At 37.9% G+C, this 144,179-nt stretch overlaps 8 protein-coding genes across 16 annotated transcripts; 5 read left to right on the forward strand and 3 right to left on the reverse strand.

Annotated features, from left to right (window-relative positions):
• The first annotated feature begins 17,563 nt into the window (after positions 1 to 17,563).
• Positions 17,564 to 20,392, forward strand: klf2a (Kruppel like factor 2a). The gene is made up of 3 exons (XM_039682922.2): positions 17,564 to 17,929; positions 18,428 to 19,325; positions 19,443 to 20,392. The coding sequence occupies exons 1-3, from the start codon at positions 17,858 to 17,860 to the stop codon at positions 19,616 to 19,618; spliced, it is 1,146 nt and encodes a 381-aa protein (XP_039538856.1). The 5' UTR covers positions 17,564 to 17,857; the 3' UTR covers positions 19,619 to 20,392.
• Positions 20,393 to 24,404: 4,012 nt separating this feature from the next.
• eps15l1a (epidermal growth factor receptor pathway substrate 15 like 1a) lies at positions 24,405 to 58,276 on the reverse strand. Of its 5 annotated transcripts, XM_039682270.2 has the most exons (28): positions 58,187 to 58,276; positions 54,677 to 54,750; positions 53,512 to 53,553; positions 53,332 to 53,421; positions 53,197 to 53,244; positions 53,022 to 53,117; positions 52,878 to 52,943; positions 52,658 to 52,783; positions 51,038 to 51,097; positions 50,513 to 50,755; positions 50,278 to 50,435; positions 50,035 to 50,191; positions 46,559 to 46,621; positions 45,949 to 46,034; positions 44,913 to 44,945; positions 44,714 to 44,786; positions 43,565 to 43,726; positions 43,282 to 43,479; positions 42,900 to 43,064; positions 38,484 to 38,592; positions 37,975 to 38,025; positions 36,882 to 37,018; positions 36,730 to 36,790; positions 35,182 to 35,264; positions 34,913 to 35,003; positions 31,312 to 31,470; positions 28,453 to 28,469; positions 24,405 to 27,361 (listed from the first exon to the last, which is right to left on the reverse strand). In XM_039682270.2, the coding sequence occupies exons 2-28, from the start codon at positions 54,701 to 54,703 to the stop codon at positions 27,215 to 27,217; spliced, it is 2,748 nt and encodes a 915-aa protein (XP_039538204.1). In that variant the 5' UTR covers positions 54,704 to 54,750; positions 58,187 to 58,276; the 3' UTR covers positions 24,405 to 27,214. The 5 variants fall into 5 exon arrangements, with proteins under 5 accessions (XP_039538204.1, XP_088990781.1, XP_039538206.1 ...); XM_089134655.1 differs by lacking the exon at positions 28,453 to 28,469 and having other exon boundaries at positions 31,265 to 31,470; XM_039682274.2 differs by lacking the exon at positions 28,453 to 28,469 and having other exon boundaries at positions 27,218 to 27,361.
• On the forward strand, positions 55,723 to 63,540 carry stil (STIL centriolar assembly protein). Its single transcript, XM_039682267.2, has 17 exons — positions 55,723 to 56,026; positions 56,247 to 56,333; positions 56,441 to 56,548; positions 57,387 to 57,502; positions 57,584 to 57,765; positions 58,086 to 58,327; positions 58,413 to 58,496; positions 58,639 to 58,725; positions 59,159 to 59,306; positions 59,489 to 59,598; positions 59,737 to 59,863; positions 59,967 to 60,947; positions 61,020 to 61,152; positions 61,365 to 61,563; positions 61,702 to 61,834; positions 61,933 to 62,219; positions 62,296 to 63,540. Exons 2-17 carry the CDS (start codon positions 56,248 to 56,250, stop codon positions 63,014 to 63,016), a joined length of 3,744 nt encoding a protein of 1,247 aa, XP_039538201.2. The 5' UTR covers positions 55,723 to 56,026; position 56,247; the 3' UTR covers positions 63,017 to 63,540.
• A 467-nt stretch (positions 63,541 to 64,007) lies between these two features.
• On the forward strand, positions 64,008 to 86,233 carry rc3h1a (ring finger and CCCH-type domains 1a). Its single transcript, XM_039682268.2, has 20 exons — positions 64,008 to 64,164; positions 67,900 to 68,333; positions 71,938 to 72,058; positions 73,289 to 73,528; positions 73,612 to 73,787; positions 73,992 to 74,192; positions 74,382 to 74,514; positions 74,599 to 74,717; positions 75,714 to 75,826; positions 75,905 to 76,192; positions 77,029 to 77,231; positions 77,318 to 77,670; positions 77,745 to 77,909; positions 78,394 to 78,540; positions 79,510 to 79,675; positions 79,767 to 79,851; positions 79,956 to 80,049; positions 80,223 to 80,354; positions 80,553 to 80,644; positions 81,699 to 86,233. Exons 2-20 carry the CDS (start codon positions 68,103 to 68,105, stop codon positions 81,853 to 81,855), a joined length of 3,216 nt encoding a protein of 1,071 aa, XP_039538202.2. The 5' UTR covers positions 64,008 to 64,164; positions 67,900 to 68,102; the 3' UTR covers positions 81,856 to 86,233.
• A 268-nt stretch (positions 86,234 to 86,501) lies between these two features.
• On the forward strand, positions 86,502 to 91,692 carry serpinc1 (serpin peptidase inhibitor, clade C (antithrombin), member 1). Of its 5 annotated transcripts, none has more exons than XM_089134673.1 (9): positions 86,503 to 86,647; positions 88,246 to 88,368; positions 88,597 to 89,007; positions 89,087 to 89,302; positions 89,380 to 89,517; positions 90,428 to 90,646; positions 90,733 to 90,907; positions 91,193 to 91,257; positions 91,370 to 91,692. In XM_089134673.1, the coding sequence occupies exons 3-9, from the start codon at positions 88,651 to 88,653 to the stop codon at positions 91,547 to 91,549; spliced, it is 1,350 nt and encodes a 449-aa protein (XP_088990799.1). In that variant the 5' UTR covers positions 86,503 to 86,647; positions 88,246 to 88,368; positions 88,597 to 88,650; the 3' UTR covers positions 91,550 to 91,692. The 5 variants fall into 5 exon arrangements, with proteins under 5 accessions (XP_039538213.2, XP_088990799.1, XP_088990806.1 ...); XM_089134680.1 differs by having other exon boundaries at positions 88,646 to 89,007; XM_039682279.2 differs by lacking the exon at positions 88,246 to 88,368 and having other exon boundaries at positions 86,502 to 86,647; positions 88,646 to 89,007.
• Positions 91,693 to 91,803: 111 nt separating this feature from the next.
• zbtb37 (zinc finger and BTB domain containing 37) lies at positions 91,804 to 100,448 on the reverse strand. Its single transcript, XM_039682276.2, has 4 exons — positions 99,922 to 100,448; positions 97,748 to 98,718; positions 97,185 to 97,284; positions 91,804 to 96,465 (listed from the first exon to the last, which is right to left on the reverse strand). The coding sequence occupies exons 2-4, from the start codon at positions 98,686 to 98,688 to the stop codon at positions 95,944 to 95,946; spliced, it is 1,563 nt and encodes a 520-aa protein (XP_039538210.1). The 5' UTR covers positions 98,689 to 98,718; positions 99,922 to 100,448; the 3' UTR covers positions 91,804 to 95,943.
• A 2,869-nt stretch (positions 100,449 to 103,317) lies between these two features.
• s1pr1 (sphingosine-1-phosphate receptor 1) lies at positions 103,318 to 105,795 on the reverse strand. The gene is made up of 2 exons (XM_039682920.2): positions 105,650 to 105,795; positions 103,318 to 104,781 (listed from the first exon to the last, which is right to left on the reverse strand). The coding sequence occupies exon 2, from the start codon at positions 104,579 to 104,581 to the stop codon at positions 103,493 to 103,495; it is 1,089 nt and encodes a 362-aa protein (XP_039538854.1). The 5' UTR covers positions 104,582 to 104,781; positions 105,650 to 105,795; the 3' UTR covers positions 103,318 to 103,492.
• A 26,482-nt stretch (positions 105,796 to 132,277) lies between these two features.
• dph5 (diphthamide biosynthesis 5) lies at positions 132,278 to 142,062 on the forward strand. Its single transcript, XM_039682919.2, has 7 exons — positions 132,278 to 132,638; positions 134,159 to 134,283; positions 135,652 to 135,760; positions 137,374 to 137,494; positions 139,507 to 139,546; positions 141,452 to 141,555; positions 141,733 to 142,062. Exons 1-7 carry the CDS (start codon positions 132,504 to 132,506, stop codon positions 141,963 to 141,965), a joined length of 867 nt encoding a protein of 288 aa, XP_039538853.1. The 5' UTR covers positions 132,278 to 132,503; the 3' UTR covers positions 141,966 to 142,062.
• Positions 142,063 to 144,179: the final 2,117 nt, after the last annotated feature.

Below are 144,179 nucleotides of genomic sequence, written 5' to 3' on the forward strand. Positions count from 1 at the left end.
GGCAATCACTGCCAGTACAAGCATAGATATTTATGGCTACAATACGAGTCACATGACTCAATCCTTCTTTACAAATGGACTTCATTGGGAACCAAACGGTTCAAGGTCCAAATGAGAGATTATGAGGGCTTTAAACGACACCAGACGATGAATAAGGGTCTTATCTAGGACCCTTCGAGTCATGACTCGAAAAAGTTTGAACAGGAGAGTCACGAACGCGCATCACAGAACATAAAACTTAAACTTTGTTATTTATTTTTTAAATGACCGATCGTTTCGCTTGATAAGTCCCTTATTCATCGTCTGGTGTCGTTTAAAGCCCCCATAATCTCTCATTTGGACCTTGAACCGTTTGGTTCCCAATGAAGTCCATTATATGGAGAAAATCCTGGAATGTTTTCATCAAAAACCTTAAATTCTTTTCGACTGAAGAAAGAAAGACGTGGACATCTTGGATGACATGGGGGTGAGTAAATTATCAGAAAAAGTTTTTTTTTTTTTAAGTGAACTACTTCTTTAAGGTGTCATTGAGTAATAATATTAATGAACTACATGTACTTACTATAGGGTTAGGGATAGGGTATGAATAGGATTTGGTTGAGGGTTAGTTGCATGTAATAACGCATAATTTACTCTTACTACATGTAACATATGTAACAAGCACACTGTAAAATAAAGTGTTACCGGTTATTCATAGCAGCACAACAGAAACCGAACAATCAAAACAGAGCGGGTCTGCCCGAGGCCGCAATGGGAGATGGACACCAACCAGAGGAAGATAAAGTGCTGGAATCCACATGATGTAACACTGAGGCATGAAGAGAGGGGGCCCAGATGCTTTTGCAAGGCGCCTGATTTTCGTGTTTGCAGGGAAACCATGGCAACAGAGGGGGAAACCCACCCAGCTGTAGGGCTGAGTTGGGCTCTGAGCCCCGGAGTCGACAGAGCGCCGGTGCTCCAATCACAGGCTTTCCCCCTGCGAGCCAAGGCTGGGTTTCATCACCGAAGAGTCCAGGTCTTAATGCACAGCAGATGTGTGGCCAACAGGAGTTGGCAGCTCTTTGACAGCGCTGGATGGAGCAATTCCCCTCCTCCCCTCACTTCTACATCTCCCCCTTAGGAGAATGCTGTGTGCGGGCTAATGTTCGGATCCTCTCAGCATTCTTGGGAACTCGTGATGCGCTCTGTTATAAGAAAACATTCGAGAAAGATTCAACTTTCAGTGCGCGACATGCCGCTTTATCAAACTCCTGGCAGGGGCTTGCGAACACTCCCGCTCGGACACATTCTTCTGCTATCGAAAGTGTAGTTCCAACGCTTGAACGTTTAATAAAACGTGACATGGAGGTACAGAGACACAGCACACGACTCAACCCAATCAGAACTTGCTTATTGCTATCATCACGGTTTGGCTGAGGTCGAAAAGCACGCTATCTTTGCATATGGAATGTCTCAAGACAAATGATTCAACCAGGGACTGCCAAATCAGTCAGAGTTGGTACCAGCTAGTGGTAGACTCCTATTGCAAAACCTCCAGCTGTTACCCATAATAATCCATGCTTGCACTTGTGCAAAGGTAATTGCTAAAGAAGCACTTGTGTACTGCTGGTTTACAAAAATGCAAAACGAACAATGACAATATTTCCATAGGTTCGTTTGCATGTGCTTTAAAAGTTTCATTTGGAGTTAAGCCGTAATTTTAGATTTAGTCCGACTGAAATCATACTATTTCTGTTACTTAAGGTGCTTTATTGGTGCACACCTGGGTTGGATTGACATCAGAGTTTGGTTTGATTGGATGATGCGAACGCCGTTTTAATAAAAAGGGTGGTCTGGTGTACGTTCATGTGAACTCTTTTCACAATTCGATGTATGATTTGATAGAACTGTGTGTTTGTGTGTTCTCACTCCCTTTTCTGGCAAATGTGACTGACACACTGCAAGCAGAGGGAAGAAATGGACTCCCACATTCTTTAGAAAATTTGTATATTCGTGGCAGATGGATGCAAGTGGCGTAATCAAAAAACAAAATATAACAGTGAAGTGAGCAACGCTATGAATTTTGCGGTCTTCTGCTTTGTTTGCTGTAGAAAGAAATGATTGCTGTGATTAATTAAAATTCAACATTAAATAAAAAATGTGTTTTCAACTTAAAGGAGTAGTTCACTTTTAAAAAAAAAAATTGCTGATATTTTTCTCACCCCCATGTCATCCAAGATGTCCATGTCTTTCTTTCTTCAGTTGAAAAGAAATTAAGGTTTTTGATGAAAACATTCCAGCATTTTTCTCCATGTAATGGACTTCAATGGGAACCAAACGGTTGAAGGTCCAAAAGACAGTTTCAGTGCAAACTGCAAACTGTTCAAAGGGCTTTAAACGATTCCAGACGATGAATAAGGGTCTTATCAAGCGAAACGATCGCTCATTTAAAAAATAGATAACAAAGTTTAAGTTTTACAAGCTCAAATGGTCGTCTTGCTCTGTTCTGTGATGCGCGTTCATGACTCTCCTGTTCGAACTCGTTTATCAAAATAAACAAATCTTTTTTTGTGTCATTTGGTTCATTCAATGAACAAAATGAACGAATTGACTCAGAAAAAGATTAGTTCATTTTGATGAACGAGTTCGAACAGGAGAGTCACGCAGTACAGAGCAAGGCGAGCATTTGAGCTTATAAAACTTAAACTTTGTTATTTTATTTTTTAAATGAGTGATCGTTTTGCTTGTTAAGACCCTTATTCATCATCTGGAATCGTTTAAAGCCCTTTGAACTGTTTGGTGCCCATTGAAGTCCATTATATAGAGAAAAATCCTGGAATGTTTTCATCAAAAACCTTAATTTCTTCTCGACTGAAGAAAGAATGACATGGATATCTTGGATGACATGGGGGTGAGTAAATTATCAGCAAACGTTTTTTAATAAGTATGTGTCTATGCTTGACTTAAAACATTAAGTTCACTTAACTTTAGTTTAGTTGGATATTTAAGTTATCTCAACAAATTTTAAGTTATAATTAATTGCAGCAACATTTTTTACCGTGTTGTTACCAACCAACAGGGCTAAACGGCTAATTGGATGAGTTCACGCAGCATTTTATTTCAACCACCATTTTTGAAATCTGTCATAGTGTGTGCAGTAAGAGTTTGTGCTATTCTAAAAAAAAAATGGAGTTAAAAAAATACGACCGATGGACCGCCAACGAGGTTCAGGATTTATTAAGCTTATACGCAGAGGACGAAATCCAGCGGGAACTGGAAAGTTGCGCAGTCCTACGTCAACAGACTAATTTGCCTAATCTTCACGGTACTTTAGACCCCGATGGAAATGCAGACATAGAAACAAAGTTCCTGGGTTTAACGTACAGCCAAAAACGGTCTGCGTGATTAGCATGAGCCATTTAGTATAGATGCCGTAAACTAACATTTTGCTGCCAACATTTTTTCTTTTGGGGCTGAAATAGATATTAAATGCACTTAGCAGCCATCAAATCATATACTTCTGGAGAGTCCCATTATAGCACACCAACTCCCATTAAGATGAATAGGAATAGTTTTCTACATTTTAGACAACATCGGTTGGGACGCTTAAACAGAGAAACATTGGGTTTACAGTCTTCTGGCATACTTATAGTATACATTACCATATATACTATGGTGTTAAACAGAGTGAGATCACCTACAAACATGTATACTTTGTCATATTCCCATTTTCTCCTGCTCAGCTCCCTGTAGTCCGAGAATACGGCATAATTGAAGGTCTAAACTGCATGAACTTCTACTTCACAGGAACATCACAGAAAACAGCAGGTGCTGCTGACTGAATGAAACCACTAATCAGCACTTTGCAATAAAGTCTTGTTTCATTTCTGCAGCACTCAAAAGGCCTAACCTCTCAACACAAGTCTTAGACCAGCTCTGAATGTGTGTATATAGTGCGTATGAAACCTTCACGGCAGTTTCCGATGTTTATCAATCCTGAGGAAAATGATTGCTGAGGATCGCTATGCTGATGGACGAGAACGTAGTAAAAATGTGTGACGTGGTAAAGCAAAAGGGGAAAATGGAGGTTGAGCTCTTAGTGAATTGGGTTTTAGGCAGAACCGCGTTGAGAAACGCTTGTTTTTCTGCATGACTGTGGATTGAGATCTTACCACAGAGTCACCATGCTTCCAGAGAGACACCAACATCTGTCAGGCCCACTTCCTTCCAAAATAATGTCCATCCACACTGACACAAGCCACCAAAACAAACGCTCTAAAGAAAACAAAAGAGATTGCGTTTCATTTCATCCAATCGTGCACGCAGATGAACATTGATAAGCATTTAACATCTCATATTGCTGAACAAAAGTCATAAAATCACAATGAAACAACATACAAAACATGCCTTTGTCTTCAAGCTAAATCACGTTTCCCTCACACACACTACTTCCAATGGAAAAAGTCTGACATTTCCGTCCTTTAAGTAATGGATTATACTAGAACTAGTAATAGATTTCCGTCTCAATATCTCCCCTTGCTCCAAATTAAACCACCTGGCCTTTATTTTATAAGAAAACAGAAGAGCTTTTAGGAATGTGTTTGTAATTGACAATAATTTGTCAGTATACTAATCTGGTGAAATGCTGTCAGTAGATTTGAATAGGTGTTTGGCGGCAGTAAAAAACTAAGAAGTGAAATAAAGCGGATGCAATGGAAGAAAACCACAATAACTTTAAGCATGTAGGACATTTATATAGTATGAACTACTCTGAGATCACTAAAACAAAGTATACAAAGTGCTTTATCACTCTTTTGCCATTTCAGATTGAATTTTGATGAATTGTGCAGCCCTATTTAAAAGTGACAATTACAGTGTACTTGCTCTATTAGAGGCCCTATTGACAGGAATGGGTGTTTCCGTACGTACGTTAGATCCGCTGTTGGTTGAAATGGGTGTAAGAGACGTTCAGAAGAAGAACGGACCTCAGATATCTGCAAACGCAAAGTGAAAGGGAAGTGGTTACAATTCAAAAGGAAAACACACATACACACCTGCTTTCACTTACATTTTGAAGGAAAACAAGCCTTATCATTGGTTGAAATCTGAAGCTTGACAGCCGAGTCGTAAGATTTCGCTAAATCTCGAGCCAGAGCAAATATAAACAAAAAAAGGCTGAGTAAAAACAGGAAGCACTCAACGACTAGTATTAATTGAAATACTTGCCAAGATTGTAACGGTTATGCACATTATAGGACAACTAAATTTACTATTTAATAAAGACAAAAATACAAGATGCACTTTGCTTGAAGATGAATATATGTTTGTTGGATGGTGAGGTTGATATCTTCACATTAAAATACAATGACCAAAGTTGATGGATCAGATAATTAACATTTGTGAAATCGTCCGCTTCACTGGACCTCATCTCGATGATCCAGTTTTACGAGCTTGGAGTTTCTGCCAGATGTTCTCTCTGAGATAAGGCGACCACAGTGACCATGGAGGAATTCATCTTGGCTTACAGTAAGTTCAACTTGTGCATGAGTTCGTTCAGCAGAAACAAGCTCCACTGTAATCTCACTGCACTGACACAAGGCTAAAAACATGCATTTTCTTGACGCAACAACCCCAACATCAGCCTATAAACATCTGGTGTTGCTAAGCAACTACATCATAAATCTAAAAACATTCCAAGCTCACATGGGCAACTTATTACTATGTTGGATGCTGACATAATTACCAAGCGAATGAAAGACATAAGCTCTCTCCCTGATGTAAGAGAAAAGCACGATCCCACCACATAAACAGTCCGAGACAAACATTTTGAAAGCGTTACATCAACGTTAGCACTGCAGAGGTTTAAAAACACAAAGGGGGTTTCCACAATGAAGAACCAACACAAATCTAAAGAACTGTTATCCACAATAAAGAACTTTGTGTAATAGGATGTTAAAGGTTCTTCATGAACCTTTACTTTTAAGAGTGATATGAATAATATCAAGCTTGCGTTTTCAACCTACCTTCTACTAACAGTTAAAAAGGAAGCAATTACCGCTTCTGAAAGTCACCACGTTTCCGAGGGAGTCACATCTGTGCACGTTTCATTAGTGCAGTGAGCAATTTCAGGCAATTTCTGTTGCCGAATCATCTTATTGTGTGATATTGTGAGTCATTTAGTCACAGCTTTCAGTTACGTGAATGCCTTGGTGACTTTTCACCGGTTTTCTTTGCGGAAACATCTTCATCTTCTGATCTTCTGCTGAGAATATCAAAAAATACACTTTGCGTTCTGTTTGATGTCCCATCATGCAGACGCTTAATTACGGTGTAATCACAGATCAGGGGACAGTCGGCTCGGGGCAGGAAGGCACTGATAAGTGGGACCTGCGTATTCAAAGCCCAAACCCCCCGAGAGAGGCTATGCTAGTGGTTTGAGGCCATTATATCGAGACGTTGATCTGAGCTGTAATAAGTGCCTGCGAGTGCCTTGAGGTCCCGACCGACCCCCCATCTAGCTGACGTGTAATTACTGCTCTAATAAAACAGCTATTGGGTTTAAAGACACATGGCCGCCTGGTGCTTGCACGTGGAACACCCAGCTAGACCCTCCGCCGCTTTAGCCTTCACATCAACCCCTGTAACTTGTAGGCCATTAGTGGTATTGCTGAACAAATGGCTGCATACAGTTGTGACACACCGACACAGAAAAAATTGAGTTCGCATGTAGCTTTTGTAGTTGGATTTTGTTAAATGTCGTGACTGAACATAAGGTCAAGCTGCAAACTGACAACATTGCTAAAATGATCTATTAAGATTAATTCTAAAAAAAAAAAAAATTAACCACAAAAAAGTTTAGATAATAAAAATGTGATAATAAAATAAAAATACAACAAATAAATAGAAATAATAATAAATCTAAAAAACAAAACGCAAAATAGGACAAAATAAAATGAAACAAAAAAATATTTAGAAAATTTACATAAATTAAAATCCAATAAAAAAATTACAGGAAAAAATAAGATATAAATATGATAAAAAAAGTATAAGAAATAACTATATATATAACTATATATATATATATATATATATATATATATATACACACACATAAAATAATAAAAAAAATTTAATTAGAAATAGTACAGTTAAAAAAAGTTCTGAGGACACACAAACCTCAACACTATAACCACATGATTGGCAACAACCAACTAATATGTTCTTTTTTAAGATCGCCCAGACATCAGATGACAATATGTTCCTTAACATGACAACAAAGTCAACAACAGTGTGAATAAAACTAGCAAGCATTCAATAGGGCCATATTAACTATTAATCCCCTATAGTGCATGATGGGAAGAGAGTGAAGGGGACTGAACCACAACCTTCTTTTTCAGTGCTAAAAAGCATTAAAGGAGTAGTTCACTTTTAAAAAAAAAACTTTTGCTGATAATTTACTCACCCCCATGTCATCCAAGATGTCCACGTCATTCTTTCTTCAGTCGAAAACAAATTAAGGTTTTTGATGAAAACATTCCAGGATTTTCTCCATATAATGCACTTTACTGGTAACCAAACGGTTCAAGGTCCAAAATACAGTTTCAGTGCAAACTGCAAACTGTTCAACGGGCTTTAAACGATTCCAGACGATGAATAAGTGTCTTATCAAGCGAAACGATCGCTCATTAAAAAAATAGCAAAGTTTAAGTTTTATAAGCTCAAATGCTCGCCTTGCTGTGTTCTGCGTGACTCCTGTTCAAACTCGTTCATCAAAATGAATGAATCTTTTTCCGAGTCAATTCTTTCATTTCTTCGTTAAATGAACCAAATGACTCAAAAAAAGATTTGCTCATTTTGATGAACGAGTTCGAACAGGAGAGTCACTAACGCGCATCACAGAAAAGAGCAAGGCAACCATTTGAGCTTAAACTTAAACTTTGTTTTTTTTTTGAATGAGCGATCATTTCGCTTGATAAGACCCTTATTCATCGTCTGGAATCGTTTAAAGCCCTTTGAACAGTTTGCAGTTTGCACTGAAAGTGTCTTTTGGTCCTTGAACCGTTTGGTTACCAGTAAAGTGCATTATATGGAGAAAATCCTGGAATGTTTTCATCAAAAACCTTCATTTCTTTTCGACTGAATAAAGAAAACATTGACATCTTGGATGACATGGGGGGGGGGGATGACACTCCTTTAATCCAACTCACCTGCTGTCAGATGTGATTTTCTACTGCTGCACTTTACTGTTAGCCTGCAGTCTAATTCCTTGTGATTTCTTGTACGCAAACCGCCTTGTACCACGGTTGATCCACTGAAGGTTTATTATTTCAAATATTACAGGCAACACCATTATACATTATGCTCTTCATGAGATAGAAGTTCAAACAATACAAAAGCGCATCAGGCCTTTAAGCAAACCACAGAGGAAGTGTTTATCGTTTTACTCCTCCGTGTTATTTATCATACTTTTATTTTCTTCACACATTCAAAATAGCCTATAATCTTGGAGAATGGAAGCGTTTTGCAGCAAATCCCTCACAGAAACCCAAACCAGATGAGTTCTCCGGCACAAGAAGACGACAAAAAGCATGATCATGTTTCCATTGTCTTACAAAGGTGACAACCATTGACATTAGCATCACGCTGAGAGTGTGCAGCTTTGGGTGTGGGGCACATGGTTGCTACGAGAGCTGGTCTGCACTGAAACTGAGGTGCGGTTTAACAGACCACACATCCTGTAGATGCACAAGCTGAAAACCCTCGCTCACACACACTACGCAGCGAGTGCACCAGGCTGAAGTGTGTACCAATGGTACAGGGAGGCCTAGTCTATCTGATCAAGCATTGTGCAAAACCACAAATGGTATACCTGGCTCACACTAAAAATGAAAAACACAGCTTTACAAGAGCTCGATCTGTTTACTACACCCCGTCTGCATGTCGAGAGAATCAAACCGTCACACATGCACAATGAGGCTTTTATCCAACTGATTCCAAAAAACATGAGTCAGAATATGTAAAAAGGTGATAACTGTTAACCGCCATCTGATGTGATGAAGTATGATGCACCTTTTTTCCTTCAATTGTCATGATTTGGTTTCCTTTCAATGCTTGGATATGTGATAGAGAAATCTCAAAGATGCATAACAATGAACAGCTTTGAGAGTGCGCAAATGCCCTGTGTGTTTGAAATTAAGTGGGAAATCACCTCAATAGATGTTAGAGTGCGTTGCAACAACTTTTGGTGGTCGAATTGAGGTCGTCACTTTCGCAAAGCATCACACCGTTCAGCATCGTCCTTGAAGTGCACCATTCCCACACTGCAAAAATCCCACATCTAAAAATCCTTGAAGGGAAACAAGGGAAAATAGGCTCATTTTACCACTCCCCCAGAGTTAAACAGTTGGGTTTTACCGTTTTCGAATGTATTTTCTGGTCCCATTGACTTCCATAGTATATTTATTTTCCTACTATGGAAGTCAATGAGACCAGAAACTGTTTGGTTACTGACATTCTTCTAAATATCAGAAAATCGGCTGAATGGATTCGAAAACGGTAAAACTCGACTGTTTAACTCTGGGGGAGTGGTAAAATGAGCCTATTTCCAAAAAAAAAAAGTGGAGTATCCCTTTAAAACAAGATACATTTATTTGCACAGCAACACTGCATAAGTTATTAAGACCTGTTGCATAATTCATTTAGTTTGGATGATGTCATAAAAAGTTTTTTGGTAGATTGAGGTCATCACTTTTCCGAAGCATTACGTTAATCCTCTACATCCTTGAAACGCACCATACACACAATGCATAAAATATAGAAAAATCCTTAAAATGCAGAAAAGCAGAACAGTGGAATGCAAAAACAGTTTCTGCGTGAATGGCCCCTTAAGGGTGTTTATGCCGTAAATCAATGGACACTGGGGATGGTAAAAAATTCAGACAGTTAAGAAGATGTGAAAAAGCATTTTGTTTGAAGTGGCGAATACCATTTTGGAATTTCGAAAGCACAATTTGACCCACTTTTGGAGAACCTGATTTAACCACGTACAACACGTTCCTGGTTCAACATCTTTGTAGATCCTGGAACAACATCCCAATCAACCAATCAGATTTATTGGACAAGTTTACAGTTAATGTCAAGTTTAGGCTTACAGCAAGGGTTAGGTGCTTCTACATCAGTGTTACCTTCACTTGTGCAAAGTCTTGCGTCGTTTCCATACTTGCACTGCAAATAATTATTTTCCAGTTTTATATTCCAATAAAAGCATCTGAAAATAGTCAAAACAAGATCAATTTAATTGAGAAGCAACACATGCAATCCATGAAAACAAGTCTTTGTATAGCATGCAAAGTTATTTACCTTGTTTAGATTTTTTTCCACTGAAAAATGTTCTGTGAACTTTTGGTTGCAAATAAATATTTCCAGTTTTATATTCCAATAAAAAAAATTAAAAAAAACAACACTGTGTAAGATAGTAAGAATTTTATAATATTCTTTACTGGAAAACAAGTTTAAAAAAGTCATTTTGCGTTTAGTGCTTCAAAGGTTCCAATTTCGTTAAAGCTATGACGAGACAATGACGAGATGGTCATACGATCACCGATAACTGTGACTATATCAACATGCAATATCGTTAAGAAAAAAGTCTCGACTAGGTATAAAATAAAAACTTTACCAAAAAAAGAGAAGACAAAATATTACAGCCTCTTCAAAGCAAATGTCAAAGGAAACATTTGCATCCTAGAAAACGGCAGGTGCATCTGCCCCGTGTTTTACTTATTCCTTGCAATTCTCTGCACTGCAGAAATGCATCCGAAGATCGGAAAACACAGACAAAATCTTCTTAATTTAAACACGCAGAATGATGGAAATGTGAAAAAATGTTCTTGAACAGAACACCTAGATGTTAAGTCAACTAAAACTTGACAAAAAAACCCCCACAAAGTTGACAAAATTAGACAAGACTAAGAACAAAATGGCTGACGAAATTAACAGACGAAGCCTTGCCGCACCTTCCGTTAATAAAGAATCATTTTTCACTACAGTTCTTAAGTTGCCTTTTTGCAGACCAAAAACATTCTTTGTTTCATTATAGGTTCTTTAGATGGTTGTATGTATCATTTGATGGTCTTCTGCAGTGGTTTTCAATCCTGGTCCCAGAGAACCAAAAGGCCTGACTTATATCATCAGCTCTTTTGTAGAGTCTCCAAGACTTGAACGTGCATGTCAGGTAAGGAATATATCCAAAAAGTGCATTGCTCAGTAAGAGCAGGGACTTTGAAGTTTAAATCATATTAATTTACATTGTTAAAAATGTTCGATAAGGGATCCATGCCCATTAGACATTGAAGAAGTCCAAAAAAAGTCAGTCAATGAAGAGAATATATAAAAACACAAGCCTTGGCATGTCTTCTTTCAAACATGGCATGCCTCAACAATAATCCTGGAAAATCATCAGGAATGGCCTGGGAGAAAAACCGCAGAACTTGCTGTTCCCCAGTGCACGATTGTGCACGAAGAGTTTATGTTGCCTGAGAGCTATAATTCATGAGGCGAATGTGTGTCACTACGTTCTGATGGGAGGGAAAGACATACCACACTGCATTCCTACATAGGACATAGAAACTCAGAAAGACAGTAAACATGAGTGGTGGCACATGATGTACACATAAATTGAACTTAATAAACCGCTTGCAAGACGCCAGAGGCCTGGAGTTTGGGCACATAACGTGCACATACTTCATTCGTAACACGATGAAAACATTGATATTTATGTACCTTAGTACCTTCTACAGTACTAGTGACCTTGAGGACTCAGGAATGTCTGGCGAATTTGTGGTTTGGGCCTTCCATTTTAGGTGTATACATGACATTACAGTCACAACATAGACGAACGGAGTTCAAAGCCGGAATAGAAAGGGACCTGTGTGTGACTGCAGGCTGGTGTATTTACGCAGCTGGCAAGATTTAAGGAAACGCGGACACGTTTGTGGTCAGGCTGGCGTATATAAAAACTCGCCTGGTTTTAGAGACTCAACTCTCTATTGTAACTCCCTCGCTTTCTTTGTCCATAATTCCTACTCCTGCATAAAAAGGAACTGGATTTTGGCAGCCCACCATGGCAATTCCTGTGGCTTTAAGACTTATAACAGTGAAACAGGGAGATGTTGAAATTACACGAACGCTGCCAGGTTCGACTGCAAAACATTTCAACCCAAGCTTATAATTTCCCAATCCGCCGTCTCTGGATTCATCACTCACAATACAATTCTGTAATGTTCTCATGGTATCACTTCGACGGGGAGTTAAAGAAAAGTTGCTTGGAGATTAATTGAAATCGCACACGACTTCAATTTATGTTTTGGTCAAGCTACAGCTGAAGTATGAGATTGGACGTAGTCCGTTTTCTCCAAGGGCCGCAGAATCAACACCATATCAAACCCTGTAAACATTTTGAGGCCGTAAAATAACAAAAATTACGAACATGCTGTCCAGAAGCCACTGATAGGTTTGTCGTTACATTTCCACAGCCAAAATGGACCGATTAGGAGGTCGTCTGGACACTATAAGGGAGAAGAAAACAAAGGGGTTTCTTGATTAATCGCTGTAAACATCTTCACTGCAAACATATTTTACAGCCAACTTCGTAAATTGCGCTCATAACGCACGACCTGCATGATGTCAAGTGTTAACAGGCTATAAATTGGCCGCCTCTCAGGAGAATTACCAAACCAATTAAATCCACATGAGCCGACCAAAAAAAAAAAGAAGAAAAAAAAAACAGAATTGGAAAAACTCCCCCCACAGAATACGATCTATCTTGCGCTGTCAACTCCTCCTCCGTCCTAGAGGAGATGAATGCTACGACGAGATGTTTATGAAACTCCTTGTTGATGTTGACCTGAGAATATACAGACATGCATTTCTGAGTGTCGTCGGTAAACAAAGTGGTTTTGAAAGTGTTTTAGCGGCAGTCTACACCAGGGTGGTACTTAACATCAATGTGAATTTGTTTGCGAACTCATAATGTGGAGGATTTCCAAATGGAAATGAGAAGAGGGGGGGACTGTATTGCGGGACTTGAAAGTGATAGGATGGTGAAATTGGATGGAGAAATAAGAGCATTAAGAGCAAGTCAGATCAAATGTTAATTAATAGCCATTTAGTAATCTATTCTTAAGTAATGGGACATATCCGTTATTGTACATTTGGATATATGCTGCAACATAGCAGGCCAATATACATAGTGTATATGCATAGGCTCTTACTTATGGGAGGTACATTAGACAAATATATTGGGAAACACTGGCTGATTCAAGAGAAATAAATACTGTTAGTGGCAGCATGACACACAAATGATTTCAGTTTGAATCTAGAAAGCTTGAAAAACATGAGTTACATGTCAAACTCCCTCTCAGACGACCACTGAAATCTAATCACACAAAAATGTGGCATGATTTTAAATCTTTTTCCTTTTGAGTCAGTGCCTGGTCATCACAACGCTATCCTTCCCTGATTGGCCCTGAAGAGCCCGGCATGAAGGCAGGAAGCCGAGCCAGGCTTGCTTCCTGAGCGTCCGAGAGAGGAAGCCCTGTGATAGGCGAGAGGGAGTGGGGTTAAAAATAGTTGCGTATATAAAGGCCTGCTCAGAATCCCATTCCGTCTCAAACTCTCACTCTCGCACTTTCTGGCAGGACTCTCGGTTTCCTTCTCTCTCGAAAGCGGGGCCTAGGGCAGCCACAACGCCGTCCCGCTGTGAAGAAAGAGCAGGTGTTTCCCAGGGTTTGACTCAAGCAGCAAAATATGCATTACACTGGATAACCAAAGCAAGAAAACTTTTTCCAAATAAATGCTTGATGCCGAGCGGGTTACTTGAGCTCGGTTCACACGCAAAGCATAATGTCTTTTCCAAAACTACATATCGTGTTAAAGGAAAAGTGAATGGTTATCCATTGGCACTCACATCAAGTCTATAAACTGATCAAAATCAAAGATACCAACACAGATAGGTGGGAATGGGATACAACACATAAAAGGCAGAAATCAAGAGGTACAGTATTTCTCTATGGCTGTGTCCGAAATCTAGTGGACTGTATAGTGAGCTCGCCATTTTGTACACTCTTAGAAGAAAAGGTTATATAGAACCTTAAAAGGTTCTATCAGAACCTTCTATACACTCTTAAAAAAAGGGTTCCTCTGGGTTCTATACAGAACCCTGGGGTTCCATACTTGTCCAATAGAACCTTTTACCAAAAAAAGAAGGTTCTACAAGCGGGGAATGGAACCATTTCTGGTTCTAAATAGAACCATTTCTTCTAAGAGTGCTGTCCGAAAGTATAGTGATGATAATTATAGCCTATATAGTCCACTCAATGTATCCCAGAATGCATTTTGAGAAGTAGTGTACAACCGATGGTCACTAATCCAAGCTCCACATACCATGTCCGAAAGTGGTGTTTCTATTATGCTGGTGAGCTCACTATATAGTGCTCTATATAGAGCTCACTGTAGTGGTGGTTTGAGTGGAGATTTCGGACACAGCCTGTATCTCTTTGTCCGAACAGAACGATAATTCAGCGTCTATAGTTCATCATGCCAAACAACAAGACAGCATATAGGCCTGTATACACTAAGTAAAAAATAAAAGGGGGTTTTCGCGACGATGGCATAGAGAACCACCATTTTTGGTTTCCCAAAGAACCCTTCAGTGACAAAGAGTCTTTTTCCAGAACCTTTTATGCAATTGTGCAATGTAAAAGGTTCCACTCTCTTAAAATTAAAGCTTCTTTATGGTATTAAAGGAGTAGTTCACTTTTGAAAAAACTTTTGCTGATAATTTACTCACCCCCATGTCATCCAAGATGTCCACGTCTTTCTTTCTTCAGTTGAAAAGAAATTAATGTTTTTAATGAAAACATTCCAGGATTTTTCTCTATAATGGACTTCATTGGGAACCAAACGGTTCAAGGTCCAAATGAGAGTTTCAGTGCAGCTTCAAAGGGCTTTAAACGATTCCAGACAATGAATAAGGGTCTTATCTAGGAAAACGATCGGCCATTTAAAAAATAAATAAAAAAGTTTAAGTTTTATAAGCTCAAATGCTCGCCTTGCTCTGTACTGCGATGCATGTTCGGGAATCTCCTGTTTGAACTCGTTCATCAAAATGAACGAATCTTTTTCAGAGTCAATTTGTTTGTTTCGTTCGTTGAATGAACCAAATGACTCGAAAAAATATTCGTTCATTTTGATGAACGAGTTTGAACAGGAGAGTGTCACAGAACAGAGCTAGGCGAACATTTGAGCTTATAAAACTGAAAATTTGTTATTTATTTATTAAATGAGCGATCGTTTCGCTTGATAAGATTCTTATTCATCGTCTGGAATCGTTTAAAGCCCTTTGAACAGTTTGCACTGAAACTGTCTTTTGGACCTTGAACCGTTTGGTTCCCATTGAGGTGCATTATATAGAGAAAAATGTTGGAATGTTTTCATCAAAAACCTTAATTTTTTTTCGACTGAAGAAAGAATGACATGGACATCTTAGATGACATGGGGGTGAGTAAATTTTCAGCAAAAGTTTTTTTTCAAAAGTGAACCACTCCTTTAATGTTTCCATGAAGAACATTTATAAGAACCTTTCCATTGCACAAAACGTGCAAAAAGGTTCTTTGGATTATTAACATTTTTTCTTCACATTTCTTTCAAGACCTGTTGACTGAAAGGTTCTTTGAGGAACCAAAAATGGTTATTTACTGCAAAACCCCATTTTTGGAACCTTTGGTTTGAAATTAAAGATGCCAGTAAAGACACTTTGTTTTTTAGAGTGTATGTAAAAGGTTCTTCGTTGAACCATATATGCCAATAAAGAATCTTCAGTTTTAAGAGTCAACCTGTACAGGTGGTGTGTGTGAGGGTGTGTCGGAAACCTACAGGCATGATCACAGCAATGTTAGAAACCAACATATTAATGTGTGATCCATGCTGCCCTGAGGGGAGAACTAGTCGTACAGTACAATAAAACAACACCCTTTTCTGAAATTCCTCTGACTCTCTTCGTGCCCAAATCACATACTGTACTCTTAAATTGCCTCATAACAATTGATTTCTGCAGTAATACAACGGTAATATCAAACTGTCAAATGGTCAAACGGTCAAAACAAGTGTTGGTATGTTTAAGGGAATGGCATTCGTTTCTACTTTGAATGGTTCACGTCGCACACCTCATTTGGACTCACATGCAGAACGTTCTCACCATTTGAGTGTTATTTTTGACGCACAAAAATAGAGAAGTGATGTAATTTCGCACAAACCACCATTTAATGTTTTCTTTTGCACTGGATTGTGGGTGACTGGACATTGCAATTTGCTGGAAGCTAAAAATATCTGTTCGTAGACTAGCTCAAGTAATTTGCCTGATACCTGCTATTTGGGGGGAGATTCCAACACAGTCTCATGAAGATGCGTATCTATACCACGAGCAACCTACTCAGCTCTATTTGCAAATGAAAGGGGTTTTAAGAGCTTAATGGAAAGTGTCTTGTTTAGAGCTTGATACTACTGATAGATTTGGAGCCTGAAAGGGTGTTAAAAAGCAGAGAGTCGTGTTGTTGTTAATATTTCGGTCCAATGATATGCAAATCCAATAAAGTTGTGGCTAAGCGGTGCAGGTGCAAGGAGTAACATCATAGACTTACATCATAGTGCATACACAGTCACTTTAACATTGGCTTTTTATAAGCAGTACATCTAATTTGTGAATAAGATGGGGTCTAAAAATAGTTGATGTAAAATAGTCACTTGAGAAAATAGGTTTAATTCTGGTTCACCCTTCTGGAAGATGTTTGAGTCAAATCTCCATAAAGCCACTACTGTTTTGTTGTTCATATTTAAAGTTTCTTTTAATAATGATTCTTTGTACATGTATATACTCACAGGTAAATCATTATCACAATACTGGTTGTAAATATGTCAGTGGTTACCTTTGTCAGAGGAAAATAAAGAGCGGTTTTGAATAAGTAACTGATTGACAACATCAAACTGCAGATTTCATAGATGAAAGTAAAATATAAATGGCTTTATGATTTCATAAAACATACTAAATTAATCCAACAATTGCTTGTTAAAAATGGTACAAAACTGAGCAGTCTACTGTAAAAACAACAACATTGTTTTACAATCTTCTTTAAAACTTAATGTTTTATTTAGGAAATGGATGGATTAAAATACATGCGTGTTAACTTATCTGAAGCATAAGTTAAATCTAATTTTATTAGCTCTTGAGCCAGCAAATTGTACATTATTAAAATGCAATAATGCCCGAGGTCATAATCCCCTTTGTTATAGCCTATCTCTACGTGTCTCGGGGGCTTACAGTTGCGCGCGCAATTGGTATCGACACTTTTCATCTTTAAACAACGTGTTAATGATGTGTATTTTTCTCCCATTCTGCTCTTTTTCTCCCCAAAGGCAAGAGAGGGAGAGAAGAGAAGAGGAGGGATCTTTTGCATCATGTTGTACTCGTTTAACTCGTTTTTACCGAGGGGGCGTGGAGTGACTCCGGTGATTTAAAGAAGGAGCCCGTGCGCTCTCACCATCCAAGACGAAAGGCGCACGAGCCGGAGAGCAGCAGCTATATAGCGCGGCTAAAATTAGGGACGGATAGTGCGTATTTCCTCCGCATCGTACAATTGGTCCAGCTTCTACTGCCGTGATATTTATAAGATAAGGTCTTCCACCACTCATACTTGCTGCATGAGTGTGAAACAGAGTGTTTAAGAGCAGAAACCGAGTTGTAGTGCGCTACAACCAAAGTTTCTTGGAGGGATTGCAACTGCTCTCCGATTTTTAAAGCATTTTAATTTTACTGGGACGACTGGAAATGGCTTTGACTGGAACAATTTTACCGTCCATTTCCACATTTTCAGCACAGAAGGAAAAATGCTGGGAAAACGTGAGTATTTCTTTTTATTGCACATCATTATTTTGATTATCATGTAGTTATTTATTCGTATATGTGGTTCTTTTTACATAGACGTATATATAGGCATTTTAACAGCGTTTTCAAACAATTTCACGAACTACAAAAGTTAGTCAGTGCGCTAAACGTACAGTATATCCTCGCAAAAATAAATCGCGTTCGCCTGAGGACGTAACCATAGCAACAGCTGCTCGATTGTACATCGACTATATATATTTTAATTTGTGACATTATTTATCACGTTAAATTAGATTTAGACATCACAATATACAATAAAAGCTTTGGTGTTTTGTTTAAAGCGTCTTTAAGATAGTTGTATTAGTAGTAGTCTAAGTGTTTTCAAACGCATTGAAAATTATTGACAGAAATTCCTGACGCTCTTACTATATTCTTGATTTGTACTATAACTTTTTTTGTGCATTCTTGCTCTTAAAATCTCAAAGTAAGTTTAATCTATCTGTTCCATTGCAGAGGTGGAAGGATGAACTGGACAGGTCCATGCATCTCAGCTGCATAGCTGACATAACAAACATGGACAACCTCAGCAGAGCAATAGACGACGAAGATCTTGATAAATATCTGGATCTGGAGTTTATTCTGGCCAACACTGCGGGCTCTGATAATCTCGGACTCGGTATGGGAAACGACTACAGAATGCAAGAATCCAGAAACATGTACAACCCCACCGCGTACTCGGTGCCCGAGATCAACCCGTCACCTCCGCCGTATACTACCAGCCTCATGGCAGAGCTTCTGCAATCCGATGTAGACACCTACTGCCAGCCATCTCTGCCCAACAACACCCAGGGAAGATTCCTGGTCAGGTCCATCTTCCCCAATCAGGACATTTCGGAGTGTATCAAAGTGGAGCCCTGCATGGACAGTTATGGACCCGCAAGAGGAATGGTTCCTAAAGTCAAACAGGAGGGCAACGGTGCATGCATGAGGTCATATGAGCAGCCAAGACTGGCCAACTCACCCCAGGGGGCAGGCAGCATGACTCCACCGCAGAGCCCCACAGAGCTCATCAACACAGACTGTCAGTCACAGATGTGCCACGCGATGACGTTCAAGCAGGCTTACCAAGGCAACACGGGGTTTCCCCATGCCGCACCCCCACAGATGCACCTGTCTTACCCAAATGCGCATCACTTCAGCGTGTGTGACGACGGGCTTGGAATGCCCAACGCCAACCAAAGAGTACTTCTGACACCACCCTCATCTCCCCTGGAGATGGACGCCAAACCAAAAAGGGGACGTCGCACCTGGCCGAGGAAACGGACAGCGTCTCACACTTGCACTTTTTCTGGATGCGGCAAAACCTACACAAAAAGTTCCCACTTGAAGGCGCATCACAGAACGCATACAGGTAAATAAACGTTGTGATTACGTCACAATTGACTGCTCTTTTAGAAATTGAAACGTCATGACTTTAATCGATTGCTGAAATATTAACATACCTTGTTTTTTCCTTCTTTTTCTCTAGGTGAGAAGCCCTACCATTGCAGCTGGGATGGTTGCGGCTGGAAGTTTGCTCGTTCTGATGAGCTGACCCGTCACTTCCGCAAGCACACCGGACACCGACCTTTCCAGTGCCATCTGTGCGAGCGCGCCTTCTCCCGGTCCGACCATCTCGCCCTCCATATGAAACGCCATATGTAGGAACTGCCTTTGAAAATGTGGACTAAACGCACTGAACATTGAACATCACGGATGTCAAAGCAAGCATTTTGTCTGTACCCTTTATTTAAAGTATGACAAAAGAAGAAAAATGAACTGACTTGACCTATTGCTGAATCCCACACAGTCTTTTTCATTGTAGCTGGTTCTACACTTCATTTCTTTCCAGATTTTTTTAAAGAAACAAAATATATCTTCCTTTTCCAAAGAGCTTGACAAATGCCAAACAAGTTCAACTCATGTTAGGCTGGACCTAAACCTCAAGACGGAACTGGAATCAGACAGTTAAATGTGTTTAAGTTAACATGATGTACTATGGACATGACAAGAGTGCCTTTTAATTCATGTATACATCTCACGAGTGCCATAAATACTCTTGGCATTTAAAGAAAAAAACGTATGCTATTGTTTCAAGAAACTAAATAAGCTTTGTAAGACAATGTTTTCTTCTTTCAAAACTGCCTTAAAAGTTAACAAAAGGGCGTTAACTGAATGTTTTTAAGTAATTGAAGTAATTTGTGCATTTATCGACATAAACATTTAAAAATCAGGGTCTTATGGTTTTTTCGTTTCTCTTTTTTTTCTAACGTATTCTTACAAATTTGTATGTTGTTAACGTGAATTGCAGACTGTCCCATGTTCGGATGACATGATAAGGGCTATGTGAGTTGTTCTGGACCAAACATTTTATGTACATAATTTATACACTGTAAATATTGTACTTAATGTACATATTAAACTTAATTGAGATATAAACGTGTGTCTGTCCAGTGTGTTAGCACATCAATCGATCTTTTCCAATCCTTCAGACAAGATCTCGGTGGTTTCGCCTAAGGGTAGATGTTACAAGCCTTGAGGGAGATTGCAATCTTTCCCAGCTGCAACTTTGCCATGCCAGAGAACTGTGGCTAGACCTATAAATACAAACATTACATTTACATAATTGTTGAGACTGAATATAGCCCTGTCTGGGCAGAGGGCTACACCACAGATGAAGAGGGAGATGCTTTGGAAAAACAACGGAAGAAGTGGGTGAACTTTCTGCTTCGAATTACTTTTTTACAGTTGGGGTGAGGATTCAAACTTTACAGGCGCTGTTAAGTCAATCAGATAAAAATACATATCAAGAGCTCGAGGGTATCTGGCACCAAAGTCTTTATGTATAAACAGAGCACTAAATGTTCTTTAATAAACAAAAGACTGTCCTTTGGGTGCTTGATACCAGTTGGTACAGTGTATTCAGGTCACACTGCGGAAATCACATCCAATAATGCATCTTATGGTGACACTAGTCTAAAAAACAAAGCTCATCTCTGTATTGTATGATATCAATATTAATACTCTCTTGTGTTCTCATGGGCCCTGGAAATATTATACCGTTCACTTGTTTGAGAGGTATTCACTGCATGGTTATTTTGAGGAATGAGGAACTAAAACTGTGTCAATGGATGGCTTACTTTGTGAAGTAAGAAAAACATTTTCATATCACTTTCAGGTTGGTCTCAGATCACTTTTCAGAGTTGATAAATCAGCCAGGTTAATGTGTGCCCGTTTCAGCTTACAATTCCCTAATCCTCCAATGATCTGCAAGGTTCTGCTACAAAGGTCACATCCCTTGAGATAGCAGAGACTTGACACTATTCACCTAGGAAATGGTTTTTAACCTACATAAGAAACTGATAATGACACCAATGATGCATTTAGGATTATGTTAATTGCCTGGCTTCAAACCAGAATGCTCCTCGGGTTTCCTGCAAAAAGATAAAACAAGACATGTTTGTAAGAGTGAGTGATGGAGCCTTGAGGGTATTCCTTATGCCGGCAGTATAACGTTTAAAAATACAAACTGTAAATTACCTTAGACGAATTCTCTTCAAAAAAATGTACCCACCAAACAGGGATACTAATTCAACTCCACTTCCTGACCTGGGAACAATCATTATAGCTGCACCTGGAGATAAAAACATGCTTTATTCAAACTTGATGAACTAAATATACAAAAAATAATGAGGTTGTAATGGAAAAATGTATTGGAAGTTTGTTATGCCACTCAGTCCATGTAGCTGCTTTGGTTGCAAGTGTGCGTTCGGTGCGGATTCCTTTGGAAAGCTTGGAAATATCATGGGAAGAGTTTGCCACCTGCTGGACTTGAACGGGAATCATCCCAACTTGTCAAAACACTACACTTGTCTTTATGTAGTGATACTTCCCATGGAGCACAATGTCAGGACATGATGTTTCGTACGTCATTTGCGCCAACTTGGGACAAACCATCAAAATCCAGGCGAATAGCTGCATTGGGAGGCAATAACATTATATGTCAGTTCCTCAAAATCACCTCAGCACCAACAAAACAAAGACAGAAAAATGATAATCCCAATGGTTGAAGAAAAAACACATTTGTGTGACAACATAATGGAAAGTGGCCATCTGGCTTACATTTCCCAACATACCTCTGCTGACGGTCCTGGTGGAGTGCAGAAGAGTGTCCGTCAGTGCACCGCAGCATCCCCAGGGAAGCATTACTCGGTGGAGAGCCCTTGTTTCCTGGCCCAGACCCAGCTGATTAAATACACAAAATCCAGCTTGGGTCTGGAGCTCTTCACAAGCAGATCGAGGTCCGATTAGTCAACACACTGATTTAAATCAATACCCGTTCCGAGCAATTTTTGGCCCAGGAGCGGGCCAACATTTCCCAGCCAGCTGTCAATACGCTCAAGTCTGTGAAAGGGTCCCCTCGAATCCAATCAACCAAGTGAGAGCACACTGAGGATCTTGTTACCATGATGACCCCATCCAGACCTTCAACATGTACATGTGTGTCGCATTTAACATACTCACCTTGCTCTGGTAAAAAACAAGAGCATTATAGGCACACCTGGATCGTCTCACTTGACATAGCCATTATTCCCAGAAACTCCCTGCTTATGCTAGCAAGATACGCATTTACCAGGGTCAAAGAGGTTTTTCGTACACAAGTTATTAGAAATGTCAAGCATTCCCAACCAAACTAAAATAACTAATGAGGCATGTGGAATAAACATCGGGAGTCAATTCTGGGAGGAATTTTTTGATACTCAAAAGTTCACTAGCACACAAACTAAGTCAATACCAATCTGGGAATTTCCTGTTACAGTTAACATTCTGTGTGCAGGTTCTCGTGTTCCAGGATAGTTTCCACTGGGATACAAGGAAGTCCTCAAGAAACTAGAAGCTTTACAAGTATGACTCAGTCTCAGATTCCTGATTTTAGTAGCTACAATAATGCAATTTAATATGCAGTATTATACAAGAATTTGCCCTACCGTTGCACCTTGGGCCTACTGAGAAAGAACTATTTAACCCAACAATAATGATCCCACCAAGTTTTTTTTTAAAGTCACGCTTAATTTGCATCAAAGACACTGACATACAATATCAAATCAAGTGGCATCGGCAAACAAATAATGCTAGACCTTTTCTTACAACATTTTTCCAAGTGATTTTCATTACAATTTTATCTGGTCTGGAGTGTGAAGACAGTTCCCTTCAAGTTCACGGAGGACTAGTTCATCAGATTTAACTATGGACACGTTTTTACTTAAAGGTACAATATGCAGGATTTTTGCAGTAAAATATCCTAAAATCACTAGGCCAATTTTATACAGTATATTTAGTTTAGCTGATTACTTACAATATCCCAAACGTTTCCAACTATTTGTAAATCGTGAGAAAATTTTAAGAATTTTCAGAGATTTAGAAAATTCGATTTTAACCAAGGAAATGGGGCGTGTGAGCAGGGGTGAGGAGTCGCCAGTCAATGGCGTCATATCCGCGTTACCCACGGTTTCCGCCAGGTTTGACAGACGTGGACAACTGGGTGGGTTTTGCCCATTATGCGAGCTCAACAGCGCGAGCGTCCCTAGCAGGGTTTTGTTCAAACATTATGGACCATGGCAAGCAGACTTTGAGACAAAAAGAGGACTAAAACGAAGATCAACATCTTTCGAGATGCCGAGAGCTCCACGTCCGCGACTAACTTCGATTTGACAGAGATGCGAGTGTTGCATGTTACTTGAGCAAACAGGTGAGCAAATGTATATACAAACTAATCAATGTTATGTGGTTCAACATGATGAAAAGTTAGAATATGATCTGAATATGAATATGATCTATGTTATTCTCTAAAGTTAATCTAGCTTAGTCTCATGCTGCCAACAAACAACCTAACAACATTCAACACACACAAATGCCGTTTAGTGTGATAGTGGAACTGTTAGAGAAAGTGAAGCAGCACTGTGTTACCTCAAGTTTAATTCTTCTAATAAACTGACCTGTGTGAGTATTAATTCAGCACTTGCGTGTAGTTCGCAGAATGAAATATCCTTATTCCTTTATATCCGCGGTACTCGCGTTGCTTGTGGCGCTGGTATACGTCTAGCAATCGCGCCTGCTTCATACTAGTCATGTTAAAAACATAAATGTATTCGCTCAATAATAAAAGATCCATCAGCTTGACGACAAGATGCATAATTCCACTTAATGCAGAATATACGCCATCAATATACGCCTTTGTTATTGTAAGAGGTTAGCGAACCCTGGTGCCGAAACAATCTTGCATATTGTACCTTTAAGGTTCAGTTACATTTGGCTAAGTATGTGAGATTACTATTTCACAAACAGACAGACAGAAGAAAATTAAAACAGTAAAAAAATATAGGTTAGCCTATATATTACACCATTTGAGACAAACACATGTGAATTGAATAGAGTGACGTATACATGCGTCTGAAATGTTATCTTTTGTTTATTCTGTGAAATCAAGGGACAACATACGGAGCATGAACATTTCCAAAGGAATCCAAGCATCACTAATCACTATCAATGCAGTCTGAAATCCTTAAAATGTTTAGAGTTACACATGTGCAGTTACTCATGTTTTATAGGACAAATATAACACATAATATACATGGTTTCTGTATACTCTTACGCATTTCTCTATCGGGTTAATATCGCTCTTATCTGCACGGGCGAGGGGTTAAAGGCAGGCCAAAAAGGAATGCATTCAGCTCGAGTTTTATGGGACATACGCCCCAAAATTATGACAAGTCACTAAAAAAATATTCACTTTCTTTTTTCTTTAAAAAGAGAAAAAAAACATGGATAATAAAACAGGATATGAAAACAAATGAATGTACAGGTATTACAACAAATAAAATATACAAACTATTGCACAGTGGAGGTATAAAGGACAAATAGAGCATAAAAGGAGCGCTAACAAAACCTTTGCGATTTGTATTTTAGTTTGAATGGTTCTGTTATCTTGTTTTTTTGTAACAGGAAAAGGCAATAAAGCCGGGACCAAAGTCCCAGGTATATCAACCCACTTGCCTACATTATGTCAGAAAAAAAAAAAAAAAACCTTCATATGCCAAAAACTGACGTTATCCGTGTCTGGGACACACTGGCTTTCGATTCCAGTCGTACGGTTTTGTTAACGTACGTAACATATGTTAAGACGTACGGTTTTGTTAAAAAACGCTCAACTGAATGAAGATTGGTGTAATACTGGAATCAGATAAACCAGGTTTCAAAAACCACCGCACGAGTTTCATTGCGAGCTAGGCTCCATCTAATACATTTTAAATAAGACAAAGTAACACTGTTTAGTGTGACACTAACATGACCAGGGAGTGTCAAGCAGCTATTTGCGGTCAAAACAACACAAGCTAATAGGGAGTAAAGAAAAAAAAAAGAGGAACAGAAAGATGACGTAGCCGAAAGTTAGCAGTGTACTGGGATATGTCACAGTTGTTCATCTTAACATTACACATTTGTGTCCACAATTTTGGACATGAGCATCAATCATCACGCAGAAAAATTTGACCTGTAATGACCAACCACATTACAGATTCAAACTGAAGAAACAGCTATTCCAATGATTCAATGAAAACAGATCATTCATGGGTTAAAACGTGTTAATAGTACCAGTAATACAGTCTACTGTTAAAGAACAGCAGATGGTCCATTAAAAAAAAAAAACGTTGATATTACGCAGCGCGATAAATAAAACACAGGTTTGAAATGTGCCAGGAAGTACCATCACCAAAACGTTCAAGTCAAATCCAATACTGACTAAAAGTTAGGGCGAAGCAAGCAATAAACGACAACAGCAATTGCCCGTTTTTAAAGGAAACTATGTCGCATGAATTCACATCACCGTGTTCATTTGTTTTGGCTAATTTGTGCTTTTAGCTACCAACAGGTGTTTAGTACTCCAGACATATAACACATTTAAATCTGTTCGCGCAGATTCTCGCATTAAAGAAGAAAAAAATGCGTTTCACACATTCAAGCAAAAAATGATATAACTATGCCACAAATTATGCCGAAACACAACTAGTAACGAATTGAAGATGACGAAAACCTAAATTTCAAGATGGTGGCATCGGTTTTTGTTTTATGCAACCTAATTTGACACCACAGTGCAGAACTCAACAAAAAGGTTGGCTCATTAGATGGCAGTTCAGTTGGCAAGTCGCTTGCAGTCCTTCTCCCCAAATATCTAAGACTTGTTGATTTTGTACGTACATTTAGATAAAACAATAGAACGATGAAAGAACAATAGTTGATATATAGAACAGAGCAATCAATAAAACATAGATAGATCGATAAAATGAAACGACAAACCAATAGACTTGATTGATAGACGTATTTACAAGATTTTTGTAAAGAAAAAAATGTAACATTTAAAGGAAAATAAAAAAATAAGCCTAGTCATGAGGCCTACAAAAAAACCTTACTGTTGAGTCCTGCAGTGGTGTTAACCAGCTAAACCTTTTAACATGGTCAAATATTTAAACAATCAGTGCAGTTATAGAAGTTTTGCTGATCCTTCTCATCTGAACAGTTCTGTGAAAGACAACAAGCTCACTTCTGAATCAAACTCTTAAACGACACTTGCAAAATCACACTGTGATTTGTTCAGCTTTCCGTCTCGTCAAGATCTCCACAGACGTTTAGTCTGCAGGCTCAGCTGTAATTCCAGTGTGTACCATCCTGACTACAGCCAGGGCTAGTAAGTTATCATTTAACAGACGCGCTTTATCCAAATCCAATTACAGTATGCTTACAGCGATTGAATTCAAGAAGAAACCTGGAATTAAGTGCCTTGCTCAAGGGCTCATTGGGGGGGGGGGGGGGTGTAGCGTCAGTAATTCAAGTTTCTGGTACGAACAAGGATCAAACCGTAACTTTCTTATCGGTTTCAGTCCCTTTTTTCCCCACCAGTGGAGATAATGATCTGCAGAGACCAATAATGGTCTTTAAATGTCCATGGCTCTGTTGATGCACATTCACACACACACTAATACACTTTAAATAAACTATATACTCCATCTGAGAGGTTAATGCAGTGCACGTAGAATGAGTTAGCTGATTCACAAACCATAGGTCGCCCTCCTGCACATGAACACTAAAGGATAGAGGTTGAAACTGTCAGGTACTGTGTCCCACTCGCAATTATTTTATCTTGGTCCGTCACGCACACACACAATCTTCGCTGTAGTGTACAGAAGGGTGGATCTGAGGGGATGGCGGTCAGGCGTTGGACATCTCGGCCTTGCTGAGAGCGATGGCCAGCTCCAGGTCTTCCTGCTCCTGCTGGCGCAGTCTCTTCAGCCGGTCCCGTTCCGCTCTCTCGCTTTCCCGCTTCGCCCACTCCATCTGCTGGGCTTCATTACCAAACTGGGCCGGAAAAACAGGAACACGCCACATTAAGACCCATCGGTCCCAAATTGGGGATTGCACAGTGGTGTGAAGTTGTGGTCTGAACTGATCGGTACAGTGCTTTAAAAGATCCAGTTTAACTGTACTAAATTGGTGCATAGTTTATGCATATTTCCAACAGCTACACAGATAATCTTTTTGTGCCACCTTTTACCTAAAAGAGTTTCAATTTTGATATTAGAAGTCATCAAAAAACATTAAGCATGTCATTTCTGTGCCATTAGCGACACCAATCCATCTGATGTTGCAACATGGCATCATGACTTTGCATAAACATACGCCATTTTCAAGTCAAGTGGTGTGTTATCTATACGCAATTTTGAGGTATTCGCGTGTATGTCTACGCCGTTAAATGTCCGAGTGATTCCGCGTCCATGTACACGCCGTTAAATGTCCGAGTGATTCCGCGTGTATGTACACGCCGTTAAATTTCCGAGTGAAACGAAGCGAAATGTAGATCTGCATCTGGGGAGCGATATTTTTTTCCAAGGATGGTAAGGGAAGACTCGTAAATGTTATTAACCCCAGTGACAGGTAGGTTTAGGGACGGGGTTGGTATATATAACGTTAAGTCAACGGCGTTCATAAACACGCTGAAAAGCGATATGCGTGTTGATAGAACGGCAAAAATGGAAATACGAATTGGCGTGTCATACATACGCCATTTCATGAGATCATTGTAGCCATTAGCGACACCAATCCATCTGACGTTGAATCAACCAATGAGGTGAGTTTGGGGTATGTCTCTGTTTGTCCTCACAATGGAAGACCACTTGAAACTACTGATTTTTTGCAAATCTGTTCGGTGCTGATAATGGGACAGAAATCGATTTGCTCAATATTCGCTGATGACAGATTAAAAATGTAATTAAAAGAAAATACTTCATTAAATCAAATCAAAAGTGCACAGTTTGATCTCACGGATCTACAAATGAAAAATTTAAGCATGCACGACTCATTTCTTTGTCACATTATTCGGTGACCTTCATTTGAAATTGCAAAACAGCAAAAGACAAGAAAGATTCACCACGTTTTCAGACAGATCTTACCTTATTTCGCTCAGTTCCTGCAAGAGAGGAATGGATTTAAAAAACACAAAAGAGATTTACACCAAACTACCACGCAACCATCCACCGAACTGCACACAAATACCGATTGGACACCAACAGACCACTACCACTGATGACTCATGATGGACCTTTTTTAATTGGTCATTAATAGCGAATGATGTCATGGACAGGAAAATGAACGTGCATTGATCTCATGCAGCAAGAAAATGACAGAAGGAAAAGACATTACAAAGCTTTTTCAAATCGTGTACAGTGATAAATAAGCGTAATATTATAAGCAACGTAACATGCACACTAAGCTGACTGCAGGTGCATGAGATCATTGCCAAACCACCCTGGAGTTTTTTTTAATAGTACATACATAAACTAACTACAAATGACATTATAATTTGTTTTAAATAAATGGGTTTAATAAAAAAAATAGTTAGTCTTAAAAAATCGTTTTCAATCTTTTGGGGTTGGGAAACATTTCCATTAATCTTGATACAAAGTAATATTACTGCTGGTAATTTGTAAAAAGCATAATTTTCATTGTAAACGATGCAATTATCGTTCTTCCAGGGAGTTTTTGGTCACATGATGAAATCAGAGATGGTTTAGCAGGGCCATTGCACCGAAGTCATGCGCAGCGATACTAAGGACAGGAGGCAGGGCGGATGAAAATGATGCTACGTCAAACACACTAGGATCAAAGCGGATTTGCAGTATGAAGCGCACACTGATCCCATGCGGAGAAAACAACAGCCTGAGAGCTGAGTAGTGATACTGACACTTCCCACGTCATACGATCTCTCCTAATCGATTTTCAAAATTGGACCTCAGTCATTTTGGGGAATACTTTGACATCAATTCTCCTCCTAACACAACCTTTAAGTGAACTGAAAACACAGTGGCTGAGATAAGAAAATGATGATTATGCTTGTTCCACTAACTTGTGGAAGTGTGACTTCGTGGCAGATGTGTTAATACAATCTGCCCACACTTGAGCCATGAACTGATGACTGATAAGAGAACGGTGAGAAGCAAAGCTAATTCAGGAGGACTTCATTAGAAGGCTGAGTTGCTTGATATAAGAAAGAAAATCAATGTTTCTTTTAGAACACGATCGGACCGTTCAACTTTGCGGACAATCGGGTGAAAATAGACCAGATGGATCGGTAAAACAAACACTGATGTTTTGTTCAAATGAACAAACTATCGAGATTTGAGGCAAAAATACTGACATCACAAACTTTGATTACACTAACACTGATGTTTTTGAAGCAAACACACTTTCAGGATGCAAGAATATTTTGTCTCCTCAGGAGCCAATCAGATGGTTCATTTTGCAGACAAAAAGAAGCGACAATACCGACATCAGACACAACACTATAAACACTGAGGTTTTGTTCTAGCTAACGGACTTTCGCGTTATTGAAAAAACTTTTGCTGATAATTTACTCACCTCCATGTCATCCAAGATGTCCATGTCTTTCTTTCTTCAGTCGACAAGAAATAAAGGTTTTTGATGAAAAGATTCCAGCATTTTTCTCCATATAATGGACTTCAATGGGAACCAAACGGTTCAAGGTCGGAGGTCCAAAAGACAAAACTGTTCAAAGGACTTTAAACGATTCCAGACGATGAACAAGGGTCTTAAGTTAATGACTCTCCTGTTCGAACTCGTTCATCAAAATGAACAAATCTTTTTCCGAGTCAATTCGTTCGTTTAGTTCGTTCGTTGAATGAATCAAATGACTCGGAAAAAGATTCATTCATTTTGATGAACGAGTTCGAACAGGAGAGTCACAGAACGTGCGTCACAGAACAGAGCAAGGCGAGCATTTTTTGAGCTTATAAAAATTAAACTTTTTATTTATTAAATGCGCGATCATTTCGCTTGATAAGACCCTGAATCGTTTGGTTCCCAGTGAAGTCCATCATATGGAGAAAAATGCTGGAAAGTTTTCATCAAAAACCTTAATTTCTTTTCAACTGAAGAAAGAAAGACATGGACATCTTGGATGACATGGGGGTGAGTAAATTATCAGCAAAAGTGTTTTTTCAAAAGTGAACTACTCCTTTAATGACATTTTAAAATACCGACACTGGGCACAGATTATGCTTCAAAAGAAGGAGGAAAAATACTGACATTTTCACAACGATTCTAAAGATTAACCCTGACGTTTTTTTAGGTCACTTAAATTTACAAGTAAACATGAAAATATCTGATAATTTGCTATGATTTTAAACCAATTTTTACCATCAAACTAAAATTCGCAAAAACGATTTAGTGTCTCATCTTGATTTGAAGTACATTCCGCAAAAAAACAAGATTCATTTGCATCAAAGCTAACAAAAAAGTCACAGAAGAACAGCGAGAAGCAACATTAGCTTAGCCGAAGACACTTGGTTTCACTGAGTGCGACTGCTCCTCTTCCCACAAGCCTGTGCAAGTGGCGAGCAATACAACATATGACATCATAGCCATGTGCACCACAAACAACTGTATTTGAGTCACTGAAAGAGAGAGATGTCTGGCTGCTTGATTAGGGCTTATTATCCAAAATTCTGTGCGTTGGTGAGTTAATCACAGATAGATGGACTGCAGACATGGAGGAAAATAAATGAGTAGCCGGGACAAGGCGACAGACTGAGCGGTACAGAAGCCAATGATGCGGTCTGCTCTAGGAAACCTCACTGATGATCGCAAGAAAGCACTTTTTTTTTGGATTGTTGGTTGGGTTTAATTGGATTTTGGAAAGAAACAAGTGGACCGGACAAGAGAAGAGTATCACTAAGCTCAACTTACAGAGCTGAAGTCAGCAAAACCCAATGAAGAGTCTTTAGAGGCTTTACTTGAGGCAGATGGAGCAAATGGGTCTTTGCCACTAAACGGGTCTCCAACCCCCTTTTTACTCTGAAACGGATCGACGGGGTCGGCACTGAAGGGCTGGAAGGGATCGCTGGTCTTGGCCGAATCTGCGGATCCCGGCACGTTTACAGGAGTGCTTTTACCTGTTGAGAAATAGCAATTTCATTTAAAAGCTTTGCAAATTTCATTTCCATTGTGCAAGGTGAAAATTCATGGGTTTAAAATCCTTGACTGTATAACTTCATAATAACTGTCAAATAAGCTCTGATTGCTTTATTTACTAAATAATAGTCCTGTCAAACAATTAAAATAGTTAACTTGCGATTAATCGCATTGATGTCATAGTTAAGTCGCGATTAATCGCATTAATGTCATAGTTAACTCGCAATTAATCGCATTAATGTCATAGTTAACTCGAGATAAATCGCATTAATGTCATAGTTAACTTGCGATTAATCGCATTGATGTCATAGTTAACTCGCAATTAATCGCATTAATGTCATAGTTAACTCGAGATAAATCACATTAATGTCATAGTTAACTCGAGATTATTCGCATTAATGTCATAGTTAACTCGTGATTAATTGCAATAATGTCATAGTTAACTCGCGATTAATCGCATTAATGTCAGTTAACTCGAGATAAATCGCATTAATGTCATAGTTAACTCGAGATTATTCGCATTAATGTCATAGTTAACTCGCGATTAATTGCACTAATGTTATAGTTAACTCGTGATTAATCGCATTGATGTCATAGTTAACTCGCGATTAATCGCATTGATGTCATAGTCAACACGAGATAAATCGCATTAATGTCATAGTTAACTCGCGATTATTCGCATTAATGTCAGTTAACTCGCGATTAATTGCATTAATGTCATAGTTAACTCGCGATTAATCGCATTAATGGCATAGTTAACTCGCGATTAATCGCATTAATGTCATAGTTAACTCACGATAAATCGCATTAATGTCATAGTTAACTCGCGATTAATCGCATTAATGTCATAGTTAACTCAAGATAAATCGCATTAATGTCATTGTTATCTCGCGATAAATCGCATTAATGTCATAGTTAACTCGCGATGAATCGTATTAATGTCATAGTTAACTCGCGATTAATCGCATTAATGTCATAGTTAACTCAAGATAAATCGCATTAATGTCATAGTTAACTCGCGATTAATCGCATTAATGTCATAGTTAACTCGCGATAAATCGTATTAATGTCATAGTTAACTCGCGATTAATCGCATTAATGTCATAGTTAACTCGCGATAAATCGTATTAATGTCATAGTTAACTTGCGATAAATCGTATTAATGTCATAGTTAACTTGCGATTAATCGCATTAATGTCATAGTTAACTCAAGATAAATCGCATTAATATATACATAGTAATACAATCACCAAGGACAAATTAAATTTTTTAAATTTAAGTGACGGTAAAGTCATTTAAATGTTTTTTATATATATATTTAAAATAAATGCTGTTTTTTTTTTCCATTCATCAGATTTTCATTTCAACATTGATAATAAATGTTTCTTGAGCAGTAAATCAGCATATTAGAATGATTTCTGAAGGATCATGTGACACTGAAGACTGATGTAATGATGCTGAAAATTCAGCTTTGCATTACAGGAATAAAATACCTCTTAAAAATAGATTAAAATAGAAAACAGTTATTTAAAATTGTAATATTATTTCACAATACTGACTGTTTTTGATCAAATAAATACTGCCTTGGTAAGAAGAGACTTCTTTCAAAAAAATATCTAACCAACCCAAAACCTGTGATTTGTAGTATAACTCTTAATAATATTGAATTATTAAATAAATAATAATAAAATTATTGTTATTTGCACATCTTTCCACAAGCTCAACCAAAAAACCCACAGTGGTTCAAAAGTGTATGATGCGGTATCTCAATGCAAAACAACACTGAAATGTCGGTTTCTTTCAACACGCCCAACAAGAGCACTAAATATGGCTCAAACGCTGTTATTTCTTTTATAGGAAAGCAGAATGTTTGCACAAGCAATTTGCTTATTTTAGAGATTTTCGCAAGAAATGTAATCACAAACCGGCAAGGATCTTCGGACAAAAAAAAAACTGCTTATGCATAGTTCTTTTTTCCCCCTCTTGCACCATTTGCCGAGACTGGCATTCACTTGCTTGTGAGAACTTCAAACTGGTTGCTGGTTCCTCTAAAGGTGTTAACCGCATGTTCAATAGGGCTGTTTTTATACCAGACCAGCAATCAGTTTCTTTCTGTCAGTAAACGGAATACTAAACCGCAAAAATGACTCCACCCTGCAGAGGGGAAAAAGGTCAAAAACAAGCAGTGCTCTTTAATGATACAGTGCATTAACAGAAATAAAAGAATCTTCAATTTTACAAACATTTCGGTTTGCGTTTTAAAATAAAACGTTTTTGTTTTTTTAAACCTGCTTGTCTGTTGCATATTTTTGATCTTTTAATTATTAATTTCATTAAGCATATTACTGCTCAAAACATACTGTATAGATCAACAAGTTATGGGATACATACTTTAATTGTTCACTTGTATTGTTTAAAATATGTTTTAAGAGAGGAGAAAGGTTAAAATGTCACACACTCCAGTGTGAAAAGTTGTGGCAGCTAGGCCACACTACCCACTAGAGTGTGTAAACACACACACACACACACACAGGAAGTGGGGAGGGTGTGTAGATTAGCGCACAATGCTGGCAGTGCATGCTAACCGCAGATCATCGAAGCATGTTAGCTATACCACCCTGAGCACACCGAACAAACCTCTCTCTCTAACCTCTATACCAAACTTTAAACCTCGGTTACACCAGGAAAGCACTCCCTTGTTTTCTAGGATGAAAAAAAAAACAAAACAAAAAAAAGTTGCTGCAGAAAAAAGAGTGAGCAGCACAGATTCGCCTTTTCCTTTAACTGCCGAATGCAGAGAGGAAACAGCGCAGGTTTCGTTTTCTCCAAGTGATAAATTATCGTCCATTCAGGTTTGTTTGTGCACCGTTTTGGAGTTGGGACAGAGATAAGAACTACTGCGCACTGGAAAAATAAAAAGCTTAACCAAAACACATTAAGGTTGTAACTCGATTTCCTGTTGACAACCAACGGAGGAAGAGCGAGGATGTCTTAGATATCATTATTGACAGGCGAAATTCAGTTTTGCCTGAAGTTGCAAGACTTCTGAAACGTGAATGTGTGTGAGCAGATGTAAACAACTTTCTGTTCAAAGCTGTTTTACTCTCACTGCTAACAAACAACTAGTTAAAAGAGATCTTACTGCTGCACTTTAAAGATTTTACGTCTTTAAAAGCATAGAGTGATCCACCCAAACAACATTCGACAGGTCTTTCATGTTGCTTGTTTAGATTGCTTGTTTTGTCTACATTTTGTTTATTGCACCAGGTTCCCGGCACAACAGCTGTGTGTAGTTTTAGTAATCGTTTACTTTGAGATTCTGAAAACTAGTTTGATTAATCACCTTTTATGGTTAGATGATGATATAAACCTTTTGAAAAGGGTCACCGTTTGTGGGCCTCAAGATGAAGGTTAAATGCTTACCACTGGGTGGTTTGGGCCGCGGTGGCACGCTTTTCTTGGGCGGGAGGGCTGGCATGTCTTGTTTTCGACTGAAGGGGTCATCTACGAAGCCCTATGTTAAATCGCAGTGGAAAGAACAAGCAGAGGGCCGTTATCAGGGTATAAGGTGCAAACCACGCAAATTATGGGTGGAACATCAATCAAAACCACATCTTACAAAACTCATGCTGCAAACACCTGAGAAAGTTAAGTCCCAGATGTAAACATAACAACTGAAAGGTGTTCACTACCTTCGACATTTGGCTGAAGTCTGCAAATCCGCTATTGCTGCCGAATGTACTGCCCCCGAACGGGTCCAGAGTACCAAAGAAATCTGGAATTGGCAGAGAAAACAAGACAATGGAAAAAAAGTATGTTACGACTTTTTAAAATGTTTTGAAATATATTTGAGGGTCATATTTGTAATAAAATATTAAATTTATTGCTCCCACTTTTCTCCACCTTTCAATAAAAGTGGTAATTTGCTTAAAGGAGTAGTTCACTTTTTTTTTAAAAAAATGAATTGACTCGAAAAAAGATTTGTTCATTTAGATGAACGAGATCGAACAGGAGAGTCACACAGAACAGAGCAAGGCGAGCATTTGAGCTTATAAAACTTAAACTTAGTTATATATTTTTTTAAATGAGCGATCGTTTCACTTGATGAGACCCTTATTCATCGTCTGGATTCGTTTAAAGCCCTTTGAACAATTTGCAGTTTGCACTGAAACTGTCTTTTGGACCTTGAACCGTTTGGTTCCCAATGAAGTCCATTATATGGAGAAAATCCTGGAATGTTTTCATCAAAAACCTTAATTTATTTTCAACTGAAGAAAGAATGACATGGACTTTAAATAAAAAAAACTTTTTTTATTATTATTATTTAAAATAAAGTTCGAGCGAGGTCACTTATCACTTATCTTATCAATTTTCATTAAATTAAGATATAAAAAGTTTTAATTAAAGTACCAATTATTTTTTTTTTATTTAAATAAAAAATTAGCCAATAAAAGTGGCAATAAAATACTTCAATGATTATTCCCCATGGTATTAAATGAGAAAGACATTTTTTCTTTTTCATTATTTAAAATTGACCATATTATGGTCATGGGCCAAGTCTTTTATTGACTTATATCTAATTGAATAAATAACTGACATTTATTTCATTATTTAAGTCAATATGTGTAGTTAATATACACTCCTTCCCTTAATCACAATAGCAATAAAACAAAATTAGATGCATACTGAAGCAATCAATTAGAAGTATTAATTTTCCATTTCAAAAACTCAAAACTTGAGATATGCATCAAGTTGCTTTGTTTTCTCTCTTCTTTTTTTGCCTTCAACCCACAGGTTTAAAAAAAAAAATTAAAAGTGCTGAGCATTTCCTGGCATCGCCTTACAATGTTGCAGCCGAATGCTGCATTAACTGTTTACTGAAACTGCAGAGGATTTTCACGTAGTTGGGGCAGCCAAAGGGCCTGCGAGCGGACGTGTTGCATGGGAACTCTTTTAACGGCTTCTTCACACAAGTTCTCACAAGGTGGTCTTCGAAAAAAGACAACAGTGTGGGCACGAGGTGTAGTTTCGCCTTGCATGAGTTGTGTAAGACACCCATGTCCCTCAAGCTGTTCGCAAGCTAAAACAAAGCATTTTCAGCTGATGCCAGATCAGTTTCACAGGTCACATTGTTGTGTGCAGAAACGAAGAGCCTGATCTTTTCTCAGCATCTTCAAAAGAAAGGGAGCGGCAGGGATGATATGATTCAGCGGAGTAAGTGTGAGACGTGCAAACAGTACCTGGGCCTTTTGGTTTGGGGCTGGTGGAGATGAAGGGGTCGTTACTCGAGAAATGATGACTCTAAAAACCAGAAGAGAGGATATAGTTGGGACACAAGTCAAAAGTTCAAACCTGAAGGGGATTAATGTGACGTTGTAGGTTTTCTAGGTACCTTTGAGGGAAGAGTGGCACTTTTGCTGAAAGGATCGGCATTGCTGAAGGGGTCCGGCTTTGAGGGTTTCTTGAAGAAATCCTCGGAAGAGGTCCTAAATGGGTCGGCTTCTTTGAAAGGGTCTCCGCCGAAAGGGTCTGAGAGAGTTTAGAGCTTAATGTAACTGTCCAGGGGACGGTCTTGCATTTAAATATCATCATTTACATTATATCATCTTATCATATTTCTATCTTTAGCCCACATTTGATGAGAGTTGAGGAACTGAAAACCTCATTTATTACTGAGGGGGAACTGTGCCAAGGTACCTGAACATGATGCTCAATACCATGAAGCTTTGTGCAATGATTGATTCATAAACAGAAATCAAATGTTCCATTTTAAACATTTTCTTGCAAGGGAACCGTTACATGCATCAACAATGAGTGGCATTTCATAATTCATTCATTATTAAATTCATCTATATTGCTATGCACACACACATTTATTTAAAATGTAATTAGAATTATTATTAGGGCGATTACATTTTTTAATCTAATTAATCGCACATCAACTTTGGCTGAGAAACTGCCATTGTGTTAAATGAGAGAAACACCAAACAGACCCGTGGTTCTCAAACTTTTTTCATCACGCCCCCCTTTAAACCTTTTAAAAAAATCTGGCGCCACTGAAATAGATATTACAAAAAGTAGCTTTATTTTATTCAACATAGAATTTATTTTACATAAACTTTTTGGCTACAACAGCCATACTTTTTATTAGACAAAAAGAGTTCGGTCACCAATATTCTTTCAAATACGTTCCACAAAAGGAAGATTTTTTTGGGAAACTACTCCCAAAATATGAAAAAATAAAATAAAATAAAATATGAAATAATATTTAAATAAGAAACTAAAACTGCCAGTAAATACAGTAATAGTGGTAAATGTCTAAATTAGTAGGTTGAGTCATTCATTAATTCAATCGGTTAAACAGCTGATTAATATTTTCTATTTAAATTAACCCTGTTAAAATGGGTTTGCGTTAATAATGCGTTTAACTGACAGCCCTAATATATATTACATATATAAATAATTTTATGCACTTCATGCATTACCTGCAACTGTGGTGGTCTGCTTTGAGAATGGGTCATTCTGGAACGGATCACCTACAACAAACAAAAAAAGAGAGGGAAATCTGTGTAACACTAGAAGTGCTAGAAGCGGTCATTTTGACCGTTAGATTGCAAACTTTATATCTTTAATGATAAATACCCCATTGAGAGATTAATGCATTTATTGTATTAGGATATCTTTAAAAACAAAACACCAAACTATACATTTAAACAAGTTTAATTATACATTTATAAATAATAATATTATTAGTGGCCCGTAATTATCGCATATAGATAGGCTATATTTCCATATCCATTCAACATAACTCAGAACAAGATAATAACACTGATGCTCAGAAACTCAGACACCGGAATTTTTGGTCTGGTTATTACCGGTTTCAGAACCCAACCCTACAAAACGGCTAGTATAGCATCCAGAGCTTTCGCTAAGGAAGAGAAGTATTTAATTTGAGCCGATTAAAAGGGAAAGATTAAACGATTACACAACCAACCTTTGAATGGGTCTGTTTTAAACGGGTCTTCAGACTGGAAGGGGTCCGTGTGCATCTCCTGAGGGGCACTGTTGAACACAGTGGTGGTCTTCACTTTGAAAGGGTCCTCCTGTAATGAATTTAAATTACCATTAGCCAATGTGTTTCCTTTCTGGAAGACATTGTAGAAATCGTGTCACATTCATTCATTTTTTTTTTTTTTAATTGATTCTAGCTTTAGTGTAAAAATGCCTTAGTAGACCAACATGGTGTTCGAGGTCCAGACGAAAATATTTGCCTCAAAGCACTGAAAAATAAAAAATAAAAAAATACTTGAAATAAGAATGGAAAGTATAAATTTAAGTCATTTTATGCCTACATTTTGCAGTTTAAGCCAGCACCTCAGCTGTTCTAAATAACTTAAGAAGATCTGTTGACAGTGCTGGGTTTCCAAATTGTACCTTTGCATGCAAGGCATAAGGCAGAAAGAAAAGCAAGCAAGTTTTCCATCAGAAACTAGAGAATGTCAACGGGATTTTAATTGCAATCGCATGAGTAGTGAGGTTCATGCTTGCTAGTGAGAAAGTATGAGCATGAACAATCATAAAAAAAATGTAGTTCTCAGTAATAATAAATAGTAGTAATTTATATACAGGGTTCCTGCACACTTTTTAAAGTAAAATTTAAGGCTTTTTAAGACCTGAAGAAATCAAAATTAATACCATACATTAGGGGTGTGCGATATTGACAAAAATATATCTCGATATTTTCACGTTTTGTTGATAAACACAAAACAAAAACAAAATCAGTAAAATATCAACTAATTTTTATCAACAATAGTTGATATTTTACTGATTGTGTTTTTGTGCTGGTGCCATGGCTGGTTTAGGCCTGTTGTTGACAGCAGACTCGCGGAGATATTTATATTTTTCATATTCTATGCAGTGGTCAGTTCACAGCAGTGACAGAAATTATTAATTAATGTGCAATATTTGCCACCTTAAATTGATTTCTAGGGCATTTTCACCTATTTATGGAGATTTTTTTTTCTAAACTTATTTAGAGTTATGCATCACGTGCATCACATATATAGAGTAATTATACTTATTTATACAATAATATTTCATTACACAATAATTATACAGTACCACTGTTAGCAGTCAAATTAAATCATTCAATCAAAAATCCATCTTTGCAGTGCAGAGTAGACGCAGAAGCAGCCTTAGAAGTGGCATTAATATATACACTCCAATTACAATTGTATAAATCAAGCTATAAGGTTTTTAAAAAAAATCAATATTCAATATTTAAATGTGAAATGATTTCTAATTTTTTACTTTTAATATGAAACTAAAACCGCCAGTAGGCGGCGGCAAATCGCTGTCTTAATAAGCGAGTTGAGGGAGTCATTCATTCAACCGATTTGTTCAAACGGGAAAGAAGCAAGTGATTGAATCGTTAAAATGACTCGTTCAAGACGCGGATTTCCTTCAAGAAATCATCGCTGTCTGTTGCATTGAGACTCTGCTATGGTTTCATTTTGAAATTCTAGTCGGCGAAATAAAGGGAAAACAAACAATATCGATAATGTTATGGCTAAAAACTAACTCACAATGTCACTTTATTTTTAATTTAACTATTGTATAACATAAATATCACACTTGTGCACGGGAAAACGGCACTCTTACTGATGTGATATTCTAATATAACAACATGATATAAATATAAGGCAAAAACTAATTTGGGGACATACCTATAACCATAATAAATACATGTCTATGCCTATAACTGCACACATCACGCCGTGAAAACACGAGAGACAAATGCGATGTCAGCTCACACTCACAGTGCCTCGTCCATCGTTAAAAGAATAGAGTATCATAATAGACAATACACATCGCACACCTCTACGCACATAAAGAATTAACTTACGACTTAACTGACATTTGCCAACTTTCTTCTCTCCTCCTCTCCTGTCTCGCGTGCAGGAGACGGACGTTATTCTGCCGCGAATGTGACGCGAATTGTCACGTGAACAAGCAAATCCACAAAGATAAAAATTAATACGTACGCAAATTAGATGGTTTTAATTTGGAAAACATTAAGATATGACTGAGTCGAAGTGTCATCTAAAATTTAAGACCTTTCATACCTAAAAATAAGACTTTATAAGACTTTTAATGGCCTTAAATTTTAAATATCTAATTTAAGACATTTTAAGGACCCGCGGGAACCCTGATATAATAAATAATAATAGATAAATACCAAATGTGTGTGTATAAAAATATATTATGTTTTAAATATTATACATATGTATGTTTTAAATAAAAACATTTATATATGATTTTATTTAAAAAATAAATACATAAATAAATTTATATAAATAAATGTATAAATAAAACAAAAATGTTTTATATATATATATATATATATATATATATATATATGTATACATTTATTTATTATTTATAATTATTTATATATATATATATATATATATATATTTATATAAATGTATATATATATATATATATATATAAATAAATTTATATATATATATATATAAATAATTATAAATAATAAATAAATGTATACATATATAACATTTTTGTATTATTATTATTTAAATAAGCATAATAAATATAATAATAATTTAAATAAAAAATAATGTAAATAAATATAAATAAACTTGTTTTTTTACTGGAACAGACCTAGATACCTAGCTAGATACTACAATTAATTTAGTATTGAATCTTAGAATTTAATTTCGTATTGAATTAATATAGTATTCAATCCATTTAGTATTGGTACCAGGCACGTGCAGAGGGGGGGGGCGTTGGGTGCTCGAGCACCTGCCCTTTTGCCCCTTGGTGCCCAAAGTGCCCTTTTGTCAAGACAAAATTTCCTCTCCTTTTTTTGTATTTAAAGGCACTTTTGTGGATGCCTGCCCCATCTAACTAGTAGTAAAATGAATGAATAATAATTTAGCCGTAAATAAAATGACCCACATGATGACCTTTCACCTGATTCCTCACGCTGCACGCGCATTTTTTAATATCGCGCGGCTACGCGCAATCGCGCATTCCCAGAGGATATCTTCAAGTCTTGCGGCTGCTGGTAAGTGGTGTTTTATTCTCAGCGAAGTGATTTTGATGTTTGTTTACTTATTATTATTATTTTACTAGAACGACGTGAAGAGAGCATGCAGAGAGATGTCGTTTGTATTGCTGTGTGTAGGCTGTAGAAGTAACGTTAGCTTGCTGTTTGAGGGAGAAAAGTTTCACGGGCGTGGAGGGGTGTTATTTGACTAAAAACTATTATTTTTACTTTAAACTATTATTATTATTACAGTATTTATTTAAACAAATATTTTCACATAAAAATGATTATCACAACTCTGGTAAGTTATCACATAGGCTTACCAGTTAGCATCTTATGTTTTGTGTGCAGAAGCCTCTGTGAACATCTGCCCTAGTAACGTTACTATTATATACTATTATTGTATTATATACTTTAGCAGCCTGGGCAGAATCTGTAGCTTTAGCAGGTCAGTGAACTAGTGAGCCAGTTCCAAACACTGTCAGCAATCTTTACATCTTGACATGGTCACATAAAAAATGGTTTATTCAGCTAATACCCTATATTTCTGTTTATTTTAATGTCTACAGTCTCAGATCAACTCCAGCAGTATCAGCAGCAGCAGTAACAACATCAACAGCAAAGGCAGCAAACTCACTTTAAACAGGCATCACATTAATGTTAAAAATCTTGTAAAGTATTAATTGCTGTTTCTGTTTGCTTTGTTTTTTATTTTCATTGTATAAAATGTAACTCTTGTATTTTTGTAAATCAGTTTTTGCCATGAAAATAGCCACAGATGCTGATATGCCATTAAATAAAACTATACTGTACTGCACGAAACATGGGCCAGGTTGATTTTGTCCTACACAGTTCACTATAACAGCTGTTCTTTATTATTCTGTATAACAGAGAAGAAAAAGCCATCAGGTTGGAACAACTTAAGATGCTTCAGTTTCTAATCCCAGAGTTATATATAGAGCACATCAATTATTTTTTTTAATTTTAAACTTTAAATTTGTCTTTTCTGTTCTGGTTCTTTTTCAAAACTCCATCAATGCATTTGCTGCTGTATCGATGCAGACTCATCTGTATTGATATATTACTGTATTGATATTTTGAGCACAGCCCTATAAAGCCTTGTTTCCATGTGCCCCATTTTATACTTTGAGCACCTGCCCCTCCAGAGGTCTCTGCACGGCCCTGATTGGTACTATAGAACTTTGTTTGCATTTTAAACTTTTTTTATGATCAACTTTAGTTTATTGACATTCACGCTCTGAGAGAAGCCTAAAATACAACCTTAAATAACTTCCAACTCAAAAAAACAACAACTAAAAAACACAAGAGACGTCTCACCATGGCCCCGAAACCTCCGTTCTCCTTCTCTGGGAAGCCTTCACTCATGTCGGCCAGGTTGGTCATGCTGCCCCCGTGGGTCCCGTTCAGGGTGCTGCTGTACTGCTCAATGCTCTTACTGATCTCATGTTGGCTGTCCTGGATCTGGGAGAGTTTGCTCCGCGCCTGCAACATGCACACAAGTCAGCTTTACCTGTTACATACATAAATGATAAGCACATTCTTCTGGCATTATTAATTATATCAATTTCTGGTGTCTGCCTTCTAATTTCCTAAGTTATCAAATTTGCATGAAAGCTTTTGAAATGACAGAGATCTTTAGAGGTTTGTCTCCACCTAGTGTACACTTTGTTTCATACATCAAACGTTCCAAAGGCACAACCTGGTTGATCTCGTCCTGCGTGGCTTTGAGGGACTTTATGATAGTTTCTAGCTGAATCCTGCCAGCTTGTAGACTCTGCTCAAGCTGCGCTTCCTCCTGCTGCAGGCGGTTCAGGTCAGCCTTGGCCCGGCCCAGCTCTTCCTCTTGGCTCTGGAGGTCCGACTCCTGCGAATGGATCTGGTTCTGCAGGGATGAGATCTGAAGAGAAATATTATGGATTGGTTTAACGTTCATCAATGTCAGCTAAGAATCTAGTAAATTGTCTTGTTTGTTTTTCGCTTACCATTTGCGATTCTTCCTGGCACTTCTGCCGTACGTCATTGAGCATGTCTTCAAGCTTGGCCTTCTGCTGGTCCATCTCCTCCAGCCGGTCCTGAGCGTCCTGCTTCTGGGCCTCAAGCTCCTGGAGGCTGGATGCCTCTCGGTCCAGATCATTCTGCATCTCCTGTCAATCAAACCGCATCCAGTTAACAATGATGCCAACATATAACTTGTGCATATTAAAATAAATAGCATTTGTTTTTAAACATATACCTTTAAATATAGGGCATTGATAAAACGTTTCACATCATTTTTGTTTATAAAAAAATTATCAGATTTATTAAATAATATATTGATAATTAATATCATCACAAAACAATTAATACAATTTAAATATTTATAATAATATAAGAGTAGTTTAAATATATTTAATAGTAAAATATATTTATAAATGTATTTTCACTTTAAATATTTATAATACATTAAGTATATTTTTCTAATTATAATACAACTAATATTTAATATTAATATATTACAATATTTTTACTTTTAAATATAATAATAGTAAGTGTATTTTAATATATTTATCAGAAAATGTATTAAAAGAGATAACTTTTAAATAAAATGTATTACAAAAATGTAATGTTATAATACAAACAATAATAGTACAATAATAAAAATATTAAAAAATGTCTAAATGCATTTACTCGTAAATATTAATACTTCAATAATTAATATTACAAAAATAATGACAAACAAATCGTATTAAATTATAAATATTACTGATGTATATAAAAGTACAATTTATAAATGCATTTAACTTTAAATATTAATAAAACTTTAAGTATATTTTCCTGATTATAACGCAAATAATACTTACCTTAAATAAAATTACCTTAAAATATTTTTACTTTTAAATACATTAAAAAATAGTTTAAGTGTATTTTTCAAATATCTATCACAGAATAATAGTAATAAAATACTATTATATTAGTACTTTAAATATATTTTTATTATTAATATAATGCTTTATTTTAATAATATTTATTTTAAATTAAAACATATTTACATAGACACACACATATACAATACTTTAAGTATATTTGTTTAAATTACCAATATAAATAACAATTCATAATTAATAAATTAATAATTGCACGGCCAGGTTTACCTGAACCTCTGTGGTTTTGTGTCTGATGGCCTCCTCTGTTTCTCTGATGTCTTGTTCCAAAGTGTATTTCTCTCTGTTGAAATAATTGGAAAAAGAAACACGAAAACCTTTATCGACTGTTGGCAACTAGAAAACATCCCTCATACCTGCCTCCTTCACACACAAAACAAGAACCGTGACAGCCAAGAGAGGGTTTTACCTGAGTGTATCCCAGTGTGTGAAAGCAAGAGTGCTGAGGCAGCATGAATAAGCAAGTGAAACAAGAGATTTCTTTTAAAAAAAAAAAAAAAACCTACACACATTAAACGGACACTGTGAAGAGGGGAAGGGGGTGAGATGAGGATGTGTCAGGGAGAGGGAAACTCATCCACCACCAAGAGATTTCAGGTACCTTTCCTCTTCCTCTGAAGTGTGCATGTGAGGATGAGGGTCATTTCAAGGTCATCTATAGGGGAACTGTTCAGAAGGAACATATATACTAGGTTTGGTGTGGTGGGCCACTGAGAAAATGGAGGACAACAAAAATTGGAGGAGGCAAAAGGCAAAAAAAAAAAGGTGCGCCTCTGCAAAAAAAAAAGGAAATTTCAATTCATTCAATTTTAAGTGCAATTTAAAAAAAAATTATAAACTTTTGTGAGGCTAAGTTTAAATTTGATGTGCTTTACAGGAAGTTGTTTAGTAATACACAATTTTTACCTTAAAAAAATATTGAAAAAGCACTTTTTTGTAATACACTGTTTTTTTGTTGCAGTATCTACGGGAAATAGTTAAAAAGTGTTTTTCATCTGTTTTTTTTTTCTTCTTTTTTTGGGATCAATTTACATAGACACATTTACACATATATAATTATAATTAACATATTCAGGATTAAATTATAATAAAAAAAATTCAAATTTTTACAAATTTTATATATTAATCATGCATTTAATAAATTATTTAAATAATATAAAACGATATATATATATATATATATATATATATTATTATTAAAGAATAAAAGTTGTGTGACATTATAAATCACATTATAAGACATTTGTTTTTTAATGTATCATTGCTGAAAAAAATCTTAATTTCTTCTGCTAACCAAAAACACTCTGTAATAGTAAAGAATGACACTGATTGTAAAAAAATTCATTAAATTAAAAAGAAAAAAAATGAATCATAAGACGTGAACTTGTATTCTTTTGGCTCTAATCTTTCCCAGAGCACCTTTAAATGCCAGTATATTGTATTACCTCTGCAGCTGTGCGATCTCCTGACTTATATCGTCCAGTTCTTTAATTCCGGTGAACTCGCCTGAACCCACAGAGCTGGAGCTGTCCTGTATGAGGGGGGGTCCAGCACAGAAAGTCAGTCCTGATGTATTTGAACCACACACAATCACAGCACCACACAAACAGAAGGGTAGAGAACAGCAAGGAGCCACCACACGGGAGCAGAGACGAGCTTGTCTTCCACCTCTGATGCTCAAAACATGGGGAAGTCAAGACACGGCACCATTTCACAGCACTGGATCTTTCACAAATGCTTTCCAACTCAACGTCTCAGCTAACAGACCATCGAAAGCATTTGTCCAGTCTTTTTCTAAACGTTACCTACCCATAACTTGAACATTATTGCCTGATTTTAGCCAGTGAATAACGGCATAAAACATCAGCAGCATTGAAACGTAGATGAAAAGGAACAAAAGATTGTTTGGTGAGATATTCGGGTTGCGTTCGTGATAAGATGTTAGTGGCTCTCTTGATGTATTAAATATTTATGGTTTGAAATCCTAACTGAAGAAGTGGAAATACATGTAATGAAAGAACGTAAGAGAAAGAGAGAGAGAAACAGGCTGTTTACCCGGCGCATCTCGCTCAGTGCAGCCATCTCAGAGCCCACTGGTGTCATATATCCTGACAGACTCTGAAAAAAAAAAAAAACACAGAGGAAGCTCTTCAAACGAGGGACAAAACTGTGCTGCTTCACGTTAACCCATTAAAGCAAGGGAAAATCTGTATTGTGATCAGTCATTTCATTGAAATGATCAAGTGATATTGTTTCAATTCACATTGCTCATTCTTTTTTGTCAATGTAGGTGGCCCAAAAATAAATAATAATAATAAAATGTAAAAAAAAAAAATCGGTCAAAATTGCATTTTGCACAAGGAAAATTCGAACTATTTTAGGGTCGCCGCTTCAATCAGCTTGCAAAATACAAAAAAGTAATTAGAAATAAATGAAATATTTGATTTTAAATTCAATATTTATTTAGCATAGTACTATTTGTTGCATTTAAATTATTCCGATTTTAATGAAACCTGCATTATTATTATATTTTTATTAATTATTGTATCTGGACAGGAGGATTTTTTATAACTGTATTACAGTTATGAGATTTATTTCATTGTCAGGATGAGATTTACTTTAAATTCAATTCAGTACAACAAATATAAATAATATACATGACAAATAATAAATCTAAATAGTTTATTTTTGCATGGAAAAAATAATGGCACAATGCAAAAGATGGCAAAAACAGGCATTTTCTTTTGGGCAAAACAATGTTTTGTTTTTACTTTTGACAGGACAGTGTTATTTTATAGAATTATTTAAATACAATTATAGTATTTATAATAAATATTTTGATTTAGCTTTTATTTTCTACATTTTTTGTTTTAATTCAGTTTTAGTCATTTCGTTTAATTTAGTCATTTTCATTAAGATTGAGTAACTTTGCTACATGCTTGTCTTTTTAATACATTTTTATATTTCTATTAAGCTTTATTTTTATCTCAGCTATAGTGTTGGTAATTTTAGTACGTCAACTAGGGCTGCAACAACTAATCGATAAAATCGATTATAATCGATTATGAAAATCGTTGTCAACGAATGTCATTATCGATTAGTTGGTCTGATTACGTCACGGGGATTGTTTACATGCTACATGCGCTTCTTACATGCGCTTCATGAGGCACAGACGCAGTCTCTCTCCCTCGCCGGTCTGTGCGCAACACGGACGGTTTGGAACACATTATCTTCTGTCTCGCATGCGCACTCTTGATTCCGTGAGTTTGAACTAATTTGCGGGCATCAGGAAACCGCTATCAATATGGAGCATACACGAAAATCATTCACCTTTCGGCAAATTCGCCGTTTTGAAACCAAAATAGGCGACCTACGTTAATCGTGTATACTTTATGAAGCCATACTGTAGTATAATGTGAGATAGAAATGTATATTTAAGTCATTAAATTCAAGTTAACGTAAGCTTTTCCTTCCACTGCGGCTGTCAGTCATTCTCTATTCGGTGTTCAAACAGCGCGTCGCGTTCGGTTACAACAGTTAACATGATGAAACTCTTTCCAATATGATTCAATGTTATTATTATAATTGATCCGTAGATAAAGGTCTATGGTTTCGTAATATAATGACTATCTTGCTAGACTTTTATTGCTGTAACTTAATCACATTCTACTGAGCGTCTGTTAGATCACAACACTAGAGTAGACTCGGCGCACTATAATTGTTCTTCACGTGCACAGTAGCCTAACTGAAATGTAAAACTGTTAAAAGAAAAGGCTTAATAAACTATTGCAAAGATACTGTATAATACACAGTCAATATTGCTTCCTCACTAAACAGCTGTGCTTCTGATTTTTACGATGTTTTTCATGAATGTATAACAACAATACAAAGAGCAATGTGTAACGTTTTACCAGAGTTAGTGTTAGTGCTACACTTATTGTCTCTTATTTTTTCCCCACTAAGGAATGTTTTTTTCACTAAATGTTCAGATTTTATAAAATTATTGTGCATTTGTGATTTTTCTAGGCTAAGTTTTTCTGAGTTATCCACTAATCTAGTTTACAATAGCATTTTTGTCATCGGTTATGGTCATATATAATTTTTTTATTTGTTGTTTTTCTTTATAATGAAGTTGTCTGTATTAAGTAGATTGTTTAACACACAAAAGAGTGTGGTTTTTAGGGTTTTATTTAGTTATAATAAACAAAAAAAATGAAATAAATGTTTTATCCGATTAATCGATTAATCGAAAAAATAATCGTCCGATTAATCGATTATCAAAATAATCGTTAGTTGCAGCCCTAACGTCAACTTAGACTTTATTTTATTTCAGAATCCTGCCCGTTTACGTTTTTATTTTATATATATATATATATATATATATATATATATATATACACACACACACACCGGTCAAAAGTTTTAGATTTTTAGTAAGATTTTTTATGTTTTTAAATCACCAAGGCTGCTTTATTTGATGAAAAAAAAAAATAACAAACAGTAATATTGTAAAATATTATGACAATTTAAAATGACTTTTCTATTTTAATAATATATTTTAAAATGTAATTTGAAAGCTGAATTTTCAACATCATTACTGTTGCTGATTACACATCAGTTTTCAGTGTCACATGATCCTTTAGAAATCATTCTAATATGCTGATTTTATGCTCAAAAAACATAAATTATTATTTTCAATGTTGAAAACAGTCATGTACCATTTTTTCCCCCAAAATTCTATGATGAATAGAAAGTTCAAAAGAACAGCATTTATTGAAAATATATCCTTTTCTAACATTATAAATGTCTTAACTGTTACTTTTGATCAATTTAACTCATCCTTGATGAATAAAAGTATTTTCTAATTTCTTTCCCCCAAAAATAAAAAATAAATTCTTACTGACCCCAAACTTTTGAATGGTAGTGATTAACGTTACAAAAGCTTTCCATTTCAGATCAATTCTGTTCTTTTAAACTTTCTATTCATCAAAGAATCCTGAAATAAACATTTTTCAAACATGGATAATCATAAATGTTCCTTGAGCATCATATTATAATAATTTCTGTAGGATCATTTGACACTGAAGACTGGAGTAATGAGGCAGTAAATTCAGCTTTGATCACAGGAATAAATTACACTTTACTATATATTCACATAGAAAACCACTTTTTTAAATTGTAATAATATTTCACAATATTACTGTTTTTTTTGTATTTTTTATCAAATAATTGCAGCCTTAGTGAGCAGAAGAGACTTCTTTTAAACACATAAAAAATCTTACCGATCTAAAACTTTTGACCGGTAGTGTATATAATTTTTTATTTTTTTTTACAATCACAACTCTGGACCAGGTCACTTCATTCAAGCAGTCATTAGGCAGACACTACTAATTTCAAGACAGTACACTCATTACATGTTCAGTCTCCATGAACCTTGAATCACTTCATCTGGAATTCAAACCGGCAACCTTTCAGTCAGGTGCAGAAGCCCATTACTAGCACGCAGTTGTAAACATGCTAATGTGACTTACAGGTCCCGGTGTTCCGCGTTCGGACGGTGGGATCATGTCTGGAATCAGAGCTTGTGGCGGATCCAAGCCTTTGCTCACTTTCTGCTGAATGAAATACATGGCCAAGGAGAACTGCTCGCGTGTGAGCTTGCCCATTTGCCTAGTGTCCGCCAGAGCCCTGACAAAGACAACAGAGGAAGCGATGAATGTGACAATCACAACAGTGAGAGTGAAGAGAAATCAAAAGCACATTTGAAATAGTACCAAATATGTGCCAGGATGTTCTGAGGAAGGCCTGAATGCATGAAGATATCTTTAACTTCATGACCGCTGACGAAGCCGTCGAGATCAGAGTCAGTTTTGAGGAAGATGTCATCATAGCGCCCTCTGTCTGCCACTGGTACCACCCAGTTTACCGAATGCTGATGATAAGAGTGACACCATCAGACCCTCTTCAATTCCTCTGTACAACATCAAAACGAAAAGACACCAATAATACCTGTGAGGATTTGAGGGTGTGTTTAGGGGACAAACTCCCAGCACTGTTGAGAGAGTTCATGCTGCCATGAGAGGGGGTCGAGCGCAGGCTGTCTTTAGGTGGCGGTGGGCTGCCCGGTAACGCTGGCACCATGTTGGACAAAGACCCGGAGGACTTCTTCCTTTTAGATGGAGGGATGAGAGAGGAGGGCAGGACGGAGGGCACGGGCTCCTTCTCCAGGGCCCGGTACACCAGATGCATAGCCTGGACGAATGTCATTATGCCGTTTTAACACTTTGTTTTTACTAGCATACTATTTTTTTTTTTTACTGCCAACAATTTTTTAAAATATAATTATAAATCACATAATTAAAATGTTGTGTTTTAAAAATAGCACACAGTATGCAATATGCAATAAAATATACTGCACACTATTTTACAACATAATTCTTTTTTTTAATAATAATATATTTAATGATGAAGAGGAGTGCATTGCATCATGGGGGATAACTGCATGAAGTGTGCTATTAAAAAATAATTACTCACCACTGCAAACTCATCTTTGTCCAAGTGTCCGTCTTTGTCTATGTCACTCAAATCCCACACCTGATCAGACAGTCGTAAAATAATAAAAGTTTTATTTAACAATTACATTTTAAAATGTAATATCAATAACTGCATTTTAATTAATTATATATTAAATTATATGCATTTATTAGGGATGTCCCGAACAACCTTTTTTTGTGCCCCCAATCCGATCCGAGTTATTGAATATTGACTATATGTATACATAACATAAAAAAAAGTATTCTTACAAACAATGTCCATTGTGAACAGACTGTGTGGTCACAATTATTTATATATCTTGTACTTTATATGTAAAATATGCAGCATAATTGCAATAAAAAAATGGAAATAAGGTTAGAAAGCATGAAACTCACAGTGTCAGAATGCCAGTCAGCTTGATTGTCTTATCTGAATGCTTAATTGTCCCCGATACTGATTTTTGCGATTGGCTCGGGACATCCCTAGTATTTATTACATTATTACTATTGTATTAAATCATGATAACACATTACTTTTAAATTTACAACAAAATATCGGAGTTACTTTTTCAAACAAGTAACGCATGTTACTTTGTTATCCCATTTATAGACTCTGACATCTCTCCTGTCCCCATGTTGAGAGGAATCGTAAGAGGCAGAGGCGTTGTGTGCGCTGTGTATTCCTCAAAATGAATTAAAACAGTGAAATGCAAACTCTGAATATTACAAACCTGCAATAATTAAACATGTTAAATAACACAAATATACTTTATGTATTTAATCTCACTTTATTAACCAATGTCTTTGCTGCTGACCTTCAATGATCCAATTCAACCACACTAATTAGCAAAAATGACTTTAGATAAAGATCATTTGTGTGTCGTTTTTCTTTATAGCTTAAGTAAAAGTGTTAAACATTAGATTGTCTTTACATTTGCCAAAAATAAAACTTCGCTTTTCATTACTAAAAAATTTCAAACAAGCAAGATCAGCCCAGTTGAGAAAAAGTCAGGCAAAAGAAACGTAAAGCATTACTTTCCATAAAAAATAATGCAATTCCTTACTTTTTTGTGGAGAGTAAACCAATATTGTAAAGCATTACTTTTAAAAGTAACTTTCTCCAATGATTGATAGATGGATGCGTGGAAAGATAGAATGATAGATATAACGATGGAACGATAGATAGAACAATCGATAGAACGATAGAACAATAGAACGACAGACAGAATGATAGATAGATAGATAGAACGATAGCTAGAATGACAGATAGATAGAACGATGGACACAACGATAGATAGATAGATAGATAGATAGATAGATAGATAGATAGATAGATAGATAGATAGATAGATAGATAGATAGATAGATAGATAGATAGATAGATAGATAGATAGATAGATAGATAGATAGATAGAACGATAGATAGATAGAACGATAGATAGATAGAACGAAAGAACGATAGATAGAACGATAGATAGAACGATAGAACGATAGATAGATAGATAGATAGATAGATAGATAGATAGATAGATAGATAGATAGATAGATAGATAGATAGATAGATAGATAGATAGATAGATAGATAGATAGATAGATAGATAAGTACCTATTTGAATTTTACCTTTCCGAGAACATCCACAGGAAGTTTGGAGTTTATTAGTACTGGTTTGACCTTCTCACCGGACAGTAATCCGTTCACTGGGGCAAGACTTTCAAAAATTCCATCAAATTTGTTCTTCTCTTCAGGCTGAAAAAACAAAACCAAGATGATTTAGGACAAATAATCAAACGTATTTGTTCATTTGTGGTCCAAAAACCAATAACCAATCAAAAACAGTTACCCGCACAGCCCAGTGGCTCTCATTGGTTGATGTCACAGAACTCAGTGATGGGCTGCTGTGGTCCTTCTAGAACAGAAATGAGAAAGTCTGTGGGCTCAAACTGCATGGAGTACAATGATTTCAACCCTAAACCCTGAGACTTACGAATTTTGGAGGGGGAACGGGGAGGTTTAAACTGGAAAGGCTGATGTCTTGCCCGCTCTGCGCACAGGCCACGAGTCGCAGGGCAACGTAAAATCCCTGATAAACCACAACGGGATCAAGTTAGCATTTGGTTTCTGATCCTGACTGATGCTCTTATAAACTATGATAGTTTTACCTGTTTATCCAAGAAACCTTTGCCATCTGGATCAGCTAAATCCCAGATCTGAGAAGAAATGAATATTGTTGTGAATTATGAATATCCAAGTATCATTTCAGAACAAGTTGTGCATTGATTTACCCAAACACTAACCTTTCCTAATGTGATGTCTGGCAGGCCTGATTTTTTCAAGAACAAGGCAGCCTCTGTAGGTCCAACCCTCCCGGTGTTTCCCGGGTCGACCTATGGTTTTTGTCGCAAACAAAGACTGATGTATTAAAAAAGATCACTGTGATGATCTACAAATTAAGAATAACAGAAATATAGCCTCACCTGTCTGTAAAAGTTCTCATATACAGGGTTCCCGCTTGACAGCTAAGAGAAAGAGAAACTTTATGATTAAATAAATTAGGGTATATATGAAAAAATATGCCTTTTTATTGAGAATTGTAACATTAATTTTACTATTATATAATTGTAAAACGGATAGTTTTGCCCAAAAATGCAAATTCATCATTTACTGAATTTATGGTCCCCATTGACTTTTGCTCATATTTCATACAATGGAAGTCAATGGGGACCATCTGTCTGGTTACCAATATTCTTCCAAATATACTATTATAGTTACAGAGATCATTGTTTCTAAAGTAACAAACATGGATAATTTTTAATACAAAAATGCATCGCTTCAATTCAGACGGCCACGGCCTTTAAAACCGCCTGTAAAATTTTAGAACTGTTGCCTTGGAAAATAATTGGAGTACTAAAATAACTAGCTTACAACTAAACTGAAATAAGAAATAAATGAAAGCCTAATTAAAATACATTTTTATAACTATTTAAATATGTGTTGAGCACATAACTGTATTTACAATACTATTTAGTCCATAACTATTCACAAGGCAGGCAGTCCAGTAAGATTAACGTTACTGATGCTCACTAATTCCCATCACCGCTAAGCTAAACTAGCGGTTCAACACACATTATCATATGGGCTATGAGAGTTCATATCTATATTACAATGTTGTTGGGTATAATTAAGCAGCTTTTATTGCTGTACTATAAACATATAAGTTACTGAAATTACGACTTTATACGTGAGGCGTCTTGACAGTTTTATAGTGTTCTGTTATAAAGTGATGTTCTGATATATTGCGGCTAGCTAGTTACATTAACTCATCTCGGTTTACTATATTTCTCATTCATATAAATGGCTGTTATCGTTATGTTCTTGCTACTGAATGTTTATCGCAAATTTCATTGAAACGACATTGCTTTTTTCGTATTTTATCACAGACATTAGATATAAAGCGAGCTAATCGGTTAGCAATCTGAGCCCGACTTGCGAGGCCCGGGATATTTTCACTATAAATATCGATAAAACAAACCGATAGCGCAAATAATGAGATCGATTTGTGTCTATTTCATAGAGTTATTTCTTCATACCGGTGTTTTTGCTCACTATTCTCTTGTAATGGGTGTTTTTAGCAGGTATTACCTGAGTGAGGGTCGCGAGGGCTGCCATCTTTTCCCTGTTGCTGCGGAAACAGCGGGTGAGGGAATGAGGGGGGTCTGAAGAGCACAACCATCACAGAATAATAATAACCAGAGGTGAATAAAGTAGGCTACACAACTTCCTTACTTCAGTGAAAGTACAGATAAAACTGGTCAAATATCACTCCGTTACAATTCAAATTTGTGATTTTTACATTTAAATGTAGCCTACCGAATAGGCCTAGGCTACTCGTTTTTTTAAAAAGCTACTTAAGTATCTAAAGTAAAAAAAAGTGAATATCAATGCATTGTTTTATTATTGTTCCATAATAACCTACCAGTTAGTGATATCTCTGCAATAAGAGCTTTTAGGATGTTATAGAAACCTATTATAGAAATTAAAAAAAAAAAACTGAATTGAAAAAAGACATATTGCTGTCTAGGGTTTGGGTAATAATAAGCCTGTAAAATAAATTTTCTAATGACTTTATTTGTACTATTTTTATCACAAAGAGTGCATATTAACTTGCCAGGCTACATTTTAGCTCAGTCAGTTTGCTAACAATTCTTATATTTATAGGAAACAATAAAATAAAACTAAATACATACAATCTTTCTTTCCAGCTAAACTAGAATGATGTAAATATCAATTTAATTATATGCAAATTCTTCAAAACATCAGCAAATTGCCTTTATTTTGAGCAACAAGTGCAAATGTATGTGTTGAGTATATTGTATTATACTTATGTCAGATCTTTTTATGCTGACCCATGAAATCAGAATACAATTTGATTAATAAAGATATTCAAAGGATCACAAAGTTACGATTACAATACCATTATATAAACTCATATATTCTATAACATCCTTTTATTTTCTATAATAAACAGCCTCAAAAAGCTGAATTCACGTGTAAAATAGTACGCTTATTTTCTCACACACTCTATCCGTTCAAAAACACTCCGCAAGCAAGGGATCCGGTTCTTTTCTTCTGATTGGTCGAGCGCCCCTCCCAAGTGGATTCCTATTGGCTGAGCCACCCTGCCGGAGCGCCCCGCCATTGGAACCTGGAAACAGCGCCACAATTTATTTTCGAGTTGTTGCGTTCGTTTTGTATTTCATTGTTTATTGACGACAACTGGTATTTCTTCGTTTTCTGACACGTTAAACGAGTTCAATTATTAACTCAGTGGTCAGTACACTCGTCTTGGCGCGGTTAATACCGCTCGAAGGGCTAGAAGGACCGTTTTACACATTCGTGGTCCATATTATTCTCGCTCACACCCTGCAGGATCTGCAGCGTCGCGATTAAAACACGACGAAGACATGAGTAAAGCGTTCAAACAGCCCAAAGGTAAGACATCAAATACCTTGCAACAGTTATAATATATTTTAAGTGTTGCTATCGGCGTGTATTTAACCGTTTCTAGCAGTATTGTAATGTTAGCATGTAAGCTAAGTCTCCCAACCTGCCAAACGTATCAAAACATCATATCTGAGTAACGTCAATGTTGTGCAAGTTAGTTTGAAAGCGCATTCTTCAGGCTAAAGCATCGGAGGCATTTTTCCCACAGAATGAATCGTGTACATGTGGATTTTAAAGGGTTGCCAGCCCACATCTTGGAGAACAGTGTTAGAACAGAAACCCTTCAAAACCTCAGGTGACTACTTTAAGCTTTCTAATGAATTGCACCCAAACCACTAGTTATTTTAAAAAGTTGTTATTGTTCAATAAAAGTAACTGCTAATGATGTTGCATGCTTTTAAGGTCATTGGACAATGTCCTCAGTCCTCTGACATTCCCAACATCTAAAGTCTCTCTCTGGGATCCATCTCCCAGTGGTGATGTTGTCAGTCTGCATTTCTCATATTACAGGTGAGTCTTTCTGTCATCTATGTTTATGGGTGAACCATATTTTCATATTTACACCATCAACGTCATGTGATTACTTACTGGGGGGAAAAAATACAATCTTGATTAAATTTCATGTACCAGGGATGATGATGACAACAGCTAAATGTAGTTTGGATTTAGCCTTATTTTGATGTGTATCGCTGTGTTAATTTTAAAATTGTAATAAATTAAAGGAATTTTTGGCCATTTCTTTGCAGTCATAGTCAATTTTACTTATATTTATAAACTAACAGTATTGTTCATTATTTTTTATACTTAGTGTAGTAACTTTGTTAACACAAATCTTATTTTTTTTATCTTAGTAAATTTCAACATTATTAAAAAACAAAAGTTACATCTGTAAATATTATTTAATGGATGTGAGTGGAGATGAACTAACAACGAACAGTTGTGTTGTTATTAACTCGTTTTAAAAAAGATTATTAAATACTTAACAGATGAATTGCTCAATTTTGGTTAGTGCATTAACTTATGAAATCTTTTTTAAAGTGTCACCGTTTTTTCTATTCTTATTTTTCTATTCCCATTTAACTTTAATTTTTTTTTATTTCAGACTTAGTTTGTCAATTTAGTTCAACTTTTAACAAAAATTAGAACTAACTGAAATAGTTGTTCACTGAACATTTTATTATATTTTCAGCTTTTGCAATTACTGAAGATGACTTTTAATAGAGTATTGTAAAACACTGTTTAAATCGCTGTAAAAAAATGATCAGTAAGTTATGACAACAAATGTTTTTACATTGCTTTAACTCATCAAAAAAAAAATTACATTGCAATAACATTTGATGTCTTTCAGGAATCCAAGACTGCTACTTGTGGAAAAAGCCTTACGTTTAGCTCACCGGCATGCTAGACAGACCAACATGCCTCAGTTTTTCTGTTTCCTGCTTGGGACGCTGACAGTAGACAGCGGTTAGTATATTGCCTGTATTTGGACATCTTACAAAGATTCATATTTCGATGTGTTTTAGTGACTAGATCTTATTTTCAAAGACGAGGAAGGTGTGACGATAACCCTGGATCGTTTCGATCCGGGCAGAGAGCAGACGGGAAGTCCTGGGAAAGCACCAGCTGCCCTGCTCCCCGGAGACATCCTTGTGCCATGTGTGTTTGAAGGCCAGCATGCTACTAGCAGCACAGTGCACTCAGGGGACGATTTGAACATCTCATTTAAGGTAACTGATCTGAGAATTGCTGACAGGACATGTTTAGGATCAAATGGCTGGGGTGCTTGCCTCTTGTTGCTATGGCAACTTATTGAGACATAATAGTAGTCAGCTTCACCCTGTAACCTGTCTGTAACAGCTGCCCTGATTGTGACACAGTGTTCCTTAGAGACAGGTGATTATAATATGTATGTGTGGCACTGCTTCCATCTGGCATATAAACTAGGGGTGAACTAAATGGTTATTTCCTTCCAGCATTTCTGTTGTTCGTCTTATTTAAAATTTAGATTAACTGATCCATTAATGCTTGCTTTCATGTTTCTTTCTAGATGCTTCAACATTTCTGCTGCAGTAAAGAGATGCTGGAATTGTCCAAACTTCTCACCTTGCGAGCTCGTCTCAGCTGCTCTGAGAACATGGACAGACTCACCTTTGACCTGTCCTGGGCGGCTGTCACACTGGCCTGCACGCTAGATGCCGTCCCCGTCCGGGCAGTGCCCGTCATCCCTACCGCACTGGCCAGAAACCTCAGCAGCCCTGCAGGTGTGACCCAAAACAGCAGGAAACGTGGGTAAGGAAGCACTTCTCTTTTCTTATATAGCCATGTATCCTCCTCAGAATCTTTTTGTGTTTTAAAATGTGCCATTCTGTCTCAGGTTTCTAACTATGGATCAGACCAGGAAACTTCTCCTCGTACTTGAATCCGATCCGAAGGCTTACACGCTCCCGTTAGTAGGAATGTAAGTGTTTAGATATGGTGACTGTCTTGCCGCCTTTATTCAGCCTGTTGGAAGGTATAATAATTCAGCCCCATTAATTACCTGCTTGGAGTCCTGCAAGATGTTCAGAGGTAGGTGTGTAACAGTTGTTCTCCTGTGGCAGATGGTTGAGTGGCGTTACACACATCCATAATCCTCTGGTGTGGGCTTGGTGTCTGAGGTACCTGCACAGCTCCGCCCTCCAAGACAAGTGAGTGTCCCATCCATCTGCTCTTTAGAAAATAAGTCAGTTAGCTTCAAGAAGGGCTCAAATATAAAGACAACATGAAATTAAAATGTATGCATAGGTGTATGTTATTCTGATTTTGTAAATATGGAATATTAAATAAATAATTATTATAAAATGTTTTAAAGCTAAATAATAAAATATTACCCCACTTATAATCATGATGCTGATCATATTACAGAAATGAAATGCATTCTGAATGCAGCTTCATGTTTTATTTATTTTCATAGATAATTGTAGATTACTGATCTGTTTATGAAAGCATTGTTTTAATATTCTTGTTGATGTTAAAATCAAAGTAAATGTGATCTCTTCATTGTGTTGCTAGAATTTTAGTGAAAAATGATTATCGAAAACAAAAAATTCCTGTTCATGTCTACATCTGATGGCTTTCCAGAGTGATGTCAGAGGGAGGCGCTTTCCTGGTGGTCCTGTATTCTCTGACTCACCGGGATCCGGAGTTCTACCAGTGTAAGCCATGTGTTGGGCAGCAGCAAATGAGCTTTCAGCTGCTCACCAGCACAGAGTCGTTCACACTTTACAAGGTCAGACTGTCTATGCCTTTGTACTCGACAAATTCTGAATCTGAATATGCGGTGAAATAAATTAATATTTCTTAAGCAATTGTGTTTTTCCATTTGATCTTTTTTGTATTGTGCTAATTGGTTTTCAGGGTTGCTTTAATTATTAAAAGTTTTTAATCACACTACATATTTTACCAATACAGAATGTTGAGCCTTCTGAAGGACGGCCTCTACAATTTGAGCTTAGTGCTGAGAACCAAAATCAGGAAACTGTGCTGTTTGAGGAAGTGCTCTCTCAGACTGTGTTAACAGGGTACAGTCTTTTTATTTATCTACAATTTCAACTTCTATTTAATTTAGATTTATGTTTGGCTGTTTAGTATCTGACAGAATACAGTATTTTTTAAAGCAAGAGAAAATATAACGCTCTATATTTGCTTTGTCTTATCAGGATGACTCTTGCAGCATCTTCAGTTGCTCCTCAGAATAAATTGTCTATCAGTGATCATGACTCAGGTGTAGAAGATGAAGACCTCTCTCCTCGGCCATCTCCAAACCCTCATCCTGTCAGTCAGCAGGTTTGTTAACTTGTGGCCTTGCACCCCTATTATACCTCTATATATTCTGGTTGGATTACCATTAGCAGGTTCAAATATTCTTTTTTTTTCTTTCTTTCTTCAGACTAGACGTGTTCATCCTTCAGTTCCAGAACTCTCTATGGTATTAGATGGCAGTTTTTTGGATGCGAGTTTTGTTAAAACACAAGACTCCTCAACTGCTGTTCCTCATAGCCTATCAAATATTCAGCGGAGAAGCATTAGTCCTGCCCATCAGGGCCTCTCAGTGTTGAGACCTCCGGAACAGAGTAGTGTCCCTGGACCACCCCCAATCCGAAGACCAATAACTTCTGTCCTCTCTCAGCCGAAAAAGAAACTACATCCTTATCCAGGACAACAAACACCACAACCCAATGCAAATAGAAAATCCCTGCCCTCAATAAGATCGAGAGAGGGCTCATCAACATCATCGTCTTCATCATCTTCCTCGACAAAGAACGCTGCTTCGCCCAATGGCTCTTTTCATCAACAAAGGCACCGTTCTTCGCAAGGTGGTCCGACCAAACCCCAATCAGTTTATTCCGAACCTCCAACACCGGGTCACTGCAGTGCCAGAAAGAGTTCAGTAATGGCTAGCCAGACCCCCATCCCTCATCCGTCCCAACAACGACTCTTCCATAGCACCCCAGCCACCAACCCTTGCAGCTGCTGCACCAACCAACCCACCCATGTTCCCATCTATCAAAAAAACTGGCAAGAGCAACCAGTGTGTCCCACTGTTGTGCACAATCCTTGTGGTTTACATTGCGGTGCTGAGAGTGTCTCACCTAGGGATCACTGCCACTCGCCTTCTCAGCAGTCTTTGGGTTGTCGCATATCTCCCACTAAAAGTCCTGTTTGCCATTCTGCTGTTCCAGTTCACTACTCTCCAGCACCCAGTCCGTGTTTCCCCACAGTTAACCCCAACAAAGGTTCTGTTGAGCAAGTCCCTTCCTGTCAAGCCCAGTGCTGCCAAGTCCAGGACACCCCTGTGGGTCTGCTTCCTGCTGATGCGTACAGGATGCTCATGGATCAAGAGCGTCAGTTGAAGCTACTTCAACTCCAGGTTCGTATTCGTTTCATTTTTTTTTTTGCATTGACCGGTCATTGCTGGTTGTTAACAGACTTTTCTCAACAGATTCAAAAACTCCTTGAGTCTCAGAGCAAGACGACTCCAGTATCATCTAGCGAACATGCTCAGCAGGAAAAAGCCAATCAAATCGCTACATCTCCACCTAAACAAACAAGTGTCAGTGTCGCTGTAGGAACAGGTACTATGACGGAAGGTTGTTGCATTTGTCATCACTTGCTTTCAATGTCATGAAGGGTTCGAATCCACTGTGAGACACCAATGTGTCCCTGAGCAAGACGCTTAACCCCTAGTTGCTCCAGAGGCGTGCGACCTCTGACATATATAGCAATTGTTAGTCACTTTGAATAAAAGCGTAAGCTAAATGAATAAATGTAAATGTTTGTTATTTAGGGGCGAGTTTGTTTTGGACCGCTCCCCAAGAGGCCCCCACACATAAGGCCTCAAGTCTGGATTGGCAAACCGAGATGGAGCCAAAGTCTGAGGGTCAAAATGACACTTCGGTCACTTCCAGACTCGGATCTGAAAATGCATTTCATTACTCTGAAGAGCAGAGTCCAGGATCTCTACATCCAACATCTCCACAACACGAGTAATGAGTCCTGTTTTTTCAGAAACTTTTTTTTTTTTTCGGACCAATTGTTAACCTCATGTAGTCCATTAAATTGGTTTGTAGAAGGCTTTTTTCCAGGCAGTGTTTGTTTATTGTGACTTTATTTGTCTTATGCAGCATGTCGTCTGGTTTTGGAGCCCATTCATTTTCCAGTCCAGTGTTGGGAGAGAGTGCTAGCATGTATTATCCCTCACAATCACAGAGCCAAAATGAAGAAATGGACGACCCAAGATTTTACCAAGAACTACTGGTATGGCCCCATTTTTACGCTTTAGTTGCAAATGTTTAATTTGAAATTGACACAGTATTAATATTCAAACTAACTTCGGGTTTTAATTTCTGCACCAGGGTCAGGTGCAAAGTCGTCTGCAAGGCTCTACGGTTGTGGTTGAAAAGGTAGAGCAAGACCAACAGAGTGTCTCAAAAAGACGAAGTCTGTCCCCTGTAGGTCGTCAGTCAAGAAAATCACCGACAACATCCAAAGCCCAAACTCAAAAAGCTAAGCACAGATCCAGTCCACCAGATCAGGACCGTGTCTTAAGTGCAACGTTAAGACAACTCCAACAGTTCGGGGTGAACGTAGACTTGGACTCGTCCCAAGCAAAGATGACACGTGCAACTGTAGAGAGTACCAGGTAATGTCATAGTCTGACAGATTGTTTAATCAAATCATTATCAAAAGTGTTGTTTCTAACACATTTTTCTCTTCAGTACCCTCGCTTGCATAAACCCTGATGCAGTAATTTCAAGACTAGCTCTTTCCGAACCAGTGGGGACCAGCATTTGGGGACCAAGCGGCAGTGTAGACCTCAGCCTGGAGGCCAATGCTATTGCACTTAAGTACCTAAGCGACTCGCAACTGTCAAGACTCTCGTTGGGCGGTCAGTCCTCCAGGCCACATCCAGACCCTAGCACAATTCTCCTGAGAAGACCTGCTGAAAAGAGCAGTGTTGGACTCAGTATACTCTCCCCCAGCAATATGTCTCTAGCTACCTGTAAGTACATGAAGAAATACGGACTGATTGAAGGAGAAAACAGTAGTGAGGAAGAGCAAGAGGACGCTGTTCTGGTAGACTCAGCTCTCGGGTGTTCCGTACAGCATGAAACGTCCAAGAACATGAGCATTAGGCAAGACCACGAAGAACAAAGTGCTGTGGTTCTCAAAAACATTACAAACAAGGCAGTCTCCAATCTCTATATGACTCCTGTTGACTCTCAAGAGCAGTTAATTCGAGACTTGCGGCCCAAAATGCAGCTGCTTATGCGTGGTGGGAAGAACCCGGAGAAGGAGAATGACGCAAACAATGTCCTGCCTCAACGTAGGTACTCGCTAACTGAAAACCAGAGGGCACAGGAAGTCACGGAGCCTCAGGGCTCAGTGGGAAATTTCCTGGATCTGAGTAGGTTACGGCAGCTGCCCAAGCTCTTCTAAAATGAACCATTTTCCAAATGGTTACCGAGTTGTTTCTGTGTGTGAAAGGGATTCGAGGGATGTCTTTGTTTTAATTCAATCCTCAAAAATGTGTTTTTCATTGTTTACATAGTATAACATGATTTTATTTTTAAAAGTCTACAGACCCTTTTCAGTAAATTATTTTAAGTATGTTTTATTTCTGTAAATTCTCTTTTGTAACCCAAAGGGGCATTATGTGAAAACTTTACGGATTTTTACATTTACCTGATGACTCTAGTGTCATGTACAGCAATCGAGTAAAGTGCCATTTATGAAGTGACTTACTCAAGGCAGTATTGTTTCATTTTCCCTTTACTAATTTTGAACTCTTTTAAAATCTTCTCTCTTGATTTTGGCATTATGATGATTTGGCAGCTGATTTACCTAAAGTCTGACAATTTCAGAGGGAGAACTTTTTTTTTTTAGCCTTTTGTGTTTTGTATGTTCTTTTTAAATGACTTTATGTACATGTATCGGTCTCTCAATTAAATTACATATTATTTTATATAACATAATTTTGTGAGTTTTATCTCTGACCATCACAGCCATGTTCACATATCCCGATAGATCATGAAAAACGCATCAGTTAACTAATTAGTAGGAAAATGTTTAGCAACAAAACTGCATAGATTTACATAAAAATATCTAGTGGGCAGAATGGAGGCTCTTTTGATTTGTGCTGGACCTGGTAAGTTACAACTGTAAATGGCATCCTTGAAACTGCATAGCAATGTACTAGTAAACACCATTTCATGATGGAGATTAGCCAGCACACGAACCATTTTCTTCAAAGCATTTGCTCAGAGCTCAGACACAACCTCTGGTTTCTCATCACCCTTTACCAAATCTAAAGAGGCTCATCAGTGAGTATGGGCTGTGTTTCAAAACCTAGACGTTTTTTGAGGCAACAATAAGCATTAGACGTTACCAATGCTGTCTATGCAGATTTTAAGACGCATAACTCCATGCAGGACACGATCTAGATCTGAGGATGATCTCCGGTTGCGCAATCCTGGACTTCTCTCAGTTGAGCTCTGAGACTCAGTCAGACAGTCCAAAGAAACTTTCATTACAGCAGCAGGCGAAACTCGCCCTTCTTCTGTGAAGATTGAGCTGAACCAAATATTGTGAGTATATATTGCACTCCTTATAACATTTAGGTTTATTGTCCTTTACGGTTCTGTTTTTTATATATACACCGTTTATTATAACAATATTATAACAATGCGAACAGTCTATAGCTTAGGAATGCAGCAGCTTCGCTTGAATATCATTTATAAAGCCAAAATCGACATTTCTGCAGTGAATATCGTTAAATATAGGTGTAAGTCGACTGAAACGCCTAAAACTATGACAATCGAACGTTGTACGCGTTAATGTTACCTAAGACGCATCAACCGGCGTAGCATAAATGCTAACGCTCACGAGCACATTATACAGTAAGAAACTAAGAATATATTTTACAATCGGTTAGTTATTCATTTTGTATTCTTCAAAAATGATTTAATTTAACAAAATATTATTTCAAGTACCAATGTTTTAACGATCGTTCCGTTTTAACTGAACAAATGACATTTAGCCGAACGCTACAAGCTTTGTTTTGTTAGCACACCGGCTAGCTGTTTAATATTCAAATTTCATTTCGGTTTAAACTGTCGAAATGCACATTTATATTAGCTTAAATTTGATATGCAATGTTAATATGTAGGGAACGTCTCCTGGTGCTAGGTAGGTATTAGTAAGGTGTTTTTGTTTTTTAAGAAATAGCTATTGATGAACCTGCGAGCTGACAAGCTAACAGATTGACAATCTTAGCTTTTCAATAAGCAATGTTTCTTTATTATAAATAATCGACTAGGTTATCTAATATTTATGTATATGTATCTATTTAAAGGTATAGTTGGGTTCTATATATTTAAAGTTTTTTGTGCGTTTTCTATTATTTTCCAGTTATATCCATCCCTAGTCAAATTGCTTTGTTTCTTTCTTTCCTGTCCTGAGGGGTACGATGTTATGCAAAATATTACATAGGCCTAGAAATATGATTTTCTCAAGAAGTGTTAGACTACGAGTTTCTTGGAGGGTCATTTAATAATTTTAAATTTGTCTGGCCTTATTTGGATGCTAAATCTTATGGGAATGTGATTGTGCACACGTGCTTATTGTCTCTTTCTTAGCACAATATTCAATATGTAAGATGAATGTAGTTTTGTATATTGTTAAATTATGAGTTGTATAAAACTCGACAATCCTGTCTTGATAAATCAAGTGAACTCAAAATCTGTTTAACCTGCTTTAGGGGGTTTCCAATAGACAAATGGCAAGAGATAAGTCAACATGCTTTGAACTGAGGTCGTTTTTTCCATGACCACATTGGCATCTGAACTTTTTTTTTTTACTTTTTAAATCACATGCAGGCATGTAAATTACCTTGCTGATTCATATTAAATACATTTACCTTCACATTAGTCACATGAAGTTGACAAACAGGTCGCAATGTCATGATTACACACTGCATTTTCTAGCATCAGTTCCTTGTTTGGAGATGCTGGGTAATAGTTAACATTAAACCAAATGGCCATTTTCCATTTTAACAAGCTGTTTATATGTGTGTGTGTGTGTGTGTGTGTGTGTGTGTGTGTATATATATATATATATATATATATATATATATATATATATATAGTTAGGATGTTAGGATGGTCACTAGTTAGGATGGGCCTATGTTTTAAAAAAAAATAATATAATGTATATTACACACGCATATGCACACACACACACACACACACATATATTCTCTCTCTCTCTCTCTCTCTCTCTCTCTCTCTCTCTCTCTCTCTATATATATATATATATATATATATATATATATATATATATATATATAGAGGGAGAGAGGGGTTCCCATTTTCTCAATCACACATCAAACTTAAATATAGGTATTGGGAAATCCTGGTACCAATACATTTATGTCAGAAAGAAAATGAGTGGGTGTGGCCTCCTAAAACGGTGCTTTTGATGGCTGCCACAAGAGGAAGTACCTTAGTTGCATGGGTGGCTGCTGAAGATAACAGCACATATTTGAATAGCCTAAATGCACCCATTTGGTAAGAGAATGCATGTTTATATGTGTATATATATTTATTTATTTATTCTACATTATCATACACAAATTATTAGTGTTTATGTATTATTTGGTTTGTTTACTCATCACATTTTTAAGGGGTCAGTTCTTACACTTGCACATGACTTGCACATGTGCTAAAAATACCTACAGGAATCCTTACGAAAGTTGGCGGCGTCATTGCGATTTGGTGGAGTCCTGAATGGGAATATTTAAGTGTTGAGATTTGCACTCCTTTTACAGCATTTCAGAAAGGAAACAGGCGTGTTACTTGTTACCCTATAATTTTATTTTCAGCTTCCCTTTGTTAATGAAGCATGAGTGTGCAATTGCCGCGCATGTGATAGAAACTGTGATGTTTGTTATGGCTCATGTTTCCGTTCCCTATAGGTCAGTATTTCTGATTTCTTGCTCCTAGAAACATGTTCACGCAGTTTTGATATTTGTGAGATGAGTCACAGAGAGGGGTACATAACTTGATTTGAGCTTGAACGCTTCCTTGTGATGTCTCCCTCTGGAGCGGTCGAAGCAGTTGTGTTTTACTTATTATTAGTCATTTGAAATCCCCTTGGTTTTGTGCTGCGGGGGTGTTGTTTTGGTTATATAATTGCTATATTGGGCAGCACTAAGGTACGGTCGCAGACTAAGCTGTAATAAATGATGAGTCAGGTTATTGCTGCTGCTCTGGACTTCCCGGGTCTGAATGTTTTATAGAGCTCATGTTGTCGTGCCGGAGAGGCGTTGTCGGGCTGCAGCCTAAGAGTTGAAATGTGATGATCGCTGAAAGTTGGTATTCTTTGATAGCATTACCAAAATAAACCTACTGTACTTGAGTCACTGATAAGATTGTCTATGATGACGAGGGAGAGAAATCTTTACAAAAATAACATGTCATATGATTTCATGCACTAATGATTGTGGGCTAATCTTTGCATTCATGTTGTCGTTTTTTTCTTTTTTCAACAAAGGCCAAGTAGCCAAGTAAAAATTTTCTTTGCTTCTTTCTTGATTATTAACTTAATAGTTTTTAAACATATTTTTCAAGTATGAAAAATAATTTTTTTGGATAATATGAAGTTTTCCTGAGATTTGATTTAAAATCAAAAGTGATGCATACAATTTGTTGTGCCTTATTTATAAAGTGAGCCAATTATTTTTTTTTTTGTAAATAGTTTGTGAAACCATTTACTTTAAATTATTACTTTATGGGGCTGTCAAACGATTAATCGCGATTATTCGCATCCAAAATAAAAGTTTGTGTTTACATAATATATGTGTGTGTACTGTGTATAATTATATATATATATATATATATATATACACACATGCTTGAATATATTTAAGAAATAATTTCATATATACTGTATATATTTATATATAATTTTTATTATATTTAAATATAAATATTTTATATATAAAAAACTTTTTTTTCCTAAATATACACGCAAAATACAAACAATTATACACAGTGCACCCACATATATTATGTTAACACAAACTTTTATTTTGTGTTTGTGTTATTTTGTGTCAATATATAAATATCGAAATGTTTCAAGAAAAGTAACATTGAATCACACAAGTTTGTCGTGCTTACGTTTCATAAATGAGGCTCAATTTATGATATTAGAAAGGTGTTTTTAAATGTTTTATTTTTATTAAATAGGTTAATTTAGCATGTTGGAATGAACTACACATTTTTCTGCATAGTAAAATCATTGGTGTTTTTTTTGTCTTGCAGGTTATGTTTTTCACACTATGTGTTGAACGCCCCCACAATGCCAGGAACTATTTAAGAACTGTGATCTTTGGAAGAGCTTTATCGGTTCCAGTGGAACCTCTAGGACTTACTGCCGTATCGCTTTACGCAAACGCACATTGATACAAATGCAGCAATAAGAGAGATTTCGGGGACCGGTGCATCACAGACCGCACATTGCTACAATGCCCGTGCAAGCCCCGCAATGGACCGAGTTTCTGTTGTGTCCCATCTGCACGCAAACCTTCGAGGAGAGCCACCGCAAGCCCATCAGCCTGGGCTGCGGACACACCGTGTGCAAAATGTGCCTGAACAAACTGCACCGCAAGGCCTGCCCATTCGATCAGACTGCCATCAGCACGGACATCGAGCAGCTGCCCGTCAACACTGCGCTGTTGCAGCTCGTCAGCGGCCAGGTGAGTCTAATGAGTTAATTTACACAACAACAGCATTTTAGAAAACGCAAACTTTTGAAAATGGGTTACCAAGTAGTGCTGGGCGGTATACCGGTTTATACTAAAAAACGGTGTATATTTTTGTTATAACATTAATTTTTAATATACCACCATACCGATTTAATTCACTGCGCCGCGCGACACTGTTTCAGACAGACCCTTTACAATGTTGCACGTCTAAGCAGCGACTGCAAGGCGAGGCCGAGGGTATACAACAGTGCTCTGGTGTTACGTTACAGGGAAGGTGGATGCTGCAGAAGGTGGATGGCGTTATTTTCCTGTCAAATGTCGAGAGTGCACTATTGTAGCGCGAAAGTACATTAATATAATGTGCGCGCTCTCAGATACACGCTGCTCTTGTAAGAATAGCTCTATTTTCTCTGGGCTCGCTCCTGCACATAAAACGTGTTCAGTGCAAATCACGAATCTCTCCTCTTCCCCAGATAACAATCGTAGGTTATAAGAACGTTCTCGTAACGTTCCCATTAATAACAAAAAAATTTATTTTTGAATGTACTAGGAACATTCAAAACGTCCAGTTTTTTAGATGTTTTATTAACGTTATTTCTTGGTTATAAGAACGTTATTCAAAACGTTATAAGAACATTCAGTTCTCCTGTTATATAAACGTATTTTAAAGTTATATCCTGGTTATAAGAATGTTATTAGAATGTTAAGAAATAACAATTTTATTAAATGCTTTGAACATCAGATAATTCGGCTTAATTTTGAAAAAAAAAAAAAAAACGTGATATTTGGTCAAACCACCCAGCATTATTACCAAGTACACGTTTTTTTTTAACCGGTCCCTGCGTAAATAACAAAAACGCTAATCTCTGAAAACGATGACGTCAAGCACATGCGTATTACATGTTTAATCTATAGTGTTTAATCGCCTTCTAATGGCCTGGCAGCGGAATAGAGCATTTTACAGGAATCCTTATGAAAGTTCTTGGTGACGTCATTGCGATGAGGAATCTGAATCTGAATAGTTTGTGTTGATTTGTACACCTGACAAAATTTGCAGAACAATGATAAATGTGACCGCACAATTCTGTTCACGGATTTGCGTGATGAACATGAACACGTAGGGTCGGAGGCATCAAGATCATGTGTGATCATTTTAGGTAGGGGCGTATTTTGTTTTGGTGATTTCAAAACATCAACAGCGTTTACAAGAAATCGCTTACTGCACCTTTAATACACAGCTAAAATTCCCATGCAAGCCCTGCAACTCGTAACCAATTAGAATATGAGCTGAAGAAAACCTTTTGCCTTTTTCGGATTCCTATTTAAAAATCACTGGATTTAACCCTCAAAAATGTTGCAGAGCAACAATAAATATGACGGCACATTAATACACAGTTACAATGCGCATGCAAATTCCTGGATTTGCATGATCAAATTGAACATTAGCAAAACATGGCAGGGAAACCATTTCTTTCACACAAAACTCCCAATTGCAGAGATTCCTATGGAAATGACTGGATTTCACCTGCTAAAATACGCAATTGTACAATTGTTTCCCAACCCTGTTCCCGAAGGCATACCAACACTACACATTTTCCAACTCTTCCTAATCAAACACCTGATTCAACTTATCAGATCTTTAGTAGAGACTCGAAGACCAAAGATATGCGTTGTTAGTGGCCCTCCAGGAACAGGCTTGAGAAACACTACGTGCCGGCTCAGTGTGCAACACCTTTACTTTATTGACTCTTTGTTTGCCTCCCCCCCCCCAATCGAAACTGTTGAACAGCGAGGATGAGGAAGTAAAACTGCAGTGGTTCCTTGTCACTTAAATATTGTGCTTTTTTTACCTTTTTAAATTATCTTGATAACAATCGCTCAAACAGCACAGCAGTTGGGTTTTCACTGAGTTTTTACTGCATCCACTCATGTCTGAATCAAGAGGACGAGCAGAATGAGTCAGGTGGAGCTCAGGGCGTCAGGTTTCTAAAGATTAGCTCGCGTTCGTTCCGGTCTGGTTGCATTTCAGACCTGATGTGACATACCGAAGCGTGACAATGCATGATAGGAGGCAGTAAAAACACACTAGTTCTTCACAAACACAGCCAATAGAGAACCAGGAATTTGAATCAACATTTGCCAGTCACTCCCAGGGCTGTCTGTGAAAATACTTCTCTATTCTGCACACTCTATGACAGGTATGACTGTCGCAACTATTAGATTATTGTCTAGTCGTGATTATTTTAGATGACTGCAGTCATTGACTGCTTCACTGCATTCAAATAAGGGAATTTAAGCAAACACAAAAATGCCACTGTCACATTTGCGTAACTGCAGATATTTTGGTTCGTTTCAGGGTTTCACACAAAGCTGATGAGGTGTAGATGAGAGCGTTTGTCCAAATCTGAAATGAGCAGCATTTTAAAAATTGCCAACTACACACAGAAAATGACTTTAAATTCATAAAGAAAAAAGTTAAGAAGTTAGCTTAGAAAATGTTACTATTGGAAAATAAGAATAATGATTACTACTACTATAGTTGAGATGGGTACCAAAAATTACAGTGTGAATCACCAAAAGGATACATATTTTAAATTATATCGTCAAATTTCAGTATTTATAATTATATTATTCATTTAAATCTGTCAACTACACAAAGAAACTCAAGGGTCTTTATTCATGCAAATGACTAAAATAGTAGTAAAAAATTAGTTTGTACCGCTATTACTACGACTAATAATAGTATTAGTATGGAAATATGAAGTATGGAAATCAGACTTGGCAATCATAAAGAGGATGGAATTATTTCTTCCTATTTTAATATTTAAAATCATATTATTCATATCCATATATAATATGTTCTTATACATATTGCCATTTTTAAATGCCAAAACAAAACAAAAAAGTCAGTGAAAAGAATTGTGTCACATTTTAGTTAAATATACAATTCACACTATAACTATGTTTTTTTTTCTCAATTTTTTTTTTCCTCAAAATTTTTCCTAATTACTGCTTAATAGTTAGGTAGTTAAGTTTAAGTATTGGGTAGGATTAAGTATGAAGAAACATGGTATTAATATGTGATTAATAAACATTTTTTATTATAAACATCAGTCAAGCTCCAAGACAATAATACACTACTGAAATGTAAATGAATTGTTACTTATAAATGTGTTTACTGTCACCTTTGATCAATTTAATGTGTCCTTGTTGAGTAAAAATATTCATTTCTTTTTAAAAATGGTATAATTAAGAATCAATGCACCATTTTAAAGTTTCAGTCCTAAAGCACTCAGAAATGCAGTTATTAATATGACCATTAATCATCCAAACCTCATAACCATGACAGCCCAACCTTATGGTCAAAAAGGTCATTCCTCTCTCTGTTTTTGATGATAAATCACATTGTTATGACTATGAGAGTGGTTGCTCAGCGTGATGCAGGCTGTGGGTGTGAGCGTGTTCTCTAAAAGAGGAATGTTCACTGCTCATCAAATGCTGGTCAGTTATGTGAAGAATTCTTGCAAGACGTTATAGACGAGAACTATTTTTAGCATGGTAACAGACAAATGTTGTTGTTTTTTTTCTCATCCAGGTACCCAAACCTTCCCCCGTCAGTTTACTGACAGCGGCAGAGGACATCCAGCACTATGAGGAGTCCCGCACATGTGTGGAAGACCTGGCGCTTTATCTCAAACCCCTGAGCAACACCAGAGGTCCCTGCCGTTTGTTCATTTATTCAGTAGAAGTTAGCATATGCTTTCATGGTTTAAGAAATGTATTATCGCACATCAGCAAATTGTAATTAGATTGCAATTGCATCGTAAAAAGAAACAAAAACTGCTTCAAATTGTAATTTATAAAAAATTATATTTTTTGGTTTTTATTTGAATAAATTACTATTTTTTAAAGTGTTTATGGTTTTTAAGTGATTCATCATAAACATTAATTCGTCATCAAATGCATCAAGACATCAATTGGATTGTGACTGCGCCGCAAAACGGAACAGTTTTAGTATTTCTTTGCAATATATTAAAATATTTTATTTTGCAATATTTTATTTTATTATTTATTGTGTGAACAAATGAATAAAATGCAATATTTTATTTAATTATGCCAAATATTTATTTATATATTAAATGAATGTATTAATTATTGTAATTACAGTTTTTCATTTAAAGTTTTATTTATTGACAATTGTTTGGATGTGTATCATCCTTCGTGTCATTAAGGCTGCATTTACACTGCAGGTGTTGATGCCCAAATCCGATTTTCTGACTATATCTATTTTTTTGACTACCTTTTAAAAGTGACCCCGTATCTGATTTTTGCATTTAAACTATACCCTGCTGAAACTACCAAATGTAGACGTACTGACCCGGAAAATGAAGTAAAACAGCACAAAATGCAATGAATGCAGATGCGAATAAAATTATCCAGAGTTTTTCTATCCACAATATTTTGAAAAGTCATCAAAACATTGGTCTCGTACAGCGGAGAAAAAAAGTGGAGAGGCACTGTAGCCACTAGCGCTTAAAACCGTGCCTCCATATATCTCGTGAAATGTCTTCAAATACGGATTTAGTTCTGTAACAACCCTGCAGTCTTCGCCCCAAACACTCTTCCATCGCGCCTGTAATCGCGCACTATTTTAATGACGTACGACTCGCATTTACTGGGGAATATCCGATTTGTCTGCTTTCATGGCACATGCAAATGCACTTATCCCATTTAGTACCACCACATATGAATGAGGCCTGAATCAGATCTGAGAAAATCAGAATCCATGCATTTTTTTCACCGGTCCTATCCAATCTGTGCCACATGAGAGGAAAAAAAAAAAAAAATCGGATTTGGGTCAAATCGGCTTGAACCATGCAATAAACAAGGCCTTAGTATTGAGTGAAAAGGCTCAGTTAACGCTTGGTGTTTGTTGGTCCGTGCAGGTGCAGGCCTGAATGGCGCCGCTCAGAGCGTGCTCAGCAGACCCATGCAGCGGAAACTGGTGACTCTGGTGCACTGCCAGCTGGTGGAGGAGGAGGGCCGCATCCGGGCCATGCGGGCGGCCCGTTCTCTGGGTGAACGCACGGTCACTGAGCTCATCCTCCAGCACCAGAATCCCCAGCAGCTCTCCTCAAACCTGTGGGCCGCCGTCAGAGCCAGAGGCTGCCAGTTTCTCGGCCCTGGTAAGATTTGACCATCATAACCTGATAGCAGGCCGGAGAAATCATATGCGAGTACTAACAAAATATTGGTTGTCATCCAAAAGCCATGCAGGAGGAAGCACTGAAGCTGGTTCTTCTCGCTCTGGAAGATGGTTCGGCCCTCTCACGGAAGGTTCTGGTTCTGTTTGTGGTTCAGAGACTCGAACCACGTTTTCCTCAGGCCTCAAAAACCAGCATAGGACACGTGGTGCAGCTCCTCTACAGGGCCTCCTGCTTTAAGGTGCCTCAACTTTTCCTTTACCATATTCAGGGTTCCTTCGCAGGTTGGCAAAGTATGGTATTAGAAAGTGTGTGTGCGCCACTCGATCATTTGCACCTTTAACTTTTACATTACATTTTACATTTACAGTATCAAACTGATGTGTCAGAGGTAAATGTGTAGGAACCCTGCTCATATTTTTTTGTTTATTTGTTTTAACCTCAGGTCACTAAACGTGATGAGGATTCCTCCCTGATGCAGCTGAAGGAGGAGTTTCGCACATACGAGGCTCTTCGGAGAGAACACGACTCTCAGATCGTTCAGATTGCGATGGAGGGCGGACTGCGTATCGCCCCTGACCAATGGTCCTCTCTACTGTATGGCGACCAGTCCCACAAGTCCCACATGCAATCTATTATAGACAAGGTATGCACTCGCAAAAAGTATTATTTTAAGATTTCACTAGGTGGTGCTGTAGGCACTACCCAGTTTAACACCCCTCCCTGTGTAGAGAGCGCCTTTAGGGTGTAGCAAATGTTACGTCGTGCATAAAAACATGTTGATTTTGTCTGTTGGTATGTGGAGTATGTGTTTATGTGGGTTTGTGTGTTTCAGCTGCAGACACCAGCATCGTTTGCTCAGAGTGTTCAGGAACTCACTATTGCCCTTCAGAGAACCGGAGATCCAGCCAATCTCAACCGCCTCAGACCCCATCTGGAGCTCCTGGCCGACATCGACCCTAGCCCAGGTCTGTCGGCCTGCTCTATTCACACATTTACCAGCACAACCATAATACATTCATTAAAAAATAATCATCTGACTTGTTATTCAGATGCCCCTGCGCCCACATGGGAGCAGCTAGCCAAAGGATTGGAAGCGGTGCGGACCGTCGTTCACGGCCTGGTGGATTTCATCCAGAACCATAGCAAGAAGGGAGGTGATCAGCAGCAGGTTGGTAATCAGATCACAAACATAAAATATGAACTTTTCAACATTTGAATATTTAATACCTATTAATAGCTTTAAATCACTGATCAAAATAATGATTCAGAATTGTCTCATGATTTACGACCAGTGTTTATAAGAGGAAATGGCTTGTTTTTATTATTATTATTTTAGTTGTAGTAGCAGAAGCACTATTTTTTTTCTACATTTTGCAACAATAGTTGGTTTTATCTAAAGTTGTGAATTTAACTTGAGCGCAAAATTGGAATATCGCATAAAACATTTGCGGATAAAGCGTTGTTTACATCCCATGTGTTCAAGAGAACAAAACCATGATTTCCTGGGAAATAAAAAATATCTGTAATAATGTAAGGGAAGAAACTGTGGCTCTTTTTCGCACATCTTAATGACTCGGAGCACGAAACGCAATAAACGCCGTCATGTTTTTCCTGATGTTTGGGAACGCAATCGTGTAAGACTGGGAGGGCATTATACCGAATCATTTTGATGACAGATTTTGACTCAGGCATTTTCCAACATTTGAGATAATGTGCGATGCGATTGGTCCGCTGGTTAGTCCAGTTATCGAATCACATCCTCTGAGGCAAAATCATGTGTTTTTTGGTTGTGCATCGAGGGATTTATTCGGTGAATGTGTTTCCACTGTAGTTTAATCGGATAAAAAAAATATCCGCCTCAATTGAGCGCATACGTTGTTTATGCCCTTATTTTTTTACATATTCACATCTTGGTGTTTCCATTCAGTGTTTTATTTTTAAAGCAATATCCCCAAGTTTGCATAAAAATAGGTGGATGGGAACATTTGACTAATTGTCTATATATCAGTGTTATTTTAGCGTTTATAAACTATTATAGTATTTCTTATTAGCATTTTCTGTTTAGGATTTAGAAACTGTTTTTTTCTAAAGATTTCGCAGATTGCAAACATTCAAATACCTTGCACAAAAATACGAGTAAACATATCTCACTTCCTGCCCACAGCCACCTCAGCACAGCAAATACAAGACCTACATGTGTCGGGACATGAAACAAAAAGGCGGCTGTCCTCGTGGAGCAAGTTGCACCTTCGCTCACTCTCAGGAAGAGCTTGAAAAGTGAGCGGCACGTTAATGATGTAAAATACTATGGAAAAAGTTTTAGCACCAGCTTAACCTTCTCTTCTCTGACGACAGGTACCGTAAGATGAATAAACGTCTGGGATTGCGCCGACAGCTCAGTCAGTCCCTGACCCAGCTGAACGAGATAGACTTCGGCGCTGGGCTGTTAGCTGACGAGGGGCCGCTGATGGAGGGCCTTCCACGCAAATCCTCTTCCATCAGCAATGGCATCCTAGCAGCAGGACCTGGATCTTCTCTGGTCCACCTGGTTTCCAGAGGCTCGGACCCGTCTTATGAACCATCACACAAACCGGGGAAGATGGACTCGGGGAGCCTCAGTGCCCCTGGCTCACCTCCAGACTCGTGAGTTTGATTTATTGATTGGCATCTCCGTGATTTTGCCAAGTACGACATGTTCCTGGATCAACATCTAGTCCTAAGCCTATCCTTACTCCTAAACACAACCCATAACTTACCCGTAAAATCAGAGTGGGAATTATAGGTGAATAACACTGATGTAGAAGCACCTAAACCTGATTGTAAGCCTAAACTTTACACAATAAAGGGGTCATGAACTGGCTTTTTACATTTTATTATATTGTTGTCTGAAGTCAACTTATGACGTTCGCTTGGTTTTTGCATTCAAAAACATCAAAATGAACAAGTAATAGGCTATTTTCTACCCTAGTTTTGAGCCTAGTAGTAACAGTATCAACACTATTTTTTGCAGTATAGACTAATTGTGTATAAATCAGTGTTCTTTTAATATAATTTGTGATAAACGTATTTTTGCCTTTTTTGTATTTCTATTTAGCTTTCATTTATTTCTTATTTCAATCCTTGTAATTTAGTTGTTATTTATAACTTATTTTATTTCAGTTAGTTGCCAAGACAACATTTCTTATTTTCATCATTAAATTAAATTTATTTAATAATTATATTTTATATAAATTACAATTTTAGATGACAAACTTGATTAACGATAAATTTGCCGTGACAACTTAAATACGTTGAAGTTATAAAATTTAGCTTCATTTGTTTAATAGTCTGTTTTAGTTATACGACACTGTTATACAATATTAAACTTGTTACACCGCTACTTACCATACAAATGCATAAATGGACAAATTGATTTGAGTTGAAAATATTAATTATCTTAAAAACTGCGGACTGACTGCAATTTCTCTCTTGATTTTCAGATTGGAATCCATCCCAAAATCTGGAATGCTCATGAATTCCCACCATAGGGTGCCAGGCGAAGGCTCAGTCGGGCAGAAGCACATGTCTGCTGTGCCTAGAGGTTCTTACTCATATTCGCCACACCAGTCTGAACTGTATTACCCTGAAACTAGAGCACCACCGCCACCATCCGCCCAATATGAATCCCCCCAATACTCTGCAGGTACAAAAACACACACAAAAAAATTAAAACAAACACATTGTTGCATGTGTACATGAAAAAATGTTTCCATTTTCTCATTTCAACAGGTAATCCTTATCCCCACCACCACCACCAACCACGCTACGCCCGTCATCCCGCTCCAGATCCAGGCATGCCACCATATCTGGACACTTGTTCCAGCTCCTCCTACCCAAAGCATCAGTTGGCCAACCCCAGCTCCCATTACGGATACCCTTCACATCACGATGGCCGTCGCCACTCAGCCTACGCCCATCCCCAAACATACGCCCCACGAGAGGAACTGGTCCGAAGGAGTCCAGACATTCCTCCGCCACTACAGCCCCAAAGCACCGGTGGCTCGTACCCACCGGAATCAGCTCAGGAAAGATACGCCAGTGAGAACTATAACCACTCCAGTCAGATCAGGAATTATCACAGGGTAAGATCCATTGCTTACAATATTTGAACTGCATCGGCCCTGTTTGAAACCTAAAGAAAATAATATGTCCCCAGAATACCTACACGACTCGAGCACAGCCCTCCCTAGACTACCTGCACCGTCGCAGACAGGAGATCATGGCCCAGCTAGAGGACAGGAAGGTGGTATCCCCGCTGCACTTCGGCTCCTCGCACTCATACGACCCCAGCTACCCTCAGGACATGAGGGGTCAGAGCCATGTAAGCCAGGAGAATACTTCACGTAAATAATGATAATAAAGAAGATGTGAGAAGGCCTACACTTTAAATCTAAATAAAACACTGGTTCAACGTTCACAATTGAAGACAGCCATAAATACAAGTATTGTAATTTTACAATTGTAATGTAAAACGAGATACAATTATTATTATATTTGACTTATAATTATTTTACAGTGAAAGATTATAAGTTGTATTTTTATAGTGAAATATACCGTGTATGGTTTTATTTAATAATACAATTGTAATAATGATAATAAATATTATTGTTATTGCTATTATTTCATAGTTGTATTGATATATAATCACAAAATTTAGTAAAATATGGTGCTTTTTCTTGTTTTAATTGCAATTTTCATTAGAATTATTATTATTATTTTTTTTTTCCAGTTCGAAATTATTTGAAATCACGCAGCCCTACAAGGTAGCGTTTGGTAATGAGTTGCCATGTCATTATTGTTCACAGTACATGGAGGAGAACCCCCACGGTTTTGGACACTTCCGGGAACAGGACTACACCGCCTCATATTCCCCTTGGTCATGTGACACCTTCGGTTCCTACATCGGCAGCAAGGATATGAAGTCCAAAGAGGGCATGAACTCCATGGAAACAGTAAGTTTGGCCTTTCTATTGCTATAGACTTTCTAGAGCCATTTCTAGGGAACACAATATTATAAAAACTTAGTAATGGGCTCTTTTGACTTGAGGCTGTAAGCAACCACACAAAAGTCCCTAGCAATTTTCTGGCACCTAGGGGTTGCACAGACTAGTTTAATGCTTTGCAATGACTAGTTCTAGCATATATTTCTTAGTAACTAAAACCCACTGCTTTACTATTAGTAATAGAGAGACGCTGCCAGGTAGAATTAATTCACTAGCAATAATCTCAAAAAAACAAACATTCATATAAATGTAATCTTTACTGTGCTGCTAAATTGTATCTGATTTAGAACGAGCAGAAATCTGTGGGAAATTTAACGACCCGAAGACAAAGATCTGATAAAAATAAGCTGCTATGTAGGAGCAATAGCCTTGTGGGCAGCGCTGTGTCATATGCCATAGCTGTGCACAAAGTAACCCACGGTCCAATCTCGGCTCGAGGTCCAGGCTTATTTGTTCAATGACGTCATCCACAACTAATCACATAAACGTCGACTTAAAAAAAATCTGAAGTCGTTCCCTAGTGGCAACCAACCAACACCGTAGCATCATAATTTAGAATCTTCAATGGGCAAGAATTGCATTAGAAAAGCTGAAAGGCTTAGTAGGAAGTAGATTTCGTCAGTTTTCTCCCTCGCATTCAATTTTGAGCTGTTTTCAGTGGCTGTTCCATTACAAAAGGTTATCAGTGTTTATTCTGTCTAGTTTGTACTAACCATACTGTTGACAAACCAAAGGCCATATATGTATTAACAGAGGACCATTGAGTTTTGTTCATGGTTCAGGCTTATTCCATGTAAACAGTTTGATAATATTACTAAATATTTGACCAATGAAGTTGACATTTTTAAATAATAGTATGCTAAAAACGAGTTTAAGCATATTCTAATTTAGTTCTTCCATTGTAACCATTTCTCCCAGCAAAAAATTCAGCGCAGAGCGGCAGACGTGAAAGATGACGACCCTATCATTCCCTTTGGCTCCCTGCCGACCGTGTCTCGTTTTGGCGCCATTTCACGCACGTCTAAATCTGGCTACCCGCCAAACAGTGCGATGCCACCCTTGCCGAACTCTGCCAAACACACCGGTAAACTCCTCCTGCTTTGTATATCAGCATTGCTAATGGGACAACACGATTATTTCGTTTTTTTGAATGGTCTTTGTCTTGTCTTTTGAAGCCGACTACCCCTATGCGAACCACAGCGGGTGGAGCGGCGACTCCTACCAGCCGCACCAAACGTCTCAGGGGCACTTCAGCGAGCGGTATGTTGCCCTGCCCCGCTCTTCACAAGCAGTCGCTTGGTTTCAGTTTAGCCTGAATCTGTAAATGTCCTAAATGAGCAAAATATGTTCCGCTCATCCTGCAGATCCCCTGCCGTGCAAGCGCGTGAACAGCTGAGGATGGAGCTACAGCAGGTCAACCAGCAAATCAGCCAACAGACACACAGCCGTGGCCTGGAGGTGAGCTGAATATTTTTGAAGGCCGTCATTTTGAAGGCCTGTTCACATGTTGGATCCAACTAAATGGTACCAAATTATCTTTGTGAGGACGTTTTGTCCCCATAACGTAGGGTTTACCAGAACTGTGTGTGTAAGAATATCATGATTCAGCGTCTCATCCTCTCCTTTGGCAGAAGCCAAGCTCAGTGATGTCCCAGCCGCCTCGAGCGGACTGGTCCTCTGGGAGTTTGTCTAGTGAACAGCTGAGTCACGAGCTGCACCAGGTGGAGAGAGAGATCGACATGAGGACACAGGAGATGGCCATGGTTAGTGAGACATGCAATTTATAGAGCTTCTATTAATTATTCATAATTAATATATTCTATTGCCTCTGAATAATTTATGAGGCCACTGCCGTGTCTTGAGCATAAAATCCATTTTTAAGCAAGGTCATTTGTAAAAGTAGTTGTAGGCTGTATTGTAAGTTCAGGAAGTTCATGTGATTTAAATTATTTTGCCTTCAGGTGAACCACGATGGCAAGTACAAGCGGGTCTCAGTCGAAAACGGACAAGACGAACATGCTTTGCAACGAGAGGAGCATTCACTTACTCTTAGGTGAAATATAACAGTGAATTTTCCAGACTGATCTCATGAAATGGCGTATGTTTGACACGCCAATTCGTATTTCCATTTTTGGCGTGCTATCAACACGCATAATCGCTTTTCAGGGTGTTTATTACGCCGTTGACTTAACGTTATTACTGTATACAAATATATGACCTACCCCAACCCCGTCCCTAAACCTACCCGCCACTGGGGGTTATTAACATTTATGAATCTTCCCCTACCATCCTAGGAAAAAAATATCGCTCCCCAGATGTGGATCTACATTTTGCTTCGTTTCGCTCAGACATTTAATGGCGTAGACATACACGCGGAATCACTCGGACATTAATGGCGTAGACATACACACGAATAGCTCAAAATGCGTATAGATAACACGCCACTTGACTTGAAAGTGGCGTGTATGTTTACGCAAAACTCATGTTAGAATTTTCCTAAAATTATTTAAAGGAAAAAAAATTAGGGCTGTCAAACGATTAATCGCATCCAAAATAAAAGTTTTGTGTTTACATAATATATGTGGGTGCACTGTGTATAATTATATATATATATATATATATATGTATATATATTATATACACATACTTGCTTGTATATATATTTAAGAAATATTTTCATGTATATACTGCATATAGATTTATATATAATTTATATTATATATAAATATCAATATTTTAAATAATATATTTTCTTAAATATATATGCATATATATATACATATATATATATATATATATATATATATATACACATACACACAAAATAATTATACACATTGCACCCACATATATATATATATCGCGATTAATCATTTGAGAGCCCTAAAAAATATATATATTCCTCCTTTTTTTCTATTAGTAACATTTCAGGTGTGTCAAATGTATTTATTTGTTCTTAATTTTTTATTTTTGGGGGGAACTTTGTCCTGACAGGTTTTGTGAGACACCATAATTTGCTTTCAGAAATACATGTTCTACATCCACTACATTGAATGAAATGTTGTCCACCACAGTATTTCTCATTGCCTCACTCTCTTTTGTTGTAGTGAGGGTTTAAACGGCTCCATCGGTTTGGTCCAGGACTGCGGCCTCGTAAGCAGCAGCATGTCCTCACTGACCAGCAAGACGTCATCTCTCAGTTTGTCCTCTGAACAGGTGGCCAGCAGCCCTGATCTGCCCAAGAACGGAGTTGCCCACTCCTAGCTGGCTCTTTCTACCTCAGATTCTCCTTCCGCAAACCACCGGAGCGCTCTGTAACCAGTAGGCGCTCCAGTCCCAAGTTAAAGCCTCTGGAGCAGGATTCTCCAGCATCGCTGTCTAACACATGACACGCATTCACGTTAGCTTCCTCCACTGACCCTCCAACACCCGTCAGGCAAATATGGGTGGAGTTCGGTGGGATTCACTGTGCATGTGCCTCAACAGACTTGCACAATCACGCCCTGATTTAGTTTTTTTTTTAACAGCAGTATCTGCTGTTGAGTATTTTCTTTTTCCTGAGACAAGCCTTTTTCCATTGCCTCGTAAATCAGGGTGAATCCAAAATATCCTCAGTCTTAAGTATTTGTCAGGCAACATATAACATGATCTCGCTTATGTTGCTTAATGATCATTAATCCACTATCTTGGGTTTCAAAATCGCGTTTTTATCATAATGTGCTACGTTTTCGGTAGTTACGCTCTTGTTTGTGCTTGGTGTGGTGTTTACACTTCTGTCCTCTTCTGAGTTTACAGTTTTCAGACTCATAACTTGCTATAAGCGCAGGCTTGCTGCATATTCACCCAACAGAAAACATTGTTTTATCTTTGAGTGTCAAAACTATGTATCATGTTTTATACATTAGGCTTCATTTACAGTGTGATTGTTATGATGCACGTTATTGTGTGTTATAGAAATGCTCGTAACCGAAATGTTAACTGAATTGACCTCAATTGCACTCATGCCAACAAACCTAAAAGCCCCAAAAGTCTTAAAATGGCCCTTTTATTGTTTTCAGTGTATTACACTACACTGCCTGTGGGATTTCGATTGAACCGCCTATCATCATCATCATCTTCTGCTGTAATGTCCTCAGGGATGCATTATTCAGCCTCATTTTTTGTGGATAGAAATAACAATCCAGGTCAGTCTAGTTTTTTTCATAGTGGGTAAAGATACATTTTCCATCCTGAGGATGGAAAGAAAGCCGTTACAGTAATGCATAAAAATGCGTTCTGTTGTAAGAATGCGCATGTACTTCTCTTCACTCTGTCAGTGAAATTACGATCTTCAGAACGAGGCACATTTTTCGTATATGCAGTGTTTTTCACTTCGAAAGATGTGGCGTATATTCAGAGCAAAAAGAAAGACTTTGATCCAGCTGTAGCCGCCTCAAGACTCCCCTTCATTCTCTGTTTTGTCTTTGAAGTTTGATAAACCATTGTTTTGATGGGCCGGTTCGATCGAATTCCCCTACAGGCTGTGCTCAACCGTGTACATCACAATCCTCCTCAACGTCATTCAAATAGTGATGGGGGATAAACGGATCGTTTTCGCCATGTGATCTGTCTGACTGTTTGAACTAGAAAGAGTTGGACTAAGATAGCCAATCTACTAACAAGAATATTTCCCTATTTCACATTATTTGGAAACAACCAAAAATGTATTTTTGTAAACCACGACGAAAAGGAAAGGCGTTTGGCGAGTAAAAACATCAAGAGTGACCACCTATGGCTTTTATATTGTTGTTGGGTATAAAAGTCAATTTTTTTTTTTTACATTTGCTGTGCGAAAAATCTGAAACGCATTATCAAACAAGTTTTGAACGAACAATCTTCACGTAATTGCTGACGAGCACAAAAAAAACGTGACTGTTAAAGGACACAACACGTCGTCTGTAAAACACTTGCACTGTAAATCTCGAACTTGCATTCTTCCATGTATATCACTTCCTCGGTGGTGAGATCTCATCACTTATGAATTAGTCTTTTAAGTTGGAAATGAGTTTATTTTATTTTTTCCTGCTAGCATATAATAGTCTCTTGAGACATCCTACCGCAACCTTAAAAGCACCTATTTTGGTGGAACTTCTCTTAAGTTGGAGTTGATTTCTATTGTTTTTATTTACATTATTACGGTATTACTGTGGCTTTGATCTAAGCTTTTGACATTTTAAGCAATCGTCAAGATTGGATATTTCTGCGTTTAGGTAACAGAACTGTGATGCACAGTGTAGACTTTAAGGATAGCATGAATTTACCCTCAAATTAGTTTGAAAGAAACAGAATTTTGTTGGTTTGAAGCCAAATGGATTGCGAATATTGTTGGTGTTTAGTTAAAGGTGAAGGCGAATGAAATTTTTAGGATCTGGAATAGGTTCACTTGGGTAACGTCACCTTTATTGTTTTGTTTTAAAGGAACACCTGTCTTTATCTCAGGGTCGGTTTTTAGTGTATCTGGGTGTAAACGTCTTTGTCGCATTCAGGACTGCAATTTGTCTGTTTCGAGACTTGAAGACTTCAGGACTGTGCCTTTATGCAGATCTGCAGTTATTCACATATTGGGTGTGTAGATGTAGCTGAACCATCTTTATTTATAATATTCAAATCTTCTCAGTCTAAGTCAGCATTTATATTAAATGATCTCTTCGAATCTGCAGGCTTTTAGACCGCCAAACTGAGTACTGCCTATCCTTTCTGAGATAAAGGAATTTATTGCCAGGTCATTTGTTGTTGTAGCCATTTTGTGTATCTTTCGTGCAAGTGAACTTGAGTATTTAAGCATGCTTCATGGTGTGATGGTGGTCATTTGATGTTAGGGTTTTTTTAAGAGTCTGGATTGGAACAGGAAAACAAGGACAGTCTGTGAATTTTGGCATAGTGTGATATGGATATTCAGAGAGGGAGTATCAAGGCTCATATTGGAGGTCTGATAATACAGGTAAACAACTCAAGGTTTACTGTTCTCATATAAGCCATTGATACAATCCTCGACAGTTCCTTTGTACCAAACTGAGACTGATTCCAATGTGTTTTTTTTTAACCAAACAAGGATTGTATAAAGACTCTTGCAGAAGGACTGCTTGTGGTTTTGAAATTATGTATTTGAAGTCAGCCATTTGAAAACCAACTTTTTTAAACTATTGTTGCAAAGCAACATTTACATGATCACCCGATGAGCCAATGGGAATCACTATAGATTTGAAAAGGGAACCAAAATGTTTAACTTGATGAATCTCATGAAGTTTGGGGGGAAAAAAGTCATATTTCATCCTAAATGTAAAGTAGCCCTATGTGTATATTCATTACATTAAACGAATACTATTTTTGCGACCTTTTATTTTTTGCTTTGTGGAGATTATTTTCATTAAGCATAAGTAATGCGTTGTATTGTAGAAATGTACTTGATGCATCATTATAGTATTATAGTTTAACTTGTATTTTGAAAAATTTTATTTTGTTACTGTATTACGATAATGAGATTATTTTCCTGCATTGCGGTAATGACATTTTTTGGTAAATTGGCTTAGTTGTCTAAAAAATAAATGGTCCTAAAGATGTGCTTCATTTTTTTAATGCAATATTTTTAAAGTTATTTTGGGGTGAAATATGACTAATTTGTGAGATTGATCTGCCTATTGCTGACTTAAAGAAAAAAAAATGTTGTATTTATCATCAGTGTCTAATAAAAAGCCTCAGTGTTTCTTCACTGGAACTCTTTTTCTTATTGTGATTGTTGACCGTGTTCAGGGTTCAATACGAATGTAGTACTAATTAGTGTCGAAAGTTGTGAAAATGAGAAGGTAGGAATGGGTGAAATCGGATTTGACACTTAGTGCCTGAAACACCAGAGATTGTAGTCTGTTTTCCCACACAGAAAAATGATTAATGGTACATATTGTTCCCTGGTCGCAAGGGGAAAGTATGCGTCGTGCACATACACACGTAGTAGATTTATGAAAAGTCATAATATTACTTGAAAACATAAGGGTTGTGCACAAATACAGGCTTTAGTGTTTTAGCTTATAGCTGTAGAAGGTAGTTTTAAAATGATTGGCTGTGTGTTTGTGTTCAGGTGTGTCCAAAGAGAGTGCTGTCCACCTAATTTCTGTATGTTTGTTCCCACTGAAACTCATTGCTTGCACTCATGTATTGACTATTTTTTGTGAGATTGGGTGTTGCATTGTGGTCTTTATACCATGATTCCTAACATTGGGATATATAATTGTTTTTGATGATTTCTCCCATGTTATCTCATGATAGTCTGCTTAAATTAAGGTACACTTTAACGTCAACCCGAATAAGAAAATAAATGTTTGTATATTATACTCCAGTAAGGAATGTTTAGAATATTTCTCTAATGTGGATGTAGTTGTAAATCCTTTTTTTTTTCTCTTTGTACAAGAATTCACTGTGTGAAATTTTGCATTGCATTTTTGTATAATACAATTGCTTTTCTTTGAGAGGGCAGGGGGTATTACTAACTGGATTTTTGAATTAGATATCAAAAAAATGTGGGGGAAAAATTATTTAATAAGAAATGTATTTTATGTGCAGCAGTGATTCTGGCATGGATTATGATTAAATGATATTGTAAACCATTTTCCTCTCTGGTGTTTCTTACAAATTCATGTACTTTTACACAACAACAACTAGGTGCTGAACATCAAGCAAAATACCCTTTACCACTGTCTCCAACAAAATATTTTCACCTTCGACCTCAACAGGCATTCGATGTACACATTTGGACTGAAATAGTTATTTTTAACGATCATTGTTTTGAACGGGTTCCACATTATGAATCATAGTTAATTTTCTTGTGACTAACCTAACAAAACCAATCAATAGCTCAAAGGTTGTCCTGAGCAAATTCATCTCTTTAGTCACTCAGTAGAGCTACACTTAAGGGCACTGACCTATCCAGAGAGCAGTTTTTTGCTACACTTGGCTGCTTACTTTAGTACCTCATTGCCCCAAAACTGGTCTTCAAAAAGGAAAAATAAAACTACAACATCAGGTAAGTGGAAAGATTCGTAAATGCAATGAATATCATGATAAAAAAAGAGCAGTTTTGTTGGAACAGTTGTAAAAGTTTGTGGACGATTCGTTTACTTTTCTTACCCTCAGACACGACCCAATATAAAGACAAGTGGATCTTTGTTAGCAATTCAGCCATTGGTAGTAAAGTTTAAGTCCAATTGATCCTTAAGGGATAGTTCACTTTGAAATAAATTTTTGATATGTTTTAGCTTACCTCAAAGGCATCCAAGTAGGTCTCTGTTTTCCACAGTATTTTCAATTTTGACATTTTTCAGTCAAACCGTTGTTGTCTGCCAGTCATACAATTATGCAGGTATGGGGCTCCACCTCAAAGAGCATGCACAGAGAAGTCAAAATTAAACATGACTTAATGACTCGTAAATGTAACGTTAAGTACACATTGATGGCCTAAGACACAAAACTAGCGGATTGTGTGAGAAAACAAACAGAATTTTTACCTCGTGTAATCACAGTTTCGTCCAAGTGATCTGTATCAATTGTGCAATGTCCAACTGAACCGAGCCCGCCGGAAGTGATCGCCTGCGTGTGTTTGTCACTCAATACGCGGAGATTTCGGAAGTTTTACCTTTTACTAAACATATTTAGATATAGAAAAATCGTCTTCCATTGCGATTTCCCGTATATCTAAATATGTTTAGTGAAATGTAAAACTTCCGAAATCTCTAGAGTGACCTAGGCGCACAAACGATCACTTCCGGCGCATGCGCAGACTGAAGCGCCCGTGCCGTCAGATCAAGTAATCCATCAGCCGTAAATTGAAGCTGCACCCCGGGGGCCGCCATTGTAGCGGGCTATCACCTGCTGTTAGCATCCCATTGACTCCCATTCATTTTGGCGTCACTTTGACAGCGAATAACTTTACATCTGAGGCGTCCGTCCAAAGACTCCATTTATCCATTATTTACTTCTAAAGAAACACGACAATGTATAAAAGGCTCCATTACTTTGTATGTTACGTTATGGCCACGTAGAAGCCGTTCTTGTAAAAATAGGCTAAAAATTACGTCATAACCACTGTCCGTCCCACAGTAGAAAAGTTACCGTATAGACAGGAGGAGAAGCTCGCACAGCCTCGCAGGCAATCTTTTACTGTCTAAAGTCAGCCCATGGCATAGATAGAAGCAAAATGACAAAATAATTAATCAGAATACTTACCAAAAGTTGCTCCAGGTCGCGCTTCGCTGTCCCTGTGCACGATTAAAATTTGTCTTGGCACAGCTACTCAAAAATGTACAACTGTCAGTCAGTTTGCTCACGTGACATCTACGTCGTCAAGCTCAGTTTGAGCCTGCGCAGAACGCTTGGCTATCAGGAAGTGAGTGCCCATGTTGAGCTTCAAATCTCTCCGTTGAAATTAACGGGGTCGCTGTGTCCATTTAGTTTACTGTCTATGAGTTTGACAAGGCTCTGATTACACGAGGTAAAAATGATATACATACTGTTCGTTTTCTCACACAAACCGCTCGTTTCATCTCTTAGGCCATCAATGTGTACTTGCATTTACGAGTCATTAAATCATGTTTAATTTTGACTTCTCTGTGCATGCTCTTTGAGGTGAACCTAGGGTGGACCCCCTTAACCTCCAGTGCATGACTGATAGACAACGGTTTGACCAAAAAATATCAAAATTGAAAATACTGTGGAAACAAAGACACCTACACCTTGGATGGCCTTGAGGTAAGCTAAAACATATCAAAAATTAATTTCACAGTGAACTATCCCTTTAATTTGTGATTGGGAAACTAACCATGTATGATTAATAAAGTACACAATTTACGAAGATTGCAAATTCGATTTTAACATGTTAGTAAAGAGCAAACCTACAAAGTATACATTTAAGAAAATCTCTTACGAATTCGCAACAGACGTTGTATCACATGATTCCATTACTTGACTGACCACCAGAACTTGCACTGAACTACTTTTCCTGGGCTGGGTTCCCATTCCACCTCAGGCAGGATGAAGTTCTTGCCATGTACATTGGCTTTGTGGGTACTTGCCTTCTGTTTGGCCCAGGCAACCAAAGATATCTGCACCGCAAAACCCAAAGACTTATTGGAGCCAATGTGCATCTACCGCAACCAAGATCCTGAGGTACAACCAACCAAAGATCCCGAGAAGATCCCACCTGGCACCAACCCTCGAGTGTGGGAACTGTCCAAAGCCAACAGCCTCTTCGCCCTCTCGTTTTTCAAGCAGCTTGCAGAGGGAAAGTCCAGCGATGAAAACATCTTTCTGTCGCCAATTAGTATATCAACGGCTTTCGCCATGACGAAGCTAGGGGCTTGTAACACCACACTGGAGCAGCTCATGAAAGTAAGCCCAAGAAATTGTCACTTTAAATAAAGATCGATCACTTGAGCAGGTCAACAACTTCTCTATCCTTAACATGTAGGTATTTCGGTTCGATTCGATAAAGGAAAAGACCTCAGACCAGGTTCACTACTTCTTCGCCAAGTTGAACTGTCGACTATACCGCAAAAAGCATGAGACGACAGAACTGATCTCTGCAAACCGTTTGTTTGGAGACAAATCTACGCTTTTTAATGAGTCCTTCCAGCACATCAGCGAGATGGTCTATGGAGCCAAGTTGATGCCTCTCAATTTCAAGGTTACGTTTCCATAAGGGCCTAATGTAGGGTATCTGATCCTTAACCTTATACTAATAATTCAAGTTTCGCCCTCCAGGAGAAACCAGATATTTCGAGGCTGGCGATAAATGAATGGATTGCCAACAAGACGGAGAACCGAATAAAAGACACCCTGCCTGAAGGTTCAATAGACTCCAACACCATATTAGTCTTGGTCAACACGATTTACTTCAAAGTAAGTGAGGCTGGAGAGAGGTACCTATTAAGAAGTGGTGTCAAATCCTGCACCTGTAGGGCCATCTTCCAGCAGAGGTTATGCTACGTTCACACCATGCCATAATTACCATAAATCAAGCTCCATATCCTTGGTACTCTGAACTCGTAAACAGATCAGTCTGTACAACAGTACTTCAAGTCGAACACACCTTAAATCTACAGTGGTCAGGTGGTAGAGTGGCTACATCAGGGTTCCGTAAACTCGGTCCTGGAGGGCCACTGTCCCTTCAGAGTTTAGCTCCAACCCTGATCAAACACACCTGAGCAAGCTAATCAAGGTCTTCAGGAAAACCCTGTTTGATCAGGGTTGGAGCTAAACCCTGCATCGACATTGGCCCTCCAGGACCGAGTTTGGGGAACCCTGTGCTACATGGTACAAGTCGTAGCCCTCAGAAAATTACAGAGTTTACCCGTTGTAATTACAAGTTCTACAAGCACAAGAAGGCTTTTTACAGTTCAGAATCATTACGGTAAGTACGACATAGCGTCAACACACCTTTAGCTCCAACCCCTATTAAACACACTTGAACCAGCCTATCAAGGTGTACAGCAGGGTTCCCCTAACTCGGTCCTTGAGGGCCACTGTCCCTGCAGAGTTTAGCTCCAACCCTGATCAAACACACCTACCTGTGAGTTTCTACTGATCCTGAAGACCTTGATTAGCTTGCTCAGGTGTGTTTGATCAGGGTTGGAGCTTAACTCTGCAGGGACGGTGGCCCTCCAGGACCACGTTTGGGGAACCCTGGTGTACAGGCTCACTACAAACATCCAGGCAGGTGTGTTGAGCTGAACTCTGCCGAAAAAGTGCACTTCGGAAGCAGGATTGGACCCCCTGACTTGTGAACTCTGTACAATCTGTTTTTTTCCAGGGTCAATGGAAACACAAGTTTGATAAGCTAAATGTCATAAAGTCAGAGTTTCATGTTAGTAAAACACACAAGTGTCCAGTTTCCATGATGTACCAAGAGAGGAAATTCCAGTACGCAAAAATCGCAGATGACAAGGTGAAGATCCTTGAGTTGCCCTACAATGGAGGTGACATCACAATGGTGCTCATATTACCTACTGAGGGTATAACCCTGTCGGAAGTAAGTCGATTATAAACAATAAACTAAATATTTACCTTAAAGATTTTGTTCTGTAGTCCAACATAACAAATCTTCATCCAATTAAGGTGGTGGCAAACATGACCCTCAAGAAACTTGTTGGTTGGTTACATGCCATGAAAGACACCACAGTTTCAGTGCAGGTTCCTCGTTTCCGTATCGAGGACAGCTTCAGTCTCAAAGAGCAGCTGACAAAAATGGGCCTTGAAGATCTTTTTAGTCCAGAAAAAGCCAGTCTCCCAGGTATGACATTAGGTTGATAAGAAAACTTGTTGCTATAATTGTTTAGAGATAGTTCACCCAAAAATGAACCTTTTGTCATGACTATCTTCCTTCTGTAGAACCTAAAAGCTTCATAAGACTAGAGTATATTATGGTTCTATAGGGATATTGGTGTGATTGCTATGAACTTTTGCCGTATGGAAGTGTGTTTCATGGAGAGTTTGGAAAAATTACAGGATTGTCAATATCAGGGCAAACTATCGAGTTGATGGCACAATAATATTTCCCCATGACATGTTGCACTAGGGATGGTTGCCGATGATGGGCCCAACTTGTTCATCTCTGACGCCTACCATAAGGCCTTTCTTGAGGTAAGACGCATTTTTGTAAAATCAAGTACCGTCTTTTTATGATTTGCACTACTGCATTGCAATAAAGTTTACCCAATTTCTTAGTCAACGGCCTCATTTTCCCTTTCTTCAGGTGAATGAGGAAGGTAGTGAGGCGGCTGCCTCCACAGCAGTAGTGGCTACCGGACGTTCCTTAAACATCTTCCGGGAAAATTTTGTTGCGGACCAGCCCTTCCTTCTGCTGATCCGCGAGTCCAGTATCAACGCCTTGATCTTCACCGGCCGAGTTGCAAATCCTTGTGGGAGCAGCTAATATGGATTGAAAATGGATTTGACAGGAGACAGGACAGACTGAGGACGGTTATTGATCATCCTTGTGGCTAATTTTTAACTTGCCAAGGCTGCCTTGTTTCTTACCTTATTGCTTAATAATGAGCATTAAATTTGTAACTATGTTGTTTTTGTCAGTCCACCAAGCAATTACTGGAAACAAACACATTGAGGAGCAAGAAGATGCATATAGGATTTGAAAAAATACAAATAAAAACACTATGTACAGGCACAGAACAAGGATAAAACAGGTTTATTTTTTCATATTAGAAATTTGGGTTTAGCAGTATCACACAATCTGGGCTTACATAATTATACATTTAAAGAACATAATCGAAAATCCTTCACAGTTACACTTAAAGTGCTTTATTTCTATTTAGAAGAATGGACTTGACACACTGTCAGTAAAGAAAAAAACATAGTGGTTATTGTGAAAATGGCATTCACATTAATAATGATAAATCTTTTCGATTCCTGTACCTTTTTAAATGTGAAAAGTCTCAAATTTTAACTAATCATTAAACTCTGATTAATTTCAAACAAGCAATTATACCTTAATCGCATATGAATATAATTTCTAGATTTTTAAACATATTTACTATTTCAATAAATATATTGGATTGCTAATAAAATCAGAGAAATTTTATTTTATGAGTTTTGGAAGTTGACTTTTTTCCTAAGAATAAAATACCTATTATATTTTGCTTTATTTCATGGTTATGTAAAATAAAATCTTTTCTAAAGTATGATTTAAATTAAAGTGATTAACATATAAGACACATGGAAAGACTATATTGCTTTTTTGCAAGATAAAACAATATAGCAAGACAAATCTTAAATGTCAATATTTTGGCTTCTCTTGGTGCAAATTTAGATGCCTGGAAATGTCTATATGTTTGGCCATTACAAAAGACAGACAACATGCAAATAAACAAATTCTACTGAAAAACAATGTCTCGTTTCCTTGTACAAAGACTCTTTTGAGGTAAGAAAACAACTGACAACTTTTTTGACAATGCATCACATTTGCTTGCTTATTCAGACAGACTAAGTGTTGAAATATATATGTAGGCTATTTGCATTGAAGTGTCCACGTCTGAAATGTGCTGCATGTACAAAATATTTGCTCCAGAGGGACTTGCGACAAGACTGAACAAACTCTGTAAATATGGCTCAGTGTTGTCATTCGGTCTTCCCAAAAAACTAAGTAGAGACATGCACTGTATCACTTTTCACAAGCCAGACCATGAAAAACCAAACTAACAAAAACCGTGAGGTAAATGTAATCACTGCAACAAATTTGATCACATTTGCCAATATGCATAATTGCTTTACAAATTCAGGACACATGATTTTTTTCTAGTCGAAATCAATTTGTCAACATTTGCACAACGTTTTATAAGATGTTGTGATTGCTAAGGTGTGTTTTAATTCGCCACTTTATCTGAAAGCAACTTGGCAATTTTGGAAATGGGATGAAATATTGCTTCGAATGTAGTTCCACACATTCAGTAACACTGTGTTAGGATTAGACATAATTTGGTTACGCATGACTTGTTCAGTCAATGCCAATAAACTGCAGTGGATGTATTGTCATACAAAAACATTAAATATTACAGCCTATATACACTTTAGCAACACATCTATCCTCTGTCATGTTATTTAAAGCGTGAAAGAAGCCAAACACATAATATTTGAATGAGTAATATCGTTTAAAATGAAAGACAAACAGGCAGGTTGGTCAACCATCAATGTTTTGAAGGTCAACAAAGGGAAAACATGCTGAAAGTTATCATTAGCCCTAAAACTCAAATTAATATGATTCAATTTAGACAGCTAAAAATGTGCAGTACAATAATTGGAATGACTGATTACAGATATAGATCCCTTATTAAATTGCAATTAATTCATTCACATAGAGATAATTTAAAACACTATCACCCTTATATGATTGGCATACACAAAACAGGCCCATGCCCCAAATTTAAATTTAAAGGCCATAAAAAGAACCTACTTTCTTGATATATTGTAACATATTAGGTTATGATTATGTTGTTTATAGACAAAATCATTTGCCCTTTTCTATTATCATGAGGTTGCATTGTGACGAATAAAAGCAATATCAACATGCTCTTTTCCTGGGTTCTGTACTGTACAACAAACGTCAAATTATACAGTTTCAGGATTGTAATTCACTGCCACTGCTTGTGAAGCATGGGTATTTACACTGAGAGGAAATGTTCATACGCATGATGTTTTTTATTCTTTTTTTCTTTTCTTTTTTTGCTGCACTTGTGAAATTTGCTGACCCAAGTTACCCAAAGCTAGAATTCCAAGTAAGAAAATCGGCTTGGTGCAACCCAAAAAGGTAAACACAAAAAGTAAACAGTGAGTTCCTGATTTTTGTAAGTGTTTACCTGCTGACCTGTGTTCACAGATGTGAGTAAGGGTAAAAGTAAATGTTGATACGAATGAGGTGCACAAAATCCCTATTGGAAACATCAGTAGCTGATTTTTATAATATGCATCAAACCTTTCCTAAAAAATCAGTCACACAACCAAGTGTGATTCACAGCCTTATAAAAATGATAAGAGCTTTACTTTCGCTTAAAACACCTTTGCTTTTGTTGATCATTCTAGAAACTGCCTCCATAGTTATTACAAGTATAAATTTGTCTAAATATGCATAAGTGACATGTATATAGATATACAAATATTCTAAAAACAAAACAAAAAAAACACACCCCACCCCTTCTTTAAGTGCCTGATCTAATCTCTTTTTCCCCCTCCAAATCTTAAGGGTTTAGAACTTCCATAACAAATTTCAGTTCCTTTGGTTACTGAAAGCTTCAGTAAATTCACGTCATAGCACCAGCTGGAAACATCTGTTCATAAGCCAAGTGTAAATGCACTTGACCACAAGGTTAAAGTGCCTTCCATCAGATGAAGGGAAATCTTACACTCAAAAGTCATTCCGTGGCATTTCAACGTTTCCCAGTCATCACAGACATACAGTTTCCGTTTTCCTAAACGGCATCGACAACACAGCCTGCAACTCTTGACATAAAAAAGGAAGGTTACGCCCTCTGAGAGACCCCTTCCCCCTGCTCAAACTAAATATCACCAGACCAGTAAAACAAGTTGGTGAGACTAGCGAATCTCAATGGGCGACTTATAAGGAGTTAAAAAGTACGAAAAGAAAAAAAAAAACACTGAACATAAAATTCGTCCGAGTGCATCCACGCATCTGCGTGCGACAGACCGGTATTGCGTAGTGATGTGAGAGAGAGGTAACTGAGCGGTCTATTGTAGCTTATCTGAGGTTGAAGAATTTCCTGTGTTTTAAATCACTGTATCATCAACATTCAGCAGCTGAGTTGTTGAGCTTGGAGATGTATGAAGGCCTTAACAGGAAATAAATGTGAATAAATAATGTAACTGCTATCCTCTACCAACATCTTTTCAACAGCGTGCCTATATCACAGTATTACCACCAACATTAAACAGTAAAATAATATGATCTGAGTGTTTCGCGTTATAAACCCAAAGTTCTACAACTACTTGCAACAATTTCCTTACGTTGAGTGTGAGAAATGTGTTTGGGTTTTATGGCAGGCCGGATCGGCACTCAACACAAAACGAAAAAATAAATCAAGAATCTGATGTTAGGTCAGACCTGAGGGTCCCCAATAAAAAACTGAACCCGTTTTCCTAAGCTTGCCATGGCTGGGGAGCGCAACGTCTAACCCCAGATAAATTTGATCAAGATTGTCTCAAGGCAAAGTAGCGAAGGACTACGATGTCCTCTCATTTTAAAACTCATCTTCTGGCACAGAGAAGTTTGGCAATTTCAACGCAATTTGACCAAATCGTGGCTAGAGCTTCTCTTTTTGTTTATCCTGAAAGATTTGTAGTAGTACAAAAATATAAAAAAGTAACATATAAAAGACAGGAAAGACTAAAAACCAAACGAAAGAAAACAAAAATCACTGCATCCAGTGGTGTGTGAGGTTGTTGGAGTGTGGCTTGTCTTCATATATTGACGTTCTGTTCAGTTTGAATGGTGAAGGTAGATGCGGTTTAAAGCGGAAATACCATTTATAAATCCCTAGAGTATACTATTCCTAGCAAACTGTTCCTTGCATCTTTGTTATCATGAAAAAAATAGAGGATCTTTGTCCAAGTCGGACGCAGAAGACTCTCCCTTTTTATCCGTTCCTTGTTGACAGCAGCTGAGAGAACCTCCAGCTCGCTCAACTCCTTCCAACTTGCAATTTCAGTGTGGATGGTGGGAGACAAGGGACAGAGGGATAAGGTCCTGTCGCACCCCACTGTCCTGTGTCTCCCTAAACTTGCAATGTTTTCCTTTGAAGGGTTTCAGTCGGGCCCAGTAGTGGATACTGACGGTTGGACCCCTTCTCCGAAGGACGAGCCGGCGCCTCCCCCTCCACCATTGCCTTCGGCATCCTCCTGGGAGGGCGACTCATCTTCGTTCTGGCCTCCACGGGGGGTGACCGTGGTGGTCTCAGGCGAGGCACTGTGGGACACCTCCTGTGGAGCGCAGCCTGGATGGTTCTTGCGGAAGTGCTGGTTGAGAATAGCCTGGAACGGGAAGCTCTTGCCGCAGACGTGGCAATGAAAGGGCTTGTTTCCTGTGTGCTTACGGATGTGGTACTCGAGTTGGTCTTTGCGGGTGTACTTCTTCCCGCAGATTCGACAGACGAAGGGGGTTATGCCCATGTGTAGGCGCATGTGACGATCTAGGCTGCCCTTCTGGTTGAAGGACTTGCAGCAGTAAATGCAGGTGAGACGGGGGTTGTAGCGGAACCACCGGTCACCTACCTGTTCTCGTAGGTACTCCTCGTATCCCCCCATGTCAAACACAGCTTGTTCCTCTCCCTGAAAGGGAAAGGTTAGAGTTCATAGTTTGTTTTTATGATCCCCACCCAATTTCCACATTGAAACCTAATTGAATTGCAATTTAAAAATGTTGCTAACTTAGGCACAACACCTGTTCTGAGCAATGTAACCAATCTATAGTTTCTTAAGGCAAATTTATACTTCTGCGTCGAGGATACGCCGTCGTGAGCATTTATACTTCTGCGTTCAGGTCTTGGTTGCTCTGCAGTACTGCTCCGAAACGCTAGTTGGCGGCGGAGGGTTTTAACGTTCCACCGTGTTTATTCCTCCCGTCTAGGTTACTATGCGCAATGGCGACTGAAAGAGAGTGATCATGTTGGAGTTGGAGCTTATTGAGGTGGAAAAACAGTTAATTTTAGTGAAATTACTAAAACTAAAAGGCAGAAACGAGAGAAGACGTCGGAGGAGATGGTACGTGCGGAAATACGTAGGAGGAAATGCGATGCTACAAAGCCGACCAATCACAGATCTTGCGGTCCGCCGCGGCGTCGCGACGTGAAGTTACATTTTTGAGGAGGTGCACGTCAGGCTATGGTGAAGGGTACGCGGTATGGTACGCGTCTGTGCATATGCTACATCGTACCTACTACACGCACCCTAAGCAGAAGTATAAATTGGCCTTTATAAAGTGTGCTTCATTGATATTAATTTGTAAAGGTCAAGTCTTGATCAATTCTTCTACATTTAGGATGCCCAACCTGTGAGGTGGGGAGTCTCTGATCGTCGACTCTTCCTGGGGACTCACTCTTGGCTCTTTGGCGATCAGCCATTACCACCACACTTCCTGTTGGACTAAACCTGAAAGAAAACCCCATATCGGGTTAAATCTTTTACATGTTGACAAAATAAATGTAACACAATTTTAAAGCATCACACCTGGATTTTTCAAACCTTAAAACCAACATGAACATTTTAGTAACTCCACCAAATATGCCATATTTCAGAGTGGAATGGAATACTTATACAATACAAAAACAAAATGTAGACTATGACTTATATTTTATCCACCTAAAATTGTCTGGATCATGACAAATGTTTGAAGGCGAGGGGCTGAGAAGTAAAATGGCTTGGTGACAATAGTCAAACGAGATAGAAGAGGTATTGCATTTTGATAAAGGAAAATTAAGAAAGAATTTCTGTGGAATAACACGAACTGATGAATTATGTGCAATAAGACAAGGAATGTATGTAAAAATTGGGAATAGGGTACATTTTGTTTCCATTTGACAGTGAAAGTGAACTTCTAAAAGATTTCACACACCTCTCTGTTTCACTGAAGCTACTGGACGGCTGAGAACCTTTCCCTCCTCTTCCTCCTTCCTGCATCAGTGTGCTGCGCCCTGAGGTGTCAATCATTACTGTCGGCCCCTCCTCTGCCCCACTGCCCTCTTCTGCTGATGCTTGAGTCTCTGCCCCCATCCACTCCTCCATCCTTTCCGTCTTAATTCGAAACCCATCCACCATCCGCACATTCTCCTCTCCACCTCTCTCGATCTCAGTCCCTGTCTCGACATACCATTGCCCGGCTCGGTTAATACGGAGAATGGGCTCTTTCACAGATCCCACCTCCTCCGAGCTAATGCCGCTGTGCTCCACTATCTGGGGGCTCATAGACTCCCCAGGCGGACTGATCTCTCGGACTTCCCTCACATCACGGATGTTGATCACCCCAGTGTTGATCAATCGGGAGTTGGTGTGTCTTGGACTTAGGGAGCGGGACCCACCCAGCACTGTCCCAACTCTTCCTGACTCAATGGTTTGATTGGTGGTCCTGTGGGCCCCATTTCCGAGCTCCTCCTCCACATCTGATAGACTGATTTTAAAGTGAATTCCCTCTAAAATCTGGGTGCAGCGGTCAATAATGTGCTGCATTTGGAGGAAGCTGGCAGCAGTCAGGTAGCTGATGATATCGGCAAGCTGCAAGCACAAGCGTCCCGTGTAGCAAAAGGAAAGGAGCTGTTCAAACACGCTTGGGTTGCGGATCACTGATATGGACACGGTGCTCATCTCGCTAAGCGACATGTGGTCCCTAAAGTAAGGGGAGCTGGCGGCGAGGACCACCTTGTGGGCACGAAAACTGTGGCCCTGAACATTGACCACAATGTCACATAGACGGCCCTGTATTCGCAACTGGTTCAGGTGCGACAGGACGGAGTTGCTGAAGTCTGGGATATCAAGTTGAATGCTTCCTGCTCGTTCCATGCGGGCTGCCTATTGCGTTGCTTTTCAAAGCTGCCGACAAAAAAAAAACAAGAAACGTTTAGGATACCGGACAAGACACAGTTGTACTTTTTGAGCATGTCAGCAATAAAATCCATTACAACATCCCAAACTTAATCGGGATCATTAGCAAACAATCTTAAAGGTGATGTGTATGAAAGTACTTTCTCCTATCCCAAATTCAAATATACAGAGAAAACTATTAAAATTAACCATTCGAAGGTTGATTCCCACAAAAAGTATGAACACTGTCTCTCTGTGGTGCGAGTTAGGGCGAGACTATCTGTTCAGCCAACCAATGGTCAACTTGTATAAATAAATATGCATTACCATAGAAACAGCACACATCTTTAATTCAATAATATGCAAAAAGCAGTATGTCAAATGAGCAGTGTCCGAATATGCGGTATGCTTGAAACAGTAGGTTAAAATTTTGGGTAGTAGAAAGATTACATCTGTAGTTAGTTAGTACTAAGTTGTGCAGCCAGGGGCCACCTTCCTATCCCATAAGTCTTATGAAACTGAGGAGCTGTCAAAAAGCTGACAAATAAGATAGTTAGACGGATGGCTCTTTTCCACATGTAAGAGCTACAGGCAACAATAATGTTGGTCAATAGTACACACTCTGATAGTATGGGATTTTGGACACAATATGTTTGGCTAAAACAAATGCAACTAGCATTTTCATTCAGGACTGAAGCAAAGCCCACATACTCAAGACACATTCTTGATGTGGTACAACATGACTTGTGGGTACATTTCCCCTTCTGACTTCCTGTAGTGTCATATAACTGCACATTTGTTACCTAAGCCATATGCAGTGCAAAAACAAAATTTCACTATAGGGGACCCTGCGTGTAGTCCACTTTGCAGGGAGCTCTCGGTCAATGGACATGAATATGGACAAAATATTTTACATTTTACCTTCAGCAATTGACAATATATTTTTGTAACACTTTACATTACAATGCAACATGTTAAAAAACTTGCATTACAATGCTGAATGATGGATAACTAAAAAAATGAGTTAACAGAAGCAATGACAACAACCAGTTCAATTACAAGCAGTTTCACAAACACCATACATACATATTCTATTAACAACATTCCGTAGGTATGCAATTAAACTGGTAACATTGTAATGTAAAGTGGCCCCCCATTTTTTTTTTTTTAAGAAAGTTACATTTGCAGTGAGATGCAATTTCTTTACCTCACCTTTTTATTACCAGGCACAAAAATCGCTCCACTATATTTTTCGGCACAGTTGCACTTCTTTATGGCTACAAACCACAGCTGTTAGAGAGCAAAGTTGCCATTTTTTCATTGCATAGGTCAGTAGGTTTGATTCGCAGTGTTACTTTGTCTCTCTCTGTTTTTGACATAGTCTCGGGCGACGGCGCGGGGCAGCTGTAACCGGCGGCGTGGCACCTCACTTCGGTTCTAGTAACACACTGCAGCGCGGTGATGCGATGAAGCCTACCCGAAAAACACGCACACACCCCGGCGCAGAGAAGACAGGGAGGTGCCTTACCCAGGTCCACGCCAAATTTATATTTAAAAAATACAATGCCAAAATGCGAGTTTTCTTTTACGACACCCTGTTTTGAGGGATTTGGCATTGAATTCCCCTCATTTCACGATCGCTATTAATCGCTATACTTATCGCCAGGGATTCTGCTGTCGCTTTCGGTTCCTCCGCCGCTCTCTCATTCCCCCCATGTATAACATGAGCCAATGTACAGAAAACGGCATTATGGGAAATGTAGTTCTGTCGCTTCGCAGCCATAGTAACCAGCAATGGGGAAAGTCGGCAAAAATGACTTATGCTCCCATGATGCTTTGCTTTACCGTGAAAGTGAGTAAAGAGTTTGGTTGCATTTTTTGGTGACAGTTTCCTCCTCTATTGTAGCCTATGTGTGAGGGGGAGTATAAAGATATAAATCAAGAGACATTTACTTACTAAAATAGTGTATGCTATCATTAATAAACATTAATATTTTGCATTTGATGGATAAATACGCATGTAAAAGAGACCCTTGTAGGACAATGCAGGCCTGTTCAATGATGATATCAATCAAACTGAACCCATGAAAAAAAAGTATTAGTCATGTCTATTAAAATAAACTATTTAGATAATTCATCCATTATTCATACCTTGCCATCCACTATTTGCATTGTGTTCACAATCATATTCAAATTATTGCAATAGGCCATTGAATTATATAGTGTTTATTGACATAGTAATGCTTTGGTTCACAGTAGAAATGTTTTCATCATTGTGTTATCAATATCTTTATTTCCATCCATTTAACTAATTTCTACATTCTATTTTATAAATTTGAAGAATTTCTTTTACATTTTCTTCATCAGTAATGAAATTTCATTTGAATTTGCATTATTATTAGAATAATATTAGCCTTATAAGTAGGCTATAACAATAAAATTGAGTGAAACATGCGTTTTAGGTTAAAAACTAAAAGTTTACTCATAACATGCGTCTTTTTGATCAACATCACGATTTTAGATTAAAATAGTCCGTATTTTTAAATGCATTTTTTTTTTCAGTGTAAATGTGTACCTGATAAGCATTTAAGCTTTTTGTTATTATTATTAGTAGTAAAAATCTTGTGTTACGTTGTTAAAAGTTATGACGTTATGAATAAGCTATGTCAACAGGTATACAGTAGGTGGGGCTATTTGCTCATAAATGTGAAAATATTTGCCACTGACGCTCTAAAAAAGGCTGGGTTGTTTTACTGTAACTCAATTTTGGGTCAAATATGGACAAACCCAAACAATGGATTAAAAATGCAATTTAAAAAAGTAACCGAACAGCATTTTTGTAGAGTGTGAACGAATCAGTTACATTTGCATTCATTTTTATTTTTTAATTTTGTGCTCTTTATGAGTTATTAAATTGTCATATACTTTAAGTGTATCTCTTTAATCATTATTGTTTAATTAAAATTCAGTTACAGCTACAATTGGGTCCAAACGTCTATTACCACTTGTAAAAATGCTTATTTTCTGAATGCGATAGATAGGTAGGTAGGTAGGTAGGTAGGTAGGTAGGTAGGTAGATAGATAGATAGATAGATAGATAGATAGATAGATAGATAGATAGATAGATAGATAGATAGATAGATAGATAGATAGATAGATAGATAGATAGATAGAGATAGATAGATAGATAGATAGATAGATAGATAGATAGATAGATAGATAGATAGATAGATAGATAGATAGATAGATAGATAGATAGATAGATAGATGTCCCAGTATTCGGTATATCAGCCTTAAAAGGATAGTTCCCCCAAAATGTCATTATTTTCTCACATTCAAGTTGTTTCAAACCTGTATGAGTTTCTTTCTTCTGTTGAACACAAAATAACATATTTTGAAGAATCTCGGTAACCAAACCGTTTTTGGTCCCCATTGACTTTCTTTTTCCATACTATGGAAATCAATGGAATCCATCAACTTTTGGTTACTTACATTCTTCAAAATATCTTCTTGTGAGTAAATGATTACAGAATGTTAATTTTCAGGTGAACTATCCCTTTAAGGACAGTAGCAGCTGATGGTTTTGTCTCAAACCTGATGATAATGTACTCCAAAATTATTTGAGAATGATGCAAAGAGCATTTTAAGCTTCAATAGAAGATTATCTGACCCTTTTTCCAATATGTTGTTCACTTTATTTCCATAAATTTGATTCTGCATGTTTTCAAACTATTTGAATTCTAAATACTAAACAAAACATTAAATACATAAAATATAAATCACACCTTTGATTTCTTTTTCATCGACAATATTTATTAACAACTAACAGAGCAAAAACACAGGCTAGATGTTACAATGTGCAACAGTAAACAGAGGATAAAATTGGCTCATGATTTGATTGATGTACGAGGGGCATATGGATAAATAGAAGCCTGTACATTAACAACCCAGCTGGAGTTCTGTTTTATTGTGACAAGCCATCAGAAAATGTCAGTTTAAATTCTCCCGATCCTTCCATTCCATCAAATTAATTTCATTAGAGTTGAGCCATACAACCCAGCAAAGACAAAACTGGGTGGCAGAGCAGAGCAGATCAATGTGCACAAGCTATAATACATGGCACACTATCAAAGTAAAATAATAAAATATATTTACAATTAATAAACACAACACTTAGTTCCATCCCTCCAAGTTTCAAATTTATTGGAACTGTTTCAAGATAAATTAATATTGACAGCTAATGTACATGCACACTTTTCTACAACAACAGTTTATTTGTTGAAAGGTGAAGAAAAAAAACAAATACATTTACAAAATACATTCTGGATCAGAGGACGAAATAACATCCTAATACCATAGTGTTAAGTTAACTCAAAGAAACACAAGTACCTCTCGACCGCATTTCTTTAATTTAATTTCAAAAATGTAGTACAAACAACCTAGTATGTTTCACATCAATCCATTTTAGACCGAGTCAGTAATGCCTATGTTGTTCTCAAGGAGCAATTCCCTGAAAAGTGCTTGCCTACAGGAATCCATTTGACTGGGATAAAAAAAAAAACAACACAATGAATGAACAGTTGGTTAAGTGCTTCCCTAAGTTGCGGAAAAGTTTCAACAGGCGGTCTGTCGGGAATAGCAGAAGACGCAAGCGCAAGCTGGGGCTTCCAAAAAAATCCTGGTTTCTCCCAGCACTCCGCTACCGTTCGACGAGAACGGAATAAACACTCATTCAGACAAACACTTGCTACGGATTGAGACGGAGATGAAGAAGATAGTCCCTTTAAGAAGAAGAGGTGATATTCCCAGAAGACACTATGGTTTCCCTGGGCGAGTATTCGGGCTCGTCCTTATTGGGGTGGGAGGAGTTGTCCGACTTGCTCCTGCTGAACTCGGCGCCCATGATGGGTCTGGAGAACTTGCCCGCTGGTTGGCAGCAGACGGCGCAGTTGAGCATCTTGATGAAGGCCCGGCGCATCTCGTTGCTGGTCAGGGTGTAGATCAGAGGGTTCATGGCGGAGTTGAGCACGGCCAGAGCCAGGAACCACTCGGCCTTGTAGAGGATCGGGCAAGAGCGGATCTGGCAGGCCACGTCGAGCAAGAGCAGGATGAAGAGCGGCGCCCAACACGCAATGAAGCAGCTCAGCACGATGATGACGGTCTTCAGCAGGGCCATGGACTTCTCCGAACTCTTGTTGTTGCCGCGACCGTTGGAGACCTTGCGGAAGACCAGCTTGCGGCTCCGCGTGCGGACCAGGGCGTAGATGCGGGCGTAGAGGATGACGATGGCCATGAGGATGACGCTGAATACGGTGGTGCAGAAGAGGATGTAGGTCTTGTGGTAGAGAGGCAAAACTGTGGAGCAGTTGTTCATGCTATCGATGCAGTTCCATCCCATGATGGGCAAGCCACCCAAGATGGCGGCGATGAACCACACGGTGCTGATCAGCATGAAGACCCGGCACGTTTTGCCATTGTTGTGGAGCTTCATCTTCAGCATGGTCAGGTGTCTCTCGATGGCAATGGCCAAGAGACTAAACACTGAAGCGGCCAGAGCCACAAACATACTCCCTTCCCTGAAGAACCACTGCGTTTGGGTCAACTTATACGTGTTGGCTCCCGACAGCAAGATGTTTGCCGTGTACACAACCCCGGCCAGTAAGTCTGACAAGGCCAAGTTCCCGATGAAGTAGTACATGGGCTTGTGGAATTTCTTGGTCCTCCAAATGGTGAGGAGAACCAGGACATTTTCCAGGATGATGAAGCAGCACACGATGATGAACACGACAGAGTCCGCTTTGAGTCCCGGGTCCTTGTCAACATTACGAAATTTCCCAGTGAAGTTGTAGTGTCTGGCGATTAGGTCATCCATGGTTCACACTGGCTTGGTACTTTTATATCCAATGTGCAACCCACCACAGGCCACAGAGGGGTGCTGGTGGACTTGGGAAGCTGGGTATCCAGTTCTCCTCTCAGTATGATGTCATGTAAGCAAGGTTTTCTCAAGTAAGGTAAAAATCCTTACAGAGGATGAATGCCGTCCACAAATCCAAAAACTGCATCATGAAAACGCTAGAAGAAATAAATTGGCATAAATTAGAACACTGAAACGGCATATTAGCCCAGTATAATAGAATAGTTGCATGATGTTATGAGCACAGCTTCACTGAAAACTAAATTATTTATTTATTTATTTATTAAAAAGCACGTGATAAACTATTAAAATAGCCTGTATGATATCTAAACGAATAATTTACTAGTTAAAAGAGAAGAATTTACATGAAAACGTTTGTTAAAAAAAGTTTCAGTACAAGTAAAACACAGGGAAAATGCGATTAATAATTTAAAATAATCGCGCTAAATTAGAACGCTATTCGAATGTCCACTATTCGCGTTTAATGTTCGGTGTTCTCTTTTCCATACGAATCTCAGCAATGTTCAATTTAGACGACATTCCAAGAAATGCCACAAAAAATATATAAACTAAAGACGATTATGTTTTTCTGTCATATAGCAGCACTCGTAAAGCAACATTTCAAACAGCCTAGAGAGCCAAAAACGTAGGCTATTACCAATGTAAGAAAATTAAAACTAAAGCTAATGTTTAAAAAAAATGTTTTTGTAGAAACCAGAAAAGCTGAATAATCGCGCTTAATAATGCGTTACATTTTAAATATTCGCTCTTTGAATTTTCGATATCATTTTGTAAATACTAATTTTAACAGTGTCAAATTAACATGACAAGAGATGTCAAAATCGCGATGACAAAAAAGTCATATTCACGAAACAAATATTTTGTTATAATTTACACTATCATTTATAACCGTCTATTAGCCTACTAACTTTTATAGTAAAACGTAAGACTTACTGACGGACCGGTTAAGATCACAGTCGCAGACATTCGGAAAGTTAAAGATTGGACCAGAAGAGTTTTTCTTACCTTTAAACTCCAGACCAAACGTCTTGACCGTGTAATCCTGCAATATTGATGCAATATGGCCAGATATCAAAGGTTTGGTATATTATCGCATCTCTTGAGTCTCGTGTGGAGGATTGTTGGGGTAATTTTTCTCTGACTGGTGAAAGACTGGACTGCCAATTCTCCCCTTTGCAGTTCAGCCCACCAGTTTCATAGCCCTCCCCCTTCCCTCAGAATCATTACCCTCTTATTATTCCACAGCATCCAAAGCTCTTCAAGACATTCCAAAACAATGAACTTCAAACACTGCGATAATAAAGAATGGCACGATATTTCATTTAATAGTTATAGTTAATTATAGAAGTAGATCTGATTTGTATAATGCCAAATCACATTATGCTAAATTCAGATTAACCCCATATCCCTTGTCCTTTTGTTTCTTCCTATGGGAATGTCCCAGCTGCGTACAGACTCACCCCAAACACCACGACCTGAACAGGGTGGGCAGGCCAAGCATGACCGCTCATACCCCCCATTTGCCCTAATTTCAACTCCGCATTAATCACTTGTGCTACCCAGTCTGTTCAGGTCTACTGCTTTCAATGGCCCCTAAAGCTCTATTGCAGGTCCAGAGGGCTGTGCCTCTTTGATGTGTCCGGGATTTACACCTCCAAGGAACATCTTCATAGTTGGATTAATAGATTTCTTCCCAGTCAGTGGTGATCATGCATCTTGTGATATTTTTATGAATGTTTTGAATATAAAGTGCATGGCCCCAAGCTACCCTTAAGTCATTGTTCATCCATCCACCCATAAATCTCTCGGATGCGTCGCAGGCCAAACAGAGGTTAAAAAAACAAACAAAAACGTTGTGATCATGTTACCAGGGTGTTCTGAGTGGTTGCTAGGGTGTTGCTATGTGGTTGCTAAGGTTTTTTGAGTGGTTGCAATAGGGTGTTGGTCACCGAATCTTAAAGACACGTCCTCAAGAGCGATTGTTCATGTTAAAGCAGTCTCTTCAAAGATCAGATCGAGAGGTCAAGGTTGCAAAGGGTCGAAGTTCACACACCCGCCGTTGCTGTGAGAAAACCCGCAGCTGTATAAGGGAGTGGGGGGTGGGATGAGAGCAAAGTTGAACAGGGAGCAGTATTTTTACTGTGTTTCTGTCTTCACCTATGGTACTGTTTCACAGCTTCAGAGAAAAGGGAAAGGCAATAGTCCCATTGGGGGCGAAAGTATTTGGTGTCTTCTTAGAAAGTTCTTCAAACCCAATTCTGAGCAACAGCGCACTGAAATGACACATGATGTATGTACTGTGGTAACGCAGCATTTGACAGGTTTTGACATTTGTTTCTTTCCTCTTTCCAGCCTTTCACCTAACATGCCATGTGTTTCCTGTCAACTCCTCGCCCCATTCCTTCCCATGCCAGCAAAACGCGGATGATTTTCGGGCATTACAACGGGCCATTATGTTAACATTCCATGGAAAGTGTCCGAAGCATCATGCACAATTCGCACATAAGTCTTTCCACACTGAATCTGTACATTCTTCAGCACTGAATTTCCCCTACAGCTGCAGTTCACATTTCGGGATCAAAAAGCTTTACAATTAGTGCCAAATTGATGATTGGTTGACCCACGCAGAAAATATTACAAATCCTGTTTCCATCACGTGGCTCATATGACTCTTTGAGGCAAAACATCAAAAATAAAAAAACCTAAAAGTTCTGGGTTAAAAACAATTCATCTCCATTCAAAAAAAAAAAAATGCATTTACACTAGCAATTTTTACTAACTTTTTGTTTAACCTTTCATTTAATATATTTGACTTTTAGCACTTTTAGTAGTAGAATTTACTCATTACAATAAAAAAATCATTAATTAATTTATCATTAATTAAATAATAATTATTATTATTATTATTAATAACAATAATTTTATGAACTCATCATTTATTAAATAATAATAACAATGATTAAATTAATACATTTATTATTTAATATTTTATATAATAATTTATTAAATAGTTTTTATATTTGTATTATTATTATTATTCATAATTTTTTTATGTTTCATATAATACATAATTCAATATGTTTATTATTTTGATAATAAAAAACATTTAAATAATTAATCCATTTATTATTTAAATATTTAAATGAATACAATTGATAATACTAATACTAAATAATAATATACATTTAAATAATACATTTACAATTTACAATAAATGCTTCCTAATGATACCTCCCAAGGGTAGCATGCAGAGTGAACAACAACGGTCCTAGTACTGAGCCTTGTGGTACACCATACTGAACTTCTGATCGATAAGACATCTTTTCATTTATTATCAGATAATTATTTAAACCATGCTAATGCTTTCCTCTAATGCCAACATAATTTTCAAGTCTATTTAAAAGAATGTTGTGGTCGATGGTATCAAATGCAGCACCAAGATCGAGAAACACTAATAGAGAGATACAACCACGATCGGATGATAAAAGGCGAATCATTTGTGATTGATTGAAACAAGTCAAAACTATACATTTTTGGTACAGATGTTATCGATAGAGTTTTACTTGTATATTAAACCAAGAACAGTTTCTTTGAATCCAGATAGGCCGCTTACACAACAGTCTTTGAAAAAGTGTTAAGATCTGTTGCCCCTTCAGGCATGGGTAATAAAAATGGCTGTAACTTGTAGTCACTACATCAAATTGACCTCATAAAGCATTCCTGGGTAATATGATCTCAGGAAACAACACACGAACAACAAATGAGTTGTTAATTTGTCACCCAGCCAACACACACACATGATACTGCTATTTTAACAAGAGGTTTACACAGCCTGACATGATTTAGCTGGCAAATATGGGAAAAGTGACTGATAAAGAAAACATATTGTTCCTAGAAAGATAGCGAGACGGCTATATTCAGTTCCCAAGGTCAAAATGACTGCACTGAAACATAGTATACAAATAGCTCATCTTTCTGTTATTACAGATATTTTTGTTTGAAATCCTAGACAGGAAAATTAAACAGCTTCGCAAATGTCCACAAAAACCAGGTCAGTAGCAGGTCGAAGGATGAGAACCGCTGAGAACCGATGACAATCCTGCTGTGAGTCAAACTCTATCCTCTTACTCGCTACCAAAACCCCCCAAAATAACTCGCGTCGTTTTGCTTCTCACAGGCAAAGCTAGCACATCACGTCACATAGACAATGACTGCACACAGGTAGAGTCTTTGTGTATTTGCGCCGGTTTAGTCATTAGTAATTAATAAACTTTAATCGACGCCAGGACCTCGACTGTTGACCTCGGATTCCATCCATTAATCCCGAGGCAGGAAGACGCTCATAACAATGTCATTGCTGCTAGCATTTCGTACAAGCTTCATGACATGCAGCACATGTTCTCAGTTTCACTTGCTGTGTAAATTCCTCAACAGTAATTAGTCCCACATGCCCAGCTGGGCCAACGAAGGAATTTCTCCCAAATAATGATGTTTCTCGACTGCCTTTGTGGAGCTTCACTTGTCAAGACAACAGCTAAACACCTATAGATGTGTGTTTACTGCAACAAAGTTCCTATATTCATTTTAAACCAATATGTAGAATATTTAAATATGCATTTAGAATCAGGATATCACATCCTAAGTCATAACTTTTGACCATCCCACCAACAAAGTGATGAAAAGCATGTCAAATCATGTTGGTGTCACTTCACGGTTATCGGCACAAACGCACCGGTAACAATGTGGGCCGAAGGAAAAGTGAAACAACCGTGGAGACCGGAGTCTAGAAAGCCACCCGCATGGTCTTTGTTGTCCGGGGTAAATCCAACCGCTGCGTGATTCAGCTCAGTGTAAGCCTTTCTGCAGAACTGTTTATTACTGAGGCTTTCGGGAACAAAAGAAGACTTTGTGGTTAAACGCGGGACACATGAACACACATACACGTACGCATGATTTGGCCAGTGTTATGTAAGATGATACTGGACCCTAGTCATTAGAGGCAGGGTAAAATAAAAACAGCATTATATGCTGACCATAGAGCAGATTTCTCTGGCCTCTCAAATGTCAAGCAAAAGAAAAAAAGCAACAAGCAAAAGAAGAGAGAAAGAAATCTAGCAAAGGACAATCAAGGTAACCATGTCAGCACCTAGTCATGACTGAAACTGATCTGTCATTGTGAAGGGCAATCTCCTTCATCAAATTTTTTTTCAGTTCTCAGATGCAGAGAACAGTATGAAAAAAATGTGTGCGAAATGTATTAAAACATTTTTTCACATGCAAAAAGAAAAATTAAAGACCCTTTTTGGTCTGATTGCATCTTTTTTTCAGGGTGCGGGCAGCTTCGGCTACTTGGGCAATCTCCTTATAAAATTGAAAGTGTGCTGGGATCCTTATTCATCTAGATAAAAATATGGAAAACAATAAAAGTAAAAAATCAAAAAAGTATAAAAATAAATAAATAAAGATAAACGCCAATAGGTAAGATAACCCACAATAAGAAAGAAAATTAAATAACAATAAAATAAAATAGATAAAAAAAATAAACAAGCTAAAATAAAGATAAGATAATAAAATAAAAATAAAACTGTAAACTATAAAATAAAACAGATAATAACATGAAATAAAAAAGCAACCATAGAAAGCTAAAATAAAATATGATAAAAGACAGAATAAGCTAAAATAAAAGGCTAAAATAATTGAAATAAAATAAATAGATAAAGTTACAACATAAAGACACAACCTGACAAATAAGATTAATTGAGATAAAACAAAACAAACAAGTTAAGATAAAGAAATAATCAAATAAAACACAATGGAATTAAATAGATAAAACAACACAACGCTGTAAAAAAAAATAAGTTCATGATTTGTAATCACAACATTTTTTTCTTTTGTCAAATCAACTTAAATAATTTATGTGATTCAGATAACATAATATTTTAAGTTTCTGATGATTAAATCAATCTCCTTCATTGTATTAAACTACTTTTCCATTTCATTGAACTTAAAATTTTAAGGGAACCAGGTTACATCATTTTTTTAAGTTAAACCAACAATATTTTTTATACAGTGAAAATAAAAAAAGCTAAACTAAAACAATAAAACCATAAAACCTTAAATGAATATATAAAATATGATAAAATAAACAAACAAACAAATATACAACACAATACAATAAAATAGATAATAAAATAAAACAAGATGAAATTAAAAAGCTAAAATAATCAAATAAATTAATAAATGATACAACATAATAAATAAATAAATAAATAAATAAATAAATAAATAAAGATAGAACGCAATAGAATAGATAATAAAAAAAAATAAAAATTTTATTTTATATCAAGGGCAACATAAGCGGGGGACGCTAAGCTAAAACTACACAGGACTAAATAGTGAGATGACAATCAGCAAGTTAATCTCACAATAGCTGTTGAAACAGCTGACTCACTTCATGCACTAAACCAGCTGCCGAAACGGTCGATGACAATAAGCATGCAGCAAACAAAACGAGCAAATGTATTGTGAATGAAGACGACAAAAGTGGGCTTTGCCACTATTATGTCAGTACATTTGAAAAAAGCCATTTCCCATGAGACTGTTTGTGTCCTGCTGGAGATATCAGAGCAGTTCAGTTGTTTCTCTGATCTGGGCTGGAGAGGTGAAGAACTGCACTGTGAAGCAGCTCCTCTGGGAAGCTCCGGGTCAGAGACTGAAGCCTGGAGATCTCAGCGCTCTGCTATACACCGGTTGCCATGGAGCAGGGAAAACTATGCGGAGTTCACACTCAGTTCCCTCTCTTTTCTTCCCCTCTCCATTCGCCATCTCCTCTCAACACTTAATGTGTCTCAGTTTGTGCTCGACAAGAACTATATATATATATATATATATATATATACTGTAAATGTATAAGTTTATACATAATAACATACATAAGATACTTTATAATATAATAAAAAATATATTATTAATTTAAAATTACATAATGTATATAAATGATTAATTGCATTTAATATAGGTCTATTATCCACACACATTTGTATATAAAAGTTTAATGTCTTCTGCTACTCTAATGATCAGCCCCTTCACCACTGAAAGCTAAAAGAGTTAAAATCCCATTATTTTAAATCTCACAAACACCCAGTTCTCAAGCAATTGTCTAATTTCCTCCTACAGATTGACTGTTCAGATAATGGCCTAAGCCACCCTGCCGAGACGCTAAAGCTTTCCTTTAGTCACAGACGTGCTTATAGCGATCTCCTCTTACTCTAATCCAATATTACACTGAAGCCAAAAGTCAAAAAAGACTGTATCTTCAAGTCCATTTGTCCACTAAAGTGCAACACTGTTTCCATTATAATAAATAACCAATACTAAATTCTTGAGTGTTGCACATTAAAGGATACATGTGCCAGGATGCAAGTAGATGACTAAAACATTACTCACAGCAGTAATGACCGTCCTGTTGAAGGACTGGCTCTTATTTTCCAATCCTGTTTCCTACACTTGGTTCCTTTGGCATAATCCAGCACCACAACCTCAACACAAAAGCCTGGCCCGGTCCCATCATATAATCATGTGGCTAGTGCCATACCAGGTGGAAGAGGGTTCACATCCCGGGAATATCCCAAAGTAAACTTTACACTGGAGTAACTACATGCTTCTAAAAATTCCATACGCAATGACATGAAAACTTTCGCTATATATTTAAATAACGTAGCTGGTGATTATAGCTTCAGTCTCACGTAATCGCTTTTATCCATGTATAAATTTAGTATAAAATATAGAAAGTATGTACATTTAAACACTTATAGCCTACTATGTGTGTTCCCGAATCGTGACCTTGGCATATAGTGCAATACAAGTTGAGCAACAAAGGAGACAAAAAAAAAGAAAGAAAAAAGGCTATAGCTACTTATTGAAAGATTTGCCTTTTTGCTTGGAAAAGGTGAGCATCAAAAAGAGTTCAGCTGGTGAATATGTCCCGAAATGTCTCAAAAAAACATCCACCACCTGGTGTCCCATCAAACAGAGCATTTTTTCATCCCAACGGACACCATTTTGATGTCTGGCTGCAGCAATGATATTTTGAATCCAAACCATTCTTGTTGTTAATGCTAAATTAACTGTAGAGTTAATAAAATGTAAATGCCTATTGAATACATCTCAGTCCATTTATAAATAAAGGCATTTCACCTGCCTAAAAATTTCCAGCCGTTAAGACGTTAACACAAACAAAACGTCAAGTTCATTAATAATACACCGGGGTTGTTTTGATAAATGCCTGTTTCATTAATTAGACGCCAGTGGGATAGGCCTAATCTTTAAACAACAGATAATACCGAGATAATTTACATATTTTTGACATTTGTTTGAAGCGCGATGGCTTATTATAATATGAAAGAACGCACTTGACACAAAGCGCTTGTGTATCCGATCATCAACGCTTCAACTTGAAGCAAAAATGTCAGCGTTCACAAAACACATATGCTGTGTATGAAAGGAGCATAAATCATCTATACAGCCATCAACGTTGCATTTACGTCGCACAGAGGAGGTCTGACATACAAAGAGAACAAGTCGTCTATTTGTACGAGGCACGCGGGAGGGTTCCTGTGGAGAAAGTTTGTGAACAAAGACTGACTTAATCTCCACTAAACTTTAGTTTAATTGTGTTTTTAATAGTAATCTGGTGTTACATGTACGGAAAGTGCACTGACTAATGGTAAAATATGCGTTTATTTTGTTTCAGAAGCGCTGTACATTTCCTTCCGTCCGATCTTGTTTATTTTTAGTCCTCCTAATCGCAGGGCACAAACACGTCACAATGTTATCTAAGTTCATTATGAATTTAAATTAAATCACTGCATAATGATGTCTAAATCCAATCAGCTACCAACCAAATAAGCAAGATGTACGGCATCTTCATCTGTCCCGACAACATCATTGAATATCCGTCAGTCATCGTTAGTGATGGACATAGTCAACGATGTATTAGGCTGCTCGCTTCAATGCTTCAAACCAAACTCGATTCTGTCCACCTTTGAGTGAATAGAAAACCTTTCTGCCAGTTTTTATTTATTTAGGCCTATTATTATTACTCATAAAGGTAGGTAGGGAATATTTTTCATAAACATTTTTTTGTTATAGCCTACTGGTTAAAACTCTCTTCACATCCTGATAGCAATTAGTAATAGAAGTGGTCTAAATATTAAAATGTGCATAACTTCTGTGGAAATCTCAGGTCCAAAAAAATGTTCGTCCAATCATTGCATTCGGTCCTCAACCAAAACAACAAGCTTATGCTGTGTTCACACCGGGGGTAATCCATTAGTCGGAAGTTGAAGCCTCGCGGGAGCTGCCATTGTAGCAGAACTTCACCTGCTGTTAGCATCCCATTGACTCCCATTCATTTTGGCGTCACTTTGACAGCGAATATCTTTACATCTGAGGCGTCCAAAGACTTCATTTGTCCATTATTTATTTCTAAAGAAACACGACAATGTATAAAATGCTCCATTACTTTGTATCTTACGTTACGGCCCCATAGAAGCCGTTTTTGTAAAAATAGGCTAAAGATTGCATCATAACCAAGGGACTCTCTGTCGCACAATAGAGACATTACCGTATAGACAGGAGGAGAAGCTCGCAGGCTATCTTTAGCTGTCTATGACGTTTTAAATGTAATTTAAAAGATACATTTTAAAGTAAAGGTCGCAGTTTGATGTAAAACCGTTGAGGTATAAGACTGTGAAAATACGTAATTACAAAGACTACAAACCCCAAAGGCGCACATTTTCTCTCAATGAATGAAGCCAACTTTATTAAGGCTAATGTCTGTCATTGTTTCTATAGTCTTACGTTATAATCGTAACGTTACGCCGTCATACCTGAGTGTTTTGTACCAGACTGCACACACACAAGCAGCGGATTTCACTCGTTGTTTCGCTTCTTGGGAGATGTAGTTCTTCGAGCGATTTTCACATAAAACTAAATGTTACTCTTCTGTTTTATGACAAACTGCGACGTTTTTGACTTTCAGAATTATCTTTTAAATTGACTAACATCATATGTGTAATTCAGGGCACATTTCAGACGGAATAAAAACATAAGTTGTCTCTCGCCATTGACTACCATTCATATTTATTCCGAAATAAGGTCCCATGAGCCGGAAGCTGAGGGGCAGGACTTAGGCTCTCTATGGCACCGGCTGTGGGCGGGCCTGTGATGCTCTACTGGGTTAGCTGAACACTGTGATTGGCTCATCACGTTTAAGGGCGTGGCTTAGCCATAGGTCAATTAAGTGGCTACGTAAATAGTAAAATACTCACGAATTGCAGTGAGATTGTGTTGGTGCTTCATACAATATCTCTACACTCTTGACAATATTTAATCTCTAAATTTCGCTTATAACCTTTAGACATAACTTTAGGTTTAGATTTAGGCTACTTTTTAGACCCAGCAATCTTTAGACTAAACCGTACACGTTACTTTCATGATTTAAACATGTCTTTTGTTAAATTACAATTACTTATGGAAGGATATTGTAGCTAATCAGTCAAGACAAACACTGCTTATTAGACTTAGCGACTCAAATTATACCCCTTTTTTGCTAATTATTTCTAGTCTGGCTTACTCTTCCAGCTGCTGTGGGACCCAAAAGCCACTAGGTCTATTAATAAAGCCCATGCTCTCAAGGGGAAAGGAAACGAAATGAGGGAAAGACAAAAAAGGGAAGATGTGGAAAGTCATGGAATGAAGTTAAAGATACCCAATATTGTATCCCTGTTTGGTTACGGGGCACTCGGAGTGAGGCGCCTTTAGGGGGAAACTGAGGGTGGGCGGCGTATTAAGGGATCCAACCAAGCGTGTTAAGAGAATGGAAATGGGATTTTGCTGAATTGGAGCGAGCAAAAGCACACCCATAGGGAGGAGACTCCCACCCGCTTGCTCGAATCCGGAGCCTGTAATTTACTAATGAGCTGCCCGCGCGGGTACGAGCGATAGCCCGCAAAACTGCTATAGTGCAATTCAGTTAATCATGACGCAAAAATGTTCTTGTCTTGTCGAGAAACAGAATCATTGTTTGCGGGATGAGTCGGACTAGTCGTGCCTTGTTGCCACTAGCTCTGACGAACAGTGGGGATGTGACGTGTATCGTGGCTCAACTGTAGTCATCTATAGATAGTTCCCCTCAGCTGCACGGCTTTTGAAAAATGGCTCAACTAGTTATGTCTCTAAATGGTCATTTCCTGGAGGCCTCCGTGAGAGGCATTTCTGAAAAAAAGACAAAAGAAAAAACAGTGGAGAGGCAACTTTTCCTTCTTTTTTCCACCCTTAAGGAGAGAGGACATAAAGGAGAGTGTTGAGAAAGTCTCAGAGAGAGGCTGTGAGTAATGATGGTGTAAGCATTAGGCTGAAGAAGTGATCTGATGTCACCTTGGCTTCACAGAAGCACACCTACAAAAGAACAGGTGACTATGTAACACAGAAAGACTGATTCACTCGTTCATTCTGACTCATAATGACCAGTGGTTGAATAGAACGATTTTTAAAACTTTGAATTGAATCAAATAAAATAAATAAAATAAATAAATAAAATAAAATAAGTTGTATTGGTATATTATACCGCCTATATATATTATATCGCCTATATATATATATATATATATATAAATATATATATAAAATACATTCAGTTAAATTAAATTAAACCCCTTATATAAAGTATCTATAAAAAAATATACATGTGTACAAATAAATAAATAAACAAACATACAAATCAATTTATATACTTTATTACACCTTAATATAAAATGTTTTTTTTATTAATTATTTTTTTTAATTATTTAATTTTTTAATAATTTAATTAATTAATACTATAAATGAACAAATAAAAAACTTTTGTATTGATATGTACTGTTAAACCTTTAATTATAAAGAAATATAAATAATTAAATAAACAATTGATTAATTAATCAGACTAATCTCTAAAATATTTTTCGAGAAAGACCAAAATAGCAGCATTTCAAACAATACAACAACAATACACTCACTGTCACAATGTCAGTTTGTTTTGATTTCGGTTCTTGTCTGTTTTTGGTTAATCGGTTAATTAGTTCATTTCTGTCTTTCTCCGCCCTGCCCCTGCCTGTTTTGTTTCCATGGTTACTGGTTCGCTTTGAGTTTGAGTTAAGCTATGTATCTTTAATTAGTCTCATTAGTTCCTCTGTTTGCTGTCTATTTAAATCTTGTGTTTCTTTCTATTCTTGGTCAGTTCTATGTTGCATTTAGTTAGTTATTCTGTTTATGGACCTGTTTCATCTCTTCTGTCGAGACTAAATACACACTAAAACACTAAGACTGGCAAAAAAAAAAAAAGATTTATTTTCTTTTGCTTCTTTTCTTACTCTTGTGTCCTAAGACCATTCTTTTTATTGTGTGTGTAATATTTAAACTTATTTTTAAAACATTTTGCCCCAAGAAAACATGGATCCATCATGCCTTGTGACCACTGTGCAGGCTGGTGGTGGTGGTGTAATGGGGTTTTCTTGGCATATTTTAGGCCCCTTAGTGCCAATTGGGCATCGTTTGAATGCCACGGCCTACCTGAGCATTATTTCCATCCCTTTATATCCACCATTTATGGCCTTCCAGCAGGATAATGCACCATGTCACAAAGCTCGAATCATTTCAAATTGGTGTCTTGAACATGACAATGAGTTCACTGTACTAAAATAGCCCCTCAGTCACCAGATCTCAACCCAATAGAGCATCTTTGGGATGTGGTGGAACGGGAGCTTCGTGTCTTGGATGTGCATTCCACAAATCTCCATCAACTGCAAGATGCTATCCTATCAAAATGGGCCAACAATTCTAAAGAATGCTTTCAGCACCTTGTTGAATCAATGCCACGTAGAATTAAGGCGAAAGGGGGTCAAACGCAGTATTAGTATGGTGTTCCTAATAATCCTTTAGGTGAGTGTATAATCTAAATAAATATTAATATTTACTGTAAAATATGAATGTAACTGTCAACCTAAAATAAACCTATAAAATAATAATAACAAACAAGGAATGTAAGTCTGGTCATTCATGTTTGCGGAAGAGATTTTATCATTTATTTGTGCCACGGCATACCACATTAAAAAGGGTCTCCGTAAACAAAAAGGAACGGAAACATTCAACAGGATACATCACACTGTTAATCAAAGAAAGAGGTGAAAACAGAGAGAAGCAAACTGCATCAGGAACATGGGGATTCTTTGGAAGAATTTAATGGAGAACCCAGGAGCAGAATGTTTTTGTCCAAGACGGAATTCCCCCGTTTATATGCCACTGCTGTTCCTCTCATTCTGGGATGAGTGCAACTGAAGTGAGAAGAAACGGGAAGTTGTGATAATTCCACTAAAACAAACCAGGAATACAGAAGCTATGCTCTGTGTGCATGTGTCCTTGTGTTCATCTGGAGTTTGCGTGTGAATGTGCTGGGATAATCAAGCATATCAACGGAGGAAATCTTTCAGACAAACAAACAATAAAGAGAGAGAGGGGCGTGGCCAGTGAAGCAGATATGTAAACATGCCATAATTAAAGCATCTCATTGGTCATTAAAATTCAATTCTGTCTTAAGACAACAGAAAGCACTAATGACCAGATGTTGGGGATGGAAAAACAAAAGATGCCGTGATGGGTTGGTTTACCCAATTTTGGGTCAAATATGGACAAACCCAGCCATTGGGTTACATTTTTAATCCAATGTTTGGGTTTGTCCATTTTTTACCAAAAATTGAGTTAAAACAACCCAGCATTTTTAGAGTGGACAACAATAGTAATAGCCACATTCGGCAATGCAGTGATGAAAAATGACTGATAATAAAATCAAGAGATCATTATAGTTAAATCTAATGAATTGAGAGAAAAAAACAAGGACCATCTAAAACCTAAAATGTCTTAATTTGCCTAAATAATTCAATAATAAAATAAAATAAATACCGATCAAACAAACATCATACATTTATTTCATGGATAACAACCATGATTTTAAAGCCACAACCGATAAACTGCCATGTATCGTAAACTGATGGATTTTATGTGAAGGGTTTGTGTGGGTAAATAAAATATAATTTATTTATTTTATTTATTTATTTTAAATTATATCTTTTTAAAAAAAAATCTAAAATTTTTATAAAATATTTATTGATTTTAAATTATATTATATTATATCTGGGTTAGAGGGCTTCAGAGAAGACTGCCATATTTTGGTATTATGAGGGTAGACAGATTTTTTTTTATGCATCAGATAACAGAGATCAAGGCATAGTTCAGTGCAACACTGCTTCCTGTAGCAGGCATGATTGAATCACTTCTCTATGCCATGTTTCACTGACTTTTAACCAACTGCTAGCTTTCCTTTATGTTAACATGAAACAGCTGTAAAGTTTAACCCATTTAGAGTAAAAATAAGCGTCACTTGAAGTTGCTTAATTGTCCATAAAAGTACCGTGAATTCAGTTTAGTTCACTCTTCTGCATGGTACACTTTAAAAAATGCAATTTGCTTCAACCCTTGTTTGGGTCAAATATTTTTAAACCCAATGATTGGGTTGAAACAACCCAGCTTTTTTAAAAAAAAAAACATTATTGTGTATCCTTAGATGCTGTTGATTCAACAAACTAATGGCATAATCCACTGTTGTGGCTAAATCTATGTACGTCCATTGCTATTAAAGGGATAGTTCACTTTGAAATTAATTTTTGATACGTTTTAGCTTACCTCAAGGGTATCCAAGATGTAGGTGTCTTTGTTTCCACAGTATTTTCAATTTTGATATTTTTAGGTCAAACATTTGTGTCTATCAGTCATATAATGGAGGTATATGGGGTCCACATCAAAGAGCATGCACAGTGAAGTCTAAATTAAACCTGATTCAATGACTCGTAAATGTAAGTACACATTGATGGGCTAAGACACGAAACGAGCGCTGTGTGTGAGAAAACGAATCGTTTTTACCTCTTGTAACCACAGAACACTTCTCTGTGCATGCTCTTTAAGGTGGACCCCATATACCTCCATTATATGACTGATAGAAATGAACGGTTTGACTTAAAAATATCAAAATTGAAAATACTGTGGAAACAAAGACACCGACATCTTGGATGCACTTGAGGTAACCTAAAACATATCAAAAGTTAATTTCAAAGTGTACTATCTCTTTAAGTCAGAGACATTAAAACAATACAAAGCAATACACACAAGCAGTTATAAATTAGTTTCGGGGTTTCTTAGTCGGCAATGCAGTATCTTTAAAGGAAACATCAACCATAAACCAATTGAAATGGGTTTTATGAAATATGAAACCTCAGTGTGCTATCGGTCATCAGGTTGAGGTGGACACTGTCTGTTCGAGATGCGTCTGAAAGTGGTCATAACAAACACAGAGGAGTTTAATCTGTGGAGACGTGCAGGTTTTTGATCATGCCTAAGCTAAGTCATGGGTTCAGAGCGAAATGAGAGTGAATAAATGGAGATCCATTTTTGGGTGAACTGCCCCTTTAACTGTATAATAAGCTGTCTCACTCTAAAAAATGCTGAGTTGTTGTTTCAACCCATGTTTGGGTCAAATATGGACAACCCAGCCATTAATTAAAACATTTTAACCAACGATTAGGTTTGTCCTTATTTGACCCAAACTTTGGTTGAAACAACCCAGCATTTTTTAGAGTGCACATAAAAAAAAACTTAATTCACATAAAAAGTCCTCTATGTAATTTGTAATCGTTTGTGTGCGTCATGTCCATAGCCTCTTATCCACTGTCGGCTGCAGACATCAGCAAATCAGTGATGCGTGTGTTTATGTTTGGGAAAGGCAGAGGTTAGTGGTCAGGATCCCACACCACATTGTGCGCTCCTATTACAGTAACACTGCAGTGCAGTCGTTTCCAGACATAAGGTCAAAGGTCACTCCTGTGTTTTTATACATACAAGTGGGCCAATTTTGCAAGTTTGGAACCCCTTGAACATCTTAGCATCAACATAGCAATACCACAGTTACACTCAGAACACCTTATCAACCACCTAGCTACACCATAGCAACCACTCAAAACACCTTATCAACCACCTAGCTACGCCATAGCAACCAGCAAGCAATCTATAGCAATCACTTAGAAACATAAGAAACAACATTGCAACCCCTTAGAACATATAAGCATCCACATAGCACTACCATAGTAACCACACGGAACACCTTATCAACCACCTAGCAACACCACAGCAACCACATTGCAACCCTAATAGAACACCTTAGCAATGTCATAGCAACTACTCAGACGCCTAAGCAATAACATTGCACCTTTATAATATCTTGGAAACCACCTAGATACACCATAGCAACAACTCAGAACACCTTATCAACCACCCAGCTACACCATAGCAGCCACTCAGAACACCTTATCAACCACCTAGCTACGCCATAGCAACCAGCAAGCAATCTATAGCAATCACTTAGAAACATAAAAAACAACATTGCAACCCCTTAGAACATATTAGCATCCACATAGCACTACCATAGTAACCACACGGAACACCTTATCAACCACCTAGCAACTCCACAGCAACCACATTGCAACCCTAATAGAACACCTTAGCAATGTCATAGCAACTACTCAGAAGCCTAAGCAATAACATTGCACCTTTATAATATCTTGGAAACCACCTAGACACACTATAGCAACCACTCAGAACACCTTATCAACCACCCAGCTACACCATAGCAGCCATACGGAACACCTTATCAACCACCTAGCAACTCCACAGCAACCACGTTGCAACCCTAATAGAACACCTTAGCATTTTCATAGCAACTACTCAGAAGCCTAAGCAATAACATTGCAAACCTTTATAATATCTTGGAAACCACTTAGATACACCATAGCAACTCTGAACACTTTAGGAAACACCCAGCTACGCCATAGCAACCCCCTAGCGATCACTTAGAAAGGAAAAAACATCGCAATCTCTAAGAACACTTTGGCAATCATGTAGCAATGCCATGGTAACCCATTAGAACATCTTAGCAACCACTCAAAACACCTTAGCAACCACTTAGTAACCACTCAGACCACCTTAGCAACCACCCAGAACAATCTAGCAATGGAGAAAAATGATGTATTAAGCTCAAAGTAACAGGAAACGACTCCATACAATGTCAGGGAAACATGCTGCAACGTTTATTTACTATGTACTTTTCTTCAATTTCCTTTGAACAGATTGTCTCAAAATTCAGAAACCTCTGTCATTTAGGACTTCTCATTCTCTTACCACCCCACACAGACAAACAAACAAACAAAAACACACAATGTGCAGAGAGTGTGGGTAAACAAGAACGAAACACTGTGAAACTGACAAAAATCTTTTAAACACAATGGCCGACAATTATTTGGCAGCTAGCTGTTGGTGAACAATTGCCTTTAATTGATGCATTACATATAATAAGTGGAAGTGACATTCCTGAGATGGTTTGATGATAACGTCTGACAGTAGCAGACACTTTTATCTCTTGCGCTACTACCAGCTGAGATGTCCCTAAATAACGCTGTGATACAATCTACATCCATTATGGATACAGTTTATGGAGGCTGATCAAAAACTTGGTTGAACTTGAGCAGTATGTCCACAGGTGACCGTTTTGCATGTCGCAGTTAATGGCCCGTAGTGTGTAACGGCCTCATCACCCGTGGCTTTTTCCAGCATGATTCTGGTATGACTCACTGTAATGAGTCACTGTGAAGAATGGATGTATTGTGGATTAATCATTAGGATCATGATGGGGGGAATCATATCGAAACTAGCCAGTCAGACGAAAGCTTAAAGGGAAACTCCACTTTTTTTGGAAATAGACCTTATTTCCAAAAAAAAAGTTGATACACACTGAAACTCCCATTTTGAGTCTGGCTGTAAAGCTAGAAATAGGGATACTAACAGTTCAACAAGTGGGTATTAGATATTTTTGACTAAGTTAGCATTAGCATCTAGCAACTGTTAGCTGATCTCACCAGCTGAAATCTTTAAACATTGATGATTTTTTGCGTCATCGGAGGATTTTTTCCAGACAAAAAAAATACATAAATCTCTCGCCTCAGGGGGATATGAGGGTGGAAAGCATGGTAATTTGAAAATACTACAGGTTTTCTACTAATACAAAGCTTAATGCTAAATCCTGAAGTACCTTTAACAACAACAATAGTAGGATGGCGTCAGTAGTGAAGAGTCTTGAGGGTCAACAACTACAGATCCAGTAAACTCTTTGTTTATTATGGTTTTAATGACTTTCAAGAGCATATTTATCCTTTAATGTACTTCATAGAGCACTTTGTGGATTTTCCATGGTCGGCGTTCCAATCGGTACCAAAAAGATGATGTATTTTCAACAGAGAAAACCTCAACGTCTGGGACTCAAAACAAACATTAAGCTAGGTACGGATACGGATTTGAGCGTAACTCAAACCGGATTCTTCTGCTTTTCCCCGTGTTTGGTCAGCTGGGATTGTGGAATTGTGCTTCAGCCAAATGAAATTGCAGAAGCCCGTCGATTGAGGCAAACGGGAAAATGGTGCGCCACAAAAATGGAACACGATTCCAATAAATGCTAAGGTTGTGACGAAAGCCACTCGCTACCACGCGGCCTCTTCCAGAGATAGAAAACCGATGCTTTGAACTACCTTTCCACAATACGTTACACAAGAGATAAGAGACCAAGGCGTAATGAGGAGGACAGGAAAAAAAGAAAGATGGCAGGGAAATAGAGAGTGGGACGAGAGAGGCCCTGGAACTCTTTGTTAGCCACACAGGACGATCTCCAATTACCGCACAAAAGGAGCTCATTCAGGAGGCACGGACTGAACACTAGGGCTTTGCATGGGAAATGAAGACTACACGGAATGCTAAGAGGAGCTCTCCGTGCAACACACACACACATTCCCTCAGTTGCTTTCCAATTGTGGTGCCACTAAGTCCTGTTTTTTGCAGTAGCGTATATTGATTTGTTTCCCTTTGCTGCACACTATTTCCTCGGGAGTTTCACCACACTTCCGAATATTTCAAGTAGCATTCGGAGACCATCATTGGACTTTCCAACAGTTGCTGAGGCAGTTTCCTGCGCACCTGAACACATAAGTATTCACTTGGCATTGCACTGACGGTCTCTTTGTTGTTTGAGTTTATATATCCGAAACATGGGCCAACTCTCAAATCTCACTTTTACTTTGGGGTTTTCAGTGGAAGGATGTGTCGATGTCAATGGCATTTGAAGGGCACGCTGAACGGGACAGAGGTCAGCTACTGAGGAAGTGACTAACTCTGGCTAGCGCATCCCTTGACTGGAAGAGGATGGCATTCCACAGGCCTTTCCGGGTCACTCTAGACTTTTTCCAGTCCAACACACAAAACAATCTGTAGTGCAATTGCACCGTGTTCATGACCTTACATTGTTTACTCATGGTGCATATCCACAATATTGCACGCTCATTACTCTTGAGGCATCTAATTCCTGACGCATCCAGCTGTTTTGGTATGTCTCAAATTCCCCAGGGTACGATTAAAGCAGGACTTCACACGTCGGATGTTATCGTAATCGAATTCTAATGACTCAACTGTCGTATGTTCCCAAAATAATCCTTTGAAACCCAATTTTTTTTGAAGCATCAACTTTCCAAGGAAGAAAGTGCGCCAGTCAAAAAGTAATAATGGAGGCCAATCAGTTTAAGTCATAATTTATTATAATGTGACCGTCGATGAAACGGTTTCGTTTCACGATCACTTCCGGCGCTTTCCAGCGCTTGCGCAGACCGAAGTGCCCGCGGCCTCAGATCACTTGGACGTGGCTGTGATTACAAGAGGTAAAAACGATATAAATACTGTTCGTTTTCTCACACATAGTGCTCATTTCGTGTCTTAGGCCATCAATGTGTACTTAAAAATATCAAAATTGAAAATACTGTGGAAACAAAGACACCTACATCTTGGATGCCCTTGAGGTAAGCTAAAACATATCAAAAATTAATTTTAAAGTGAACTATCCCTTTAATGATAATAAGCAACTAGTTAATTGTGTGAATTGGACCCTAAACTAAAGAGTTACCAGTTGTTTAATTGAGAATGTCAATGGAACTATTTAGTGCTTAGTCATGTACTGATAATGATAAAATATAGCGATAAAGCTTGCCTTATTTAGACATATTTTTGAGACCAGTGGCTTGCGCGAAAAGCATTCGTTATATACCTAATTCACATTCCTTGCTCTTAATCTTGATAGCACTAAAATGCTAACTGAAATTGAACACAGAGCTTGAATGCAACCATTATTTTCAAGTCCAAACTCGTAAGTTGGGACATTTCATGAGGATTTGAAGGTTACAAGAGTTGTTAGTTGGTCACATGACTTCATAACATGCACACTGCTCTGGATCAGTGGAAAGCACATGTTTTCTCTTCCTCCACATTCTGGTCCCACTGGTTATTAGTAGCTATTCAGAGCTCCATGCTGTCAGCTATGTATAACCTAGAGGGATGACTACGGAGAAAAAGGTGGGGAGTGAAAACACAGACCCCAAAAAAAGACATTCTTCAGTATTCCCCTGACACGTCTGCCTCACAGCGACGACGTACGCAAAGAGCCAGACACTTCCCACTGAGAATCGTGGGAGAAGGCAGTGGCCACTGGGGGAATATTCATGCCTGGAGCACAGGAATAGGAAACAGGGGGCGTTCTTCCTGTTATTGGTTTATTTAAACTGATCTAGGCATTATCAGCTATTTTTTGTTTGTAGGTATTTGTATGGATGCAGAGAGGACTGAGGAAAAGGGGGTTTTGTATTGGTTTAATATAATAAACTGGACATTCCTGCAACAAAAGATAGATAAACTATGTCATGTTTGCTAATAATTTATCACTAAGAAAACAAACTTGGTAAGTCCTGAGAAACTTCATGACTTGAATTACTTCAAGCAGAAGCTAAAAGAAGTAAATATCTTCATTGTTTCTCCCAGACACCATTGATTGAAGGCAGAGATATTTGTTACAACTAGAAGTTTAAAAAGAGACCTCAACAATGTCTCATATCTCAAAAGTCTCATAAACATTCAATATTTTTTTCCTAGACCAAATTATCTATTCACATTCATTTTAAACGCTGTACTCCTGCTTTATGTCAAAAATTGTCTAAAAAATGTCTATATAAGTATAACAGAATATATACATAATTTGTATCATTTCTAATAAAATTTCTACATTTTTTTATTTTGCCGGTTAAAGGATTAGTTCACTTTTTTTTTTTAAAGTGCTGATCATTTACTCACCCCCATGTCATCCAAGATGTCCACGTCTTTCTTTCTTCAGTCGAAAAGAAATGAAGTTTTTTTGATGAAAACATTCCAGGATTTTCTCCATATAATGGACTTCAATGGGAACCAAACGGTTCAAGGTTCAAATGAGAGTTTCAGTGCAGCTTCAAAGGGCTTTAAATGACACCAGGCGATGAATAAGGGTCTTATCTAGGACCCTTCGAGTCATGACTCAAAAAAAAATTCTTCATTTTGATGAACTAGTTTGAACAGGAGATTTATTAACACTCATCACAGAACAGAGCAAGACGATTTGTGCTTCTAAAACTTAAAAAAAAAATTTTTTTTTTAAATGGCCGATCGTTTCGCTAGATAAGACCCTTATTCATCGTCTGGTGTCGTTTAAAGCCCTTTGAAGCTGCACTGAAACTCTCATTTGGACCTTGAACCGTTTGGTTCCCAATGAAGTCCATTATATTGAGAAAATCCTGGAATGTTTTTATAAAAAACTTTAATTTGTTTTCGACTGAAGAATCTTGGATGAAATGGAGGTGAGTAAATTATCAGCAAAAGTTTCTTTTAAAAGAGAACTACTCCTTTAAATGTGACCCGGACATGTTTTCGTGACATTCACCCAATTAGTTCCCACCAAGGCAAATTTCAAAGTCCCAGCAGTGATTTGATTTATTGGTCCAAAGAAACCCCAAATTCCCACCCCTTCACGCCTATATCAACCTCTCCTCTGGTAATCTAGTGGCACCAGGTCCTCTGAGCTGATGTTAAGGTGGTACAACCAGACCCTGGCAATGACAAACAGTTAATTTTGTTGAAGGGACCCTCTCTCTTGCCACAGTCCAACCAGATTGGACCTTTCTGCTGGGACAATTTGCTACTGGCTGACTGGGTCCAAACAAAACCAGGGAAAAGGGAGATGGGTACAAAAGGGGGATCCCAGTGGAAGCTGGCATCGTTCCTCATCCAGAGAAGAGCTCAATGCCCCTTATACACACACAGGACATCAACAGAAACATTACATAATGTTGCACTCAGAAATCAGGAACGTAAATGATGAAAAATTAGAGCTGTTTCTCATTCGGGATTGGGAACTAACTTTTTGTACAAATGTTTCTACATTTTTTGGGTCCATTTTATGGGCTCATACCGTACAAATGAAAGAAATTAAGCAGAATTTTAAAGAAATATGCAACGGAAAAAAAGTTCATGTTCGGTTCCTCCAGTATGCCTTAGAAGTACATGACAAGTATGCAAGATCCAGGCGCCTCATTCCTTCCTTCCTTCCTTTCCCCCCCCCTTCTTCTCTCTCTCCCACCCCCAATTTTCCCACCATTTGCGCAAAGTAAATTCTCATTAGGAACCAAATTGTTTTCAGATGCTGGCCTGGTCCGGTTGCCGTAGCAACGAGCTAGGAGGCAGCGAGCAGCGCTGGCAGTGGAATGGACAGCACCGGATCCAAAGCCCACAGCGCGAAAAAAAAACCTCTCTTTGCCAGGCTCCACTAAACCCATTCTGCCTGGCACAATGCAGACTGACGGAATCCATTCTGCTCTTTACAAATGGCGAGGAAGCTCCACTGGAGAGGCCTCGAGACGAGTCATATGTTTTCACACATACCTCAGTCTGAGATGTGCTTAACACGTCAGTTTGAGTGAGGCAAACAACGACGCCTCTTAATGAACACAATGAGAGATCAATGTGCATAACAACGACAATGTACTTGTACATATGGTATTAAAGCACTACCTTACTCTACTAAAAAAAATCCTTTCTTTTACTCTACACTACTTTCTTTTACTCTACTATACTTTAGAAATATATATTATCTGCATTTTAAAGTATTCTACTCTTTTTTATATACTGCTTTATTTTACTTGTACTACTCTAAAATTAAAAAAAGTGATATCAAATCGATTAACCGCGATTAATTGCATCTAACATAAAAGTTTTGTTTAATGTACATAATATATATGTATGTGTATATATATACATAAACTATATGTATATATATTATATTTATATATGTAGGTATGTCTATATATACATGTATATATATATATACAGTATATTTATTATATATACATAAATATACATAAATGTTTACTGTATATGTGTGTATATGTATACACAGACACACACACACACAATCAGATGGATATATAAATATATATATATATGTATATATACACACACACACACACACACATATATATATATATATATATATATATATATATATATATATATATATTATTTAAACAAAACTTTAAAAATGTTTTATGTTAAATAAATACGATTAATTGCGGTTAATCAAATTCACATCACTAAAGATAAAAAGAAAATAGTACATAGCCCCTAAAGGTACATGGTGATGGGAAAAATATATTTAAATAATTTTGAATACAAAATTTTCCCCAAGAAATTTTGCGTTCCCCCAATAAACTTTGCATGGGCTACGCTCGCAAAACTTTTGCGTTCCGCAACGAAAATGCATTTACTTGAAGAAGTAACTTGCGTATGCTTGAAAAATGTTTGCTTTCCCTTGCAACACTTTTGCGTTCCTCTAAGAAACTTTTTTTGAGATTCCCGAAAAGAGCTGTAAAATAGCTTCCTGGAGGTGTCCACCAAGTGACTTGCTGAATTCATATCTCTTATGGAATAGTTTTAGATCTCTTTATGAACTTTTTGAAGCGTCAACTGTCAATTTAGGTACATAAATCTAAATACCATAAATACCATTTGTGTTTGGAAGATTAACAAATGCCTTACAGGTTTGGAAAGACATGATATGAAATGATGTAAATGATAACCTGATAGCCTAATTTAGGATGAAAAAACCCTTTAAGGGACTTTGTCCAATCAACTGTAGCCCACACTAAAACAGACAGACCTAATAATTATGTCAATCAGCACAGCCTGAAAAATCTGACGTGACTTTGTTTGACTTCATGTTTCAAGTTCAATGGGGGTGGAAACCAGATGGTCCAATAGCCTTTAGGGCTTGTAAGCCTTATATTTAGATTAAGACCTTTGACTGCCCTCTGTGTTCATTCATTACAGGTATCAGCTGTCTATAACAAAAGGTCCTCACCCTAATTCACAGCCTATTAGCCTACAAATAAAACAGGTCAAGCTCATGGTCTGCTAAACCATGGTTATTAAGTACCATGGATTTATCCCAAATCAGATTATGAGTCATATACTTCACACAGTCATACATACAACCCATAGACAACAAAGAAATTATTTTCACATTATTATTTTTATAATTAAGATTTATGCTAATTTTTCCAAGCAATCATAAATCCATAAACAGTCATGAAAAACACTCTTCGAATCTGCAACATAGTAAAAGTGCAGCTCCTCCAAATACTAAAAGTGCGGCACAAAACATAAATCAACAACACATAAAGTAATAAAAAAGTTCTATGGTATTTGGGGAACACTGTGTGCACATTTTTCTTCATAATCTTCTCTGCAGTTTGAGAGTGAAACTGATGGCTTTACAGAGTAAACAAACAGCAAACAGCACAGTAAATAGTCCTGAACTTGGCCATTATTCATCCTACTGCACTAAACAACACAAAATGGTTGTAATTGCACAATGTCTGAATGTGTGGTTTTAAGGTTAGTGAGAGTGCGCCCATTAAACACCTAGAATTTGTTCTAAATCAATGTGTTGTGAGCTGTGTGGCAATTATTGGTCACACAAAGAAACATGTTACGTGCTAAAACAACCAAAAGTAAAAGTAAAACAGGCATTTCAATTTAGTTAGTATATAGCTGCTCAGTATAAACTAAAATTATTAATATAGCCTATACACATAGGTATATATAGGTTTTTTTAACGTGTATATTAAAATATATTATAATAAAATACTAAAATAGGTGTATATGAACAAATATGAACGTTTTATATTTATTATTTTAACTTGAAAATATAGCTGCAAGCAGCCATTACCGGGGCCAAGCGCAATAAGCGGCAACATATGCCAAAATGGCAAGGAGTGGCAGACCAACTGCAGCAAGGAGCAATTAAGGGCATTTTGAGAGAACTTTGGGCAAATGGCTAAGAAAATCACATAAACATTAACTTATAAGATGATTTAATGGGTTATCACTTTCGAACAATAGGTGGCGCAGTTACGAAATAGATGTGATGTGGTCAGAGTGAGGTGACAATGACATATACAAAGTTTGGTGTCAAAATGTGAAGGCATTGCAGAGATAAAGCCTAAATAGTCATTTTGGCAGCATGCCTCAAATTTGATGCTGTGGTATACGAAAACGGTTTTGTCTATCGTCACTTAATCCATATCTTTTATTCGGCACCGTCTGGAGATGATACGATTCAATTTTCGTGAAAATCGGACAAACGGTCTAGGAGGAGTTCGAAAAAGAAGGTTTTTCAAAGAAATAAAGATGGCGGACAGGAAGTTTGGCTGATTATGCAAAACCATATATCTATGTTTTCAGCATAACCCAAGGAATCAATTAAGATCAGTTTCATTGCAATAGGCACATTTTTTTTCAAACGTTATTAGCGTTTTCAGAAATTAATTATGACTTTTGACCAACAGGTGGTGCTGTCTCAAAATCTTTTGAGTACCTTCAGGGCATGCTGCTTATGGCACACACTGAGTTTTGTAATATTACACCAATGCATTTGTTTAGCATAGCATTTTATTTCACAAAACTCTATTGAAGTCAATGGGAATTTCACGTTTTGTTCTATTATAGCGCCACCAAGAGGCTCAGTCCCACAATTTTTTTTATGTGTCCTCAGAGTGACTCCATACATATGTGTGTCAATTTTGGTGAAAATATCTCAATTCGCTTCCATGTTATAAACATTTATATGAAAAAACACGTAAAAAATGACTGACACATGACTTTGTTTGAATTTTACTACCCCTTACTATCAATATTTTCGCATTTGGGCATTAGCGTTTAGTTAACAAGCTATGATTCCGTGTTTCTGGCGGTGGTTTCGTCTCGATCGGAACAGCGGTTTTGAAGATATCGCCAAGTGTTTTTTTCGCGCTAAATCGCTACGCTACGCCATCCGTGAGACGAAACCCGACATATTTGGTATCGTTGGACTCGGCAACGATTCAGGACCTCAAAAATATGACTCCCGTGAAAATAAGTGTACCACACCCAAAGTTATAAGCGTTTGAATAAAACAATTCACCACTAGGTGGCGCTGTTTCGAAACTTCTCACGCTCCTTCAGGGCATCGTACTGATGACCCATATCGAGTTTCGTAACAATTCGTTCATGCGTTCAAAAAATACAGCATTTTAGCACATAATTCAAAATGGCCGACAGCCAAAATGGCCGATCTGGGAAAATTGGATATCGGTCGACTCGGCATGATGCCCTGAATCTAACGAGATGAAGTTTATGATTTTTGGACAAACCGTTCAGAAGTTACGAGCAAAAATAGCCATTTTTCATATCTCCGGACCACTAGGTGGCACTGCGCCGAAACGCAGCACGTAGCCTCAGGTCATGCTTGTGATGACACGTACCAAGTTTGGTCTGAAAACGAGTAAGCGTTGCGGAGATACAACCATACGTCTGTTTTCGCAAGCGCTACGTAAATTTTGTTTACGCGTTAATCGAAAACGGTTATTCGAATCATCTTGAATTCCATAACTTTTTGTCAGCACTGCCTGGAGATGATCCGGTGCGATTTTGGTGAAAATCGGACAAACCGTCTAGGACGAGTTCGCAAAAGTAGGTTTTTTGGAAAATTCAAAATGGCGGCCGTTTTTTTATGACGGAAAATGACGTCATAGGGTGCGATCGAATCGGCATGAGCTCAGGAACAAGATGAAAAAAGAATTTTGTTGATAGGCCTTACGGTTCAAAAGTTATTAGCATAATAAAAGTGAAACTTTGGACAGTTGGTGGCGCTAGAGGGAATGAGTTAGAGACACCAAAATTGGTGTATTTAAAGTTGGGACTGTCCTCTATCAGAATGTCAAACCAAAACAACTTTCCCGCAAACCGGTCTATGGGCTGCCATAGACGCCCAGTCGGAAGAAGAATAATAATAATAATAATAATAATAAGAACCGGCACAGATACAATAGGTGCCTCCGCACCTTCGGTGCTTGGCCCCTAAATATCTTAATGGAAATTATTAACTGTGCACCACATCCTAGACACAATAAATGTGAATTTAAATGAACATCTAGTTCGCTCACTCCATCTTATTTTGTTTCTATGGTTACAGCACGCGACATTGTCGTGAAGCAGTCTGCTTTACGGCAGGGGTTGTCAGTTGCTCCATGTGGCACCATGTGAGTGCATAATAACAGTGAAACTCAAAGTATTCTGCAAGCTTTTAAGTGTCTGATAAAAGATCGCAAAACAGTGTATTGACAGACAACTCCGTTGCCTTCTTTAAAGCGCTTCTAATTGTGTTATTTTGCGATTTAGCCTGTAGCGACGGGTAACGGTGAAACCTGCTGTGTTCTCTGATCTAACGTTAGAGATGTTCTATTTCATCGGTCTCGGGCTGGGCGATGCTAAAGACATCACTGTCAAAGGTTTAGAGATCATCCGACAGTGTAGTCGCGTTTATTTGGAGGCTTACACTTCCATACTGACCGTCGGGAAGGAAGCTTTGGTATGTGGATCATTAAACATATTATTAGGTCTGAATCATGACGGTTGACAGCTCGATATAGGTTATATCTCGATGAAGACTGATTGCATTTTGAAATATTGCTGTAATTTGAGACCTAAGATGGAGAGATAGTACTCACGTGCCAGCAATATGCAGGTTGATGACAGATGACGCTTGGAATGATCTAAATAAATAAATAAATAATTAACTTGGATTAAAACACACATGCCATATAATGTGATAATTGTGTTCATTACTTTTTCAAATATTTCTAAAAATGTTTATTCCATTTTCTACAAGATTCTAAAATAAGCATGAAGTAAAACGTACTAATTTCATAAAAGTTTGTAAACATATTTTTCAAGATGAATGATGAATCATGAACATTAAGAATATATATTTTGGTTTCTCAGTTTGACCTGAACTAACCGTGGCTTTTTATCAGAGGTCAAAATACGTGATATTTTAAAGGACTTTACTGACTATCTGTGATGTCATTTCCTGTTTAATAGTTTTCTTGTCTTTTTTTTTATTGCAAATTAAAGAAAACATACAATAACAGAGAACAGAAGAGGAAAAAATAAAATAAATACAATAACAATAAGAGAGGGGTTACAGACATCAAAATAGATTGCATTAAGTTATACAAAACAATACAAAATAAGAAATTAAAGGTTCTTTACAACAGACTCAATAGAAACCTTAGAGTTTAATGGTTTTGAAAGATTTTTAAAGGAAAAAAAAGGACTTTATATCAGATGAAAACATTCTAAAATCCAGCTTAAAATGAATGGTTCTGGCTTTGTGAAGATGAAACTTGCCCAGAAGACAAAGCAAAAATACAGTATAATTAAAATTAACATCATTAGAACGAAAATATGATAAAAAAAAAAATAAATAAATATAGAATCTGAAATTTGTACCAATTTGTTGCAACAGTAAAGAACTAACAAGGTAACATCTGACCAGAAAGATTTAGAAAATGGGCATTTAGTTTTCTTATCACTTGACAACAAAATGACTCCCTGCATGTTGGTTACCGCATACTAACTGATATGGCGGAGAAAAGTTTTTCTGATATTAAATATTTTGTAAGCATTGATAATATAAGATTATGCAACCACACTTAACCCAATTTTAATTTTATTATAATTTATTTATTTTCTATTAAAAAAAAAACATTATATAACACACTTTGATATTCTGGACTATTTTGGACTTAAAAATATCATAAGTAATATGAATTCCATTTTTAATATTTTGAGAATCTACTCAACCAGTCAGATTTCCCCCCTTTGCTTTCATGGTTTGTTTCAACTATCCAATAAGAAATTCAATTATATTTATTTGTATTTTTTTATTTTTAATTATATTAATTATACTTACAGATATAATGTTATTAAATTATTATTTGTCTGCAAAATGAATATCAAACATTTATGAAAACCTGCATATGAAACTTAAATACGTGATGATCTGAAATATTGATATATGTCTGCTGCCGTTGTTTTCTGTCTCAGGAGCAGTATTATGGGCGCGAGTTGCTTCTGGCAGACAGAGACATGGTGGAACAACAGGCGGACGAGATCCTGAAGGGAGCAGATGTCGGTGATGTGGCGTTCCTGGTGGTCGGTGATCCTTTTGGGTAAGACTAACTAACCACTTCGAAATCTACAGTAGCCAGTCTCTGCTGTTAAAGACATATTTGATCCAACTGCAAACTTGACCTGAACTAAAACATCCGGTCAGACTGTTGAGGAGGACTTACCCTCAACAATATAGTTGGCAACTTTCTGTGTATATTTGTCATGTAATGTTTTGAGTCACTCCCACAAATGCAATGACTTGACTAAATTCAGATGTTGCACAGGCTTTTATATAAAATGAAAATAATATATGAAGAGTTCAGATGCAAAAGCCTCTAAATGCCATTTGAAATTTTCTTCTAAAATGACCATTTTTATCAAGCTTGTATATTTAAGTTCAGTAATTTCACTTAAATGACAATTAATAGGTAATCTCCATTACCATTTAAGTGAAATTACTGAACTTAAATATACAAGCTTGATAAAAATGATCATTTTAGAAGAAAATTTCAAATGGCACTTAGAGGCTTTTGCATCTGAACTCTTCATATATTACATGAGAAATCAAATGAAATGTTCAGACTTGTTTGGTTCATTTTGATTCTGATAATGCCCTTAAAGGAGTAGTTCACTTGACCCTGAAACTCTCATTTGAACTTTGAACCGTTTGGTTCCCAATTAAGTGCATTATGGAGAAAATGCTGGAATGTTTATATCAAAAACTATAATTTCTTTTCGACTCAAGAAAGAATGGCGTGGACATCTTGGATGACATGGGGGTGAGTAAATTATCAGCAAAAGTTTTTTTTTAAAGTGAACTACTCCTTTTAAGTACAATCAAGTGCACTTAAAAGCATGCATGCACGCCTTAAACAAATTTCCCTTTCAACCAAAAGTATGAAAAAACAGCAAGAAATCCATCAGAATTCACTTCCTACAGCCTGTAGATAAATAATGTAAATGTTTCATGTTATTCCGAATATTTGAACCACAGAGTGGTTGAGCACCAATGCTCTGGGCTGCAATGATATCGGTCTCACAATAAGTGGGATGTGGACGCCTGAGGTCTGAGTACTTTGGGAACTCTCCAGAAGAGATGAGCTAATTACACCGCACTTTCCTGTCTCTATTGTTTCTAGTCACGGTTGCGAAGTGTTTGGCTCCAGCGTTTTTCCATCCAAACCACCAAAACCCAGATAGTGGGGGGAGGGATGGGGGTCTGACTCCTCATTTCCCTGCACTTATGAGCTTGTGGGTTCAATAAAATGTAATGATGTATTCAAGATTGAAAAGGACAAGCGTTTGTGGTGCAATTTGGATTGCTTCCAAATTGTAAACAGCACAACACAGTAGTAACACAGTCTGCGGTTGGCGCATATTTTGGATTAATGTGCGCAAAAAACAAACAAATTTTCGCTTCTCTCCAGGGCCACAACTCACAGCGACCTGGTTCTGCGAGCACTGAATGCTGGGATACAGTATCGCGTTATCCACAATGCCTCCATCATGAACGCGGTGGGCTGCTGTGGATTGCAGGTACATTTACCGCTATTTGGCGAATTTTCACTGGCGAAATCCAGGCGTTTCAATAGGAATGTACGAATTGTGAATTTCATGTCAGGGCGAGATATTTCCCCAGAAATTGGTCATGCAAATTAGCTGCGTCGACCACAAAAAAGCTGGGGTGCGTTTCCTGAAAGCATCGTTAGCCAACTATGGTCGCAATTTCCATTGAACTCTATTGGAAAACGACGGAACTTGCGACCATAGTTGGCTAACGATGCTTTCGGGAAATGCACCCCTGAATGGTTTTGAAATCAACGCCTTTGTCAGTTGTGCTTCATACATCGCTACACAAAAGTTTGCCGAAATGTCGCTTATATGTGACCGCACCTTAATGCAAAGCTTCCCCATGGTGTCATTGTCAACATGTACTTTCCGGAGAACATAATTAGCTATAGCGCATCATTCGTGCCCAGTCTCTCGTGAAAATGATCAAGCGGCATTACGGCCTTTGTGCTGTAGGCGTCCCAGCGGAGTCTATCAACGAAGCCTGGTGGCCATCAATAACAGCCCTCTGTATTGACCTGTCAGGGCAGCTTTGTGTACCAAGAGGCCCCAGATGCCGCCCTAAGCTCACGATGGGCATTTTCAGTTGATCTGAGATCAGTGGCGCCATTTCTAAAGGGTATTATTTAGGTAGGAAGGAAAAGCAGGTCCTAAATCATCTACCGCAGCTGCCGCACTTCGCTACAGAGGGAATTGGTAGGTTAACTCACGCTTTGCAATTACTGTTTTGGGTACTGATTAAGATGCGCTAATTGGACTCTTTTAAAAAGCTATTGGTTCACTTTTAAAATTTTTTTTGCTGATTTACTCCCCCTCCCCCATGTCATCCAAGATGCCCATGTCATTCTTTCTTCAGTCGAAAAGAAATTAAGGTTTTTGATGAAAACATTTCAGGATTTTCTCCATATAATGGACTTCAATGGGAACCAAACGGTTCAAGGTCCAAATGAGAGATCCAGTGCAAACTGTTCAAAGGGCTTTAAACGATTCCAGACGATGAATAAGGGTCTTATCAAGCGAAACGATCACTCAGTTTTATAAGCTCAAATGGTCGCCTTGCTCTGTTCTGTGATGCGCGTTCGTGACTCTCCTGTTCGAACTAGTTCATCAAAATGAACATCTTTTTTTCGAGTCATTTGGTTCATTTAACGAACTAAATGAACGAATTGACTCGAAAAAAGATGTGTTAAACGAGTTACGAACGCTCGTCACAGAACAGAGCAAGGCGACCATTTGAGCTTGTAAAACTTAAACTTTGTTATTTATTTTTTAAATGAGCGATCGTTTCGCTTGATAAGACCCTTATTCATCGTCTGGAATCATTTGAAGCCCTTTGAACAGTTTGCACTGAATCATATTAGTCATATCAGACTAATACTTTACAAGGTCTATAGAACGTAAAGTGACTGTAATGACACTTTGTTGTGTCAGCTGTGCGGCACTCTAGTGTTTACAATGATGTCATGCCCACTGAATAACAGGAAGCACCTTGTCGCTGAAAATGGTCTACATTAACACACTGAAACATAGATGCTGTGCGAGTAAAGTAAATATGAATGTGATTGCGTTTTCCTCCTTAGCTCTACAACTTTGGTGAGACGGTGTCCATTGTGTTTTGGACGGACACGTGGAGACCTGAGAGCTTCTATGATAAGATCAAGAAGAACAGGGATATGGGCCTGCACACGCTGTGCCTGCTGGGTAAGCACTTCCTTCAGGTCTTTGTTAACGTGATGTTATATTTAGATAGAAAGTTATATGATGTCGGACAATTGGCATGCTCAACGCTCTGTCCCGTAGCTCACATGTCCCCAAGCAATTATCCAAGCATGCATGTTTGTTGCATCTTTAATAGTCACTGTAGCAATGAATGTGTCAAAACCAGATGCGACGACCCCCGTATTTTGACGTCCCGTCAAATAGGCTTTTCCCTTCAGGGGGCACATTAAACTTGGACCCGCTGCAAATGATTTGGTTCCCCCAAGGCAGATGGTAGCAAATAATTTACGTTTAAATCTGTGTGCCGTAGAGATTTCCAGCCAACTCTCAATAAACCCCCAAAAGTACCAGTGGGATTTCCCAGTGGAAGTCGTCTTTGGTAATGAATGTTGGTAAAATCGAAGTCTACGGATCGGTGGTCGTGTCTCATTGGCTGGTGGGGCCAGAGTCCCCAGGTGCTTCCCAGCTGAGGAGTCGGAGAGCAAGAGCGAGGTCCAAAATGAGCAAGAGAGGGATCAGTGTTATTAACCTCATTATTCAAAAGCAAACAGAGGGAGGCGGGGATCGGACACCCCCCCCCCATTCCACCCTTGGCCGCAAGTCTGCTTATCTAACACAATAACCCGCAGACACAACAAAAGCACACACACAGACAAAACACAGAGACTATACGCTGCATCCATTCATCATAATGTTGCTAACAAGACATGGGCTATTAATCAAGCCGGCAAATATTGGTCAATTCATTTGCTCATGTTTCTATATTCGTTTCAAAATAAGATCTAAAAAAATCTACGCCCAACATAGTCAGATCATTCTGTTTCAAATTTTGGCATGCTACACAACAACTACAGCCACTTTATTTGTTAATTTTTTAACTTAAGCAATATTTTTAATAAGGTGTAGTCTTCTCACTGACAAAGTAGGGTAGATTTAAATAAATAAAAATTAAATTTAAATGAATAAAAATTAAATTTAAATAAATAAAACAAAAAAAACTAAATTTAAACGAATAATAACGAAAGTTAAATACCGTAAATAAAACAAAAAAAGCTAAATTTAAAAGAATAACAATGAAATTTAAAATAAAACGAAATTTAAATAAATAAAAAAGATAAAAATAAAAAAATGAATAACTTAAATATATAGAAAAACGAAATTTAAATAAAGAAAAAACGAAATTGTGACGTGACATCCTAGTAAAATCTCAAAGTCTCGCAGTAGATTCATTTAGATTGATAATAACGGGTAAAAAGGATAATACGTTTTGTTTCTAATATTCTATTTTCCACAATGTCGAAGTAATGCAATTTAGCCCAAAATACAAGCGCAGGCATGCACTTCTAAACATACAAACTCCGCTGTTCTGCACTCTAGCCAGAAAAATACTCCCGTTGCAGGAACACTTTTAGTAGTCCAAAAAGAAGCAAATATTTTTAGTAGCTATAACGAAGTTATATGATAAGTATTATATTTCACCAGATGTTATACTGTAAAACATATTCAAGCACGAATGAGAACCGTTTTGAGTGGGATGACAAGTGTGCAAAAAAAAAAAACGATTATTCGAATATGACATTTTCAAATCGAATACCAACCCATCGAACGAATATTCGAATATTCAGGTCCAGCCCTACTAATTAAAATGATATTTTTAAAAGTTGGAAGGTACAAAACTTAGAAGTAAAAACGCTTTGCGTAGCGAAGAAAGAAATTGTCCTGTTTTACTGTAGCCGAAGTCTAGCCTTGAACTTGTAGACACGGTGTGAGAACATGACTGGTCATGATTTGTACATTTGTCTTTGCTTTGTTCTCAAAATGGGCCTCTCTCAGGTGCAGTCTGAAAATGTACTTAACTCCAGACTGCGTGGGGTTAACAACCCCAGATGGAGGGGCGACCTACTATTTATGATGTGACAGAAACATCCAGAGAGGCCTAGTTTATAAAACCCGAGCTTATTGTATCTTACACTTACAACTCCCCTATTTCACAGATATCAAAGTCAAAGAGCAGTCCATGGAGAATTTAATGAGGTAAGACTCTCACTTTCTGATTTTCTGTCGGGATGAGGGGGTTCTGCTGATTTATATCAAGTCTGTGGCGCTTTTCCGGGAGGGTCGACTTGTGGTTTGCAGCAGACATCGAGTTAACATTCATGCGAATTGCAGGGGGGCCGACTGGTTGAGCTGGAAAAAAAATAACAACAGTAAAAACTGTGGCAGCTTGTTTGACTTGGACGCATGATATGTTATCATGGACCTTCCCTGGGATGCCTCCAGAACTGCCACATTATAATTTTCCCATCTGAAGCCTTCAGAAATATGTTTCATCGGCAATAGGGAACTTCATCCTCTGCTTTCAAACTTGAACTCCAAGTCTTTCCGAAAAACCTTCATTGGTGTTGAACTTGAGTTATTTCTCCTCATAGAAGATGGCTGTAAACTCCTTGCTCTCTCCTTGGTGTCCTATAATTATCTCCCCCCATGGTTGCGCACTTTGTGTAATTTTATATCCAATCCACATAAACCCCAAATGGGTTTTAGTGTTCCACTATGTACGCTATAAGGAGACGAGCATAAGGCCTGGTGCGGGTTCACTGTTCAAGGCTGGAAAGTGTGCTAATGTCTCCCAGATTTATTGGCACTGTTGTACCATTACTCGGAAATGGAATAACCATATGCTGCATGATTCTGGTCACAGTCAGATGCTTGTCCGGTGAAGTTGATGCCCTTCACTGCAAGGAGGGGGAAACGGCCCCGAAAAGATATTCAAAGCATGTTTCCAGCTTCTTCAAGTTGACTGATTTCATCAAGGATGGATGGCTAATGCACCTTAAAGCATGGCAAGTATTTTACTTAAAAGCTCAGATGTAAATTGCATTAATGGGCACCTTCTTGCTAAGTGTTCTGGAACCCAACTGCAACTTCAAGTTACCTGCGCCTTAAAGGGGTGATGAACTGAGAAATCAAATTTTCCTTGAGCTTTTGACATCTAAGAGGTCATCATATCATAAGAATATACTCCAAGTTTCAGAACTGAAAACGTCCTTGTTAGTCCAATAAAAGCATTTGACACCAGCCTCAGCAAACAACAAAGTTGGGAACTATGACGTCAAAGAGGATAAAACACCACCCCCGCAGAAGATCAACGCCTACTTCAACATGGCCGGGCTAGCCCCGCCCACCGATCCGCGCATTACACGCATTGCTAAATAACATAGGCCTACCTCGTGATGACAAATCGGATCGAGCTACCGAGCAATACAAAATATTGTACAGCGTCTGGTTGTGAAAGAAGACAGTCGCTGCATAAGCTTCCTCTGGATTCCAATAGGACTGCATGGATAAACTTTATTTTTAATGACTTTCCAGCTGATGAGGGTAAAACATCGTCATCTGTTCGCTTCATTTCACTGAGGATTGTTTTGTAAACATGACTGGATTTGCAGACCGATTAAAAGAACGTCTATATTGGATCTGACAGGAATTGTGCAACACGGACTCTGGGTCGAACATGTATGGACGAATCATTCCGGTTGCCATTTTACAACATTGGACGTTTTCAGAACAATTTCCCCCAAGTGCATCGACGAGTGAGTCGAAACTCATTATAATATGCAAAACTGTTATCCACTCACAGCAGTGGGCGTTTACTTCCGTCTTCAATGCGAGACGCCCATAAAAACCGAGCGTTTTTTAGCTAGGCTCAAAACTAGGGTAGAAAATAGCCTTACTTATTCATTTTGATGTTTTCCAATGCAAAAGCCAAGCGAACGTCATAAGTTGACCTCAGATAACAATATAATAAAATTTAAAAAGCCAGTTCATGACCCCTTTAATGGCTCAGATCTAATTTCAAGACAGGAATTGAGACAAATTAATAGAAGATACCAGACACTTCTGCTCACTTTAAAGTTTACAAGTCCCCTTTTTTTTCAGGGGTCGAAAGATTTACGAGCCTCCCAGGTACATGACTGTCGCTCAGGCAGCTGAGCAACTCCTGGAGATCCTACAGAACAGACGGGATGGTGGCGAGGAACTGGGTAAGAAACTCTTCCAAACCTTTCTAAATTGCTTGAAAACCTAAATGAACTCTGTGGTCGAACCATCTGGACGTCTGGCCAGCTTGAGATACTGGCAAGCGTTGACGGAAAATTGAGTTAGGTTTGATTAAAAAGATGTTTTCATAGGTTTATCCCATGTTCTTTCTTTCAATGCAGCAATGACTGAAGACACAGTGTGTGTTGGTCTGGCTCGGGTCGGAGCTGAGGACCAGGCCATTCGTTCCGGGACGCTGCGTGAGTTGGCCTCCTGTGACCTGGGAGGACCACTTCACTCAATGATCATCAGTGGACACCTTCACCCTCTGGAGGTGGACATGCTGAAACTCTTCAGTGATCCCGAGGGATTGAAGACCTTGAAGATGACTGATAGTTCCACATACATTTCATGATATCCAAGAAGATTGTGCTCCTGAAGAGAAAGGTTCCCTTCCCAGGACAAGTGGACAGAAGTTGGTCCACATGAGAGATCAAATTTGACCTCTTTAACCTTTAAGCACCGGTCGGGCCAGAAGATTTAGATTGGGAGTGGGATGGTTATTTTGATGTGTGGCAGTCATGTTCATGCTGTCAAAAAAATAAATTATGGAATTATAATAGAGGAAATGGAAAAGGTTATTGTGGACCAACTGCATCTGGGTTGCATTAGTGCCTGTAAAATTGAGCTTTCTTCAAAATTGGCATCATGTTTCCACACCAAGAGCCTTTCTTTTGATGGAAATGTCTTAATAAGAATGTAAATAAGATAAAAGTGAATTCTGAGATTCTTTTGAGAATGTACCCACCCATGTCATAATGGATGGAGATCGATTTTTTCATGCAATAAAGACACTCATTTCGCTGCCACTGATTACATCAACGCCCAACATGTGGTTTGACTGTTTTCATCTACATCTGTGGTTTTGTTTGTGATCTCTCATTTCATTTCTGTCAGCATGACTTGCATAGAAAGTGAACCAAGCAATTGTCAAACAAACTTTCTGGTTTGTTTAATTAAAAGGGGTGGTTTACTGCTTTGTTTATGGGGTGAAATATAACATGTATTCGTGGTTTTTCTTTTTTAAAAAGTCTTATTTTTCATAAATTTCACCTTTATTGTCAGCTGCGTTCTCCTCTGTCATATAAACGACCGGTTGACTTCCTGATTCTATGAAACCACTCCATCAGAAACAGGCAGTGGGCTCAGATTGGTTAGTTTGGGCCAGTGTGTTGTGATTGGCTAAACTGGAGTACACGTTGTCCGATCATAAAGGCTAGATATGTCGCCCACGCTGCTGGCCAATGGAGGTCGACGTCTGCACCTGGCGGCCATCTTGTCACAGGCAGCTCGCTCACTCGTAACATTGTGTTAATGGTACATGTACTATTTAAATGACCATAACTTGCTCAATTTTCTACCGATTTTCAAACGGTTTGTTATAAACGTCAGAGATGTAGTTATGATACTGCATACTTATGAATAAAAAGTGTAAAAATAAATAATCACCCAGATAATTATAGCCACGTTAACGTTTGTAAGAAACCAACCCGTTTGTAAATCCGTCAAGATTTCAACGAGATCACAGTATTTGTGTTCGTGCTGACCACTCATCTTTTCATCAGCTTGTCTGTGACAAGTTGGCCGCCGGTGATGACGATGGAAACTCCGCCGTAACACATCTAGCCTTTATATAACTACATATATGGTCCGGATACCAGTGTTGTAGTACTCGAGACTCGGACTCGCCTCGGACTCGGTCTCGAGACCATATTTTAATGGTCTTGGTCTTGTCATGGACTCGTGTCCATTTGGACTCGGAATTGACTCGTACTCGAACATTTTTTTTTTTAGGACTCGGAATTATTCCCGAGTCCACTCGAGTTCAATTAAAAATATTTTTCATGATTATTAATGTATGTTAATAAAATATTTCTTTAAATTGATTGACACGCCCAGTGATTGGCGATTTTCTAGTGCGCAACTGCGCATAACAAATTGTAATAAAATTACTTTTAACACCACCTACTATGTGGCCTTTTTACCCTAAACTGATCATATTTTTAAAACTCTAAGTAAATTCAGTAAAAAAAAAAAAAGGATTTCTCTAAGTAAATAAAAGTAAATTAGGTAATCAACCCTCACTGGTCTCGGACTCGACTCTCTATGGACTCGGTCTTGACTCGGACTCGACTCTCTCTGGTCTCGGTGGCGACTCGGACTCGAGTGAGGTGGTCTCGACTACAACACTGCCGGATACTTAACGCCTGTAGCGAGGGGGGGCGTGGTTCAGCGAAGTCTGTTGCGTGGAACAGAGCCGCGGGGACGGAGCCGAGCGGTGAATAAGTGGGTCAAGTTCAAATGACAAACACCTATCTGTGATTTCAGTAATTGGCGTGAGAAGAGCGCACAACAGTTTGAGAGAAAGAGAGAAAGAGTCTCCTCTCCTTCATCACCCACACATAACGAACCTGTTCTTACAACGCCCATTACCTTTACGGGCGAAAGTTGTGTATTCCTGTCAAATGTATAATGATGTCCATACTGCAGTAGGCTATCAGTTTGAGCCAGAATCAGACACAGAAAGCGACGACAAAGAGAGTCGAGCAGAACCTCACCACCACACACG

This window comes from Pimephales promelas, chromosome 2 (assembly GCF_988280905.1).
Source record: "Pimephales promelas chromosome 2, fPimPro1.hap1.1, whole genome shotgun sequence".
In the NCBI taxonomy this organism is placed as follows: domain Eukaryota; kingdom Metazoa; phylum Chordata; class Actinopteri; order Cypriniformes; family Leuciscidae; genus Pimephales; species Pimephales promelas.

Bases quoted from the DNA above. Each gene is read 5' to 3' on its own strand.
- klf2a (XM_039682922.2), top strand. From the start codon at position 17,858: ATGGCTTTGACTGGAACAATTTTACCGTCCATTTCCACATTTTCAGCA. The intron at 17,930-18,427 runs GTGAGTATTTCT...GTTCCATTGCAG, and splicing joins AGGAAAAATGCTGGGAAAAC to AGGTGGAAGGATGAACTGGA. The intron at 19,326-19,442 runs GTAAATAAACGT...CTTTTTCTCTAG, and splicing joins GCATCACAGAACGCATACAG to GTGAGAAGCCCTACCATTGC.
- eps15l1a (XM_089134655.1), bottom strand. From the start codon at position 54,703: ATGGCAGCCCTCGCGACCCTCACTCAG. The intron at 46,622-50,034 runs GTAAGTCACATT...TTTTTTTTTCAG, and splicing joins AACGCGGAACACCGGGACCT to AGTCTGTCAGGATATATGAC. The intron at 31,471-34,912 runs GTAAGCATTTAA...ATTTCTCAACAG, and splicing joins GCGGCCCAAACCACCCAGTG to GTAAAAGCACTCCTGTAAAC.
- stil (XM_039682267.2), top strand. From the start codon at position 56,248: ATGAATCGTGTACATGTGGATTTTAAAGGGTTGCCAGCCCACATCTTG. The intron at 59,599-59,736 runs GTACAGTCTTTT...TTGTCTTATCAG, and splicing joins TCTCAGACTGTGTTAACAGG to GATGACTCTTGCAGCATCTT. The intron at 59,864-59,966 runs GTTTGTTAACTT...TTCTTTCTTCAG, and splicing joins CTCATCCTGTCAGTCAGCAG to ACTAGACGTGTTCATCCTTC.
- rc3h1a (XM_039682268.2), top strand. From the start codon at position 68,103: ATGCCCGTGCAAGCCCCGCAATGGACCGAGTTTCTGTTGTGTCCCATC. The intron at 68,334-71,937 runs GTGAGTCTAATG...TTTCTCATCCAG, and splicing joins TGCAGCTCGTCAGCGGCCAG to GTACCCAAACCTTCCCCCGT. The intron at 77,910-78,393 runs GTAAGCCAGGAG...TATTGTTCACAG, and splicing joins ACATGAGGGGTCAGAGCCAT to TACATGGAGGAGAACCCCCA.
- serpinc1 (XM_039682279.2), top strand. From the start codon at position 88,651: ATGAAGTTCTTGCCATGTACATTGGCTTTGTGGGTACTTGCCTTCTGT. The intron at 89,008-89,086 runs GTAAGCCCAAGA...CTTAACATGTAG, and splicing joins CACTGGAGCAGCTCATGAAA to GTATTTCGGTTCGATTCGAT. The intron at 89,303-89,379 runs GTTACGTTTCCA...TTCGCCCTCCAG, and splicing joins TGATGCCTCTCAATTTCAAG to GAGAAACCAGATATTTCGAG.
- zbtb37 (XM_039682276.2), bottom strand. From the start codon at position 98,688: ATGGAACGAGCAGGAAGCATTCAACTTGATATCCCAGACTTCAGCAAC. The intron at 97,285-97,747 runs GTGTGTGAAATC...GTTTTCTTTCAG, and splicing joins AGCTTCAGTGAAACAGAGAG to GTTTAGTCCAACAGGAAGTG. The intron at 96,466-97,184 runs GTTGGGCATCCT...TTTCCCTTTCAG, and splicing joins AGAGACTCCCCACCTCACAG to GGAGAGGAACAAGCTGTGTT.
- s1pr1 (XM_039682920.2), bottom strand. From the start codon at position 104,581: ATGGATGACCTAATCGCCAGACACTACAACTTCACTGGGAAATTTCGT.
- dph5 (XM_039682919.2), top strand. From the start codon at position 132,504: ATGTTCTATTTCATCGGTCTCGGGCTGGGCGATGCTAAAGACATCACT. The intron at 137,495-139,506 runs GTAAGCACTTCC...CCTATTTCACAG, and splicing joins GCACACGCTGTGCCTGCTGG to ATATCAAAGTCAAAGAGCAG. The intron at 139,547-141,451 runs GTAAGACTCTCA...CTTTTTTTTCAG, and splicing joins TCCATGGAGAATTTAATGAG to GGGTCGAAAGATTTACGAGC.